This window comes from Schistocerca gregaria, unplaced genomic scaffold (genome assembly GCF_023897955.1).
Source record: "Schistocerca gregaria isolate iqSchGreg1 unplaced genomic scaffold, iqSchGreg1.2 ptg000180l, whole genome shotgun sequence".
NCBI classification, from domain to species: Eukaryota; Metazoa; Arthropoda; class Insecta; order Orthoptera; family Acrididae; genus Schistocerca; species Schistocerca gregaria.
Genome location: NW_026061730.1, coordinates 5,079,622 through 5,214,006, shown reverse-complemented (window position 1 = coordinate 5,214,006; position 134,385 = coordinate 5,079,622). Strand labels below are relative to the sequence as shown.

The 134,385-nt window shown below is 38.3% G+C and overlaps 1 protein-coding gene across 1 annotated transcript; it reads left to right on the top strand.

Moving 5' to 3' along the window:
- The first annotated feature begins 17,372 nt into the window (after window positions 1-17,372).
- Window positions 17,373-101,863, top strand: LOC126302897 (uncharacterized). Its single transcript, XM_049991752.1, has 3 exons — window positions 17,373-17,798; window positions 39,562-39,639; window positions 101,801-101,863. Exons 1-3 carry the CDS (start codon window positions 17,457-17,459, stop codon window positions 101,861-101,863), a joined length of 483 nt encoding a protein of 160 aa, XP_049847709.1. The 5' UTR covers window positions 17,373-17,456.
- Window positions 101,864-134,385: the final 32,522 nt, after the last annotated feature.

Below are 134,385 nucleotides of genomic sequence, written 5' to 3'. Positions count from 1 at the left end.
TAAAACAAACAGAGTAGTGTCAGAAATTTGACCCCATGTTACTTCTACAGTAATTGAAAAAAAGGTAGATGAAATATCTCACGTATAAAATTTACTCTGTGAGCTATTGATTGACACTGTTTTTTGAGATAGCAATATTATGTAGATCAAAATATGGAGTGACATATGTACCAGGCACATCAATGCTGCCCCTAATGCATTGTGTGCGTGCTGTGGTGCCAGTAACGAAAATGAAGTAGCGGGGCATGTCATTATTGAGAAATAGCATCTCATATGAAATGGCAGTCAATTAGATACATTGTCATGATGGTTTTTGAGTCTAGTAGGCACCCTGATAAGAATACTATGAAATATTATGCTGGAAAAATCAAAATGGTTATTATACAGGGTGTTACAAAAAGGTACGGCCAAACTTTCAGGAAATATTCCTCACACACAAAGGAAGAAACTATGTTATGTGGAGATGTGTTTTGAAACGCTTAATTTCCATGTTAGAGCATATTTTATTACTTCTCTTCAAATCACATTAATCATGGAATGGAAACACACAGCAACAGAATGTACCAGCGTGACTTCAAACACTTTGTTACAGGAAATGTTCAAAATGTTCTCCATTAGCGAGGATACATGCATCCACCCTCCGTCGCCTGGAATCCCTGATGCGCTGATGCAGCCCTGGAGAATGGCGTATTCTATCACAGCCATCCACAATACGAGCACGAAGAGTCTCTACATTTGGTACCGGGGTTGCGTAGACAAGAGCTTTCAAATGCCCCCATAAATGAAAGTCAAGAGGGTTGAAATCAGGAGAGCGTGGAGGCCATAGAATTGGTCCGCCTCTACCAATCCATCGGTCACTGAATCTGTTGTTGAGAAGTGTATGAACTCTTTGACTGAAATGTGCAGGAGCTCCATCGTGCATGAACCACATCTTGTGTCGTACTTTAAAGGCACATGTTCTAGCAGCACAGGTAGAATATCCCGTATGAAATCATGGCGGTGAATTGAGGAAGTACAGCACATACTGACGAAACTAAAATGAGGTCTAACATGGAAATTAAGCGTTTCTGGACAGATGTCCACATAACATCTTTTCTTTATTTGTGTGTGAGGAATGTTTCCTGAAAGTTTGGCCGTACATTTTTGTAACACCCTGTATAACCTGCTCTCCTATTATGAGGCCTTAATATCATGATTATGGTGATAGTTTTCTGCTTCATACAAAAGATGAAAAGGAAAGGATTAAAAGGTAAAAAGATAAAAATGAATCATTCCATGTCAGATAAACACAGAAAAGTACAATTTTCAACCTGACTTATTTCAATATTCATGAAATTTGGTGTGTTCATTGCTCATGACAAGAGAATGAAAAATAACAAATTACAGAATTTTAGCACAAGTAAGACAGGAGTAATGGCCACTTGAAGCTCTAAAAATGTGCTGATAATTCGACAAGTACTGCTGATAAAAACAGCTGAAATTGCCATTCTAATAAAGACGCAAGAGTGAACCAGGTAATTTTGGAAAGGTTTTGAAACAAGCTTTTTAATGATATGTGAGATTGCCATAGTTGAAGAATGTACACAATTAACATCAGAGGCCTTGACCTTTGACCTTGAATACTGAAAAACATGCCACCTATGAAACTGATGAAATAATATATTTTCTTCTTCATGCTACACTATACAAGAGTAAAAAGTCAAGTTGGGGTGATAATGGGATTATGAGGTATACATATGGGAATGTGTTCTACATGCAAAATAAATTGTGTTCAGAGTATGACAATATGACACAAAGCACTGAAAATATGTTTATTGTTGAAAAGGTGGTGGCCGAACATTGCACTGGAAGGTAACAATGTAGGCGGGCCATTAACAACCTAACAAATATTGGATGGTAGCGTGCCTGCAACGTGTACACAGATAGTTGCGGCAATAGATCTTGTGTGTTGAAATTATACAAATCCACCTGGAGATGAAGTTTGAGATCATTATGTATTGCTGTAACCCATTCATGGAAGATGGACACAGCAGATGTAAGAAAAATCTATGTAAAGTGTAAATGCGGATGATTAGTGGCATAATGACAGATTACAAAATATGTGGTAATTGTATAAAAAAATTAACTCGGGGACAAGGGTGGGTGGCAGACCCGGCTACATTAAAACACGTGGAAACCACGAACCTGTATTGCTCCTCAGATGAGTCACGCGTCTGCAGCCCCAAAAGTTGCTTTAGATGCATTAAATGATAGTTTGTTATCTCTTGGCAAATCCCCAGTGAAAAAGAACAGACTGGAAAAGAAAACATATGTGCAGAAAAACATTGGGCAAGTTCTGAGTTATTGCAAAGTAAATACATACCTAGTGTGGAAAAAAATGCAGATTATGAAACAAATGTTGAATCTTAAATGGTAAAGCAATTGAAAGAGAAATTCAGTACCAGCACCACAGACAGTGAGAAGATGCAGATGCTGACACCTGAAAAGTTGGAGCTTTCGAAGGATTGAAAATGAATTTGGATCCTCTAACTATTTAGTGAGAAAAGCAAAACAAATATAGTATCTTAGAGAATCCCTTAGCCAAGACCTACATGTGTCTTAAGTGAACAATTGTGAATGGTGTCATATTCTACAACAGACATAATAAGCCACTATTTGCCTGAGAATAAGTATTTTGTTTCTGTTAATGAGCAGGGTCTCAGGGTTCATACACAAAAATGACTAGTGTTTGGAAACCTGCATTAACCGTATCAGGCATTCAAAGATAAAAATCCAGGACTGAAGATAGGACTGTTGAAATTCTGCCAGTTGTGACCCAAGAACTGTGTTTTGGCTGGTGCAGGCAGAGTACCATAGCTGGTAGATGCGCAGGCAATGGGGCAAGTGTGGGGAGATCAGTGGTGGTGGGGCTCTGGACAGCCACTGTAGGGTAAATACTGAGTGCTGGAGGGCAAGTGCTATTCTAAACTGAAGCCTACACTCACATATTTTGTAAATATTAAGAGAGGCCCCTCATGCCCACATTTGCATGGTTCGTATTCAAAAAGATTTGTCACCTCTTCTGTGGTTAGTATCCAAAAATAATTCCACCGAAAATACAACGATTAATTTTCTCCTTGTTTGTTAACCATTTGTAACTTTCAGGTAAGTATCATGAATGGGGAATTTTGAGGAAAACCTACACATTTCTCTTGTTGCCATGTTAAAATGTGTTTCTTTTGCCAAAACTCATCAGAGTTTACACAGTCTAACCTCATTAACATGTTGCGCAGACGCAGTTGTGAGAGAATCCTTACACAGTGGTTCATTAAATTTATCAAGAGAGGAACTGGGGAAAACTAAGGTGAGCATTTTATGAAAAAGCACATCCACGGTATGAAATAAACATGTAATGAGTTCATTTATGTTGTTCCAAAGCCCATACCATTTCTTGCTTCACCAGCTGTTGATGGCTCTTAAAAATAACATTCCTTCACTGGAAATGTCTGTAGTTAGTGGAACAATATGGTAGATAATGAAGAAGTACATAATAACCGTATGGCAAAATACTCTCCTGTTTGTGTGCTGTCGTTTGTCAAACTCTCATTTTGATATCTCAAACCATTTATGAAATATGAGGAATGTTCTGGATACATCACCTTAGCTTTATTGCTGGCACTGTGTGACCACAAATGAGTATGGTACGTCAGATCAATTTTCTCGAGATTGGTGACAATTACAGACCTCCACCAACTTTAAAGAAAAATTCAATATGTTAGCTAAATTTCAATTCACAGCAACATATTATGTAACATGCGCCGATCACAAAGTCATAGCGACACCAATTTTTCATTGCAAACTTTTTGAATTTCGTGCTGTGTTGTTGGGCACCTCATAATGAACCTGACATATAAAGCTGCAAGTAAAGCAAAAATGATTTTTTTAGCAAATAGTTTCTGTAAAATCATTTTAAAAATTTGCAGGGCATGTGCCTCGATTACGTCATCACCGACTGGCTGAAAGATCGACGTACATTGAAAGTTCTTCTAGTAACTGACTGGTAAGAGCTTGACCTAAGGCTTGTATAAATACTGAAACAAATATATTTAGCCCAAATGGTAATACTTTAAACTGAAAGTTTATTCCATCATATAAAAATGCTGAGTATGGTTTTGAATTGTCATTTAATCTCATCTGCCAATTGCCAAATCCATCAAACTAAACTACTTCGCTTCCTCAAAATGTACTAATATTTCATTGATATACACTGATATATCTCCCTCAGTCTCTATATGTCTATGGAAAGTACATGCATGTAGCATGATGTGAACCCTATCTGTAACCTTTCGTACTATCAGTAAAGGATTGTTGAAGGCACTTATGCTACATTCTATATCATTATCTGTCATCTTATTAATATCTTCTTGTGCTTAAGGTTTTAAACGTATCACTACTGGTTAGGATTTGCAGAAAAATAGTCCTTTATTATTAAATTTAAAATTACAGTATGATTGCCTATGACCCCTAGTTTGTTGGAAACATTTTCTCATGGTTACATAAAACATGGTACAATGCTTCCTTTTATATATTAGTTAATAAATCAGGCTCGTATACAATTTTTATGAATGTAAGTGACATTTATTGTAGCTGATTAACATTTTCTTTCTCCATTACATTTGTATTATTTACTAAACGGGTGTGATTTACCCTCACATATTTAGTACTTGCTAAGGTGGTGATGTAAATTGTATTCTGTCATGGTGATTGTTTACATTGCAGTTCATTGATGATGCATGGAAATCTAAAATCACTTTGTACTTCTTCAACCAATCTGCTCCATATCACACCTGAATATTTATATTAAGTCCGCTAATAAAATTCATGGAAATGTAAATGGTCCAACTTTGATAGTTGCTCTTGTTTCCCTTTTAATTAATTTACTCTTTGTACCTTTCACTCTGATAATATATACTCCAGTTAATGGTAGTATTGGGAAAAAATCTTTCTCTGTACTTAAAGATATTAATTCTTGGGTCAGTCCATATCAAGTGGTCCAGTGTTGGTAGCTTGATCATCTCAGAAGAAACTGATGTTCAGTTGGTGAATTCCTTCATGTTTGGTGGACTCTAATTTTTAAAAAAATTTGTTATCATGTAGAAAAAGCACTCATTTTGTTTCGGGCTGCAACCATTCTTTTGCATTTAGAAGCATCATGTTTTTTTTTAAGTTTAATTTAATTTAATTGCCCCAGACCTTTCAAATAAGCATGTAATTCAACATACACTGGGTTATAAATTAAAACCATGATCATCTAACTAAATGTATTTCTTGATGTAAATAAAATAGAAAGAAACTTCCACATGGGAAAATAAATGTATTTCTTAATATATTTTTAATGGGTCAGATTTATTGGTTGCAAATTTTAAAAAAAATCTAAATTTTTGAACAGTATTTCTCCAAAGAAGGAGGAATTTGTTGGTCTTAATATTTTTGGTGCTATACTACATAGTGTAGTTACTTTTTATGGAGTGTTAAGTGTGAGAAGCTTACATGTAAAAAAAAAGTTCACTTTCTAAAAAAAAAAAAATTGGATTTGTTCATTCTCTGGCCAGCAGTATCTTTGTTGGGGACCATTTAAAAATCTGAAAGTTACACACTTAATAGACCTTTATGATGTAGAACTTCAGTATAATTTTCAACCTTGGGACTCAGTGGGAAGCTACTAAAAAAAATTACCAGTATGAGTTGGAAAGACTTTTCTTATTGTCGGCAGTATCTGCACTAATACATAAAGTATATCAGTTACATAATTTAAGCAAATATATGATCACTTTTTTTTAAAAAAAAATGAGCCAACTAATTACATTGATCTTGTTCTCACCTTATTTGTTTTTACTACGTTGTTCATTGAACAACAGACAAGTTTCCTCACTCAGTTTGGGCATTAGGTTAAAAGTTGGGCCAGTCGCAGTTGTATATTCCAGGGGAGACATGTTCTTCAGTACATTTTTAACAGGTGTCCAGGCAAGATCCTTTTCAACTTTATTAAACAAGATCCTTTGTCCTGGTAGGTGGAAAATGAAACATGCACATATTGGTTTTTACAATCAGTATTAACAACTTCACCAATCCATCATTGTTCACCATAAAACCATGCCACTATGTCCTTATTTTTAAGTGTCAGTGTTACATCTTTTCCACACTGGGGAAGTTCACTATAGGGGAATGTTGATGTGATCTTACACTTCAGCAAGTTGTTTGACTGAAGTATGAGACAATGAAAAGATCAGGTGCCTTTAATCTTTTGACAAGTTTTGAATCTTTCCTCCAAGATATTGGTGTAGAGTTCTTCTATTTCCTCACATTTTAAAAACATTGGTAAATCTTTTACCTCTGCTTTACATAATTTAAACATTTCTTGAGGTGTCAAGATTTGGTTCTCTTAGGTCTACTGAAGACTAGATTTTGTGACAGCTTGTTTGTTGCATCCCCCGACTCAATCACATGCATTTTTCCTGAAGCATAATTCAAAAATGTGCCATTCTGCATCAAATCCGTGTCCTTCTCCTGCGAAGGAGATGTTAATAATTCTTTTGTTTTGTTTTTATATTGACTTGCAGCACCATCAGAGAAGTAGATCAGTTTGTTTATGGAAGTTCTGTCCTGTTTTATTTAGTTTGTTAATTGCAGTTGAAAAGCATGCACTGCTGTAGCATTGTGCTCAGGGTAGTCACTTATGACACACAAACTGTGATTTTATTTTGATCTTTATAACAAAACACTAATGGATGAATTGTGGGTTCTTTGTTTATCCAGTTGTACTCTTGTACTTCATCTTGAACAACAAAGGAATTGTTTTCAGAAAAGTTGGCAAGAACTAAGCACTCAGCTGCCAAGGTTTGCTTTTTGTCTTTCAGAAATTTGTCCTGAACTTTGGCAATAAAATGGTGTTTGCTGGTTAACACTCCAAAAAACTCTTTGTGTAGTTTTGTAATTGTCACCATTTCCAGTCTGTCCTTATCACCCACTGTTTGTATTGTATATTTTCAGGCATCAAATCATCTTCTGATGCTTCACACATGTCAAGGAAAGCTTGTTTGTCTGGGCAGTCTTGACATTTTCCCATGATCATACAATTGTAACAGTTAATATTGCAAATGAGAACTTCCAAAAAGTCTTTATAGCCAACTCTGTAAGATTAGTGCCATCTACCATAATTTTTGCATTCTGATGATACAAACAAATTCAAACATTATGGGTATTAGATATTGACTCTAATTAGTCCTCTGTGAGATTATAAAGTTGACCTTTTAATCAAATACGTAATACGCCATATTGCCAGGAACACACATTTTTAGAGACCATTGAGTATCGGCACTTACTGGCTTCACACTGAATTTTCCTGTTTTAATTAAATGACGAATATAGTGGTGCCTCACGTCAATATGTTTTGTTTGAGCTTGATGCACACCATTGTGACTCAGTGCAATGGCACCTCTATTGTCACAGCATAGACTTACTGGTTTTTCACTATGCAAAACACACAATTCACGAAGCAATCCTTGAAGGTATACCGATTCTTTCGCTGCTGCTGATAGAGCCATATACTCAGCTTCTGTAGTTGATAGAGCGACGGTTTGTTGTCGTTTTGAAGTCCAGGAAACTGCTGTCGCATCACACAAACCTTCAGTTTCAGTTGTTCCACTTTTTCGGAAAGTTATTCCTACATTGACTGTGTCTTTAATGTATCGCATAATTCGTTTGACCGCTTCCCAGTGGATTTTCTGATAATTAGAATTGAATCTACTTAGAACCCCCACAGCATATGCAATGTCCAGTGTTGTGCTTTGATCTAAATACAGTAGTGATCCTACGGCTTGCTGATGAAGAATGCGATGTAACACAAGGTTTTCCTCATCTGTCAATTTAGTTTCAAATTTTTGCAGCTTTGAGCCAGGTTCAAATGGATATGCAAGCGGATTACAATGTTCCATACCAAATTTCTTGAGTATGTTTGCTGTGTAGTTGCTTTGATCAATACTTATCGTCCCATGTTTTCTGTTACATTTTATTCTCATGCCAAGACACCAGCTAAGTTCACCAAGATCTCTCATCTCAAACGATTCAGTAGTCCTTTCTTCAAGTCTTTCTTCCACCTATTATTTCTATTAGAGAAAATGATCAAGTCGTTTACATAAACAGCTATAATGAGTATATTTTGTTTCTCAATTCTGAAGTAAATGCAAGAATCATATTCTGACTTCCTTAGGTTCATTTTATGTAATGTCACATCTGATTTCATATTCCAAACGCGTGATGCCTGTTTTAGACCATAAATTGCCTTCGTCATCTTGCAAACCTTCATCTCCTCCCCCTTCTTCACGTAGCCTTCAGGTTGACGAATGTGAACTTGTTCATTGAGATCACCTTATAGGAACGCAGTTCGAACATCCATATGTTCAATGTCAAGATCAAATTCAGCTGATAAAGCTAACAGGATGCAAAGTGAACAATGATGAACAACAGGCGAGAACGTTTCATCAAAGTCTATTCCTTGTATTTGGGAATAACCTTTCGCTACAAAACGAGCCTTATAACGTTCAATTTCGCCATTTGACGTTTCTTTTACCTTGAACACCCATTTCGAATTAATTTCCTTCCTACCTGGTGGTAAATCAGTCAAAATCCATGTTTCATTTTTATATTCATTATCTAAGGCTTCCTTCCATTTTTCACAGTCACCACAATTCATTGCTTCTTCATACGAATTTGGTTCAGAAATACAAGGAAGACAAGGAAAATCATCATTAAAATATTTAATATTTGGTTTTCTTTCACGTGATGATTTTCTAATTTCTGGTTGCATTTCTGGCTATGCAACTTCCGTGCGACTATATACGTTGCTATTTACTGTTTTCTCAGTGTCGCTTTGTGTTAATTCAAGATAAACTGTATTTCTGTCAGCTTCAGCAGATTGTGTCTGTTCAGGTGCCCCTTCAGTGATGTTAGTTGCTGGCGCTAGTTGATGACTGTCTATACAATTATCGTCAGTTGGGTTACTGTTTGGATTACTGTTTTTGCAAGTGCACTTTGTGAGTTTTTGATGAATTGCACATCACAGTCTTTCACAATTGTCTTTGGTGAATTTGGATCAGTCAGACAATATGCTTTAGAATCTTTGCAATATCCAACAGAGATAAGTTCCTTAGATTTGTCTTCTAATTTCGTCCTTTTTTCTTTTAGTATATGTACAAATGCTTGACGTCCAAAGATTCGTAAATGACTCAAATTTATCCGACGACACCACTTCATAATTCCTCAGGAGTGACATTCTTAACAGCTTTTGTTGGAGATCGATTCTTCAAATAAATTGCTATGTTTATAGGTTCAGCCCAAATTGTCTACTTAGACCTGCATCTGTTAACATTGATCTTGCTTTTTTCAATGATCGTCCGATTTAAGCGTTCTGCAACACCACTCTGTTCTGGCGTGAAAGGCGTTGTTGTTTCATGCTGAATTCCATTCGTCTTTAAAAATAACTTGATGCGCCGATTGACGAACTCTTTTTCATTGTCTGTTCGAAGTATTTTGATTTTTCGACCAGTTTCATTTTCTACTCGTGCTTTGAATTCGATGAATGTGTCACTGTTGTTGATTTTAACATATAACCAAAAGATTTTCTTGACAGATCAACCGTAAAAGTGAGAAGGTGTCGTGATCCTCCCCACGATGCCATGCTCATTGGTTCACAAACATCAGAATGCACAATGTCAAGTAGATCTTTTACAATTCTACCTGATGTTTTAGGAAAAGGTTGTTACTTTTATGCAGGTAATATACGAATATAAATTGACATTAGATCAGTTCAGTCCATCAGCCATTTTTTTTTAATTTTTTATTTTTTTTAATAAATGCTAGCTTACACGATTCAAATGTCCCAATCTTCCATGCCACAATTCATAACTGTCAATTTCTACAACATTTGCATAATGGTTCACTTCATACCATTTATTTGAGGTGCTGTTGCTACTGGTGTTCCAGAAACAATTACATCACTTATATTGTAAACACCGCACTGCGCATTGTCAAACAATACACACAACACACGTCTTGTCATCTGACTAACCGACAGTAGGCTGTAAAGGCTTGGAACATACGCAACATCATTAACAGTTATCTGTTTATTCTTGTCACAAGTAACTCGAAAATAGCCTGAAGATTTGCTATTATCTGCTACTGTCATTTTAGCAGCTGTGGTCGATTGGAAAGTGTTGAACAAGTTTCTTTGATTCGTCATGTGTCGTGAATACCTGAATCCACATAACAGCCATCACTATGATACGAAGCCATCACGATGATACGAAGATGCAGTTAGAGCCATTAACACAGTTTCGTTTTCAGTACTCACTGCGTTCGCAGAATTTGAAAATTTATTTGGTTTCTTCTTTGTTCTACACCCATTTGCCTTGTGACCAGGTTCCTGACAATAACACTTAAAATGCTTGATATTTCGAACAACATGTTCGATATTCGTCTTCTGGTGTTTACTGTTCTGCTTACTAGCTACCAGCACCGAATCTGTGGTCTCATTTGTGGATGCAATTTGACGTTTCGAGGGTTCTTGAATTAATCGCTGACTTACTAAATCACTAGTAAGCTTGACACCCGAATTCTCAATTGCCATAATCAAGGGTTGGAAATCTGCTGGGAGTACACTTAGTGTAATTGCAGCTATGAAATCATCGTCCATTTTCTTACCAATGCTTCGAATTTGTTGAGAAAATGACAATTTTCAACAAATACGCCTCCATATTTTTCTCAGAAGCTAATCGTACATTCATTGAGCATTGTAATAGCCCAATATAACTAGATAAACTCCTACTTTCAAATGCAAATTGTATATTTTGCACTGGCCGTGGTGGTCTCGCGGTTCTAGGCGCGCAGTCCGGAACCGTGCGACTGCTACGGTCGCAGGTTCGAATCCTGCCTCGGGCATGGATGTGTGTGATGTCCTTAGGTTAGTTAGGTTTAAGTAGTTCTAAGTTCTAGGGGAATAATGACTACGGCAGTTGAGTCACATAGTGCTCAGAGCCTCTTTTTTTTTTTTTTTTTTTTTTTTTGCCATGCTTCTTTAGCAGTCGTTGCTCCACGAAGTTTTGGATACACAGATGAATTTACAGATAAACATAATTTTAATAATACTTTCTGTACATTCTTCTCATCTTCCTCAGTGCCAGCAGTTGTTTCCCATAGTCCCTCATGTTTCATGTACATTTCCAACGCGAATTTCCAGTCGTGGTTTGTCATGCTGGTCAAATTTTCAAAATTAAACAGTGATTGTCCATCCAAAGCCATCTTGAATACGTTCAGATAGTTAAACAAATAAGTCTTGAAAGTTTCTAAGCAAAAAAAATACGATAGCAAACTTGCTTTATCAGTTTATTTCTGTGGCATGAAAAGTTCACTAATCTTTCCTGGGCCCAAAACCTATTAGATATTGACTCTAATTAGTCCTCTGTGAGATTATAAAGTTGACCTTTTAATCAAATATGCAATACACCATATTGCCAGGAACACACATTTTTAGAGACCATTTATTCAACATTGTACATAACTAATATCAAGGATAAGACATAAACTACCATACATATAACACATCAAAGAGTAAAATATGAAGTTCCCAACAATGGGTGCCAGATGCCCCTCCAACAATACATCATTTTGATCTCAACTCAATATTTCGACCTTCCAGTTTTAATTTGAGGATGTTCTTTTTTGAGTTCAGTGAATAGTTAATTTAAATTACACAATATCAACCTTTTTTTATCTCTGAACCTTTGTACCATTTTCTTTCACAGGAACAACTTTTTTTGCCATCCATCAAACAGTTGTTGTTGCTTCATTCATAAAATGTAATAGTGTTTTCAGTCGTGTTTTCATCTATGCAATTAGATGCATTTTTATTTTGTAATGCAGGTAAAATTCTGTGTTCTTTTATTAACTGCTGTGTTAATTTAACCAATTATTTTGACACATTAAATTCATTACTAACTTTTTCTTGACTCCAAGAATTTTATAGTGAACTGATAATCTTAATTTTATCCTCTTTGTTTGAAATACAATTCTTAGTTTTTAGCTTCTCAGCCAAAGCATCACATTTGATCAGAGAATTCTTAGAACTTCAATCTGGTTTAGTGCAACTTTTCCTTTGAAATCAAACTTCCAAATTCTTTGTGACAGTAATTGCCACATTCTCAGTTTTTACATTCAAAACGAAAGGTCTTTCTTCTAATTTTACCAGCAAGCAATACATATAGGATTTCACAATCTTGATCCTTTTTTTATAGTCTCTGATAAGTCACAAAATTCTTTATCTAGACCATCACCATCCCTTTCTTTGTTAATAACAAATATCTTAGAATAACATGTACATAATGACTTCCCTGGTATTATATTGATAAAACAGATTCTTTTTTAAATAATTATCAGATGTTATTTCTCTCAGACCTTTTGTTATGATTCTTTAAAGGGTCCAAGCAAGAGTGGTAAAAAGGTGATTTATGTAAGTATTTAATTTCATGGTACTTGCAGGTTGGGTTAACCTCTGAGCCAATTCGTAAGCAAAGCAACACTTTTTCTTCGTCACTATAATTTTCAATTAATGTAATGTCTTTAGGAAACATTCCATACACACCTTTATGCCAAGCTTCATTAATAAGAACATCAATAGAACACTGAGACTCCACTGGTAAATGCCACACTTCAAGAGCTCATTGTTAACTAAGTTGAGTAAACAGATGATGGTCGAAGGGGAAGACAATGCACAGACTTGTACAGGCTCATCTGTGAGCTTGTACAGACTTTCAGATGCTGTCACCTAGCCTGATGAAACTGTCTGCAGAGGATTGGGTGAAACTGTCTGCAGAGGATTGATTTAACAAGTAATCTTTTATTTTAATTTTATGTGTTATTCTTGTGTGTAAATTATTTAATTGATCTATTTTATTCCATTAGTTCTGATATTGCAGATCTTAAGAAACATATTTTTGACTCTTCATGTTGAATTTTTTTCCCCATTCCATAAGTTTCCATTCAATCTCAAAGTACTGAAGTTTGATATCATGAAGATCTATCAAGTGTGTAATTTACAGATTTTTATCTGGTCCCATAACAAAGATTTTGCTGGCCAAAGAATGAAAAAATTCAAAATCCTTTTTTTTAATAGTGTTTGTTTTATGTGTAAGCTTCTCACCATTGATAATCTATAAAAAGTAACAGTAATGTGTAATGTAATAGCAAAAAAATATTAAGGCTGAGAAACTGCTCCTTTAGAGGAATACTGTTAAAAAAATTGAGGTTTTTCGTTTGTGACCAGTAGCTTTGAGATATTAAAAATTAATGAATACATTATGCTAGGTGACCACAGTTTTAATTTATAGTCCAGTGTGTGCTGAATTAAATGCTTCTTGTTTGAAAGGTCTGGGGCAACTCATTACAAAATAATTTAAAAAATCCTATAACACATGTTAATGCAAAAAGCCACTTACAGTGTGAAACAAAAATGGCCACAGTTTCCAATTGATAAAAAATAAAAAGAAATTAAAAATTTTTGAGCCGACTGAACATTAGGGAAGTCGCACAGTAAATATCAAGTTTTTGAGATGGTCAAGCAACCAATTATTTTTTTCCTAGAGCGCTTGGGATGGAATGACCCCGTAAGGTGCCATTCAGTAAACCTTTTTGTTCATGCCCCAAGAATTGTTGTATTGTTTTGGGTCTAATAATTTTAGTATCAATTTCTTTTGTGTGCTTGGAGACCAGCACTTAGATTTAATACTCTCCTGAAAATCATTCCACGACTTAGTGCTCTGAATGGGTGTTGCCCCTTCTGCTGAATTTCTCACTAAGTAATCTAGTGTGAAGTCTACCTTTTTCAAGTCATTCCTCTTATTAGGTAGTGAACATCAGAATACACCTAAGAAATACATTAGTTGAACAAACCCCCCTCCTCCAACCATCACCCCCAGCTTGCGGTTTAAATTTGGGAAATATGTTTTCACAAATTCATACTATTTCCTAGCTGTAAATCTTCAAAAAATTCTTTCAGTACTGCCAGACTTTCTAGAAATTTTCTAATTTCTAGAGCTCATTTAGTTTCCTCTAACACATCCCAAATCTTTTCAGATTCATTTTTGTGATCAGTACTGCTTTCCACAAAAATGGTTTTGCTCTAGTGGATTACACCCCACATTCAACGAACATTTGCAAGCTTTCCTCTAAGCCAGTTAAGGTAGACTGAGGACTCGACTGTTTCATGTTGCAAGACTCTACGTGCTCTTTCATATTTGAAATATCAGTTTGTACTGTATGAAAATGTGTATTTCCATCTGTGAAATAATGACAAAACTCATTACAAGCAATATTGTGTACTCATGATGGTAAGTTCTCCTCTAGTATGTTAACTTTATATTCTAAGTAATCATTCTGTTATTTTGTTTTGACAATTTAGACACAAAGTCAGATTTAATTTTGTCTCCCTGTTTTTAAGGGTCTTGTCTTCTAATACTTCACTGTTATCATCTAGTAACTTTTTGAAATTTTGTACTTATTCTTTTTTATTATTACTCCTGTAATTTATGACATTCCTCCTGTGATCTCAGTCACAGATGTGTAATCATGTGCAACACAAGAAGTAGGAGAAGTAATTGGTCACTTCTCACAGGAATAAGGTGAGAAGTTATGTTGTGTGAGATGTGTTGGCCATTGCTAGCAACCACGGTGCCAATATCTGCTCGGTGGCTACGGCTGCAATGAATATTGTACTGGGCATGTTCAACATGTAGTATCATAGTCGACGGATGTGCTGAGATGGTAGATGTTTAGTCCATCAGCAGTAAATAAGTCAGGCTGTCTTCTCTGTCACACTCACCAAATTTCTTCTAAATCGTAGTTGTGTTATATCTGTGTTGCACATCTGTAATGCACCCACGCTGTTGTTATTCGTGGCTGGCAGTTTTCTACCCTCTATTGAAGTATTTTGTTCACGAATGATGTTATTGTGAACTTTTCAATAATAATTCCTCAGTATCCTTCATTAATTGTCAAAATATTTAGCCATTGTAATGCGTCAAGTAATGCAACTTTGTTAATTCTCAGTTGCCACAGGCAACAAATGTTATCTCCTCAATATTTCTTGAAAATTGGTGTTCTTTCTTGCAAAACTTGGAATATTTCCAGCATAACAGTTTCATCTCCCCTCATGGTTACCAAGTAAAGTGTAAAATCTGAGAAATGGCTGTGGTAAAAGCTGTGGGTATGCATTACATAGCTTGAGTATTCCTTGAACACCATTTTAGATTGTTGTCTGTTACCTCATACATCTCTTCTTGATGAATTATTGTCTTGCTAATTCATTCTATCGGTCTGGATTCTTCAGGCCATGGCCATGCTCAAACATCCAATTCTTTTAGACTTTGTTCCATCTTGCAGGGAAGATAGCATTCTCTGCTCTGAGCCACAAAATGACTTAAAATGAACTCTCACTTCAACTCTTCTATAGTTTGAAGTGCATTACTTCTTATTAACAGTGGCTCAAATAGGCTATGTGGTAACAGACACCAGTCATTAGAACACTTCAGACTTACAAAGGCTGTACAGACAATCAGTGGTACAGTAAAAACTAATTCATTTGGCATAATGATGAAACTTGTGTTTTCGGTAAGGTAGTATGTGACAACTTCAAGTGGAGGCATCATAACATGTGCGCCCATCTGATAGGTCCTGTGTGTTCACTGCCATTGTCTGTGCCAAAACAGAGCAGCGCAGAGAGTCTGTAATTTCGCATTAGACATTATTTGTGCCTATTTCATCTATTGTGATCATCGTTTGCTCGGCTGATTCTTCATAGTCGACCAGGATACTTGCTAAAACATTCTGATACACTACAAATTGTAGCGGGGAATGTTAGTGTTAAACATAAAAGTGTTCGTGTACTTCAGACTTCAGTTGCTGCCCATGTACCTGTCTATGTGTCTGTCTTGAAACTGAATGTCAGAGTGCCGTGGCACATTTACCTTCATCTAAGAGTAGCATTTAATAGATTTGAACATCCCATCTATCTAGATGTGGAATTGAATTTGTGTGGGTTATTTATACATCTCTGAGAAATCTTATCTTTCATACTGTACCATCCATGTCCATCTGATTTTGTTGTGGCGTGATGTAGCAGACTAACACAGAGTTCAATGATTTGACAGTCCTTCAATGCAACATGACATATTGGTTTATATTGTAAATGTTTTGAAAATGTGAACAGCAACTCCTGCATCAATATATATTTGAGTCCCACATACATCTTTTCCTCCTGACAACACCACCCAGCATACTTGAGTAGGATTATGCCCAGCCATGTATGACAGGGAATGCAGAAAACCTCTTTGTATAATGTCATATACACAGTGTACTTGACTGCAATTTCACATGACACATTAACCAGAAAATGTGTCCTGGATATGTTTTGATTAGCAACTTGTTTGTCTTACATGCTTGATTGAACACTGTAGACTATTTGTAGACTCTCATAAAAACTGTATGAAGAGAGAGTCCCCATAACATGTCCAGTGTCTCCTTGACTGTGTTCTGCAGCACTTGTATTTTCTGATTTCAGTGTGCAGGGTCTTCACAATCCTCAAAGCCAGAGATAATATTCAGTGCTGTGATTGTAATCATTTGTGTATAGTAGCGTACATAAATGGTGGTAGAAAATGCAAGCACATGTGACTCTCTTGGGGTTGCAATGATTGCACATGATTTGTGTGCAACAGTTCTTTAATTAAGTAGTGAATCTTAAGGTACCAAATCTTGTTTAGTACATTTTCTATGTATCCATAACATTAGTTTAATAATCATATCCGTTGTTCTGAATTATCCCTATTTTCCTAGTAGACAATTCTTAAAATCTTTATTGAAATTTTCATTTTTTTGTGTTTTTTTTTTCTTTTGAGATAAATTCTGGTCTGGTGTTCTGAGAATTGTACACTGCAAGAGAATGTATGTTAACAAATTGAGTACTACTTTGATTCTGTAAAAGATTAATGATGATGATGTTTGGTTTGTTGGGCGTTCAACTGCGCGGTCGTCATTGCCCGTACAAAGTCCCAATTTTTACACAGTCCAGTTTTTTACACAATCCATTGTAGCCACTGTCACAAATGATGATGATGATGATGATGATGATGATACCAGTACCACAAACACCCAGTCCCCGGAAAGAGAAAAATCCCCAACCCCACCGGGAATCAAACCCGGGAACCCGTGTAAAACATTAATGAAAATGAGCCAGTAAAACGTGTAAATTCCTCTCGGCATTGTTTTGTGATTAATTATATTTTCAGCAATAGAAAGGAATACTGGTATGTAATTTATTACAATTTATTTAATACTGGCTGTGTAATTAGAAGTAAATCTTGTATCACACAATGCACTGTATGCTTATTCATTCATTTCAGTACTTGCTCCAGATGAACAATTGCCACCTTGAAAAAGCCATAATGGTTTCCACTAAGGTTAGCCCACAAGATACACACTACAATGCAAGACTCAAGTCTTCTGTAGCATCTGCTTCCCCATCAACATCACTTTGTTCACAACAGTCTAAATGCAGTAGCTGTAGCTATGCTGCAAGTTTCTACAAAAGTGTTATAAGTAACGGTATTTTATACAATGACTCAAGAGGTCTGCATGATTCTTCTGTATTACACAGTTCTGTAAAGAAGTTTGGTGAAACTATGTGGTTTGAGTATTTAAATACTGCCATTGAGGTAAGTGCTTTTGTATATAGCTTTATTTTGTGATTTAGAAAAAATAATTTCTGTATTTCTGCATAGTGGCCAGACATTAATGTCACCAGCATTGCTCAGAAGAGAAGGTTGTTACATATTTTGCTTGTACACCTTCTTCATTTGTGAATTATTTTCAACATTCTACAAGTACTACTAGGACATTTATGCATATGATATTGAACAATGATGTAGTTGTTAATCCTTGTAAAGTTTGGCTGTATTATTGTCCTTGGTGCACAGTGAACTACATTGCAAGATCTGATTTAGGTGTGCAGTTTATAATTAAAAGGGTAACATGAAACTTTTCTCAAACAAGTGAAAATATTGGTCTGGACTAGGTGTTCATTCCAGGTACCTGTATGGTATGGACAGATCTTCTCCAATTGTACCGTATAAGTAGGGCCTTAGGATTGATTCAAAATGTCAGCTTACTACAAAGACCTATCCATTCATTTCCAACAAATTCCTGAATTGGAAATGCACTGTTTACAAAACGTGATTCTAGTTCAGGTCTGCACTCTTTAGTAACTTGTAGCAAATATTTGTATCAGTATACACTTAGCATCAAATGCTGTCTCGAGACTATCTGCTTAGGTCGTTAGCAAGTACTCTAACATTTTATTAGAGTTTAACATAAATTGTGTATGTTGGCCTCTTTGCTCATGGACCACTGAACCCAGTAAAACGAAAATATAAGTATCTTAATCCATGATTTTTATTTGCCTTGTGCATCGTATTGCAGGTTTATCAAATTGTTAATGGGTGTGGTGTAAAGTCATGCACCAATTTTTACTTAATTTTGAGGTTGTATAAGTGCTATTATGTACTATAAAAAATACATGGAAGTCACAGGTTGTGAGCTGACTACTTTCTGTAACTGTCCATTCCAATTTATACATCATTCTTAATCAAGATTTGGATTAACATGTCATACATAGGTGTGGAGTCATCTATCTTATCCGTAAAACAATTTATATGACTGGATGCTAGCTTTTACAAGGATGGTCAGTAATCACTTACTTAGTAGTAAACAAACTGTGAAATGAGCAACACGTGCTAGTGAAAAGTATGAACATTTAAAACTTAAGGTCTTTGTGTACCTAGGGGATAAAAACATAGCGGTGCTGGCAAGCACAAATAGTTCTTCTCGTGTGTAATCATAAAATTTGTCGTTTTGTTGTACTCTGAAGCAAAATATTTGTGAAATAATATTTGTGAATAATAAAAAAACCAAAAATACAATTATGTGTAGTGGTTCCTCATCCTTGTTACTGGCCTCTTCAGAGTGAAATTTCAGATTCGACAATAACATTATTTAACTAGAAAAAACTCATTGCAAATTATCTTAAAATAAAGTACTTACTAAACAATCTAAAATTTTCAAATTCATTTGCCAGAGACTGCAGAGAGAGAGAAAGAGAGAGAGAGAGAGAGAGAGAGAGAGAGAGAGTGTGTGTGTGTGTGTGTGTGTGTGTGTGTGTGTGTGTGAAGGCCATGTTGGTCGAAAGCTTATTTGTGACAGTCTTTCTGTTGTGCCTAAATAGAGACAGGAAAATTGTGTATCAAGAATGAAACAAAAACATAATATGAAATCTTTGATTTTTTAGTAACATAATGCAAAATGACTTAACTAACATAAGTATAAAAAGACGACTGGGAAACCTGATGCTTCTGTGACCTAATGAACAAATAATAAATCATTTACAATAAACAACAAAGGGTGATCCCTCTGATTGTATGACAACAACACCAAGGTAATCAAGTTCAGTTAAATTTAATGAACAAATTGTAAAAATAACTTAAAACAATATCAAATGAACAAATAAGCACAATAATAAGAGACTGTTGTTTGAAACAGTAACACAAATAAACAATTTACAAGACAGATACCAAATAATAATACAGGGTGTACATAAAGTCTGGGAACACTTTCAATTATGAAAGTTTTCTTTTAACAAACATTTGATATGTGAACCATGAGTGACCCGGCAGAAGTCAATATGGTAATCAAATTCTTGCCATACCTGTCACAGCATGACATCGTCGACTGTGGCAGTCGCTTCTCGTATTCTCTCCCAGTGCTTTGCTACATCACATGGTAAAGGCAGTACATAAACCAGATGTGTCCCCACAGGAAAATGTCACACGGAGCGAGATCTGGTGATTGGGGAGGCCATTTCATAAAATAGCTGTCCTCTTCTGTAGCACAGCTGATCCATTGATGTGGCAGCTCCGTGCTCGGGTACCCACGAACTTCATGATGAAAATAGAATGGAATTTATTGTGCCAGTGGTAAATAGCCTTCCTTGTTGGTAGCTTCTTACTGTACTTGGTTCTAAAGATCTTTGAACAGTGGTAGCCCACCTCTTTTCATCGAACTCCGACAGACAGAAAGCTCGCTCTGCACCTGAACTGGCCATGTTTACGACTAGCACTGACTATCAGCAAACTTACCAAACTATGTTGTGGCCGTATACACAAAAAAAAAAAAAAAAAATGAAGAAGAAGAAGAAGTCGGGGTTTCTCTTCAAAGTAACATGTGTATGATATCTGTACAGTGTTTGGTTCTAACACTACAAATAATTGAAAGAGTTCCTGGACTTTATGCACACCATGTAGTTTAATTGAAGAAAACAATCCTAGGTGAAATTACAGGATAGCTGGTCAAGCGCTTCTAGGCGCTATAGTCTGCAACCGCACGAGCGCTATGGTCGAGGTTCAAATCCTGCCTCGGGCAGGGATGTTTGTGATGTCCTTACGTTAGTTAGGTTTAAGTAGTTCTAAATTCTAGGGGACTGATGACCTCGGAAGCTAAATCCCATAGTGTTCAGAGCAATTTTGAAATTAGAAGATGACAGTTTGTGGCAGCAGAAAAATAAATCTTATTAACTTTGAGGTATTGTTTATCCACCTATTGAATTGATCAGTAAATGGTAGATATTATTGTTTTTGTGGTCGCCCATGATGTGAATTAATTGTGATTTGGACTTGCTGATCAAATCCAAATAAATGTGCTTCTGTCCTTCTTAGTGGACTTCATTTCCTTGGCAGTGTCTTAAGTGCTGGAAGGTGAGAGAGAGATGGAATCTGTGACCAAGAAAATTAAAGCTTCTTTATACATTGAAGATAGCTCCCCTAAGATATGTTTAACACAATCATATTACAATTGTTTGAGTTATAGATGTCTTGTCTCATTAGACTGCACAACAAAAATACATTTTGACAAAGCAAAATGTCAGATTGAGAAATAATATCAGAATGACAGTTTAAACACACATTTGTTTTTGCTCATATATTGTCTCTATGGTTATTGTGAGCACCATTCTTTAATGGTCGCAACATATCTCAAAGTTTGACTTCTAAGAACTAATGGTCCACACCAGGTGGAGACACTGAACTTGTCATCCCATCTTGCAGATATGCTGGGCCCATATACCCCGTATTTCCTGCAAATATTAATAAACTATTTCTCCCACAATTCGCTGTCTGAAACTTAAGTATTTATTTTTTAATGAAACATCTCAATCATATTTCATATATTAGAACAGAGACTGTACCTCATCATTTTCCCTAAAATGATGTGTTATATCTCAACATTTCCACTCCACGTCACACAGTGTGTTGGATATTGCCATGAAACATGATAAGCTGAAGTGGCTGTGTGTGTTTTGCCACATAACTTCGGGTGTGAAACAGCAGTATAGAGTCATGCTGAGTATCACAATATTAAGCAGTGTGAAAGTCACTACTGGGCCTGTTATGTTAAATAAACGATTGGGCTGGTGGAATCCATAATACATGTGGCAGCTCTATCTAATGACTTGTTGCTGCTCATGTGTCATCAGCTATTTTAAGGACTGGAACACTTCATTCTTGCTAGTATCTGGAAAAAGTGATGAGACAGGATGTGTACTGAAAGATAAGCTAATTTTTGTAGTGGGTGACAGGAATGGTTTGATAGCAACATTTCAAATTTCTTTCATTTGTGCTGAGAACAGAAATTCATGTCCCAGAGTATTGCAAAAGGATGCTTTGAATAGAAGTCTACTACTATTCAGTGTTACTATGTACTTGAGCAGAGTGGAATTCCGATTAGAAAACACAAGTGAAACCAGAACGACATAGGGGTTGGTATATATGTACTTGATACTTATGAAGTGGAACTGAAGTTTGGTTAATTCAACTATCAATCTGGGACCATTCAAGTTTGTTGTGTAAGAGACAAACTGTCTTCAGTATGTTCCAAGAAGAAATGGAATCTACATAAGGTGCTGAATTGTGCCACTCAAGTGTAAGTAAAGATACTACACTGTATCAATGTCTACTTGGAGGCCAGGTGTGTGGAGCAGTGCGGGATTGTGTTTCTTGGGTGGTGGTTTAACAATAGGTGTTTTGGTTCACGAAGAGTGGGATCTTATTTCTGCAGACCTTTCCTAACAACACGTTAGTCTTAACCATGATACTGGCTATTACAATCTGCACTTGTGTGCTAATGCAGATTTTCAAATTTCATAAATTTTAATGTAACTTCACCACACCAGACAACCTAGACAATTATGTATTGATAATGTCTCTACGTAGTGAAATTATGCAAACATGTGACAAAACCATTTAGTTGTAGATGCAGGTAATGAAATATAGAGGAATAAAGAAGAGTGAAACGGGGATGAAGAGGCCACGAGGCGAAAACACAGAGCAGAATCATCAGTTAATTGAAATAGATAGTTTCGTCTCCCGTGTAAGATAAAAATTGTTTTTAATCCCTAGACTGTAAATTGATGGGGTAACAGAATGTAAATTATACCAAAATCTGTTCTAAGCATTTCTGAGATTTGCTGGATCCACTACAGTAAATGCTATAAATCTTTATACTTGGTCAAGCGATCAAACTGAGCTATAATCTTCTGATCTGTAATTCAACGTTGACAGGCAATGTGAAATACAGTATCTGTAATGGTCTTGTGTAGGGTCATGTAAATTTCTTAGTTCTGCCCAATTTCATGGCAGTTTGTCATAACATCCCATGATCTCCTAATGGGTATATCAGCATCCTAGCATCCTTTCAACTATGGAGCTGTCCCCATGTTCAGCTGCACTGTTCTGCTGAATTCTCTTCGAAATAAATGTTGATCTTTTAGACAGGTACTTCACTTTGCTGGAATTCATTTCAGGTGACAGCTTATAAGTCTTGAAACCTGAATGGATTTTTTGGTGATAAACAACCTCAAAGGGAATCGACACTGTGGTTTCATGTATTCTGATGTTGTATGACGAAATCACGTATGGTAATAGACAATCCCAGTCTGAGGGGAAGCTAATCATGTTATAAGATAAGATTCTAGGTACTGTTTTATGAATGTGTTCAACCTCGCCATTACTCTTAGAATGAAATGACGTACCTCTTAACTTCTTTATTTTAAACAGTCAAGATAACTGTATGATAAGATTGGCCGTAACGTTTGTCCCTCAGTGTGCTATAATGGCCTCTGGACTTCTAGATTGTAGTGCAAAATAAGTTACCAGTGCTCTCACAACCATCTCAGCGGCCATGTCTGCAGTGGGTCTCACAATAAGATGATGAGAGAAACGGTCAGCGACAGATAAAATGTATGTTACTTTTTAGTGTTAAGGCAAATGGTCCTGCAATATAGAGTGCTAAGACTTTGAAAGGTCCAGCTACCTCAGATATAGTTTCAAGAAGTACATTTGGTTTTTTTTTTCTTGCACTCTCTGCAAAAAGACAATTTTGAACATAATATCCTAATTTATTTATTTATTTATTTTCGTTTTATTTTGACCACGAATAATGGCCTGTCCTGTGTGCCTGCATGGCACTTTCCCCATTACGATGTACCTGTATACACTCATGACTTTGTCGCAGTATATACTTGCCAGTAGTCTCGGGATTCTTGTGCCTTCTTTAATTCCTCAGTAAGCACATCATCTACTTGCAGGATCTTAATTTTTGCACTCAAGGCACCTTGATTCTGATTTAACTTTGCAGGCTTAAGTCTGGTTATGTAGCCATACTCACAGAGTTTTAAGGCCAATCTAACAAGTCCACTGCTGGGATCCTTTAAACTCAAAAGGCACTGCAAAGCAGCACGATCGGCAATTACTGTGAACTGTCATGCGTATAGGTAACATTGACAGTAATGGGTGCCAAAAACAAGAATCAGAAGTTCATTTTGTGTGGTGGTGTAATTTTGCACAGCTGCTACAGCTGACGTGAAGCATAACCAATTGGTTTTTCTTCACCATTTTGTATCTGACTCAAAATACAACCAGCGGAGACATTGCTAGCATCACACAACAAGATTAAAGGTAGAGCAAAATGCCAATAACCCAAGACAGGTGCACTTGTTAAAAATGTCTTTCAGTTTTAACATGGCTCTCCTGCTACCCATTGTCCAGACAGGAGCAACTCCCTTCATTAGTAATTTTGGAAGCCATTTTGTGGTGACAGGATAGTTCTCCACAAAACGGCGATAGTAATTTATTAACCTAAGAAATCAGTTGCAATTCTTTAATGTTCCTTGATGCTGGAAAATCATTCAGTGCATTTTTTAATTGTGGAGCCGGTCTTAACCATCTGCTAAAATTATATGGCCTGGATAGTGCAATCATGATACTGCAAAATTGCAGTTTTTAATTTCAAATTTAGATTAGCATCACTAAAATGGGTTAGTACGTTTTTTAGTTACTTTGCATGTTCTCTCACTTAATTTGAAAAGACAGCTGTGTTATCCAGGTATACTAGTCACATGGTTGGCTTTAAACCTAAAAGTAAATCAGCAAAATGTTAAAATGTTGTGGATGCGGAGAGGTGGATGTTTGGTGGGGAGGGGGGGTGAAGGGCTTTCTTTGATATTCACAATGCCCACAGGGTACAACAAAAGCTGTCTTTTTCTCCATATTTAACAGATACACGAATCTGATAGTAGTTGGAGCATGGTGAAGAACTTGCATTTGACAAGGTGATTGAAAATATCATCAATCCTTGCAAAAAATGCTGCAAGATTTTCCTTTGTAACAGGTTTTGTTGGGGACTGCCACTGTAACGAGCGTACATAAACACGGTGTATACGACCCGGGACAACCGGGAGATCCAGTTAAGACTTGGGAATTTTGTCATCTGGGAGAAAACCGGGAAAACTTGGGTTTTTTTTAGAATTCCTGGTATTTTTCATTGTTTTCAGTTAATTTTTTGTAATTTTGACTAGTAAAAACCGATACTCTAATGAACGATATTACGGTACCCCACTACTTTATAATAATACTTCAACAATAAAAGATAAACGAGAGGAAAAAAAAAATCACTTAATTTGCAGAGGAAATGCGCCATATACAATGACGACACACAGTGCTTGTGCAAGTGGTTGCCAAATGCAAAATGTGTCAAAGGCTTTAGGAAGACTATGCAATGTTTCATAACAACAAATTGCCTCCAATGAGCGTGAAGTCACAACTATTTACATTAGATTCATTTTAGCAGCTACGAGTGGGCTCGTGCACATGTGCAGTTGAGTTGCTTTTGCGTAGTAGATTCTCCTGAGTCTGGCTACAGGAATGTGGATGTTAGCTGTGCAAGCAGTCTCATGAAGCAGCTAGATGCTACCAGGAAAAGGGGGTGCCAAATTCATATTCTTGAGGAAAAAAAAAACTTGAATCACAAAGTGCCTAGCATGCAGCGCATGTTTGTCTATTGATAATTCATATGATTTTGAAACGCATCCCTATTGGATTTTGAACATTTTTGAACACATTTTAAGTTGATTTCTGACTGAATCATAAGTTGATTTTAGAATGCATGCATAGTGTATGTGATGTCTCATCGCATCTAGAAATAAACTTCCCGTAGACGGGACAAGGCTATACGAGCTGAGTGGACTAAAGCCAAACAGATGAATGCCAATTGCTGTCTGATTATGTGGTTGATTGGGTTTGTGAATGATCAGTGTTGTTATAATTACTAGCGAAATCCATAGATTCAGACTACCAGAGTGGAAATAAACAACTGTCAGGAATAACAGGTGAGAAGGATCATGTATTATCTTCTCTGTGTATCCAAGGAAATGAAATTTTGACAGAAAATTTTTGGCCATATCGCTACACTAGTAAGGACCAGTAGCACAGTTCTCGTCTAGCAGCCACTTAAGTTCTTTTCTGGAAGTAACATGGAAAACTTGTAGCACAAAAACGTAAAACGCCTAACCAGAAAATAATTGCGGGTAATCTAACCTGTGATTCTGGCAGTGTTAGTGAAGTTAATCAGCGAACAAATTTTGACAATGGCACAAATAGCTACAGAATTGGTGGTGACAAGATTGTTTGTGGAACGAGGAAGGAGAAGAAATGGGGACAAATTATGGGAGAATAAGACGATTCCAAATTTATATAAAAATTTTGTAATACTACTTTTCAGTCTCATGCTTGAGAAACTGGTGCATATGAATCAAAGTGAAACTATTTCCAAACATTAAGTTTTTTGTTTGTAGTAGGCGTAATAGGCATTTGATATTGGTACTTCGTGAATTATATTCTGTAGTGTTATGAAAATGGCCATTGGTGCCAAAACAGTCTTGTTTATTTGATGTGTGTTACAAAACTGCTGACATATTAGAAAGGCCTATTTTGTTTTATCTAGCAGACAGCGACAAAATAGATGTAATCAGATCGAGAAACCACACCAGTCTTGGGTATTATTTGTGTTAACAGCTTTTTCAGTATTAGATAATGACATTTTGATTTTTCATGTAGCAAAATGTTTCACGAACTTTTATGAGGTAATACCGTAGATCCTTTCCCAGAAAGGAAAGCACACCATGTAAGCTGTAGTGAGATAAGAGAGAAACAAATGCTAATAGCAAAGGATTGAAGAAATACATAATTTCTTGATTATCTCTTGTCCTTATTGGTTTTATGTATCCTATATTTAATTTTATGTCACACAAAACAGCAAGTTACTAGCCAATAGGCAATAAAGAGTTCAGATTTTCTGAAGAGTTCTTGTTCTCTTGATTACAAAAAATCCCATCCGCTATTAATTGTGAGATTTTGTTTTTTTGAAAAGGGGCAGGCTGTCAAACTGGTTGACTGGGAACAGGTGAGGCCCCACAGGACATTTCAATTTCCACTGTCCTGAATATAGTTTGATGGCATCCATTACAAAATATACACATTTCAATTCCACAGAGCGAAATACAGTGATATGCGTTAGAAGAATGATTTATCAAGAGGCGTGGCACTGCACTTTGGCGTACTTAAGACCAAATAATATGTCTTACATTTCCTCCAACACACATGTTTTATGTTTCAGACTTTTCAGAAAGATGTGCACTACAAGATGAACATATTTTTGAAAATTCGATTTTTTTTAGTATTGATCTATTCCGCAAATATCGTAGGTCTGGGGCTGATGCGCAGAGCAGTCAGAGTAGAGTTGTAGTGGGTAGTCTCCATGTGATCTGTGTCTACATTTAGTGATTTTGCTGTTTCCCCTTCACGTACTCTCACGTCGAATCAAAACAAAATAGATGTCTGTGCACGGGAGCTATCAAGTGAATTGAAATACATTCATATAATTATGGAAGGCTAAAATATGGCATTAGTTTGAGATTTTATTTTATTTCTACCATTCTGATAGCCAAGCATTAATCGCCTTGTGGAACAATGAAGTTATTTTTGTCTGTTTACTAAAGAAATTTGGCTTTTATTAACCTTTTCTGCAGTGGCAGTCAATGTATTTGAAACGAAATGTTTAATTCCACAGTGCTCCCTAGTTTCAACTGTTGCCTGCATTTCACCTCCTTTTTCTCCCCCCTAGCACATATGGCATTATGCTATAATTAAGAACCATATATGATATAATACAATACTGGCGCTCCAAGAAAATTTACATCGCAAAAACCACACTGAAAAGCTTAATGTCAAGTTGAGGTCTACTTCATTGGGAATCTGGACATACGAGTGTGCACTTTAAATGTGCACATTTTAATATGGTTCACGAAATTCCGATGCTCATGAAGTACCTACTAATGTCTTGTTTCTTTTATGACATAATGTATGATCTTTCAGTGTTTAACACGTACGCACACACGGGCTTCCTATGTTATGATAGCTGTGTCGCCTGTTATTTGCGCTGTCTGGCAACTGCTGAAACAAACCTATTTCTGACAGGTCACGGGAAAATATTGCGACTAGTGGTTTGAAAAGCATTACTTTCAAAGTAAATATCCTTCTACGTATGTTGAACTATGTGCAAGAATGTGTCATGAATTTATTAAATTAAGTAGCGTTTGACTCACTTAAAAATCAACTCTTTGATGATGAGTCATTTAGAAGAATTTTGAACCCTGAAGATCAGACATTTATCTCATTATTGAAAATTTTACTGGCACATTTGTGTGATGTACCTCAAAATGCAACACACACAAAAAAGATCAACATTAAATGTCTCAACGTTTACACCTAGTTTAGAACCGCCTATGGGAACACAGAAATAGGGAAGTTAGGCTAGCTCCAGGCACAGTGCTGTTCCGCAGCATCACATTTACTAATGCCTCACTAAGGTGAGTTTTTGCAGATCATCATTTTTCACACGGAGGTGCTCTACCCGTGTTTGCAATATGATGGATCCATCTCTAGTTGCCTCTGTGATGTGACACACACACACACACACACACACACACACACACACACACACACACACACACACACACACATTTGATCACAGACCTCGATGATGTCAGTGGCAGCATTGGTCCAGAGGCATTTCCCCCTACAAGTGAAGCTTGCACATTTAATATGTAGTAATTGGATAGATAAAAAAATCCAGTCACCAAGTGATGGCAGGAGAAAGGTTTTACTTATGCAAGCTTTTGAAGGCTTGGCACCTCCTTCCAGCATAAAGATTGAATGGGTAGGGAGAGGGGTGAAGGCAAGGGAACTTGAGACGTCTAGAGAAAGGGGTGGGATTCTGAAAAGTCAAAAAAAAAAATGGCTCTGAGCATTATGGGACTCAACTGCTGTGGTCATTAGTCCCCTAGAACTTAGAACTACTTAAACCTAACTAATGTAAGGACATCACACACATCCATGCCCGAGGCATGATTCGAACCTGCGACCGTAGCAGTCTCATGGTTCCAGACTGCGCGCCTAGAATCGCGAGACCACCACGGCCGGCCACTCCGAAAAGTCACCCAGAATGCAAGGTGAAGGGAGACTTGATAGATGGGATGATAAGGAAAGACTCCAACCATTGCTTGGTGAATGGATTTTTTAGCTATGCAATTACAGTATATTGTCGGAAGTTGATTATTTTGATTGTTACAATTAAATTGTTCATTAACAATAGATTGGGCAGCAATGCAGTGGTGATGCCTGGTGTTGAGGTGGCATCGGGACATAATAATCATGATGTTGCCTCGTGTGACCACAGTAGAGGAGGCAGACGAGGTTGAATTTCCTTGCCTAATGGCAGTGGTGGCAGCGTGGCATTAGGCCTGGGTAGACTGTGGTGGGCAGCTTGGGCTGACTGTGCTAAGCACTTGTCTGTTGCGCCGCAGCATGGAGCCGGACTGTCCTGCACGATGGTTTCTTACATATGTTCAGTTTTAGCCACGGATGTGACATTTCCTGAGCCTTTTACACAACTATTGTGTAAAAATTGGTGTTTGTGAGACTTTAATATGGTGCATCATTTAAACTATATTCTTTCAAATTACAAAAGTATAGATATGAAAAACACTGAACATGACACTTAAGTTTTGTGAATATGTAAATTAACATGACATCTGGTATCTTTTAACATAACATAGATCGCAGCCTAGTTAGGCAATACATGTTATTTGTCCATAAAAATATGTCCGATCTCTTCCTCATGATCATATAAACAAGTTTATTTAAAAATATTATTTAGCTAGTTAGTATATAAAGAACTCCCCACTGTGTGTACTTCGCGGTGTAATATTTGCAGAAATGACAAAATAATTGTCGGCTTAGGACATCATCAAAGTGTGACAGATATAGACCATCTTCTCCTGCTACGAAGGGGTTATTTACTTATTGGGGTTGTGGCTTGGCCGTGTTTTGGAAGGCAGAGAGGAAGAGACACTGTGTGCAATATCAACACCCAGAATAAGCTTAACAAGGCTGAGGAGCAATGTCACTCTTTTCTGTGGTGTTATGGGATTCAATTTGAAAATGTTGTTCTCGTTAATGAGATCTGTTTACTCAATGTATATGAATGTCACATAAGAGTAACAAAATACAAAAGAGTTGTTTAAAAGGCAGTTATGTTATTTTGTGGCTTGAAGACTAGAGAGGTGTCTTACAGCCCTCAATCCTCTGCAAATGGAAACAAAGCCACATGACAAGACATGGTGGCAGTGCATAGCAGGTCCTTAACATGGAGAAACTACAAGAAGATAACTGACTTGAGGTAAATGTTCATGAGCAGCATCAGGGTGACATATCATTGAAATATAATGTGTCTTCTCAGCTCAGTACAGCCATCCCTCTCTTTTTCACTGTTAAATTTCACTACCAACAATTCGTGCTTTGACCACAAGCTTCATTCACAAAGTAGTAAATATAATATGGAATAACTATTAAAATAAATGTGAGGGTTACACAAAAAGTGAGGCACTACATTTTTTTCCTTTAGTAATTATTTATTGAACACAACGATAAATACACAAAAGAAAGAATGTTGTTTATTCTACATTTCCTATACTTCCACACAATTTCTGCCCTGTTCTATTGCCTTCCTCCACCGAGACACAAGGGTGTGTGTACCCTGTCAGTGCCACTCCTTGTTCTGGTATTGAAGCCATTTCTCCACTGTAAGAATCACATCTTTGTCATCCTCAAAATGTCGTCTACATATGTGATGCTTTAATGAGACAAGCAAATGGAAGTTGGAGGTGTGCTAGGTCAGGGCTGTAGGATGGATGAGATAATACTACCCAACCCTGTTTAATGATGGTTCTGAAGTCCTCAAACTTGTGTGAGGCCGAGTGTTATCATATAGAATCAGTCAATCACCTGAGTTATTATGGTGACAAAATCATTGGAAGCCCTTTTTGGGTTTGGTTAATGTGTTCACATCTGCTTCAGAAATATTGGTACTGTGTCTTGGCATCACACCAAAGAGTGAGAAGATTTAGTTTCCTCATGAGATAGTGCGTAACCCATTGTGCACGAACTTCTGACTAATTAAGACTATCGACAATTGCATCCACACTTTCCTTCCTGAGTGACAGTCAAAAGGTAATCAGTGAAAAATAATAACAAGGTAGGGAAATAAATTTCTTTACTGACTTGGATTAGAAAGAATTATAATTTTAATCCTGGTTTCCCTACAAAGGCTCTTTCACTCACTGTTACATGCCTTCACTTACCTTTGAACATCTACATGGGTGGTACTTGTCATATAAACATTTGAAGCAAATATGCTTGTGGCACCAAGAACATGTAATGAAAGCAGCTTTCACACAACTACATCATTTATTCTGAAGATTTGGCAGAAAACTGACTTGGCTTACATTTAAAAATATTTCGTTTTTGGGAATTACACTGAAGTGCCAAAGAAGCTGGTATAGGCAAGTGTATTAAAATACAGAGAGATGTAAAAAGACAGAATATTGCACTGCAGTCATCAGTACCTGTATAAGATAACAAGTGCCTGCCGCAGTTGTTAGCTCGGTTACTGCTGCTGCAATGGCAGATTATCAAGATTTAAACGAGTTGGAACATGTTGCTATAGTCGGTGCATGAGCAATGGGACACAGTATCTTTGAGGTAGTGATGAAATGAGGTTTTTCCATTTGACCATTCCACAAGTGTACCTTGAATATCAGGAATGTGGTAAAACATCAGATCTCTGACATCGCTGTGGCTGGAAAAAGATTCTGCAAGAAAATGACCAATGACGACTGAAGAGAATTGTTCAATGTGACAGAAGTGTAACCTTTCCTCAGATTGCCATACATTTCTGTACTGGGCTATCAACAAGAATCAGCATGCAAATCATTCAACGATACATCATCACTATGGACTTTTGGAGCTGAGGCCCACTCGTGTACCCTTGATGACTGCATGACACAAAGCTTTGTGCCTCGTCTGGATCTGTCCACACCAACATTGGACTGTGGATTACGGGAAAAATGTTGCTGGGTCGGATGAGTCTCATTTCAAATTCTATCAAGTGTATAGATGTGTATGGGTATGGAACTGACCTCATGAGTCCATGGACACTGCTTGTCAGCAGGGGACTTGTTCCAGCTGGTGGAGACTCTGTAATGGTGTGGGATGTGTGCAGTTGGACTCATACAGGACCCATGATATATCTATATACGACTCTGATAGGCAACACTTATGTAACCATCCTTTCTAGATTACCTGTATCCATTCACGGCCATTGTGCATTCTGAAGAACTAGGGCAATTTCAGCAGGACAATGTGGAACCCCACACATCCAGAATTGCTACAGAGTGGCTCCAGAAACACTCTTCTGAGTTTAAACACTTCACTGGTCACCAAACTCACCAGACATGAACGTTACTGAGTGTATCTGGGATGCTTTGCAATGTGCTGTTCAGATGATGTCTCCACACCCTTGTGTTCTTACTGATTTATGGACAGCCCTTCAGGATTCATGGTGTCAGTTCCCTCTAGCACTATTTCAGACATCAGTCAAGTCCATGCCATGTCATGTTGCAGCACATTTTTTCATGCTTGTGGGCCCCTACATGATATTAGGCAGGTGTACCAGTTTCTTTGGATCTCCAGTGTAATTCTATTGCACACCACTCATGCAGCATCACCTAAAAAATTGGTGCTGAAAATTGATCATGAATTATGCTATGAATTGTTGTGGAATGTGGATAGTTGTGAAATTCCTGCTGGATTCCAAGATGTACATTGCAGTTTTGAAACCTCCAAATAAAGTTCTGTACCACAGCTCATTGTAAACTAGCATAGCATATTCAGCTGTCTGTGGTCCCTCGTGACAATTGTTTTCATATGAGACTTCAAATATTTATTTTTCACCAATCCAAGTTGTTTGAGAAATTTATTTACCTCCTTGTTATTATTCCTTAAAAACTGCCATATTAACCCTCCTATTGTTTCTAATTTCAATAAGCAAAATAAAGATTACAAAAAATCCAGCAGAATACATTTCAGAATTGAACACAAGTTCTCTGCTCCCCAGCCAGATGCCTTGATTGTTGCATCAGCAGTACTTTAATTGGATAGCATTTAATTTACAGGTACATAAGTGGCAGTTATAATAGTTTCTTTCACAAATCCCTAGGAAAAAAGTTTGCTTCTGGACACCACCTATGATGATTAAAAGTGTTCCATTTTCAATTGTATATCGATCTGGTCAGTTTTGAATCAAATTCACACCATGAACTGTAGGGACGGTGTTCTCAAAACTGATCTTCATTTTATGTTGTATAGAAGCAGGCTGCCAAATATGAGCTGAATTGGTTAACTGCATTTGTGGCCTTCTCCTTGCCCATCTTAAAAATTTACACTTTAGGCTGCTATTTTTGCATTGTTGTGAAGTACTGATCAATTGGTGGTAAAAGGTTTCAAAGAAACCATTGAAGCTATAATAGTGCTTTAATTTTAAAACCTTTTGACAGTGTATGGTTTCTTTAATTGATTACATTTAACGGGTTTCATATAAATGATTTCCTTTTTCTTCTGTGATGCCATATGTAATGTAGTTAAGCGGTATATTTTCGTTTTCATAGTGCTGTAACAGTGATATAAGCCATTTGATACTTCAAAAATAAGCTATTGGCAAGTAATACCAAACTCCTCAAAAATACCATCAAAGTTGGCAGAAGTTAATACCAGAATTGACAGAAAACAGCAACAAATAGGCAAAAATAACTCTGTAATTGTCCATAAAATAAAATGGATTTTTCCTATCTCTGCTTACTGCTTGTTAGACAGACAGACAGACAGACAGACAGACAGACATTATTTCCACAACATAATACTTATTTCTTTGAGATTGTGTTCTTTGCAGTTGTATACCATTATTTACACCTGATTCTCTTATCTTGAATGTGCTACCATACAGTGTATGTTCAAGTACAGCGTGTACATAAAATCGAGGAACACTTTCAATTATTTATTGCACAAGAACTAAACATTGTACAGATGCCATACATACTGCATTTCAAAGAGAAACTTTATGAAAGTTTATTTTTGTTCCACAAACATTTGATATGTGAACCATGAGTGGTCAGGTAGATGACAATACGGTAATCGAATTCTTTCCTTACCAATCCCAGCATGCCATCGTCGACTGTGGCAGTCACTTGCCGTATTCACTCCCGTAGCTCTGCTACATCATATGGTAGAGGTAGTACATACACAAAAGAGTCACACAGAGTGAGATCTGGTGATCAGGAGGGCCATTTCATGAAACAGATTTCCCCTTCTGTAGCATGGCCGAGCCACTGATGTGACAGCTCCGTGTTCAGGTACCCACAAACTTTTTGATGAAAATGGGGTGGAGCCCCATCCTGCTGAAAGATGAACAGAGAGTCCAATCTCATTTGAGGTATCAGCCATTGCTGCAACATGTGCAAGTAGGAATTTCCAGTGACAGTGCTCTTGGGGAAGAAAAATGGCCCATGCAATTTTTGACGTGACGAGACACAAAAAACATTTACCTCTGCGGTACAGATTCAGATTCTTTGTTCACCATTGACCACCTGAGGTGGAATAGGCAATTTAAATGGATATCATATAACATTTTCCTTGAATAGTACCTTAAAGCTAGACGAGCTTTGCAAAAAGTGCCCATAGATGATAACATACACCCTAACATAAGATAAATACATTCAGTGACATCGCATAGTGAAATACTTAAAATTAATGTTGATTGATTTTATATTCATAAATTCTGTTACATTGTAAAAAGGATTGATTAGTAACCAATTTAGTAGCTTGCTCTTGAAGCTACTTATGTGATCTGACCGAGAAGAAAATGGAAGTTTATTAAATATTTTTAGACTATTGATTCTATGGGAATTCCCTGTTCTTGTCAGCCTGTGCCTAGGTATGTCTAATTTTGTTTTGCCTCTGGTATTATGGTGATGCATGTTTTCCCCCATTTCAAAATCTGCTATATTGTTTTTTGCATACAATGCTAAGGCGTATATATAAAGATTAATAACGTTTAATATTTTCAGCTGAATGAACAATAGTCGGCAGTGCTCTGATCTACCAGAATTGCTCATAGGTCTTATCACTTTCTTCTGAATTTTTAGGACTTCAGTGATGTGGAGAGAGAGTCCCATCAGCAGTCCATACTCTATCTGTGACTGAAAGAGTAAAAAATAAATAACTCTTAAATATTCTTTCGTCACCAGGCTCCTCAGTTTCCACATTAAATATGTAACTCGAGACAACTTTACGCAGGTATGGTTGATGTGTGTTTCCCACATTAACTTAAAGTCTACATGAATTCCTAGAATTTTAACTGCTTTCACCTATACCTCTTTTGACAATCCCAGTATAATCTGTTGGTTTTTATAAGGATTGAAAAGCAGTGTGATGAGAACCAATTTAGTGCTGCTTCTATGTCATCTTGCAGAACTGATATGTTCTCGTGCTGAGCAAGCAAAGTTGTGGCATCAGCATCACCAAATAATAGTAGTGGGGATACAATGAGGTAAATCATTGACTGCAGTTATAAAAAAGAAGGGCCTAAGGACATAACCTTGTGGGACTCCTGTCTTAACTTCTAGCAATTGTGAGTCTCTGTTTCTGACATAGGCAAACTGCTTCCAATTTTTAGGTATGATTCAATTACTGCCGTTGCAGAATCTTGTATGCCATAAAATTTGAGTGTAGCAATTAAGATATCATGAGAAATCCAGTCTAATGCCTTACTTAAATCACATAAAAGAAGTGAGGCTTTATTTTTATTCTCAAAGGTTGTTATTGCTTCATTCACAATTGAAAGAACAGCAGTGGTGGTATTTTTTCTGTTGCAGAAGCCAAATTGACTATTAGAGAGTAAGTTATGTGACTCAAATTAGTTGTTCAGTTGGTTATAAATAAGAGATTCAAGTATTTTCAAGAAAATGGGAACTATTGAAACTGGTCAGTAATTTTTGAGATCATGTTTGTCCCCTTTTTTATACACTGGGATAACTTTCGATATTTTTAGAGTTGTAGGATAGACTCCAAACTTTCGACACCTATTAAACAGAAAGGCTAATGGTTCACTAATTATATGCACTGTTTTTTTTAAATTATGTAATTGGACAACCAAGAGCAGTCCATGCTCTTGGAGTTTGAGAACTTTGCCACTACCTTTGTAATCTCAGTGGGTGTGATTGTCCTCCATCTAAATGTATTGTTTGCAGGTTATTGTTGCTTAAGTAGATCACTTGCAATAATGGTTGTTGTTTCAATTTTGTTCCTAATATAACTTATAGAGTCCATGAAAAAATGAATAACTTTATCCGGGTCAAGAGCTATGCGATGTTCATCATTCCTGCAATGCTTTTGTGCAACAGCATTCCATGCAGCTTTGCACTTATTAGGAGCCCCTTCAATGTATCTTTCATATGCTGTTCTTTTAGCCATTCTAAGCTTAGTTCTGTAGGTTCTCTTACATTCAAGATATGCTTTGTACAAATCATCCTTCTGCTCCATTCCATCTTAATGAGAACTTTTATACATGTGGTACAACGATAACATATTTTCCCTCATATTGGTAAGTTTATCTGTGTACCGCTTAATGTTTTTCTTTATAGGTTGGCTTTTAAGATTGATTTTTGTAAGAGGAGAACAAGAATACCACAAATCTTAAAAGCAGTTTCAGTTTTATTTCTTCCCACTTGACAGTTTATATATAAAGTCCCACTTAATATCTCTGAGTTTCTGAATGAATTGGTTTACTACTTCTTCCTTCTGCCCTCTAACCCACATTAACTTTTCCTTAGCATTGGCACCTGCGTTTGGGGAATATGCTCAAATTCAGTGCATTTGTGTGGATGCTTCATACCGTAGATTCGACTGTTGTGCCTGTCCACTTTCACAGTACTGTGAAAAGTTACTTCGTCACTAAAAATGAAGTGTTTAACAAAGCCATACCCCCCCCATTCACTTGTTACAACTGTGAACAAATCTCGGAATGCTTGTCTTTGTCGTTGCCATTGAGCTTCTGCACTAGCTCCAATTTTAATGGTTTCATAGACAGCTTCTGTAGCAGGACTTCCCACACTGTCATTGGAGTCATTTCCAGTTCACAGAATGCATGATGCGCCGATTTCTTAGGACTCCTTATGAATATCTCTCGTAAGTGCTCCACATTCACTGCACTCACACTAGGATGTCCGCTTCTCTTCGCCAGGCACAAGCTACCTGTCATAATGAATTTGTTGGGGCAGTAGTACATGGCCTTTCTTGTTGTTGGCTTCTTACCGTACTTGGTTCTAAACATAGGGGAAAAAAACTTTCAGTGTTTCTCTTCGAAATGACATATGTGTGATATCTCTACAGTGTTTGGTTTCTGTGCAATAAATAATTGAAACTGTTCCTAGACTTTATGTACTCCCTGTATTTTGAAATCTCCTGTGTTGGCAAACATATAAGTGTTATATCAAATATTGATAGCAACTGCTTACCAAGCATCAGGGAAGACATTAACACAGACGAGGAAAACCTAGTCAAGGAAAACATATTTTTTTTTTAAACTGGAGTTATATTAATCTGCCAAAAAAGAAGAAAGTAACAATATTATGAAAAGGAAAGTTACCACTCACTATAAAGCCGAGATGCTAAGTCATAGATAGGCACAACTAAAAGCCTGTCACAAACAAGAAGGTTTTGCCAGTAAGGCCTTACTGGCAGGAAGCTTCTTGTGACAGTCTTTCTGTTGTACCTATCTGTGACTCAGCATCTCTACCATATGGTGAGTGGTGACTTTTATTTCCATAATATTGTTATATTCCATCCTGGATTTTCCTTATTTCAAAAGAGAAGACATGTTGGATGAAACAATGCATACTGAGATTAAATAGAAAAAGTTCTCAAGAGTTCCTGGAGCAAGGAGGAGGTGAACAACTCAGTAAGAGCAGTTGTTTTTCCTTTCATTCTTTCCATATAATTTCAGTTACTATTTCTGCTTCTGTACATTCTTCATTGGAAAGGACCTGAAAAATGGCACTGTTAGTCTTCACTGTGTATGCCTGTATCTACAGCTGCTTGGTAAATAAAAATTATATCTAATGCTATTTGACTGCAATTGTGTATGGGGTGTAATTTTTGCTAGCAGAAAAATATTTAATTCCAGTGATACACTATGGCCGACCACTACTTATATTTAGGAGGTGAAATTGCCAGTGCTGCTGATTGTCACACACATATGAGGGGGAATGAGGAAGGGAGATATCTCATAACTTTGTTTGTTCCTGAAGGAGGAGAGATTGATAACTTGGGGATGATTGGAAGAGGTCCCTCAGACATCAGGAAAATAATGAATTTGATTTTTTTCCCCCACCCCATACACTTACAAGTGTCCATCAGCAGTACTTGAAATTCCACCTTCTAAAGGTAAGTACTGCCCACGCCATCTGTCTCTTTGTAATTTTATACACAGTTCAGTCACATTAATGTGAGCACTGCCTATGTTTTATATCAACATGCAGTAACCGCTCACAGACGGCAGATTCCAGCATTAGCATTGGAGTATATATAAAGTGGGTTGAGGGGTGATGCAGAAAAGAGTGCAGATGTTTTCATAATGGTGAAACAGAGCTATTTATCAGACATCATTGGTTTTTGGGCCAAGTGTAGAAGCATTTCCAAAAAGGCTAAGATTGTAAACTGTTTACATGCCACCGTGGTGGAAGTATACCGTGGAAGGCAAATTAGTGCCTTCCAAAACTGGCATGCAGGCAACTGTGGTGCAAAGATATGTGTGGGTGAATGAATATGCAACTGTTGGGCAACTGACCGGCCAGATGAACGAAGGGGCTACAAACCGTATCTTCTCAATGACCATTCAACAAATGTTGATGCATATGGGCCTCTGCAGCAATGGTTTGGTTCGTGCACTTATTCTGGCTGCTGTCCATCATCGAGAAAGGCAGGAATTTGCATGCCACTGAGTGGCAAAAGATGATCTTTTCAAATGAATCGTGTTTTATGCTCCATCAGACAGACGGCTTTTGGCATGTATGGCACTGCAACAGTTGTTGAAGGGTTCAGGCTGGTGGAGGGGGTTTATGGTGTTGCGAATATTTTTGTGGTCTTCCCTGGGTGATTTCATCATTCTGGAAAGCACAGTGGTTCAACACAAGTAAGCATCAATCCTTGGGGACCACAGCCACTCATACGTGCAATTTATTTTCCCTTGGCAAGATAGCGTCTACCAGCAGAACAATGGAGTATGTCACACACTTCGTAGTGTAAGTGTGTGGTACCACGAGCACCAGAGGAAGTTCACTGTGCTCGTGATCCCCTGCCACGATAGGGGAACTGGAGTGGGTCCACATCCCTGTTGGTACCTTCTGGAACCTCACTGACACTCTCCATGCATGTCCTCACTGTGAAAGATGGCTATTTGGACTGTTGACAGCTGGTCACAAGTAGTTTTGGACCAAGCAGCTCCCTCAAGTTAATTTTACTATAGATAGAATACTTGAGCAATCCTGTGGTTTTGTTCACAACAATTTTCTTTCTTGTTTTGTTCTAGTGGCAGATTGAAAGATTTGTTGAGAAGGACAAGAAAATGAAAGACAGGGCAGCTCTTTTTAAAGGCAGTTTACATAAGGTAAGGTGGCATAAACCATCTTTTTAAACACAAGAACATGATAATGAAAACCTATCACCATTATGCATTACAGTGTGCTATTATACTCCGAAATATACAAGGTACATCCGAAACATTTGATGAATGGTCTCAGAAAATAAAGAAAATGAGAGTTACAAAGTAATCACCATTAGCTACAACACATTTGTGACACTAATTGTAAAGCTATTGAAAACTGTTCTTAAACACCTCTTGTGGAATAGTTTTAAGTAACGTGGTCATGCGTTGTTGGATTTATTGCATCATTACAGGAGGTGAGACCAGGTGCTACCAGTACGATCCGGAGACTGAGCGACAGACATTTCCCTCACCTCCCCCAGATAGAAATTCATGATAGATCAAGACTTTGGTTTAGAAAAAAGCAATTGACATCCTTTAATCTTGGATTTTGACAGAAGTTTCTTTTTGCAAGGTGGGGAAGACAACAAACATTATGCCACGGACTGTCACTCGGTCTCAGGATTTTATTGGCAGCACCAGGTCTCATCAGCTGCTATGCCACAGATATGCAATGGTGTGTGACCACAGTGCTTTGAGCGATTGCTCAAGAAAATTGGTTGACAGTTTCCAACAACTTTACAACTGATGTCAGAAGTGTGTTGTAGCTAACAGTGGTTACTTTGAAGGCCAAGACTTATTTGGTGCAGTTCTTCTTATTTGTCTTTTCTGTACAGATCTTTTTGTTTTCGTATAACTGCTGCAATCTACATCAATTTGGCTCTGCATGCTGTTGTCAAAAATTGTTCTCCCTTTATAATGTTACACCTGCCCCCTCCCCTCCAACTTCCCTCCATTACAAAATCGAAATGTTTTTCTGGTGACCTCCTCCTTAGTATTCACCAACTGGGAAATCCAAAAGGGAAAGCATTTCTCCTCCAGAATATTGCCCCCAAGGGGTTGCCATTATCAAGCCGTATAGTATAGGTGGATAATAGCGATGTGTTGTGTTGATTGTAGCAAAATTGGGAGTTGCACATGCTCCTAATTTAGAAAATTAAAAGTATTTGCTCTGCAACACTTGCCATCAGAATAATTCCTAATATGAATGAAGTATTTTCATTTACTTGTGGATTTGTGAATGTTTTCTAAGGCAGTTACTGTGTAATGAAAAATGTCTACACCCAAAATGAGTTTATTACAGAGTTACATGTGTCTCACCACCCGAGAAATCTCCTGTCTTAGCCTTTTTAAGAAAGTCGGGACATTGACCACAACCAAACATTCTCTCTCTTCAATCATAACTTTCTCACAATCAAATGTACCACAACCATAATATAAGAAGAAAATGTGGCCCACATTATGATCTGAAATAGAACTAGCACTGAAATCTTTTAACTTGCTTGGAAGTAATAAAGATTCCAAAGAGATAATAACACGTTATTCGAAAGTAAGAAGAAGAAAATTTTGTGTAATAATCGTGTTATTGTCTTACTTAATTTTTAAGGCAGAAAAATTTGGAATGTAGTCTGTTTTGTTCAAGTTATGTCTTTCTGGTTTTGTTTGTACATGATTAATAATGCATTCTATGTTATATAATTCATAAAAAAGTTCTTTAAATTTGAGAAACCCAATGCAATGTTTACGTAATCAGGGAACAGTATTATATGATTTGTAATAAAGTCTAATGTTATATTTATTTTTGATTGATGTGTATGTAATACTAAATTAAATTTTTTGAGAGAGTCCACCTCCTGATACACAAAAGGGATATGTGATGGCGTGTGCCACACACACACACACACACACACACACACACACACACACACACACACACACACACACACACCACAAAAGCAACTATCATCTCCGCATGCTAAGACTGATATGTTTATTTCTGGATCTTCAAACTAATCTCACCACTTCTCTTCACCATCATTGTATTTTCCTGCTACTGCCTGCACCACACATATATTCTCACATATTCAGTGGCATAAGTTGCAAGATCCCTTGCCTTTTGATATGCTGAACTGTAAAGTGTCACACAGCATAACAGGAAAGGAGAGACAGTGCTGTCAACGTACTATATGTTTACAACTATATGTCTACACCATAAAACAAGGAAGGAAAAGAGCAATTCACAATAATCACAGCCAGTAAAAACATTGCTCCTGATGTGCACATTTTTGTATGACATGATGTGGAGTTGTAAATAGATTTAGTAACTAATTTGCAATTATATTTGTCCCTCCTACAGCGTTTTAAGCTTTTCACAACTGACACTTGCATTTCTACATTCATGTCAAAGTAGTATTAGTGAATGGAGATAATACAAACAAGAGTTGAGATGCCACAGTTCGAATGTATTAGACTTTTCTGAGGTATGTTCAGTGAGTCACTAAGCAGCTGAAAATTGCATCTCCAGACAAGGATAAGACAAAAACTGAAAGCATATTTGTTTCTCAGTATTAACATGATTTTAATGTAAATAAAATAGAAAGAAACTTCCACATGGGAAAAATATATTAAAAACAAAGATTCCAAGACTTACCAAGCGGGAAAGCACCAGCAGACAGGCACAATGAACAAAACACACAAACACACACACAGAATTACTAGGTTTCGCAACCGATGGTTGCTTCTTCAGGAAAGAGGGAAGGAGAGGGAAAGACGAAAGGATGTGGGTTTTAAGGGAGAGGGTAAGGAGTCATTCCAATCCCGGGAACGGAAAGACTTCCCTTAGGGGGAAGAAAGGACAGGTGTACACTCGCGCACACACACACATATCCATCTGCACAAACACAGACACAAGCAGACATATTTAAAGGCAAAGAGTAAGGGCAGAGATGTCAGTCGAGGCAGAAGTACAGAGGCAAAGAAGTTGTGAAAGACAGGTGAGGTATGAGCGGCGGCAACTTTGTATCCTCTTGGTTCATCCCTATGAAATCCCCAAACCACCTTCCCTACCCTCTGGCTCCTACCCCTGCAACCGCCCCCGGTGTAAAACCTGTCCTATGCACCCTCCAACCACCACCTACTCCAGTCCTGTAACCCGGAAGGTGTACACAATCAAAGGCAGAGCCACGTGTGAAAGCACCCACGTGATTTACCAACTGACCTGCCTACACTGTGACACTTTCTATGTGGGAATGACCAGCAACAAACTGTCCATTCGCATGAATGGACACAGGCAGACAGTGTTTGTTGGTAATGAGGATCACCCTGTGGCTAAACATGCCTTGGTGCCTCTGTACTTCTGCCTAGACTGGCATCTCTGCCCTTACTCTTTGCCTTTAAATATGTCTGCTTGCTGCCGCTAATACTTCACCTGCCTTTCAACAACTTCTTTGCCTCTGTACTTCTGCCTCGACTGACATCTCTGCCCTTACTCTTTGCCTTTAAATGTGTCTGCTTGTGTCTGTGTTTGTGCGGATGGATATGCGTGTGTGCGAGTGTACACCTGTCCTTTTTTCCCCCTAAGGGAAGTCTTTCCGCTCCCGGGATTGGAATGACTCCTTACCCTTTCCCTTAAAACCCACATCCTTTCGTCTTTCCCTCTCCTTCCCTCTTTCCTGAAGAAGCAACCACCGGTTGCGAAAGCTAGTAATTCTATGTGTGTGTTTGTGTGTTTTGTTCATTGTGCCTGTCTGCCGGCGCTTTCCCGCTTGGTAAGTCTTGGAATCTTTGTTTTTAACATGATTTTATGTCTATATGAGAAATATGTTGTGTATTAAGGTAGTCTTTCTAGCTGCACTAAGATCCATATAATTTTTCCTATTGTTTCCAACTGTCAAACATTTAAGTAAAACAAAAACCACAAACCATTTGGTCTAGTAATAACAGTGTTTCTGTGTTGATGGGCTGGACTAGTGTGATCCTGTTTTACACCCTTTATTACGAAGTACTAGATGCCTTTGAGGCCAACCATTCTCGTACTGGCTGTGTGACAGTGTTCACCCATCGGCCCTGCCAGGTGCCAGGAAAGTGACTACAGTTTGGTGGGTGTAACACTGATCATTTTCTTGAGAGGTGAAGATTTCATTCTTTTTGTCACCTCTACTAGTTTCAAAACTGTGGTAGACATGACAATTAAAATATTATTTTAAATGTAATATGAATATAAGCTAGCTGTCGCGTCATTCCTGCTTTCTGTTTATAGTCCCCGTACATTAATACCAACAACTAAAAATGTTGACAGTGAATAGTGAACCTTTACTGCTGCAGGTAAGTGATAAAAAATTAAAGTTTTTATTAAAATAATTAATGATAATTACATGATAGAATGTTCAGATGTAATGCAAACACGTATGATGATCTGAAGCAACAACTCAGAGCACAGTTTGTGAACAGTTAACAGTATAGATCAACAAAAGCAAAAGTTGTTCATGCCCTGTCCTTATCATTCTTATGTTACATTTCCACATATTGCTCACTGTGTGTATGCTACTACAAAGAAAAATGCATTTATGACCTTAATGTGCTGAATTGAAAGCAAATACTACAAAGATATTATTGTGATCATGTATGATTTAGAATCTTGAAAAAATCTGATTAGAAAGAAAAGAAACAGAACTGTGTAGCACAAAAAGAATTGCTTGAAGCCATCTGCTCACAAATGGCTAATGACTTTCATTTCCTATTTTTTAATAATGACACAGAAACTAAATTTTGTTTGTGACACAGTTTCCAGTTGCTGTGACAACCATCTGGGGTCATTGCTTAGCTGCAACTTTGTATTCTGCATTTGCTTTCTCATTGACAGAAGATTGCACTATTAGTGAACAACTGTTCTGTGGAAAGTTGTCCTGCTATGTATGCCCAAATAAATACTAAAATTGATTTTGAGTATCTATTCCTTGAAGTCAAATTGATGACCACTCTCAAATCTTTGATATATGTTTATTACCGGTAAACAGAAAAAAACCTCACAATCCAAAACAGTAGTGTGACAGTGTTGATGTAAACACAGAGCATTTCATCAGATGAAGAGTGATGTATTAACATAGCTACAGTATTCCTGGTGCTTACAGTTCGATACATCCAGATTCCAGGAATGTAACCCATGTACACAGTCTTTCATAATTTTGACACAATTACACAACCCATATGCTGCCTACTGAATGTTTCCAAAAAGTTAAAGACTGTAGAAAAAGAAAAGAAAGATGTTAATGAAGATGTTAGGTGGACTGACATTTGATAATATGAATGCAGATAGGTTAATCATGTGAGAGATTGCCACTGACTGACTACTTTAGGTAGGATTGGTCTTATAAAGGGTGGTGTAAAGATTTTTGCTGCTTTCAGAGTCCTGTAATGAAAATGACTAGGTTAATTTTTACTACTTTGGATGGGCTGTATACTCAGACCAAAATTGGGTTTATGAAATATGTTGTGGATTATTACATTAGAAAAATTCATGCAACCACTTTATTCATCCATGTTAGGAACACCTCAGCTAAAAGTTTGGCAGTCATATTTAAATGTATAATGCCTTATGTTAATTTTATTAAGTTTTTAACTATTACTTTATATATTAATAAAGGATGCCATTCAGTCCACAAAAATAATGTCTATGATTATACACAGGTGATCTTCAGAAGTAAACAGATATTATGACACAAAAGATAATAGTGTGCCTGGTTCCAAACTTTAAGTATGTATATACTTTAATTGAATTATTTTCCAGTGAATCAAAATATCTTCTCACAGAGAATGGAATGACTGCTTTCCGGTGAGTTGTGTCACTGCTTCAGATTATTCCGCTCAGCTCATTCTAAATTTCCTATCTCGTATAATACTGAAGTTTTCAGTTGATAACTTTTAATTAGTACAGTACCATGCACCAAAGCATCATCAGCAAACAACCCCAGATTGCTGCCCATCCTGTCCTCTAAATCATTTATCTGTATATAGAGAACAACAGTGATCTTATCACACGTACCTGGAGCACTCCTGATGATACCATTGTCCCTGATGGTGGGTCCTATTGCTTATGAAGTCTTCGAGGAATTCACATATCTGTGAACTTATTCCATATGCTTGTACCTTCGTTCAGAGCCTGCAGTGGGGCACCGTGTCAAATGTGTTCCAGAAATCTATGGACTCTGCCTGTTGCCCTTCATATGTAGTTCACAGTATATCATGTGAGAAAAGGTTGATCTGAGTTTCACACAAGCAATGCTCTCTCAAGCTGAATGTGGACATAATCTTCTCAGTCTCAAGAAAATTTATTGTATTCAGACTGGGAATATGTTCAAGGATTCTGCAACAAACTGAAGTTACTGATATTTGTCTGTAATTTTGCAGGCGTGTTCCTTTACCCTTCTGCCACTTGAGACTTTGTGCTGGACGAGAGATTCGCAATAAATGCAAGCTAAATAAGGAATAATGCTGTGGAATATTTTTTGTAAAACCAAATTGGGAGTTCATCCGGACTTAGTGCCTTATTTGCTTTTAAAACTTTAAGTTGATTCTCTGTGCCAGGAGCCTGTCCGATGGTCATATGACTGTATATTTGTATGATTTCGCTGTGTGAATGATTTCTTGGATATGAAATTTAAAACTTTGGCTTTCATTTTGCTGTCTTCAACTGCCACACCTGACTGTTCAACAAGGGACCGAGCAGAAGCATTTTACATAGGGCCAGAATTTTCTCAGGTTCTCTGCAAGATCTTTCGCTAAGGTATCACGGTGGTAGTTGCTGTATGCATTGCGCATAGATCTTTTCGCAAACATACAAATCTCTATTAACCTTTTGTTGTTGTCATTTTTGCGGTCTCTTTCGAACTGAGGGTGCAGTAACCTCTGCTTCCTCAGCATCTTCCAAATTTCATTATTAAACCATGGAGAGGCTTTTCCATCCTTTATCCACTTACAAGGTGCATAACTCTCCAGACTGTGATTTACAATCTGTTTAAACTTCACCTGTAACTCCTCTACTTGCATCTTACTGGAACTAAGTGATGTTAATTCACTGGCAAAGTGAGATGCTAACAACTGCTTATCTACTCTTATCTACAAGAAACACACTCCTAGCCTTGTTACTTGATGTAATATCTTTCATAACCATGGTTAACTGCTAGTTAGGATTGCTAATCCCCATTTCTATACTGATATTGTCAGTAAGATCTGGCATGTTTGTAGGTACAAGATCTAAGATATTTCCATTGTGTATGGGCTGTCAAGCTAACTGCTCAAAAGAGTTTTCTGAAAATGTTTTCAAAATTATTTTGGCCATCTGTCTGTCAGTATCATCTGCAATGAATCCATAGATATACCAGTCTATACTCAATAGGTGAAAGTCACCTCCAACTAGTATTGCATGGTCTGGGAATTTATGCGCAACTGACTGTGGTCTTTCTTTGAAGATTTAAGAACTGTCACTGTGGAATCGGGTCGCCACTGATAACATCCATCTGTTATACAGGACCAGATAACTTCACTGTCGCATTCCACTTCAATCTCAATAGGGATAATATTTTTGTCAACTGCAGTGAACACTCCCCCTGCCTTGGAGTCTAATCTGTCTTTACAACATATGTTCCCTGACTTTCTAAATCTCTCAGATCTTTCCACTTTAGGTTGCAGTAAGCTGTTGGTCTCAAGAATACTTTGAGCATGAGAGCTTTCCTGTAGGGCAGGAAATTCAAGAAATTTTGTTATGAATTCTTTGACGATTTACTGATAAAATTTGGACAGTCGAAGTTTCTTTAGACCTAAAGTGGTCTGACATCCTTTGCTGCGTATTGACTGGGGAGTGTTCTTCAGAGTACTTCAAACTACTGTCTATTCTAAAAAACCCTCATGTGCACTTCATAAGCACTCTGCTACCTGAGTAGCTGCTTCCTTCATGTAGTCCACCCCCTGACCTGACAAAGGGAGTCTTACAAACCCCCACCAGATAATGCAAGTCTAGAAATCTGCAGTCAAGACAATCACAGAATCAACGAAGCCGTTGGTTGAGACCCTCCACTCGGCTCCAAACCAAAGGACCCAGTCACCCCTGGGAACAATGCTGAAAAATTGCGAGCTCTGCCTGCACCCCACACCAAGACCAGCAGTCTTCACCACCACCACTTCTTCCTCCTCCTCCCCTCATCCCCCTCCCCGGCCACCCGTATGAGATGAGCTGAGGATGGTGACAGAAATCATTGGTGCCGATGCAGATGTGACCCACAACTTGCAGACTACTGCACCCTGCATGCTCGATAGCTGCAGGCAGAGCTGCCTCCACATCTCGGATGAGGCTCACCGAGACACTACCGAATGCACATTGTCTTTCTTTCCAGTCTTGAACACTGTCTGTCTAAGGGGCTCCACAACACACCTAATTTTGGAGTTCCCAATAACTAGTGAACCCCTCCTCCTGTGTGCCTGCCCATATCTTACTGAAGCAGCAGCCACATCTTTACTTAAAGGGCAAATGGGTGAGGCCAAGCAACCAGTCTCCTCATTGGCTCTCCGCCTTGACTGATACAAATGCATTACCTCCATATGCTCACCCTGCGGCGAGGGTGAATCCACCGCATCATGTACACTAGGAGGTGCCTGGTTAGCAGAGCCCATGGACAGAACAAGTGACACCTGAAGTGTCCCATACAACACACCAGATTCTACACTACCACTGTACCCTGAGGCAGCAGGCTGAAGGTGACCGATTGCAGCCAGAAGTGCCTCAAGCTGTTTGCAGACCACAGCCAACTCCTCGTGCATCCACATACAGGATGCACACACCCTAATCATCCTAGTAAGACCAACTGAGATGCAAACTATAAAAGCAGATATAATCCCAGATACACAACTTGTTACCCTCCTGATGTGTCACAAATGGGTATTGATGCATTAATTAGCTAGCTGTTCAGTGTGCAATTCTGCACTACAGGCTGAATGGTTTTTTCCCTTACAAAAATGTGAAATTAAACCTTTTAAATAGAGCAGCATATGCTAAATTTAGTAAATGTACTACAAGGAAAAGAAGGAAATTCATGAAGACTTAACTTATTGCTCTGTATGATGACTGGTATGTTGTTGTATTAATAATAAATGAAAAAAGGAAATGACATGACAACTGGCTTTTATTCATCTTATATTGAAATTAAGATTTTAATTGTTAAAAATCAGATAGTGTTGAAACTAGTGAGGGCAAAAATAAGAATGAAACCTTCACTTTCAAGGAAATGTCAGTGTTCTGCCAGAGCAACAGTTGTGACCTTCATAGCACCCAACAGACCTGGTGGGCAGAGACTGGTATGCAACCAGTCCAAAAATTATTGGCGTCAGTGGTCTCCAGTGCATTAAAATGCTCTGGGAAAAGTAAAACTTCAAATCAGTTACTAAATCAGTTTGTGAATTCCACATTATGTCACACATAAATACATCCATCCTGAGGAATATTTTTACTGCCGTGATGCTTGTAGATGACTATTTTCATTCTTTGTTTTATGGTAGAAGAAAATGAACCTTTCTGTTAAGCCACTGATTTTAATTGAAATTAATCTTATGTTAACTCCTAATTCAGGTCAGTTGGTATCTCACTTTTGGTTTGCTATAGGTTACAGTATGGACCCGTGTGAATTGGTAGTACATTGGCAGCACTTTGTCTTCTTACCTTTTATGCTGCGTGACAGGCTTTACAGTGCATCATAACGAAAAGGCAAGATACTGACCATGCCCAACCCATTTACAACTGCTGCCTGCTTCACTCATACCATCATACCAACATGCATCTCACACTGTTATTGTATTATTATTTATTTCTATTCCTGTCTTCATTTTAATCTCATCCAGTTTTCTTATTGGTCTTATTTACATCTTGATGTCTTACTACTGTGCTTCATGTAGCTTTATCCTTCCTTCGCTGTACTTAATCTGGTTTTGTCTTTTTCCAGTTTTCAGAATATTCCCATATGTTTTAATGCTCTGTTACTATTTTTTATTTCTCGACAATCGATTTTTGTTTCTTCCATCTGTGTAAATACAGAAAAGTTTCCCTACCCCTATACTGAACCCACACCCACATAACTGTTTCTGTGTTGCTGCTTAGTTTGTGGAATTGCTCCCAAATAGCTTTCCACGGTGATTCTATGTTATAATTCATTCCACAGCCCTCACCAACTCAGCCCTACACAATATGTAACTGTGTCCTAAACATTTTCTCACTACCTCATCACTGCCTGTAAAATATTTCCACTCTGCTGTACCAATTACCGCATCACAATGCCAAATTTGAAACACACATACTGCAGGAACAAGAGCAGCATGCACAGTGCCACCTTAAAAACTGCAAAGTCTATTCACTTTGTACACTTATATTGGACTACCACAATCCAGCACCACTACAAAAACCTCTGTCAAACCTCCTTTACATCAGTTAATAGATGCCTGATCCCATCTTGCACAACTACATATGCTACAATCTCACAAGCTCCCGCCCACCATCCTACCGAACCCAGCACCTAAACAGTCCTGTAACATAGTAGTGAACCTCTCCTCCAAAAGCCTCATTTCAGAGGGCCTTATCTTTTGCCACATTCACAAATTCAGTCATTCTGAGCTTCTTAAAGACCTACTCTCCTCCCTAAAGTGGAAACACTTTATTGCTTCCAACTCAAAACTAGTACTGAACCCAGCCTTACTTGGTATACTCTTCCATCTACCTGTGATCCTACAATACATCTCTCCCCTCCACCTTCACTCCCCCCACCCCATTTCCTGGATCATCCTGTAACCTCAATTTTTGTCTCATCATCATTCCTCCGAACTCACATACGCAGAGAGAAGCACAGTCTGGTGCTTAAAAACTGATTTCCACCTTAAAATCACTTCTAACAGAATATATTTCTGAATAAATAAAGAATATTGTTTGTGACTGCAGCGCACTTTCTGCTCCACCTGTACAGTCTTTGTTAGGGTGTGGAGTACATGGACAGTTTAAAAATTGGCTCATTCCATTTCAAGTGTAATGGGAGTCTCTGCTGGACCATTTGTGAATGTAATGAAATTTTATCGGTAGGTTCCACAATGTCTTCAATGGATATGTACTAATATTCAGCTCCATATCTCCTTTGATTCATTTCTACAGCGTCTCATGAATAGGGTTCCCGAGTTTGCACCACATACACACGTGCCAAAGTGTGAACTTTGGATAACTTTTGTGAAAGGTACTTTCAGTTTATTATTATTATTATTATTATTATTATTATTATTATTAAGCCCTTGTTTTTGTACACTTAAACAACTTTTTGTGCTGAATTAGAAGACATTATCGTTGACATTTTTAAATGCAAACTGTAAGAGCCATAAGACTACAAAAATGACAGAAAATTCATTGTGTGATTTTGAGAGCCCATTTTTAACAAGTCGCAATTCACAATTTGATCAACAGATTTGGCCGACAACTGTGTTGTCTTCTTGTGCTTTTTGTTTGGTAGCCTTGGGCCTTTTCTGTCAAATTATATGCTCCTACCAATTTCGTGTAAATGTTTTGGGTGCCAAATTTGTGTAGATTTTGGAGTCTGTATCTCAACTGTATGTTCTTTAATCTTTATAATCTTTCTGTATCTAAAAAGACAAGCCTTTCAACTTCAGAGGCACTGTAGCTTAATTTTTGACTCTTGCCTGCTTATGACTGAAAAAAAAAAAATTGCTCACAGTTATTACTTCTCATACACATTTTTATGCTCATACATGATATTAATGAATAAACAAAAAGAAAAACCAGTGAAACCTTTTTTCTGTCCATAAAAATACAAGTGTAGTTATGCACAAATCAACTTCAAGCAATAAGCAGCAATAAAACAAATGAAAATTCAGAATTTTAGAACTCTAAACACAGGTGGAATAATTCTTTTTCACATCAGAATGAATAAATTGCTATTACTGTCTTGTTCATATTCTGAGTAAATATATTGGATTCCTGATTTTTTGATGTCTTTATGACTTTTAGACATCTATTGTTCTGGCATTGGTCTTCTCAAAATTTTGTGAACTCAGGCCAAAGTAGTGCTGCTGGTACCAGAGTTCTTGTAATTTAACCTTACCCAAAAAGAGTGCGTTTTTAAACCCATTGTCAAACCAAATAAAATCAATAAAACCCAACTATATCGAATATGAAAATTCAATTAACATATAAAATCTTACATAGCCTTACACGAACTAAAGAGAGCCATCATATTTACTGAAGGCATATATGTAGTGTCACAAGAATTTATTTTATTAATATTGTGTTTTAACTTTTCTTGCAATTTAAGAAATGCAACTGAAATAACATTTACACTCCCAGCAAAAAGAAACTAACTTGATGTAGAATTGTCATGAAAGTAAAGTACAATTAACTTCTTTTTGGAAGCATGCAGAAATTTGTAGATCTTCACTAATTTCTCAGTTCTTTTGTCTCCTAAATTTTTTTATTAATTTTGCCCAAATGAACTGGCAGATGGACAAGATTCTTTCAGGTGCATTGCTGGCAGGGCATGAAAAGAGACACTGATAAAGTAGTTGTAAGAATGGGTTATTGTTTTGAATATAGTACAGTAATAGGAATTTATACTGAATTGTTTAATCATCAATCTAAAAAGAAAGCAATAAAATCCAATTTCAACTACTTTTCTTTCATTTTTTAAACCCATTTTTATTTTCTCCCTAATCCTGGCTGATACACTCAGTTCATGTATGTGTAATACATCAAAATGGCCAACTGGTGTTGGCTGCAGCAGCTATCAAGGATGGTAACTATGAGGAATTAATCAAGAAAACTGTGTGCCATTTGGCATCAAAGAATGCATGTTGCAGTATTGTGAACCATGTCCTGGATATCCTGACCTAGAATCTTATTCAGTACGTGTTTTTAAAAGCATATGACCCAGAAGAAATTATACAGTACAAACAGGGGTTTATATTAATAAGAATGTTGTAGAGATGCATCAATCAACTGTAGAAGAGTTCATAGAGAAACTGGTTCTTTAAAAAAGAATATAAATAAAAAAAGGTCATGGTCTGACAAGCCACCATTCTCTCCTCTCTCTCTCTCTCTCTCTCTCTCTCTCTCTCTCTCTCTCTCTCTCTCTCTCATATATATATATCAAGACTTACCAAGTGGGAAAGTGCCGGTAGATAGGCACAATGAATAAAACACACACAGAATTTCGAGCTTTCGCAACCGGCGGCTGCTTCGTCAGGAAAGAGGGAAGGAAAAGGAAAGATGAAAGGATGTGGGTTTTAAGGGAGAGGGTAAGGAGTCATTCCAATCCCGAGAGCGGAAAGACTTACCTTAGGGGGAAAAAAGGATAGGTATATACTCGCGCACGCCCACACACACACACACACACACACACACACACACACACACATCCATCCATACATACACACACAGACACAAGCAGACATATTTGAAGGCAAAGAGTAAGGGCAGACATGTAAATCGAGGCGGAAGTGTGGAGGCAAAGATGTTGTTGAAAGACAGGTGAGGTATGAGTGGCGTCAACTTGAAATTAGCGGAGATTGAGGACTGGTGGATAACGAGAAGAGAGGATATATTGAAGGGCAAGTTCCCATCTCCGGAGTTCGGATAGGTTGGTGTTGGTAGGAAGTATCCAGATTACTCGGACGGTGTAACACTGTGCCAAGATGTGCTGGCCGTGCATCAAGGCATGTTTAGCCACAGGGTGATCCTCATTACCAACAAACACTGTCTGCCTGTGTCCATTCATGTGAATGGACAGTTCGTTGCTGGTCATTACCACATAGAAAGCGTCACAGTGTAGGCAGGTCAGTTGGTAAATCACGTGGGTGCTTTCACACGTGGCTCTGCCTTTGATTGTGTACACCTTCCGGGTTACAGGACTGAAGTAGGTGGTGGTGGGAAGGTGCATAGGACAGGTTTTACACCGGGGGCAGTTGCAAGGGTAGGAGCCAGATGGTAGGGAAGGTGGTTTGGGGATTTCATAGGGATGAACCAAGAGGTTACGAAGTTTAGGTGGACGGCGGAAAGACACTCTTGGTGGAGTGGGGAGGATTTCATGAAGGATGGATCTCATTTCGGGGCAGGATTTTAGGAAGTCGTATCCGTGCTGGAGAGCCACATTCAGAGTCTGATCCAGTCCCGGGAAGTATCCTGTCACAAGTGGGGCACTTCTGGGGTTCTTCTGTGAGAGGATCTGGGTTTTAGGGGATGAGGAAGTGGCTCTGGTTATCTCCTTCTGTACCAGGTCGGGAGGGTAGTTGCAGGGTGTGTAAGCTGTTTCCAGGTTGTTGGTGTAATGGTCCAGGGATTCAGGACTGGAGCAGATTCGTTTGTCACGAAGTCCTAGGCTGTAGGGAAGGGACCGTTTGATATGGAATGGGTGGCAGCTGTCATAATGGAGGTATTGTTGCTTGTTGGTGGGTTTGATGTGGATGGATGTGTGAAGCTGGCCATTGGACAGATGGAGGTCAACGTCAAGGAAAGTGGCATGGGATTTGGAGTAGGACCAGGTGAATCTGATGGAACCAAAGGAGGTGAGGTTGGAGAGGAAATTCTGGAAATGTTCTTCACTGTGAGTCCAGATCATGAAGATGTCATCAATAAATCTGTACCAAACTTTGGGTTGGCAGGCTTGGGTAACCAAGAAGGCTTCCTCTAAGCGTCCCATAAATAGGTTGGCATACGAGGGGGCCATCCTGGTACCCATGGCTGTTCCCTTTAATTTTTGGTATGTCTTGCCTTCAAAAGTGAAGAAGTTGTGGGTCAGGATGAAGCTGGCTAAGGTAACGAGGAAAGAGGTTTAAGTAGGGTGGCAGGTGATCGGCGTGAATGGAAGTGCTCCATTGCAGCGAGGCCCTGGACGTGCGGGATATTTGTGTATAGGGAAGTGGCATCAATGGTTACAAGGATGGTTTCCAGGGGTAACAACTGGGTACGGATTCCAGGCGTTCGAGAAAGTGGTTGGTGTCTTTGATGAAGGATGGGAGACTGCATGTAATGGGTTGAAGGTGTTGATCTACGTAGGCAGAGATACGTTCTGTGGGGGCTTGGTAACCAGCTACAATGGGGCGGCCAGGATGTTTGGGTTTGTGAATTTTAGGAAGTAGGTAGAAGGTAGAAGTGCAAGGTGTCGGTGGGGTCAGGAGTTTGATGGAGTCAGGTGAAATGTTTTGTAGGGGGCCTAAGGTTCTGAGGATTCCTTGAAGCTCCGCCTGGACATCAGGAATGGGATTACCTTGGCAAACTTTGTATGTAGAGTCATCTGAAAGCTGACGCAGTCCCTCAGCCACATACTCCCGACGATCAAGTACCATGGTCGTGGAACCCTTGTCAGCAGGAAGAATGATGATGGATCGGTCAGCTTTCAGATTACGGATAGCCTGGGCTTCAGCAGTGGTGATGTTGGGAGTAGGATTAAGGTTTTTCAAGAAAGATTGAGAGGCAAGGCTGGAAGTGAGAAATTCCTGGAAGGTTTGGAGATGGTGATTTTGAGGAAGAGGAGGTGGGTCCCGCTGTGATGGAGGACGGAACTGTTCCAGGCAGGGTTAAATTTGGATAGTGTCTTTGGGAGTTGGATCATTAGTAGTGGGATCAGGATTATTTTTCTTCGTGGCAAAGTGATATTTCCAGCAGAGACTACGAGTGTAGGACAGTAAATCGTTGACAAGGGCAGTTTTGTTGAACCTGGGAGTGGGGCTGAAGGTGAGGCCTTTGGATAGGACAGAGGTTTCGGATTGGGAGAGGGGTTTGGAGGAAAGGTTAACTACTGAATTGGGGTGTTGTGGTTCCAGATTGTGTTGACTAGAGTTTTGAGGTGTTGGGGGGAGTGGAGCTAGAAGTGGGAGATTGAGTAGATGGTAGAGACTGGGTCTGTGTGCAATGAGAGGAGGTTGAGGTTTGTTGGAAAGGTTGTGGAGAGTGAGTGAGTTGCCTTTCCGGAGGTGGGAAACCAGGAGATTGGATAGTTTTTTGCGGTGGAGGGTGGCATGCTGTTCTAATTTGTGGTTGGCCTGTAGGAGGATGCTATGTACAGCCGGTGTGGATGTGGGAGAGGAAAGATTGAGGACTTTGATTTGGGATAGGAGTTGACGGGTGTGTTCATTGGCCGAGTCGAAGTATAGGTGAAGGATTAGGCGGGTGAGAGCTATGGATTGTGCTGTTTGGAACTGGTATAAGGACTGATGGAAAGAAGGATTGCAGCCAGAGATGGGAACTTTAAGTGTGAGGCCTTTGGGGGTAATGCCAAATGTCAGACAAGCCTGAGTAAATAAAATATGGGAGCGTAATCTGGCTAGGTTGAAGGCATGTTTGCGGAGGGAATGTAAATAAAATTTAATGGGGTCGTTGTAGGGATGTTGTGAGGTTGACATGGTATTAGAAGGTGGAAAGGGTAATACGAGGTTAAAGTGAAAATAAATAGAAATTTATATGGGGAGTGTTGGTTTGAGATGAGCTATGTTGATCCTGTGCTGAACTTAGGTTGGTGAATAACAATGAGTGCAAAGGTTAGGTAGTTATGTTGTCTCCAGATCACGTTAAATGGTGGGGAAATTCAATAAATTTTGAAAAAAAATTATCGAAAAAAGTTTCGAAACAAAAAAAAGAAAAAAATTTTCGAAAAAGGTTTCGAATAAAATTTTCCGAAAATATAATGTCGAAAAAATTATTCGAATAAAATTTCGAAAAATATGCGTGTAAATGTATTCAAAGGACTGGTTGTGTACTGGCAGGTTATGAGAATGAGGCTAACAATTGTTTGATGAAGAAATAATAACGTTTAAACCTGTGGGAAGCTGCTAAAAAATGATCGGTTATGTGGGAAAAACGGGAATGGAAATAAAATGAAAGTTGTTGGAAATAGCTGAGATGGTTGTTTAATGGGTGAAAGGAACTGAAGCTGTGAAATAGTATTCACGAGTTTACACGAAATGTTTGTAAACTTGGAACAGTGAATTTTATAGCAGCGGTTATGTTGAAAGTTTTAAAAATTTTTAGGTTATGGTTTGGAAGTAAATTACGTATTAATGAGTATAATTAGGCAGGATAAAATGTGTGGTAGATTACGGAAAAAGGGAAGATGAATACAAAGTGGAACTACTTGTACAAACAAAAAGAGAAAGTAAGATGATAGAGAAGATTTCGAAATGCAACAGAGACAATAACAAACGTAATTGTTGGGTTCAAATTAATGATGATGTAAATAAAATAGAAAGAAACTTCCACATGGGAAAATATATTAAAAACAAAGATTCCAAGACTTACCAAGCGGGAAAGCGCCGGTAGATAGGCACAATGAATAAAACACACACAGAATTTCGAGCTTTTGCAACCGGCGGCTGCTTCGTCAGGGAAGAGGGAAGGAAAAGGAAAGATGAAAGGGAGTGGGTTTTAAGGGAGAGGGGAAGGAGTCATTCCAATTCCGGGAGCGGAAAGACTTACCTTAGGGGCAAAAAAGGATAGGTACACACACACACACACACACACACATACACAGACACAAGCAGACATATTTAAAGACAAAGAGTAAGGGCAGAGATGTAAGTCGAGGCAGAAGTGTAGAGACAAAGATGTTGTTGAAAGACAGGTGAGGTATGAGTGGCGGCAACTTGAAATTAGCGGAGATTGAGGACTGGTGGATAACGAGAAGAGAGGATATATTGAAGGGCAAGTTCCCATCTCCGGAGTTCGGATAGGTTGGTGTTAGTAGGAAATATCCAGATTACTCGGATGATGTAACACTGTGCCAAGATGTGCTGGCCGTGCATCAAGGCATGTTTAGCCACAGGGTGATCCTCATTACCAACAAACACTGTCTGCCTGTGTCCATTCATGCGAATGGACAGTTTGATGCTGGTCATTCGCACATAGAAAGCGTCACAGTGTAGGCAGGTCAGTTGGTAAATCACGTGGGTGCTTTCACACATGGCTCTGCCTTTGATTGTGTACACCTTCTGGGTTACAGGACTGGAGTAGGTGGTGGTGGGAGGGTGCATAGGACAGGTTTTACACCGGAGGCGGTTGCAAGGGTAGGAGCCAGAGGGTAGGGAAGGTGGTTTGGGGATTTCATAGGGATGAACCAAGAGGTTACGAAGGTTAGGTGGACGGCGGAAAGACACTCTTGGTGGAGTGGGGAGGATTTCATGAAGGATGGATCTCATTTCGGGGCAGGATTTTAGGAAGTCGTATCCGTGCTGGAGAGCCACATTCAGAGTCTGATCCAGTCCCGGGAAGTATCCTGTCACAAGTGGGGCACTTTTGGGGTTCTTCTGTGAGAGGATCTGGGTTTTAGGGGATGAGGAAGTGGCTCTGGTTATCTGCTTCTGTACCAGGTCGGGATGGTAGTTGCAGGGTGCGTAAGCTGTTTCCAGGTTGTTGGTGTAATGGTCCAGGGATTCAGGACTGGAGCAGATTCGTTTGCCACTAAGGCCTAGGCTGTAGGGAAGGGACCGTTTGATATGGATTGGGTGGCAGCTGTCATAATGGAGGTACTGTTGCTTGTTGGTGTGTTTGATGTGGACGGATGTGTGAAGCTGGCCATTGGACAGATGGAGGTCAATGTCAAGGAAAGTGGCATGGGATTTGGAGTAGGACCAGGTGAATCTGATGGAACGAAAGGAGGTGAGGTTGGAGAGGAAATTCTGGAAATGTTCTTCACTGTGAGTCCAGATCATGAAGATGTCATGAATAAATCTGTACCAAACATTGGGTTGGCAGGCTTGGGTATCCAAGAAGGCTTCCTCTAAGTGACCCACAAATAGGTTGGCATACGAGGGGGCCATCCTGGTACCCATGGCTGTTCCCTTTAATTGTTGGTATGTCTGGCCTTCAAAAGTGAAGAAGTGTGCTTTTATTAAGTCCATCCCAGAGCTTACCTAGTTCCTCTTCGGTTTTTCCTAAATCAACTGTGAACCATAGTGTACTGACTGATAAATCTGTTGTTTCTTGTACCTTTTGAATTATTAATTCACTTACTCATACCTCCAAAGTTCTGAAAGTGGAGTGTGGTAAAGCTGTTATGTCCAAATTTTTACCGTGCTCTAACACATGTAACCCCATTTGTGTGTCTTAAGAATTGTTCATTTACTTTTGTAAACATTTGTTTAGTTAATTCTTTCATATATGTTCTACATTCTAACCTACCTCCTTTAATTGTTCAAAACCAGCATTTCCTACCTGATCACATAGTTTGTTTATCTTAGTACTTAACGACCCTTGTAAAGTGGGTAAAATGTTAGCAAGTTAGTTATTTTTGTATTTATCTCCTTTTTTTCCTCTTCATGAGATTCCTGAATATGCTGTTGGAGGCTACCATTTATGATATCTACTTTTGCACTTAAATCCTCAGTTGGTCTTCCACCATTTGTTGCCTAAAATTTATTAATGTAAAAACGCTAATGAGTTGTCTGTTCACTCAGTTTTCTAAGCCCAATAACACAGAACTTTTTGGCCAGCCACTGACTTCAAATGTCTCACAACACATAGTACCACTTGTTTTGATTCAAATGCAGCTCACTCACGACTTTCAGTGGCACTGGGCACGGCGAACCGCCAGTGCAAAGTGGAACCGTCATAGTGGGAAGGCTACAATGGAAATTGCTGCAGCAGTGGCCAACTCTGGTGTTTGATATGCCGCCAATGTAACTGCAGTTAACTGCTGTGTGATGACAAGGAACTGGAGACTACAAAACAGCCACCGGCTCGAATTCTCAATCTTCTGGATTGTAGACGTGTATTTTATTCTGTGTTGCAATTATTGTTGAGTAACTTAATATTCTTGTATTAACAACTAAATTCCTTCTGTTATTTCTGTATTACTGAGAAGTCTATAAAGTTTTCTCCTCAACAGCTCAATTCTTCATAAACTTTTCTTGAATAAAGTATTATTAATGACTGTTGCACTGAGTAACCTTCACAGTTGACAACATTTTCATGGACAGTGTTCTTTTCTACTGGAACTCATTATGACAAAAATACTAATTTCTTTCAAGTATCTTAACAAATCTTTGCAGATTCACCATTCTGTGAGGCATTCACCACAAATGAAATTTTTCCTGGGTACGTACATGACAATTTTCTCTGATGAGGGCAATACATTAGCTACTATTGTCAAAACACCTGCATAAACTCCCTTCCCCCCCTCCCCCATCTCACCCCCCCCCCCCCCCCCGATTGCCAAATCTGTGTCCATCTGTACCTTGTATGCCTTGTCTCCGTTTTGGCATGCCGCTGAGTGCTGAAGACTCAACAACAGATTACTACTGTGCGCACTACTACATGAGAGAATTTTCTTCTTCTGTAAACCACATATATTATTATAGCTTTTTACACACAGGAAATATATCAAGCTGTTCTGTTTGCTTGGCTAGTATATTTCAACATCATTTGCAACAAACCAACTTACAGTCCACAGCATTTCTTGGTTCTGTGTATGTTTGAAGCATTGTCACATGTGTGTTCATCCCAGGAGCCTGGCACATTTCTGAAGCAGGGATCTGCTGCACAGAGAAAACATCAAGAGCAGCAAGTGTGGCCAATTGGAAGCCACTTCCAGTGTTGCTCTGTCCAGTAGAAACATAGTCTACCTCACCATTCAGTCAATATACACATGCAGAAAAACCCAGTGGTCAACGTGAATGTCCCACTATCCAAACTACTTTAAATAAATGTCCTCCAGTAGTTGATGGTCATCATTCATCAGTCCTAAATACCCTGGGCAATACATTACTTCAACAAAGTGATAGATTACACTGTAGTCTTGATCTATTTAAATTCAAGGACAACATTTCAAGCATCATCTTGTCTTACGTTACAGAGAAAGAAATTAAAGAAATTGAATTTAATCAAGAAAGGTTTGCTGAAGTCCACAGAGTTGCTAGCATAAGAGAAAATCAACAGTTAAAGCCCATTGTTGTAAACAATATTAGGGGAAACAGAGGTTAGAATGATTTTGTAGTATTCAAAGTCAAAGCATTTAAAGTCGGTGAAGAAATTCCAGCACTTATCCATTTTTTGCATCCCAGTGCCCACATCCATTCCTTCCATTGTCCATCTACCTAGGGTAATTAATGAATTCCAGATCATCACATATTTTAAATCAAAAGCACCATCAATAACATCAGGAAGGCAATATACTTGTTCAGAATCTAAATAAGACGGCATTTGCAATTTATTTAGTCTGAAGTGCAAATACATTATTCCAGTCATACAATGAGTTTAAAGTTCTGCCTCTGTGGATTTTCATTTGTTTTATTGCTGCTTATTGCTTGAAGTTGATTGTACATAACTACACTTGTATTTTTGTGGCTTAAAAGCTATTTACTCTTTAATGCTGCATTTGAGCATATACACTCTTTATGAAAACCTACAACTTTGAACCAAGTTTTACAGCTCTAAGCAGACAAGGGTCAGCTGCTGAAGCTGAAAGATTGCTGAACAGGTCCAGAGAAACAGGGACACTTCATTGAAAATATATTTATTGAAATATAAGTTTCAAAACTGGGAGAATTAAAGCTGAAAGTACATATTTTATATTGTAATTAGCCTTTACAAAACATTCATTGTAGAGCACACAAATTTGACCATCTGTTATTTCCTTTTCTCTGCTGAACAAAACACTAGAACAGTGTATTATTGCAATCCCGTTTGTAGTCCAGTGGTCCTTTCTTGAGAGCACAAGACAGATTCTTAAAAACCAAGTGAAAAAGAAGTATATTTGTGCAATAGAAGTTCATTTGATATGAGTATTGTTTCAAAATTAATTAATTTTAATTTCAATATGAATTGTCCCACCCATAACACAGAACATCATTAAGTTGTACAAGAGAACACTGTGTAAGCAAGCTAGTTTGCGTGTAGGATTCAGCTGGTAAAATTAAAGTATGTTAAGAATAACATTTGCATTTTATGGGTGGGACTTTACGCACTGTATTCTCTCCCATGTTTGAAGCTTTGTCAGAAAATGGGTTAAGAAGAATATTGTTTTAGAATGAAGGTACATGTTTTGGGCACTTATTTTGCCAAATAATGTAATAATAGATATTTTTAACTAAATTTCAAATTACAATACATAGCAGTAATGGCATCAAAGACTAGAGTACAAAAGTTCAGAGAAAAGTTGAAGAACAATGAGGATGCATGTCAGCTACATTTAGCAAACAAAAAGAAGCATGATATGAAAAGAAACCAAATGATAAGAAAAACAGTGAATGACAATATAGCACTTAATAAATTTAAGAAAACAAAAGAGAGAACAAAAGCAACACTTTAGAATGAGGAAGAAAAAACAGTCCGGTAACTCATTAGTTCAACCATACAAGCCATCAATTTCACTAGGAAAGGCAGTCAGTGGATAAAGAAGCATTGCCTAAGAGCCCCAATAAAAGAAGTGCTGTGGTGAAGAGGCTGTTATCACAGTAAACAGAAACTGAAGGTGCTTCTTCTTCTTCTTCTTCTTCTTCTTCTTCTTCTTCTTCTAGAACGGAAATACCACTGCATGGACATAAAATTTATACTAAACGACTTATTTCAAAAGTCCAAAATTTTTTCTCAAGAAATCTTTCAGGAAAGAGAGATTGTTTAGTTCATAGAGATATACTTACCAAATAAAGTATAAGGTGCAGCAGTGAATAATGTTGACAACATTAATGGAAGCATATGAACTTTTTAAATCTGAATTTCCACATTTTGTAGCTGTGATGAAAAAACATAATTTTTTGATCCTATACACACTAATGTTTTACTGACATCTAAAATGCCACATAATATCTGCACCTGAAAGTACCATGCAAATATGGAGTTTCTTATTAAATGTTTAAGTGATGAATTTCCAAATTTCCCAAATACTATCAAAGCACTGGTTTGTAGTACAGGCAAAGAAAAGAGAGTGGCACAAAATTCCATTAATTGTAAGTTAAAGCCAGTGATCCCAGGCTAATTAATCTTATAGATGACATTGACATGTATGAGGAAGTATGTTGGAAGCAACAGAAAGAACGAGAGGTGTGTGTTTCGGTTGTTAGTGAAAGTGGTAGCATACGAGATGTGCTGCAGGAAGAGTTTCAGTGTACAAACTACAGGGAACCTTGCTCATTATGCCAGACACTGCATGAAGTCAACTGGAATGATTTATGTTCCCAAGGAAAGAATTGCAGAAAATGTTGAAATGCATTAGTTTTATTTCTTATTTTGCAGACAATCTAGTATGGATGTCTGAAAACTGTATTTGTTAGAATTAAAAGAGTTATTTTATTGCTTAAAACAGTAATGTGACTTCAAAAACTTAAGATTCCTAAATGTAAAACACAAAAATACTAGTGCAAACTAGGACAAATGTCCAACCTGAAATGTTGGAATTGTTCTGCACTTTGCAGGGACAGCAAGACAAAAAAGATCAAAGAACATACAGCTGAGATCTAGACCTCCATAATTATCCAAAATTTGGCACCCAAAATATTTTCATTAAACTGGCAAGTGCATATATTTTCTATGAGAGGAACTGAGGCGATTGCAGAAAGGCACGAGAAGACAGCCGATTCTTGGCTGAATTTTTAATTATGGCTGATTAAACAGGTACTCTCATAGACGCAAAGTGAATTTTCTACTATTTTTGAAGTTTTGCAGCTGTCAACACATGTACAGAGTCTGCCAGAACAATCTATACACTCTTTTGTCAGGCTCTATCGTGATACCAATATTGTTGTTCCATTTGAGTATGAGTGTGTTGTAGTATGTTCTTTGGCTCAACAGATGTTAGCACATTCATCTCAGTATTGATAAAATGAGATGGCTGGAGCACACATGACATTTGAGCAATGAAGATTTATTGTGAAATTGTTTTTCAACTTTGAAGTGCGACATCAGTGGAGGCAGTAGTTGGAAACAGAACCACCAACCCACCTAGCAATTAAAAGCATCATTGTGAAGTTTTAATTGCATGGAACAAATTGTGATATTCACAAAGGAAGACCAGGAAGACAGCATACAGCTACAATTCCTGCTTCATTGGTGTTTGTTAATTCTCCACAGAAGTCTGCGACGCAATGTGCACATGAAATGGGGGTTAGCAGTACAAGTGTACATTGAATTCTGAAAGTTGCGAAATGGAAAGTTGACACTCCACAACTACTGCACATCATTAATGACGACAATCCTGATTGCCGAATGTGATTTTTTGAAACCTATCAGCAGTTGGTAACTGATGATGAACAATTTGTGATGAAGGTAGTGTGGAGTGATGTGGCACAATTTAAACTTAAGGGAACCATGAATCTGCATAACAGTGTGTACTGGGCACCAGAAAATCTGAATGTTTAAGTGGATAAAGCAGTCAATCTACTAGGGGTTCATGTGCAGTGTGAACTATCATCTAGGATCTTTGTAGGACCCTTTTTCTTTGATGCTACTGTCACTGGTGAAGTGTACCTGGAAATGTTATGCACATCAATTTTGTCAGATAGACATGCACTTTATAGAGCTGATGAAGAGGTCTTCTACCAACAGGATGGTGCACCACCTAGCCGCATGAGCTTTCCTGGATGACAATTTTCCGGGGCATTGTATTGGATGGAGAGGCCCATTAAGTTCCCTCCACGGTCATCAGATTTAACATCTATGGACTTTTACTTGTGGGGAACTGTGAAAGCTAGCATCTATCAAAGGAAGCCACACATGCTGGAGGTACTTTGCCAGGAGATTGCAGCAACATGTGCAGCGATCTCCACTGCAACATTGACTGATGTAGCTGCGGCGACTGCTCGTAATTCTGTTATGTGCATAGCTGCCAACGGTGATCATTTTGGACATGTACAGTAACCATGGTTCCTTAAAGTGTGTATACATTTTTCTGGCCAACTCTGTATTTAAATATATAATTAGTTGTTGTTGTGGTCTACTGGTTTGATGCAGCTCTCCATGTAATTAATAATGTATTCTTATTCAGCACAAAATATTGTTTAGTATAGAAAAGCAGGATCTTATAAGCTATGAGCACCTTTCATGAATGTTATCCAGTTAACGTTCTGGCATGCATGTAGGTTGTGGAAACTGAGACCCCTGCCTATGAGAAGATGAAGAACTGGAACGAAAAGAAGTATCAAGCTGAAACTTTGTACATGTTCATCCAAGACATCGTTGAACCTACTCCAAAAAAGCCATTGGATTCAGAAATGGTCAAGCGAGGACCATCTTTAAATCTGATACATTAGAAATGGAATGACCCTAGTGCTTGATTAATGTCCTGTCACAGGATCCAACACCATCTCTTCAAATTCTACTCTGTAAACAAATCTTTGTTGAGAAAATTTGCCGACTGTCTGTGGCATGAATAATCCAATTTCTTGTAATTTTCTGTCTGTGACGATAAGTTTTTTTCCAGTTGACAAGATATGTACCATGAATCTTTTCTCGCTACATTTGTATGTCTTTCTGGGCACTGCATGCTGCAATATCATACATTAAATGCACATCTTTAGTTTGTTGTAATGACAAATGTTATACCTTTTACAATCAGTCAACTCCTCTGTGAACAGAGTGTAGGCAATAGTGTATTATTTTTCAAGAGAGTGTTCGGTTGTCAGTTTGAAGGCAGTTGCTTTACTAATAAGCATAAGCAGTTTACACACATTTACTTCAAAAATGTTGTACATTCAAGACCTTATACTACCTGAAATACACACATCCAACCATTTGTTTCTTTTCTCAAAATACTCATTTTAGTGTCCTTTACTGTTGGTATTATTTTGACCCAAAGGGATTGTGACATCCTGTATTAAAGAACCACATATTATACCAAATACATGACAGAATAGTAAAACAAAAGAAATTTCATTGGTGCCAACACGTATATGTGTAATATCATCATCTTTCTTGTGTGTTGAACTAATATAAAGTTCTCGGGTTTCCAGATGCAACAGTTCGATGAGTGTCGCTGCCATCGTCTTATGGTAAAGTGTTGAAATGTCATCTTGCTTGATCTTATACAGGTACTGCAGCGAGTTGAGTTGTCCTTGCCCTTGACCCAGCACAGATTGGAGCAGATGAGGGAGTGTACTTGAACCCCAGCATATTCAGTCGGATACCATCTAGCACATTGCACAGATATCTCTCAGCACTGAGTGCTCACAGTGTGTTATGGCCAGTAACAGGTCCAAAACAGACCTTTGTTAATAGCCACCATCTCTGTTTCTGAGGCCGTTATTAGCTCTAAATTTGATGGATTCCTTTGCCATGCTGTCCCAAACTACATTGCATTACAAAGCACTCTTGCTCATTCAGAATACAACATGCAGCTTTCTTCCAAACTGTGCTCAGTGACTGCCAATTTGTCTCTCTGCCCCAGAGCTGATGTGCTCCAGGCAGTACTGCTGAATACAACATAGTGTCTGCTCCATGTAACATGGCCTATGCACTGAATGCTTTAGATGTCATATGTGCACATCCCCAGATGAAGAAGATGGTGATTATCTTTGAAAACTTGAGTTTTAACTCTTGTTTGTCCTGCTCTGGAAACCTAGAAGATTTTATTAGTATATCCCAGTTGTTCTGGAACACATGTCACACACACATACATAACTAGTACTGATAATGACATACAGCTGGAACATGAAGGGCAGGCTCTATTAAAAGGATCCAGTAGGCTACAAAGTGTGGTGGTACTTTGGGAGTGGTATTCTAAGTGAATTTCCAATCAATCATGGGCTGGTTTGAATATTGTTTTTCCATGTTTTGTTTGTGTTCTGACATACTTTACATCCATTAGGATCTCCTCACTATTGATCTATACATTGACCAGTGTATCTAAGGCAATCTAATCTAGTGAAGTGAAGAACAAGCATATTTTTTTGAATGGGTTTGTACCAGCTGAAAATGAATGTGTCAGCTTGTGATGTTTGCCTACTTTATTCCTTCAATGATGGTCCTCAGTGTTGACATACTGTGTTGTGATACTGGCTGAAAAATGGGAGTTGGAATTTCAACACTGACTACTGTAAATAATGTATCCGACAGGTGCACAGTTGCATTCCCAGTTCTTTACTTTCACTGTTCACAACCCCAAAATATATACAGTTAATATGGCCGATGCACTGTTGTTTAACTTTTGATAAGCCTCATTAATAGTTCTCAGGCAAACATCAGCATACTGCTGAACATCTATTAGCATACTGTCGAACATCTATTAGCAGCAGAAAACTGATCACACAGTTATTGCAGAATAATATGCTACATATTGAATAAACACTGTCATTGTTTTAACACATGACCTATTACACGTATTTCACAGTTAATAATACCTCTTGTTTAACACACTTCGGTAGCTTACCAGTAGCACCAATAATACTTGTTCCAGAAACACACATCACCACTATACCCTCTGTGTTTTTAATAGCTTCAAAAAATGCCTGTGAGATGCCATTCAAATCGCTACCATTGTCCAGTAAACACTTACCATCACTTGCTTTTGTTACAGGGTGCCACACTTCCTTTTTACTTACCATTTGATGTTCTTCATACAACAAATCCTCCCTTTGCCTGGAAAGGCTATATTCCATATTACCAAATTAATTACCAGACACAGTCAAATGACAAATAGCATGGTTCTCTTCATCATTACCACTCTCAAACTCTAACTCTTCATTACACCTAACATTATCTTCCTTTATTCTTTTTCTTACGTGACACAGTGTCATCATTATCAATTATAAATTTAAATACCTTATCCTCATCACTACTGATTTCGTCACTGCTATCATCATTACAGCTACTGTCAGAATCAGACCCACTGTCACTTTGATTGTCATCAAATACTTGGCTTATTAGTTGATTATTGTTTCCAGTATTAGACCATAAAGCAATACACCTGAATTCCTTATGTTCTCTTAAAAATTTACCATCTGTCTGGACACTTTGGACATCCTGGGCAATAGCAACACACTGTGTTTCATCACTTGATTTTATTGTAGTACTTTCCTCCTCTAGTTTTATTTGATAAATATTGCTACCCACATCTCACTAGAATTAGAAATTACACTCATCTTACTACTATCTTTTACATTACCCTTACCTGTGATTACAGCACATTTATATACACATGGTTCTTCATCACTACCTGCTCTAGAGCGAGCCAAAACTGGAGCATTATCTAGTTTAAATGGTTTGATCCAGAATTAAAATAATCTGCTCCATTTCTTTTACTTGAATTTCTCCTACTATTTCCGTGTCCATTCTGGCCATCTTCCACCCAACCATTCCTTGAATTTTTACTGTAATTAGTCCTGTTCATCCTATTTACCTGAAATTCTCTCCCTAATTGATTATTGTCATCAAAATTCCTCCTACGATCTTCCACTGAGGGCTTCACCCTCTCCACTTTATCAATATGACTCAAGATATCACTAATATTACCTGTAGGAGAAGGTATGAGCAATTCTCTAACTTTCTGAGGCAACTTAGTTTCTTTTTATCCTAAGCTGATAGAATCCTTTCATAGTACCCTTACTAGAGGCAAATCTCTCTCCTCCACAAAATTCACTCAAAATTCTCTGCTGTTTCTCTTTGGACCAATATTCATCTAGAATTGGCTTTTCAAAGCTGTGCCATGAAGGCATGATCTGTATCACTTCATAGGCTCAGATGTTATTGAATTTAGCTGTTAAAATTCGGGAGTAAGACACCCATATTTTTTTGTTTTCTCCAAAAAAAAATTCCTGCCCCGAGATACAGGCCTCCGAAGATGAGACTGCGACACCATTTTGAAGATGTGAATTTAGGAAAAATTTTTGAAACGCTTTATCTCTGTAACCGTTCTAGATATTTTAAGAGTTATTTTTAAATTTAAAAGGTAATTCCTTTATTATTACAATGATATCCTCCATTTGGACATATCTGTCAAAGTTCTTTTACTGTCGCCTTTTGAATTTTATTTTTTTTAATAATTTTCGGATTTCTTTTCCAAAAATGGTAATCCAGAAAAGTTAGATTTTTTTGGTTGATTAGTACTATGTAGTACTGTCTGTAAAGGGTAGCTTCCACTTTTAAGTTGGACAGGTTTTATTTTAAAAAAAATCATTTTTTTTCAACTTTCATGGGTAATGTATGACTCCACTGAAGTTTTTTTTTTTACTAATTTCTTTGTTACAATGTTTATCTCTATTGTCTTTGTTGCAGTTATTTTTTATCACTTTCTTTTTTGCATTTACTTCTTTTCACTTTTATTGTTGAAGATATTTCTTACATTTGGTGGTAGTTTCTTGTCAGTTTCTTTGTTGTGGGTGTTCATTGCAGGTTTTTGTATTGTAGTTGTTCAGTGCTAATTTGTTTACTGAAGAGGCTTCCAAGAAATCCGAGACCATCCAGTGCATTCTGTGTTTTCATGAGGAATTTGCCAGTCGACACAGTTGCAGTGTGTTTTTTGAAATTGACTGTTTGAAATGTCTTCTGACTGGGGCCACAGGAGAGTGAAGTGTGCTGACTATTTGGATATTCATAAAAGAATGAAATATAAGACAAACAGAAAAAGCAGACTTTGTTCAGGTTGGGAATAAGTGTTCTCATTTGAAGACTCTGTTTCTAAGTAAAGATGTTTCCAGCGATGACTTTTTGTGTTCTAAATGTTTTGATAGAATAGCAAGAATGATAGTATCTGAACAATGTGAAGCCTCCCATGGTGCAGATGATGCAAATTTTACATCAGTAAAGGAGAAATTAAATACCCTGAATCTGTCAAGTACAGAGGTAGATGTTTGTCCTGTTAAGAAACCGTGGTCAGTGAAGTCGAATCAGCAGTTCTATGCATCAAGAAAGTTCAGAAAAAGTACTAAAGCTATGGATGAATACACTACAGCAGAACTGACCATACTCTTGAAAGTAGAAATTCAGAAGAAAATGAATCAAAGCCCTCTTGCACCTCTAGCCAGGAATTTTTCACAAATATCAATTCAGCTGTTGTATACTGTGCATCCTACAGTGAAAGGCGCAAGTTTTAACTATTATTCCAGAGACATTTTTAAAGAAAACAATTTTGAACCACTTTCCATCAGTATCAAAGTACATGGTAGACAAATCAAGAAATGTGAAGCCTGGAAAAGGAATCTTTGGAAGACCAGATCCCTTTTATTGTCATCCTGTAGAAGCAGCTCAGGTTCTTATAGTGCAGTCATTTTATCTGGAAGATAAATGGGACTCTTCTTGTCAGAGTGCCAACAAAAAAGACACTATAACACTAACAGGTGAAGGTCAAAAAGTTGTGAAAGTGTAGAGATACATGACTTACAGTATTAATGAAACTTTTGCAATTTATAAGAGCAACAATACAACTTCACATATTGGAAGATCAAAATTTTATGCACTATGACTTAAGTGGGTCGTTGCAACCCACCTAGAGATGTCTATTTATGTGTGTACGGCATGAATTTTGAACTTTTTGTGGTAACTTTGAAGAACTTACTGGAGCACATGACATATGACTCCTCTGTTAGGCGTGTGAACTCATTAGTAGTCTGTAACATAAAACATGGGTACCATTGGTGTAATGACCAGGTTTCAGTTTTTACAGGAGTGACATTTTCAAAACAAGATCACAAGTTTTACAGTTATAAGTGATGACACAGGATGTGACTCAGCACTTGCTTTGCTAGCAGTGCACAAAATTCTTCAACTGCAAACAGAGAAGATTGTTATTATTTCTGATGGTGCTCCTAATCATTTTAAAAATCATTACCAGCTGTTTGAATTGAGTTAGTCACTTGTGCCAACTGATTGGGTACACAGTGCTACTGGTCTTGGGGAGGGGTCTTGTGATGTAGGAGGCCTGGCAAAGCACCATGCTACAAAACATAATCTTTCCATTCCAGATATAGCTGCAATACAGAATGCTAAGGATTTTATGAGAGTTGTGAATTCTTACACATCCACAGCCCTCATCCTTTCGTCCAAAGAGGAAATCGAGGAATTCCATGAGCAGAAAAAGGAAGAATGGTCCAAAAAATTTACTCCTGTGAAATAAATTCAGAAGATACATTTTTGGACTCACATTAAAGAGCAAGAAAGAAGACATTTCATTCATTCAGCCAACACCTCAGAAACAGTAGGATAATATTCAGGTTCACAACCTGAGAAGGGGGATGTTTGTGGCATGTGTGTGTGACTGGGATTGCAGAGATTTATAGACACTAGTTATGAGTTAAACGAAATTGTAGTGAAATTTATGCTACCACATGGACCAGTTGCTGGATGTAAGTTTCCAGCTGAAGGACAGCAACAATGCCATCAGTGCTCACCTTCTGTTCACAATGTTCTCAAGTGCTCCAGTTCCTATTGGTTCAACAGGAAGGCATCACTCTATATTAAAGGAAGATACTGAAGCACTGGAACACATTTTTAGTTTATTAACTAGCTAATTTCGGTATGAAACAGAGTACACATAAGTTATATAAATTGAAACTTTTAAGTCTTTGGACCTTTCACATACGTTTTGGAACCTTTTAAAATGCTTGAAAAATGTGTCTCTTACTCATCTTTCAAACTACTAAAATTTTGTTAAGTAAGCGTATTTCTTGATTTTTATGAGCTTGTTATGTGATAATGTGATAGTAAAACATGCTTTATGTATGGCAAAAATTTCAATTGTTTGTGGAACCTGTTCAACTGAAAAATGGAGGCTCCCCTTTTCAGGGAATGTAAAATAATATGCTACTAATCAAGAGAAAATAATCAAAATTTTACAGATTGGAATTTCTGAAAAAAAATTTTCATAAATTAAATAAAAAAAGTTCAGAATGTTATATAAAAGAACTTTATCAGATAAGTCCAAATGTAGGATTTCTTTGTAATCATAAAGCAATTAGCTTTCAAATAAAAAAATCAATAAAATATCTAGAGATGTTCCAGAGATACAGCATTTTAAAATTTTATCAAAAATTCACATCTTCAAAATGGTATGCACAGTATCATTTTTGAAGGGCTGTATCTTGGAGCAGAAATATAAACTAAATTCAATAACACCTGAGACAATGAAGGTAACATTTTTTCCTACCCTGCCTGTATGGTTATGGACTATGCCTGAAGTACAAGTATCAGCTACCTGAGCTGCCCAACCGTGAGCTACCCCTTTAAAAAAATCTCTCACACAAATGACATTTTCTCCTTGTGATTGCATGTTTCAAGCAAATTATTAAATTTTCTGAGTACATATGGATGCACTTGAACATATGGTTCAAAATTATTAAATTTGTTACAACTAACAAATGAAGTTCTGTTTGGGACACTACATTTTCTATACTTTAGATTTTGTATTTCTCCCATCTTTTTTTCCATATCAGTCAATTTGGAATCTACATTATTATTTACTTTTACCAGTTTTACCTCTGCCACTATTGCACACTTGGTTTCCACATCTGTTTCTAAATCATTTTTAATCTGATTGATTTGGTTCAAGTTTAACCCTGTTTTCAGCACAAAATTTCCTGGCTGTTTTGACTTTATCTTTACGCTGTTTTTCGGAAGCCTGCACCCTCCTACTATAGTCATCACAAAGCTTCTTTCTGTCTTCTACACATTTACTACTCATTAATGTTCATTTCTCATTAGTGTTATGTGCTACTTTCTTTATCTTTTCATCACAACCGTTAGCTACTGCCTCAACCTTCTTATTTAATTCTGAAAGATTAGAGCTGACTACCTTAATCTCCTTTTTAATTTATTTCTCCAGTTCGTCCTTGAAGCTAACCATGTCAGTTCTAATGCTAAGAGTTTTCTTTTCCACCTTAATAATGTCTTCTTTCTTACACATACTACTCATAATTTCTTTTAACATTGACTCCAATTTTTCATCTGCCCTAACTTATTGCCCTCACTGACTTTTACTACTTCCCCTTAACCTTAATGATTTCATCCACTTCAGTACTGTTTTCATCCATTTCACTTCCATCACCATTCAGTGTACATGACACTTTTATCGTTTCATCTACAATAGGGCTTTCGTCCCCATCATTCAAAGTTACATGCATGTCATTTACAGAACCAGTTCCCTGTTGTCCCTTCTCTCTCATCACACTGTCTTGTTCATTAAGGCCACTCATTAGGCATAATTTAATATAAAATGAATGAAATTACCTTATTCTTATTCACCCGTCTTCTGCTGCTGCTGCATCTTGATTCATCGTCCGCACAGCTGTGTCTATGCGCATGCTGATTTGCTGCTCCTGTACTCAATGGCTGCTTCCATAGCACCCACTAGCTGATTGGCTGCTGTCATACTGCGGCCATGAAATGCATTTGCTGATTTGCTGTTGCACTTCCTTCGTATTGTAAACTGTTCTTGAGTTAGTGTTCATAGTTCGTGAGTCCTAGTTTATTGTGCCCAATTACGATAATCATCACCCAGAAGGGAACCATACATGATGTTCACCTGCTTTATTTGTTTGTTGATGGTCCTTGGTGTCAACATATAGCGTTGTGTTACTGACTGAAAAATGGGGTGTGGAATTTCAACACTGACTACTGTAAATAATGTAGCCAACAGGTGCACAGTTGCATTCCTAGTTCTTTACTTTCACTGTTCACGACCTGCCAATAAACACAGTTAATATGGCGAGTGCACTATTGTTTAAATTTCGATGAACCTCATTAATAATATTGAGGCAAACATCAGCATACTGCTACCGTAGTTTACTGTTGAACACCTATAAGCAGTAAAAACCTGATCACACAGTTATTGCAGAATAATATGCTACATATTGAATAAACACTGTCATTGTTTTAACACATAACCTATTACACGTATTTCACAGTTAGGTTGATGCATTGTTGTTGACCTAACCAGCACAGGTTTCTCGTCTGAAAATCGCCCGTGGACTGATTGTCTCGGGACCAAAAATTGGGCCTTTATACATCATCTCAGTAATAGGCACTGAAACTACACATTGTTCTGTGTTTAAGTTGCAGAAGTTACAATTAAAACATAAATCATTATATTAACTGAATACATTGAAAAATTGGTTCTTTTTAACACTTTGTTCTATACAGGGATTAAGCCAAATTATTTGTTTAAATGATGAAATTTATAGATATAGAAACAATACTTTTTACAAACCTGTTAATTACTTTGGAATTAATGAAGGGCTGGATTTGTTAATATATTTTCAAATAGAGCCAAATAAATACTTCAAGAATCCTAGTGATTCTTTTTCCAAATGTTTATAATTAGTACAGAATTTATATTTGTTTGTAAGTCAGCAATAGAATGTAAGCCACAAAACAATTACTGATTTCATCCTACAATAAAAGATATTTACAATAAATTGTCAAAATAAAGTAGAAAATCAATTACAGACATAAAACGGAGCACAAATTTAGATCTGGTGCTATATTCTTTAAAACTGAGGGCCAACCTTTCTCTTTTCTGAAATTGCAGATTATACTTACATATTTTGATGGTAATTAGTCAGAAATAAAAAAAATTAATTTAAGCAGGCAGATAACAAACCAAGAGGAAGTAAGAAGATCCCAGCTTGCTTTGTCATAAGCTTATATTTTGACAGTGTAAGAAGACTACTGCATTTCACAGGATGATTAAATAAATTTCAAACATTGTAATACCTTAAAGCTGTTTGTATACTTTTCATTTGCTACACAGCAATTAATGTTCCTTTGAATATTCCTCATTGAAGCATTGAGCCTAGATTGAATTGCTTATTTCTTACATGTGTGTTTGCTGAAGCTTATGTATGATTTATATCCTCAACAGATAGTTTGTTCAAATATTTACACTATGTGATCAAATCACATGTTGAAAACTGCATTCTTCCCTTAGGTGAGAATGGTCTCTTCTACGTTTCACAATGATCTTGGCACTTCCTTAAGCAGGAAAGTGTATGAAATTGGTCCATCATTTGAAGAGTCACCCTTATGGTGGCTTTGAAGGTACTGAAGGTTCATTGGATAAACAAGTCAGTCACCTTTGTTGTAATAGCTTACAATACTTCCTGAAGTCTTTCCCAGTGCACACAAAATAACCTAGACCAAAGCCGCTGTGCAGATGGCCTGGTTGGGGAGGACAACAATAGTTATGGAGACTTTGTTGTGGACAACCACAGCATGTTGGGGGAGGTGCAGATCAACAGCTGAAGCATCTACACAAATGTATTTCTTCCATAGCTTGTCAGCTACAACTAATGAGCATGGGAATGATAATATCAACTGGTTATGCAAGTATGACCAATGGTTTGACAAATGTAGATGTTAAGATTAAGTACTGTCTCACTAGAATACTGAAGAAGAACAAACCACATAAACAGAGGATCATTCAAAGTGAAACCAGGTGGACCGTGTGCCACCAGAAGGAAATCTCCTAAAACAAAAAATATGTCATAATGGCCAACACCATTTAATATGGTACTGTCAGTGTTAAATAAAGAAAATGTCACACATGGGGATTGTGTGTCATCCCCCTGATAACTATTTCAGCTGGAATTACCTAAAAATATAACGTCCATTTTCTTCTTCTTCTTGTTTTCCCGAAGTAGTGAAGCCTGAAGAAGTTCTTTCAGTTATTATATGAGCATGGTGTCTATTGTTTTGGACATTTCTGGAAGAACACACACCACGCTGACTCCGCAGCTATGACAGCAATTGTAGTTGGAGGGAGAGGAAGGCAGAGAAATGGAAGGGACTAATGATATTAGCTGCATCGAGACTCTACACAGAGTCAGCAGTGATGAGTGAAAATGCGTGCTGCAGAGGGACTCAAACCCATGATTTTCTGGTTACTAGGCAGTCACATTAACCGCAATGCCACCTGGACACAGTGTTTATTGTAAGAATGCAGACTATCTCATCGTGCTCCCCAGCAGACTCTCACTGCCACCCAGTGGCACCTATCAGCAGTCCCTGCCCATGCTGTACTTTCTTGCTGATTTTATATTCACACTGCAGGTTGAATGTAAGTGTACATCCACACTGAAGGGAGGGAATTAATTACTTATTGAGGTGAATCAATAGTATGAATGCATGGTAAAACTTGCTCACAATTAACTCACCATGTAAAAAGAAATTGGTCAAATCTAGAACATAGAACTATTTGTTGTGACAGTGCAATGACATTTAACAGTGCCGCCACGACAGTACACGCAAACGGCGATAGAGGCGCTCCGCAAATCGGCTGAGCGTGGGAGCGCCACCTAGCTACGAACGGTGCCGACCGCATGTCACGGCACGGCAGTCGAATACGAGAGACTGAGTTGTTATCATGTGATCAGCTATTGTTTCTAAGAGAGAGTGTTGAATATCCACGCAATTATTGGTGATTAAGGGTTATAACACCTTTTGGCGACGAGGTCGGATATTTTCGCTGCATTGTGGATTTGCGTGTTCGTGACAGGGCAGACATGGAACAGCTTATGCAAGCGCTCATTGAACAACAAACACAGCTGACGGCTACTATTCAGGCTCAATAAACACAGCTGACGGCTGCGATTCAGGCGTTGTCGACGTCTCTTACTCATCGTCTGTCTTCCTCTTCTCCGCCTCCATTCCCTCCTTATGACGAGGCCGCTGAAAACTGGGAGGATTATGAGAAGCGTTTGCGGCAACACTTCTTTGGCTTTCGGCGTTGTCGACGCTCCTATGTGTAAGTCGTTATTTCTATCTTGGATTTCCCCCCGGATCTATCAGCTGCTATCTCAGTTAGCCTCTCTGCGGGAACCTGCCTCCCTGTCCTTCCAAGAAATGTGTGACTTATTGTCTGACTATTATCGAAAAAACACCCACGTTGTTGCCGCCCACGTGGCGTTCTACCGGTGTCGTAAACAATCCCATCAATCTTACCGGGCTTGGACAGCGGAACTACACAGTCAGAGTAGGAAATGTCAGTTTTTCACGGACACACATCACGAGTCTTATGCTGATTCAGTGGTTAGGGATGCTATTCTACAGCTTGCTCCTGAAAAAGAAGTTCGGCAACGTGCCCTACAACTGCTAAACCCGTCGTTGTCGGAAGTTCTAAGCATCGCTCAATCCTTTGAACTGTCTCACGCTGCTGGCGTGCAAATAGACGCGTGGTGTGATGCAGGTGCTGTACAGTCAACTCTCGACACGGACAATTTGCCTGTTTCACAGGAGAACGACGATGTGGCGGCGGTTCACTCGCGTCAACAACATCGCGTTGGGCCGCAACGCTCGCAGCGAAACCAGCAACCACAGAAGCCGGTTCATTCCGCACTTCCTTCTTGCCCCCGTTGTTTCGTACAGCACGACAGGGCAGCGTGTCCAAAACGTTCACTGTTCACTGTGTGCTTTCTCAAACAAATAAGTTGTTTGTTACTGTTCGTGTTCTGGATAAAGACATCCCCATGCAAGTGGACACTGGCTCTGCAGTAACTCTCATTAATTCTCGCACGTATTTGGCGTTGGGCTCCCCTCCTTTGTCTCCAGTTACGCGAAATCTGAGGACTTATAATAAACAGAAAATTCCTATCATGGGCCAGTTTGATGCTTCCACTGCCTACAAGTCTGTGGTTCGGGCACTGAAAACCTGTTTGGTTATGATGCTTTCCAGTTTTTCGGGTTCTCCATTGATGATGATGTGCACCTCATATCTGAGGATATTCCATATCAACAGTTGGATGTATTCTGTTCTGAATTTCGTCCATGTTCTCTGCGGGTCTGGGTTGTGCCAAGGATTTTGGAGCCCACATTACTCTTAAACCTACGGCTCGCCCTAAGATTTTCCGGGCACGCCCTATTCTGGTGGCGTTGCGTGCACCTGTCAAGGCTGAGCTAGAGAGGTTAACAGCTTCAGGGATTCTCCTTCCGGTTACCTCCAACGAATGGGCATCGCCTATCGTGGTGGTTTCTAAACCAAACGGGAGTCTGCAATTGTGTGGTGACTTTAAAGCCACTGTCAACGCTCAGAGCCTCATTGACACTTATCCTCTTCCCCGTCCTGAGAAGTTGTTTACCAAGCTCGCTGGGGGCCAGTTCTTTTCCAAACTCGACTTATCGGAGGCATACCATCAGTTGCCGTTGGACGCTACTTCCAAGGAATTTCTCGTTATCAACACTCCTTGTGGTTTGTATCAGTACCAGCGGTTACCATTTGGCGTCGCTAGCACACCGGCCAATTTTCAGCGGTTTTTGGATCAGCTCACGGCTTCCGTTCCAGGCTGCATAAACTATCTGGATGACATTGTTGTCACGGGGGCCTCCACTGAGGAGCACCTTCGTAATTTGCGTTCACTGCTTTGGGTTTTGAATTCGGCTGGGTTGAGGTGCAATCTGGACAAGTCACAGTTCTTCCAACCTTCCATTGTGTATCTTAGTTTCCACTTGTCCCGTGAGGGGATACGTCCTCTACGTCAGCACGTTGCGGCCATTAACGCTCTACCCCGGCCATCTACGGTCAAAGAACTTCAGGTGTTTCTAGGAAATATTGCTTATTATCACAAATTCATTCCATCTGCAGTGGCGGTAGCTTATCCTCTCCATCAGCTGTTACGCAAAACGTCCCTTTCTGTTGGTTCGACGGGTGTGAGCAGGCTTTTGTCCACCTGGAGGCTCACTTGCAGTCGGCGCCTTGTCTTGCCACATTCCGTCCGGGTCAGCACTTGGTTCTGGCGACTGACGCGTCACAGTATGTCTTAGGGGCTGTTCTCGCCCATCGGTATGAGGATGGGTCGGAACGACCCATCGCCTATGCGGTACTCTCAAATCGAAAAGGAGGTGCTTGCTATCATTTATGCTCTAAAAAAGTTCAGCGTTTTTTTGTATGGTTCTAAGTTTCACCTCATCACCGACCACAAACCGCTGGTCTCTCTGTTCAGCCCATCAGCGTCGCTTCCAGATAAGGCAGCTCACTGCCTGCAGCGTTGGGCCTTATGCTTGTGTCGTTTTCACTATGAGATTCACTATCGCCCCATGGCCCAGCACGCCAACGCTGACGCATTGTCGTGATTGCCGATGGGCCCTGACCCGGTTTTCGATAATTATGAACTCCTCTGTTTCCACATTGATGAGGAAGAACGTCGTGCGGTCGAGGGTTTTCCAGGTCACATCGGCTAATATGCGGGACCCGGTCCTGCGTCGGGTGATCGGTTTTGTTCAAAGGGGTTGGCCGGACAGGACCAAGGCCTGGGCATCGGATCCCCTTCACATCTACCATGCCTTGCGCATTCGTCTGTCTGTTCATGATGGTGTTGTTCTTCTGGCCATGGATGGCGCATCTCCACGGGTCGTGGTGCCAGCCTCTCTTCTCAAAGATGTTCTCAAACTGTTACACAAAGGCCATTGGGGTATTTCTCGGACTAAGTCCCTGGCCTGCAGGCACGTTTATTGGCCCGGTATTGATTCGGACATCACTCATATGGTTGCTGCGTGTGGTCAGTGTGCTCAACAACTGGCTGCACCTCGTACAATGCCCTCTCCGTGGCCTGATCCAGCTCAGCCATGGGAACGGGTGCACGCCGCCTTTGCTGGCCCCTTCCTCGGTACATATTGGCTACTGTTGATTGATGCCTTCTCGAAGATTCCGTTTGTTGTTAGATGTCTGTCACCCACCACTGTGGCGACGACGCTGGCTTTGTCCAAAATCTTTGCGCTAGAATGTCTTCCATCCACGATCGTTACGGACAATGGGCCTCAGTTCTCTTTGCAGCCCTTCCGTGATTTTTGTACTGGACAAGGGATTCATCATGTTACAGCCCCTCCATTCCATCCGCAATCGAATGGGGAGGTCGAGCGCCTTGTCCGCACTTTCAAATGCCAGATGAATAAATACCTTAGTGATTTTTCCAGAGATGATGCCCTGCTGCAATTTCAGAGTTGTTATCGCTTCACGCCTCTGGGTGATCACAGCCCTGCTGAACTCTTGCATGGCCGCCAACTGCTCTCTCTACTGCACCTGCTTCACCCTGTCAGGCCTTGTGCGGGAAAATACTCGGTGGGCGCCAACATGTGGGCACGAGGGTATGGCTCTTGCCCTAAATGGATTCTAGGGGTGGTCAATGCTCTTCGCAGCTGCCGGCTTGTGAAATACGTACGAGCGACAGCACGGTTTTTCACCATTATGACCAGATGCGCCCACGAGTGGTGGCCACGCCGGTGCCACCGCCCCATCCATCGCCTCCACCAGCCCGAGAAGCCAGTCCTGTTGCTACTGCTGATCTACCATACGTGTTGATGCAGCCGACATGGCTACCACTTCCGAGTATGCCGGAACCGGCCCCAGTCGCGACTCCGCCTTCTCCGGGACCCATCTCGCTGGAGCACACTCCCAGGTCCATGACACCTATGGATGCTGTTCCAGAGTTTTCACCCATCATCTCATCCAGGAGGCACGTTCCACGCACGAGGTTCCGTCTAGACATTTTCGACCATACTCTCGTGTCTCTCCGCGGGATCCTCTAGGGGCCTCACAAGAGGCCATGGATGTCTCCGCACTGTCCATGTCTCCAAGGAAGTGAGTGTTTTTTTTCCAAGGGGGGAAAAGTGTTGTGACAGTGCCACGACATTTAACAGTGCCGCCATGACAGTATGCGCCAACAGCGATAGAGGCGCTCCGCAAATCGGCTGATCGCGGGAGCGCCACCTAGCTACGAACGGCGCCGGCGCATGTCACGGCACAGCAGTCGAATACGAGAGACTGAGTTGTTATCATGTGATCAGCTATTGCTTCTAAGAGAGAGTGTTGAATATCCACGGAATTATTGGTGATTAACGGTTATAACACTATTCACACATATTTTATTCAGCATAACTAAAACAAACTTTTCTTCATATCATTGTCAACTCTCTGCCAGGACAAGAACTTTTTTTTTTCTTTCCTTCATTATGGGATACTTAACCAACCACAGTTTGTATTTCAAGATGGCTTTCATACTGAGGTAGTTTTCAGTCAGCAGTTGGTTCCCACTCCTTGTTGCACATATTCTGCAGATGTGTGCTGTTTCATTTAGTTTCAAGACAATAGACAGCTAAATTTTTACCCATTGAACTTAGTTGTGTAACAGTCCATCCCACAGAAATCAGCTGAAGACAGCAACATTCTCTGTTGCCAAAATAACTGGTGATCTGAGGCATCTCAACACCTTGGAAGATTACTAACAGTATCACACATATTGAGTTTTTAATGTTGTCTACATCTCGCTTATGTCTTTCATTCTTGCAGTCTGTAATATAATACTGAATACTTTTTCTGTAATACTGTATTGTATAAGTTGTGCAAGCCCAGATAAACCTATTGTTTACATTTGACTGCACAAAAATTAGTTGTCCTCTAAGAATTCTAAGTCTGGCCATCTGCACAATCTGGCAACCCTATAGTATGTGTATGTGTCTGGAGGAAATGTTGTCTTCCACTCGAGCTGTTACAGTGTTGTATCTGGTAGTAAATGTCACACAATGTAGATGCATAGTTGAGTTTAAGTCCTCTCATTCTTTTATTTTTTAACCACATTTCGGCTGTGTACTTAATGTATCAGTCTGATGGAAACTCAGGGATAATTTGCTTCACTTTCTAATCTTCTGTGCAAGAGCTCATGGCTGCATCAAGATTGGAATAGATTATAGTCGAGAGTTTTCTTTCCATAGAGCAGCAACCAGCCATCTGCCACTGGTCTCTTGATGCCAGCCACCATCTGACCAGTTGAGCTCATTGCGACGTATTTTTGGCACCTTGCTGCTCTCGCATTTAAATTGTTTCTTTGTGTAGTTTGATTCTCCACATGAAATAACTTTGATAAATGGGGTGTACACCATGCAGTTACACATGTGTAGGTTATTGTGAGTATATTTATCAGTTGCCATTTTCTTATTTGAATTTCCAATATTTTATGTGTAGTTATGAACTGAATTGTGTGTAGTTGAATCTTATGAATATTGTTTAAGTGTTATGAAATAGATGCAAGAGCAAAGGGTCTAACGCTTCAGACATATTTTTCATTTTGGGGTTAACTGACAGGTGAAGGAGCTTCCATATTTGCCATGTCTTTACTAACAGCATCTTCTCAGTGTTGATAGCTATGGCATAGGGAAGCTCTATGAGTGAACTGATGACACTGAAACCAAAATGCGGTAATAGACACCAGTTTGATTTTTCTTGCTGTTAATTGTAGCATGTCGTACTTCTGCTGTTGACTTCTTAACTTTGGCAGTTGAATGCAAATGTTGCGCGAAAGTTAAATGGTAACAGTTCATCACATATGTCAATTATTGAAACTTCTTGAATCTGGAAATTCATTCATGCCAGAATGAAAGAAACAAGAAAATCCTTTTCTGATGTGGTTTTCCTAATATCACTCGTTCCACACTTCACACAAATGCTTCTAGGTGCAAGGTTGTAGCAGAAAGCCTTTGTGCTTCATACTATCATCTGTTCAGCAGTTTAGTAACTGGTTGGAACTTGGAAGAACACCATCTGTTTTTTATGAAGCTCTCAGTCCTATGCAGGTTACAGTCAATATCCGAGGGATGTATTTGCAACCGTCAATACTATCTCTAGTCAAATCAGTAACACCGTTCATTGTGTTGGTTTTCTCCGCTCGTCTGCTGCTTAATACTTGGCTCATTTTTAGACAAAATACGAATAAAAAAATGGAAGTCTAAACAATCAGAAAACTGTAAATGACGAGTTTCCGTCACCATCTCCTTCCATTCTGAAGTAAATGATCCCAGTATTTTCTATATCAGTAATGAATACTTCCATGGTTGAAAGTGAAATAAACTCTAATAAAGTGAATACAACAAAGATTTGAGTGTACACTGGTTCAAACCTGAATATCAAGCGTCCCGGCCTGTCCTTGTCTTCTTCCATCTCGTAGTGCTCTACCTGTTTGCTGACGTATTGCGCGTCGTGTACCAATCCGGTTAATTTCGTGTGCAGCATGTCTTTCACACGTTCCACGTCCTTGGTCCAACCATGGAGTTGCTGACCACTCGTGTGGCTACCCTGAGACACACAGAAAATAGTTCAAATTACTTGCATGACATTCACGAGTAGCAGCATGTCTTAATTTACAGTTACATGTACCACTAGTAAATAACACTGAAAATTACTGCCAGTGCAAGAATGTAGTACATTCAATTTTGTACAGGTACTAAAACATTAATGCACAGCAGATGCCTCGTGGTGTTTCATTAAATACACACATTTGTGAAACTAAGAGAGCTGGAGATATTTCTTGGTAGTTGACATTACAAACTTCTGAATGTATGAAAGCATACTCCTGTGACGGCAAGTCCGACTGAAACGTTCTGAGGCTGCCAGCAGCGTCGAGTTCCTACGTGTAGAGCGACATGGCGTGGCTGGGACTCTGATGAGATTCAATTCAAACATTGGAACGATCTTCGAAAATAGAATGGTCAGATTGTTGACAAATCCGTAAAAATCTTACTCGTTATCAACGCTGCGAGAAACCTGAACACACTTTGCGACCCTTTACAAACGCAGTGATAGGCATCAGCCGCTCCATATCAGAAAAATTGTCTGAATTAATTGTGCACACATGAAATGTCAGTTTCACTCAAAATTTTGTAGCGTTTGTCCATTACCTGGCTGCTAGCTTTTGCCAAAAGTTTTCAGTTTCTTGCTCGTCATCTAACCCGATGCGGTCTATATCTGAACACATCTCGAATATTGCAGATTTGAAGGAATGTAGCACGGTTTATTAACTTTGCAACTTTCAGAGGGGAAAAAATGAGCCTGTCCCAGAAGATGTCTCGAAATAATTCCGGTGGATGGAAAGAGAATACTGTGGAATAATTAGGGTTCCATGTCTCAGTCTGTAGAAATGGAACCCTTATAGATGCGGCCATTTGAGTCACATTTATTAATACTGGATAGCTCACTCGTCAAACCCTGTAAGGTGCTTTTCGTTGATCTAGAATTGTGAAATGTGGCAAGAAGCAAGGTTTCACAGTGTAAGTAAGGGAAAAGAATCCTAAAATTATTAATCTCTAATTATATATCACGAAAAAGTACTTCTTTTTCATGTTCTTATCACTCTGTCTATTTGCCTGTCGGAGTGTCAAGATCATTTTTCCTGGGCCAGTTTCAGGTACGAAATTCAAATTTATGTCACATGTCCCAATCCTATGCTCCCTTTGGCGTTGTACAACTTGTAAGCTTCTAAGTCAATGCAATCAAAAGATATAGCCATTTACGTTACATATTTTGATACTCGAAAACTCACTCATTGAAACCTATAGGGTGCTCTTCATTGACTTAGAATCACGAGATTTTTCGAAACTAAGTTTCCTGCTACAAGCGAAGGGAAGAATGAAGAAAAAATCTGAAACGTGTTAAGTTGTAATTATATCACATAAAAACGTCTTTTGCGATTTGGACATACATTGCATTCATCATCTGATCTAACCATAACATACGAACATTACTGCATCCAAACATAAAATGTGTGTTGTAGTCATTTGTTAGTAGGTAAACAGAAATGTTCTATTAAACCTTCTCTCCTTACATACATAAACTGAAGTCCCCTGCTCGCTTATTCTTGTTTGTTTTTGTAGGCTGAAGAGCTAATGTGGATCTTCTGAACCGAACTTGGTATTCCTGGGACCAATATCTCGCCAGTATCGATACGGATTCTCGATAACAGTAAAAACTCGTTGGTATTCTCGATTCCCGGGATGGGGGATTTGTACGGAACCCTTAGTGCGTGAGTCCCACTCGCACTTGCCCATTCTGTTTTCCTTTCTTTTTATCCACCCTAGCTTCACCCAGTATGTTTCCTGGAAGGCGAGTGTTCATCACAGACAAGGGTGCCATCAGTAGTGGTCGAAGGAAGTGTCACAGAACTGCTCTTGTTCTCTATACGTGGTGTCCCAATCCTTTTGGGACGTACTGAAACATGTGACAGTGCAATCCTTTAAAAGGCATATTTATTGTGTTTAGGACATACAGAGCAATCACCTCCTAACAACAATGGAACTCATAGTAATTGTTCCAAGCAACGACTGTCGGACTCAGTGCATGTGTTGCAATGATTCCAGCAGTTCTTCGTACTCTTGCAAAGATCTGGGGTGTCCGTTGTGCAGTTGAACAGTAGCAGCTGATAAACAGTGTACACCCCTGACCACCAAACAGACACGCTGTACACAATCCGGCTCATAGCACTCAAGCATCTCACTGGCGCATTAACCTGTGCTGAAAGCGCACCATTATCCCTGCTGTCTGTGGTCCATTGCATCAGATAGCTTGTGACGTGTTCATGGTAAGGTGTGTTGCTGTGTTCAGTGCACAGTGAATAAGCAAATGTGGAATGTGCAAGCACTGAGACAAAAGGACTTTGAACTCTGTGTCTGCTTGTGTCAATCTATTATCGGAAACAGCGCTGCACAGGCAAACTTCGTACAGTTTGTATTGTTTTCGGATGATGCCTCATTCATTGGTGATGGTGTTTTCAACAGCCAAACAACCAGATCTGGAATGAGGACAATCCCCACGCCACACATATCGTTAGCTAACAGCAAAGATTATTTGTCAAGGTATTTTAGGGCATTATCCAAGATCACCCAGTAGAACATTATTTGCTGCCTCTCCATCTAATTTTTCCACATAACCTGGTGTTTCTGTGAGATATGCTGCCACATTGCTTGGAGAATGTGCAGTTTCGTGTCCACAGAATTGTATGGGGCAACACGTCGGTACACCAGCCCACTTTGATGTTAATGTTTTTGCAAGCAGCTGAACAACATCTACCCTCATTATTGAACTGGAAAGCGTAAGTCCCGTCGGATGGCCAGCGTGGTCGCTCGATCTTACAACCCTGGACTTCAATCTCTGGGATTATGTCAATATGTTGGTGTATGAAACACCTTAGATACAACTGGAGACCTGCTTTTCCAGGGTCCAAGCTGCCTCCTCCTGGTAGAACATTGTTGCTCACATGCAAGGCCTCCACAACGAGTGTTGCCGCTTCATGTTCAGCGATGTTTGAAGATGTAGCTTTTGTCACACATACCGATTCAGTTTTGACAAGGTCCTACACAGTCGTTACTTCGCCACAGCTGTTCAGAGCTATGAAATATGACTCGTCTTGGAAGATAGTAACGTGGTTGACTCGATTCCACTATCGCAGAAGCTGCGATGTTACAGGAATGACCAATGGGGATATGCTGACATCACTCTGAAATTGTGATCACAGAGAGAGCGTTGTGCACATCAAAGGTTGTGAGAAGGTGGTGTGAATGTGGAAATTTTCAAGAACACTGTCATTCTGAATCTGGAATCATTCAACTGTCTGTCAATCCGACATCTCAAGCAAGTGTACTGTGGTGGAGAGAAAAACGGGTTTACTTGTGTTGCAGATATGTGCAAATACTATTACCATGGCTGCGCAGTAAATAAACGTCTATTTAATAAAAATTTTGTACTCACACTACTGGCCATTAAAATTGCTACACCACGAACATGACGTGCTACAGACGTGTACTTTAACCGACAGGAAGAAGATGTTGTGATATGCAAATGATTAGGTTTTCAGGGCATTCACACAAGGTTGGCACCGGTGGCGACACCTACAACGTGCTGACATGAGGAAAGTTTCCAACAGATTTCTCATACACAAACAGTAGCTGACCGGCGTTGCCTGGTGAAACGTTGTTTTGATGCCTCGTGTAAGGAGCAGAAATGCGTACCATCACGTTTCAGACTTTGATAAAGGTCGGATTGTAGCCTACCGCGATTGCGGTTTATCGTATCGCGACATTGCTGTTCGCGTTGGTCGAGATCCTACGACTTTTTAGCAGAATATGGAATCTGTGGGTTCAGAAGGGTAATACGGAACGCCTTGCTGGATCCCAACGGCCTCGTATCACCAGCAGTCGAGATGACAGGCATCTTATCCGCATGGCTGTAATGGATCGTGCAGCCACGTCTCGATCCCTGAGTCAACAGATGGGGCCATTTGCAAGACAACAACCATCTGCACGAACAGTTCGACGACGTTTGCAGCAGCATGGACTATCAACTTGGAAACCATGGCTGCGGCTACCCTTGACGCTGCATCACAGACAGGAGCGCCTGTGATGGTGGAATCAACGACGAACCTGGGTGCACGAATGGCAAATCGTCAGTTTTTCGGATGAATCCAGGTTCTGTTTACAGCATGATGGTCGCATCCGTGTTTGCCGACATCGCGGTGAACGCACATTGGAAGCCTGTATTCGTCATCGCCATACTGGCGTATCACACAGCGTGATGGCATGGGGTGCCATTGGTTACACGTCTCGGCCACCTCTTGTTCGCATTGACGTCACTTTGAACAGTGGACGTTACATTTCAGATGTGTTACGACCCGTGGTTCTACCCTTCATTCGATCCCTGCGAAACCCTACATGTCAGCAGGATAATGCACGACCGCATGTTGAAGGTCCTGTATGGGCCTTTCTGGATACATAAAATGTTCGACTGCTGCCCTGGTTAGCACATTCTCCAGATCTCTCACCAATTGAAAACGTCTGCTCAATGGTGGCCGCACAACTGTCTCGTCACAATACACTAGTCACTACTCTTGATGAACTATGGTATCGTGTTGAAGCTGCATGGGCAGCTGTACCTGTACACGCCATCCTAGCTGTGTTTGACTCAATGCCCAGGCGTATAAAGGCAGTTATTACGGCCAGAGGTGGTTGAGGTGGTTGTTCTGGATACTGATTCTCAGTATCTATGCACCCAAATTGCGTGAAAATATTATCACATGTGAACTCTAGTATAATATGTTCGTCCAATGAATACCCGTTTATCATCTGCATTTCTTCTTGGTGAAGCAATTTTAATGGCCAGTAGTGTATTTAGATACTTCCGACCTCATTTTTTGCAGTTCTTTTGCCAGCTTTGTTTATTTACCGTGTGTCATCTATACTCTTTTTCGAGAATTGTCGAGATGATTTTCCCAGTGCCTGCAATGTGTTACTCAAAACGTAGCCGATCAGCAGCTGCTTGCAGCAAGCATATTCCAGTTCGAGCATTTCTGTCATAGCATAATCCTACTCGTTTAATATGTGAAATTCTTCTTCTTCCGAGAAATAAAACCGTTTGTGCTGCTTTGCACCCATGTTTTGTAAGTAATGAGAGTAGTAGCAAGTTGAGAGACGCATGATCAAACGTGTACCAACACGTTGGAACCTGTCTCAACACGCTATGTGTAAGTAATGTTAGTGGTGAGAGAAGAGGCGTGATGAACTGCGACTTGAACTCTTCATCAGCGCACGCTACGTGGCTGAAGGGGTCTGTAAACAGCCCTGCGGAGGCCCACACGAGTCTTACTCTGTCTCCGACTGCCAGCCAGCACTGGTGTCGGAGTGAAGCGCTCTTGCGGTAACCGTTCCGATGATGGTGACTGCGGAAAGCGCACACGCACATTGGATAAGAATGATGACGCCACACTGTTGTCACTATTTACCGACGATGGTGTGATGTCATTCACCATGATCCTTTTGGCAGAGGATGAAAGTAAATGTACCTGTTTTCTATAGTGTTTTTGTTTATAGGTGATTCCTATGGCCTCTAGTTCTTCTTTTCCAGACACAATGAGCCATGACTCGCTGAGGGAGCTGAACCCAGCAGCTGATATGATGATGACGATGATGATGATCCCTAGGGAACGATTTCGATCTTTCACAGGCAGATACATGAGTATTCTACAGTGTTAAATTGTTTTTCGTTATTTTTGAGATGCTCTTGTATATAGATGTGCTCTATGAGAATATCAGTGTTCTGATACAACCACCAGCTGCTGGTGCATCTGCAGTTGTGTTGTCGTTTGCGTTTGTCAGTCTTCTCTCAGCACATTCCTCTGACGACGTCATACACCTCCACTAGTGCTCATGCTGGATATGCCCTTAATGACAAACATGCCAGTTGATGTTGAGTTTCTGGAAGTGTATTCCAGTAACGAACACAACAGGTTTAAGTACATTTATTATTATTCTTATCAGTGATCGAATAGGGTCTTTCATTTCTCCTTCAATAGATACTTATCAAGTGTGTCTCTTTCGTTTTCTTCTGTGCACAGTTATTAGGAGTTCAATGTCGTGTTGAGGAGAAGAGCATTATCCAAAATTGAGTGAGAAGTGTTGCGACATCATGGGGTAAGCCGATACCAGAGTGGCCAAACTGAGTTACTTTTCTGAAAAAGGGGGGGGGGGGGAGGGCTGTAAGACAGTCAGCTGTATACTCTACCTTGATTTATATTCATAAGATTTATTTACCTTATTGTAAGGTCAAAATCGTAGTTTGCATCCTTATCTGGGCCACAACACGCCCTGCCATACCTCTCTGCACGGCTTTAGTGAATAACTACGAGTGGAAGTATCTGGAATACGCGCACCTCAAGACTGCTACAGCTATCTGAAAACTTAAGTTTCATTTAGAAAGCAAAGTGTGTTTTTAAATCGAAACTGTCTGTAAAACATTGGTTTTATGGAACGACTTTTCATAGCTACATTTTTCCTAAGCAGGTGCAGTGTATGAGCAACGAAGCGTAAGCTGCACCACAAAGATAATGAAGAAGTCGCCCTTTAAACATTCTCGCAAGCTTTTTTTTTTGGTCATCAATCTACTGACTGGTTTGATGTGGCCCGCCACGAATTCCTTTCCTGTGCTAACCTCTTCATGTCAGAGTAGCACTTGCAAGTTACGTCCTCAATTATTTGCTTGGCGTATTCCAATCTCTGTCTTCCTCTACAGTTTTTGCCCTCTACAGCTACCTCTAGTACCATGGAAGTCATTCCCTTATGTCTTAGCAGATGTCCTATAATCCTGTCCCTTCTCCTTATCAGTGTTTTCCACTATTCCTTTCCTCTCCGATTCTGCATAGAGCCTCCTCATCCCTTACCTTATCAGTCCATCTAATTTTCAACATTCGTCTATAGCACCACATCGCAAATGCTTCGATTCTCTTCTGTTCCGGTTTTCCCACAGTTCATGTTTCACTACCATACAATGCCGTACTCGTAAGCTATGACGTACTAAATCTACACAATATTGGATATGTATAGGGTAAATAGCCTTTGCAGAAATAGAATGCATGGGTGATGGTAACGAAAACAAGATGGAATGTCAGGACATAAAACGATGTCAGCAGAAACTGTAAGTAGGCTGTTTAGGTTTTCTTATTGGTAACGCCACATAGCGCTCGGTATGAAAAATCACTGGCTGTGGTGAGCGCAGTCTGTGAGGTAAGTGATTTGTGAAACATGTAGGTTAATGTTAGTCAGGGCCATTCTCTTGTAGGGATTATTGAAAGTCAGATTGCGTTGCGCTAAAAACTATTGTGTGTCAGTTTAAGCACAGTCTTGTATAATTTTTCAAAGGGGACGTTTCAAAACTAGTCTTAAATACGAGACCCACAACTATCAGTCTTTGACATTACTATCCAGCAAATACCCGTAATATTTATAGAGAAAAGATTCAATCTACCCACAGTATTATTAATTCACTAAAACATGAGTCCCTAATTCTCTTCTCAAAGTACCCATGATGAGCATCACACAAGACTTTAGGGATTGGAACGTTGCTACATGCGCCACAAAAAGTTACACTAAGACACAGATCATACTACGTCATTTTGCTTTCCTTGTATACTGCTGTCAGAATCAAACGATCATAATGCTCCATGGACATCCTATGTGTTAAGACCACATAGCTATTATTCTTGTCAGTGGGAAAATCACTGGTAGTAGTGTTCATAAATCATAGACTTGAGACTCGATAAAGATTTGAGTTATTCCAGGAGACACATGCAGGAAGACTAACGACTAAGATGAATGCTCTCAGAAAGCAGCATCCGGTTTTAGGTTAGTCTGGCACAGACTTTCATTGGCCTTGACATATTCATTAAATATTCTTCTTGTGACTGTATTGGCACAGTGCCTTTAACAAAGCCACTCGCTGGCGTAACACACGCTAACTGGTAGACCTCAAATGCCGGTTTTCGTAATTGTTGCCCGTCCTCTGTGGTTGTGGCGACTGGGGCATTGTTGTGTCACCTGGACAGTGCTGGCAGTGATGAGCACACGGGGCCACCACTGGTGTCGAGTCACAAGTGTCGGGAAATGGACAAGTCACTGCTAGGGTGGGAAGAGTTTGCACAGTTGTATCGAACTCTATAAATTTGTGTTATGTATACAGGTTAATTAGGAGACGTGAATTCGACGATCCTCCATGTTGAGCACAAGTAATTTTATAGGACCAGATATCAACTTACTCATTTCTTATGAATCCCAATTGTTACTATGCCATAAATTATAGCTGACCCTACGGTACTTACAGACTAGTACTGAACCATCATCATAGAATTTTGGCTTCTCCAAAATAAATGCGCTTCGAATTATGAGTTTTATCACTGTGGATGAGAAAGATATAGCTATGTTCAAGCATTTGTAGACTAATAAACTAATGTTCTTGCTATTTCTGTTCATGTTCTTTCTATAAAATTGCATCGTCTAGTTATGCTATGATTTTCGTCTCACCTGCTGTTGACCATTGGCAAAATATCCTTATGATGTTCTCCATGACAGCATTCATATCATTGTGTAAAACTTGATTTACCTGCTTTCTTATTAATCTTTGCAATTAGCAGGCTATGTGATCTCAGACCCCTAACTTCCTCCTTCTATTAGGAGTAGAGATTCTGAGGAAGCGAAGATGGTGATGGTGACATGAAGTGCCAAATGGTTCAAATGGCTCTGAGCACTAAGGGACTTAACTTCTGAATTCATCAGTACCCTAGAACTTAGAACTATTTAAACCGAACTAGCCTAAGGACATCACACACATCCATGCCCAAGGCAGGATTCGAACCTGCGACCGTCGCGGTCGCACGGTTCCAGACTGCAGCACTTAGAACCTGTTGGGAACCCTGTCTGGCCATGAAATGCCAGACAGAGACTCTAGGCCAGTCTCCACTAAATATGAAGCTCAGAGGCTTCAGCTTGAAAAGCAGCTTCTGATACAAAGTTACGTGAATCTGTTAAGGAAGTAGCGAGCAAATACGAAAAAAGAAAGACACAGACTATCTCTAACCATTCCAATCTTAGTCTACCTGTATCATAGCCCCAAAAGGCTCACAGAAGTAGAGGTTGGTTCAGAATTCTTCCAAATGGTTAGTATTAGGACAGGAGAACCGAAGATAGCTGGTGTGTGAACCAACAAAACTGGGAAACACACTCCAAGAACTGACAACTCGGTGTGTGTTATATTCTCACCCCCTATACATATAAGGCAGTTTGTAAGAGGAGGAGAAAAGTCCACTTACCATATCTTCTAATGCGAGGGGAACCAACAGCTGTGAGTAGTGCGTCGCACTGAGCGAGAGCAGCTGCGCCACGTCTCGCCAGTAGCTGGAGCGGCGTTCCTGGAAAACTAGTGAACAAGCCAGTGGATCAGATTTCCATATAAGCACAGCTTTCACTTTCTGCCCTCAAAAAGTGTATGCAAGTAGCATTCACATTTTGAAACTAGATCAATGTACACTGACAGTAATTGTAAGAGTTACAGCACAGACACCTCGACCAGATGTTACATGGCTCATATTCCAGCCACAAATTTAAGGAGCACAACAGACAGAGCGATAGGAATACAACAAACTGACGTAGATCAGTCATAAAAATTCTTCATACATTGCCTAAGGGTAGAGATATCAACCTACCTGAAGAAATGCAAAGATACAACTACTTCAAAAATAAACCACATGACTTGCTCAGCAATGAGACAAAGGAATAAGAGATCTTGAGATAATTTACAATCAAATGGTTCAAATGGCTCTGAGCACTAAGGGACTTAACATATGAGGTCATAAGTCCCCTAGAACGCAGATCTACTTAATCCTAACTAAAAAAAAGACATCAGACACATCCACTCCTGAGGGAGGATTGGAACCTGCATTTAAAATCAGTTTTATGTGCCAATTACAGAAGGTAACAGAAATGAGGATGTGTACTTTGCCTGTTTGACATGACGATTTGCACAGAATCGTGTCTATGCTGGTTTCAACAATACGAGTAGTCCTTAGGACATTTCCAATGAGTTGTATGATCTGTATGAAAACGAGGAAGAATCACGTCCACTCATAGGTACTTTTATATTTATGATGCCCTTGTTTTAACATAAGTAATATATTTTAGTAGTTCAGCAAGAAACTGTATGAGGTATTTTGCAAGAGTAGCTGAAAGAGCCCTTCTTCCTCTAAGCATTCTATGGACCATGAAAATCTGTGACTACTCTTTGTACTGGTATGGTATATTACATATTAATTGTACATTTTACAGTAAGGTGGAGGTACATATAATGTTCTATAATTTGTGGAAAGTATCCCATCATACATATTTATCTAAGTTTATTGTACTTTTTTTATTTGTTATGTGGATCAATTCATTTACGACAGTTGTGTCAATGAGATTTATGCCTGTGTGATGTTAATCTGCTAAAATGAATGCACATCATTATTAATGCCACATTTTTATGAGCATCTAAACTACTGTAAGTCATTGGCGGCAGATACCATATATGCTATTATCCCCCATCATAATAAAGAAGTTTCTTATTTTATTCCCTAATGTCATATGACTGTATTGTAATACAGAATGGCAAATTCTGTTAATGAATGTAAACATGATATTAAGATACTATTATATAAAACGTTTACTGTTGGATGTACAATTACTGATGAGAGCTAGGGGAAGAACGACTTGTATTCCCCCACTTACCACCTAAGTTATTTTATAGTTATATATTTATATTTTGTAATCTCTTTCCAAATGCCTTTTTGACTAAGTAATCTTTAATTGTTTTTCTATCTTTTGGTTTTGCAAATGTATTTGTAGGAAATGGAAATATACCTTTTAATGGCTTATCTTATTTAGTTAGAAAAACGTCATAAATATCATAAAATGGTAATTTTATCCAAAGATTTTTCCTACATACAGCTTTATTATTTTTAACAATATTTGACTGATTTGCACTTACTTCTTCAGGTATATAAATCAATATAATATTTTTAAAGTTTTTACTTACTTCTCGTTAAATAATTTTTATGATTTTCACATATTTTAGACATATTATTTTTAACAATATTTGTATTTATACAGGCGTACTATTTCTAACAATATTTGGATGATTACTAATAATAATTGAATGATTACTAATAATAAATCTAATTAATTCAGCTTTATGTAAATTTGAATATCCTCATAAATAGTTTTCTTTATAAAATTCATGAAGTCTTGCAACAGTATATCGTAGTTGATAAGCAATATATTGTAGTTGAACCTCATTGTTACTTTCCATTTTGTTTTCTATTTATTGCAAAAAAATTTAATACATTTGTAAATATTATTTTTATTATTTAAATTATATTTATTTAATAGATGAACATGGATTATTATTTAATAAATAGGTAATAAAAAAAAGAATTAGTTTAATAATAAATTAGTTTTTAATAACCAGTTTAACAATCAGTTGGTTTGTTATTTAGTTTTTAAACAATTACTTTTTATAAAATTAGTTTTTAAAAGAATTAGTTTACTATTTAGTTTATTGTTTTGTTTAACGAGGAAGAAGTAAGTTTTTAAACAATTAGTTACCTTTTCTACTTATTAAAAATTTAGTAGATTTGTAAAACTTATTTTTATTAATAGTCTGATAGCTATTCAGTAGATGGAAGAATAATTAATCATAAAGAATCATTATTTAAAGTTAAACCCCATAATCCATTGTTGATTCAGTTTAAATTTTCGTATGTTTTTCAGTTGGATTTCGTCTTGCATGTTCCTTGAAATAATATTTACAAACTCTTTTTCCATATTCAGATGTAATTCGATTTTTATTGTAATATTCTACATGATATTTATTTAAACATGGCATACATATAGTTCTATAACCATCTTTTATGTATTTTTGTGAAGTAAAATTGTCAATTGATTTCTCTCTATTACAATATTTACAAAATTTAGTTTTTACAGCACAATCCTGTTGAACTTGAATATGTTCTGTATATATATATATATATATATATATATATATATATATATATATATATATATATATATATAGAAGAAATTTATTAGAATTTTAAAAAAGTTAATTATTTAATTAAATTATTAATATAAATTATTTTAAAAATAATCATCACGATTAATCATCATCATAATCATCATCAGATTCATAGTTATCATTCCTAAATTGTCGATTTCTATCAAATAAAGGATCAATAGAGCTTGTACTTATTAGTAATTAATCAAGTGCAGATATTATATTTTTAATGTTGGTTCATTATTTTTAATAACAATTCTACAGAGATGAAAATGATCTTTTTACTTTAAGCATTGGTTCTTTATGGTTCTTTATGAAAAATATGATTGCTTTAACAAATTGATTATTATTTTCATGACTTAAACAAATAGGACAATCAACATCTTTTTTACATACCTCAAGTAGTATGTAAGTTTCCTTTAGTTACTAATCATTTCGTTTTTGTTCCCTGTTTATAAGAAATAATTTTTATTAAATTTCTAAAAAAGTTGACCCTTTAATTTTTTACTGTATCTTACAATATATATATTACTTTAGGAATTAATTTAGATGTCTAATGACAATCAATACCTAATAAAGAGGAATCAGTTCTACCGGCTCAAACTACTTTTTTTGTAAATTCGTTGTATTTGTAGAAAATATCATCTTAGAAAAAATTAAAGAAACCGTATGTGTATCTAAACACAGAATTCATCTTTGGTGGTAATCCCGGAGATTTTCTTAGTATAGCTCTTCATGATAAATCTACATACAAATATTCGTAGAAGGAATTAAATATTCTTCCTTAATAAGTGTTTACTATGCTACTTAATAAAAAATTTGTACGTTAATCTATTGTAGTTGTTGATTGCGGGTAGCCCAAAATTAATTGTAATGTGTGTAAGTTTACCATATAAAACATATAGTCAACAAATATTACAATTTCACCACTTTGTCTTTGATATATTCCTTCTATTATTTTGTAAATCTTGATGTATAAATGTTAAAAAAATTAGTTATTATTTGTTGCTTATTCTCACTTATTGAAACGCACATATTATGAAAAATATACACAATTCCTTTTGCTATTAGTAAGTGATCAAATTTTTTAGGTTTGCATAATGATTCAATTGGTTCTACTGGTATAAGTGACATCGTAGTAGTAGTAGTTGTATTTGTTTTTGTAATTGATGTATTTGTTAGTGTTCCATACAAACTTTTGATAGCATCAATATCATCCTGAGATAATTCTATTGTCAACCATTATAGTAAGCATACATTATTGATTGATATACATCTGACTGTTCTAAACCTAATGCATGACTATTTTCATGTACTTAAACTTCAAATAGATTTGTTTGATATTTTGGTGTATTTTTATCAATTTGAAGTGCCAGTTTTCATCTTTCTCCATATGTATTTCCTATTTAAAAAAAAAGCATGATCTAACATATTTCCTTTTCCATCTAACTCGTTTGGCAAACGTTCACCATTAAATTCGTATAAATGTATTCGCCTTTTACCTGTAATTAAAATATCTGGATCATTCACATCATGAATAAACTGAATTCCACTATATTTCTGCCATAAACTAAAAACCACATTTGTAAATTCTGATACTTTTTTATTTACTCCATTATAATTCCATTTCATATTCTTTTTATTCTGTTTTTACATACTAGTTCTATAATGTTCAAATGAATGTTATACGCCACATCTATGTTGGTTCATAAAACGTAAATTTCTTCACTTAATCCAACACAAACATCAAGATTGTGTGTTAGTTGAAATAACATTAACGACTCTCTTACTAATTCATCACTAACTTGGATTCTTTCAGTTTCTGGTGAAGTATCTAAATAACCAAAATCAATTAAAAATGAGCTTGTTATTCTTTTGCAGTTCTAAGCCCTGTGCAGCTACTATTATTTTCACAAACAGCAATAACAGAGGTATTTTAATTTAATCATAAGTACAAAGTACAAATTTCAGGTACTATATTTTTGCTACATTAATAAAAAATATTTCTCTTAAATGGAATCCATTGTAAATCTGTTCTACAACAAGCTTACATACAACAATAAACAATGTTTTATGATTATTGATGAAGAAAATAATCCATGGTTTAAAGCAAAATATATTGCACAGATATTAGAGGATAAAGATACTGATGATGCAACTGGAAAACATGTTGATATTGACGATAAAGTAAAATATGATCAATTTTCTAAACCAGGGTTTAAAACTAATGAAAAATCGCCAATATTTATCAACGAATCTGGATTATAATCACTAATTTCATCTTCTGAAAATGAAGTTTTATCATCAATTAAAAAACATGGTGAATATAGGACGATTGATGCCTATATATATCAAATAAAAGACAAAGATAAATGTATAGAACAACTACAAGAACTGAATAAATTAAACACAGAAATAATTCAATTAAAAGATGGTCACATTCAAAATATAAAACAGTTAATATTGCATTAGAAATAAGAGGTAAAGAAATGAAGAAATAAATAGTTTATTACTACATGTAGTTCCTAAAACAATTGATGTCAGTTTAAGACCAACATTCACCCATTTAAAATTATTTGCAGATGAATATGAATATAACTATTATGTCATTAGAACACAAAGAAAAAATTTACAGAAACAACTATATAAAACCAAAGAAAGACATCCAAATTGTGTTGAGATATGTTGAGGGTTGAACTTGAATCCTAATTCAATAAATCTGTATGAACATAAATTTAATTATTGTCTGTCATCTGAACTATTTCAATATTTTGAATAATATACACAAGAACAATTGTTTAGGAACATAATTAGTCTGCATCATCATCAAACTGAACTACTATAAAATAACTTTATCTTTAATCACCCAACTGTTATGTGAATTATCAGATCCTTACCATTTAACATAAACTTTATCCCGTTTCTCTCTTAAAACATTTAAAGCTAAATATACATCTGGATATTTCGTTTTTTCTAGTTCTTGTTCATAAAAATTTCCTTTTATATCTATTAATTTACATGTAGTTCGATTAGAATAAATACATATTCAATTCCAAACATTTCTATTGACCATTTAGCTGTATATCCTTCTTCAAAAAGACCTTTAAATTTTCTAATCTTCACTTTATCACGTGTTGTAAATTTGGGGTCAGCTGAAGCCGACTTTTGCATCATCTAATAGCTGTTTATAGTCAGCAACTAGGTACCATGTTACTTGTTTTTAGATATTTTTCATTAAATCCTATTGGTTTCCTTGTTATTGTAGAAAGTTTTGTATTATTGAATTTATGAACTAGACTCTTAACTAAGTTAATGCATCTATAATTTCCTTGTAAAGCAAATTTGTTCCACATCTTTTCTCTAGGCGTAATGTTAAATCATTCAAAAATAGATGCTTATCTTTTAATAGGAACAACAAATGCATATTTTGAAAAAAACATAAATTATTGTTAATTAATATTAATAGCATTTGTTTATTCGAGAAATCACTTTTTAATTACCAGTAAACATTTCAACTAAATCAGCTTGCCATAAATCATCTATATTGAAGGAAACAAAATTTCTTCTTTTAAAATTGTTTCTCATTGGTTTACATAATTCATTAATTACATTTTTGCGTTTTTTATAATTTACTCTTATTACTTTTACATATTGTACAAAATCCTTCAATTCTTTGTATTTCATTTTTAGTTGTTACTCGATGTAGACTATGCATATCAGTAACCTTTTTTCATTTTAAAGAATAAATATGATAATCATGTGAAGTATGATTTTGAATTTACATATATAAAAATTTAAATAGATTAAAAATTTAATAAAGTTAAAGTTCATCTAATTTTTCCACTACTTCTAGATCTTAACCTACTTTTTGTCTAAGCTATTTTTAATTTCTGATTCTAATGATTTAACATAACTTTCTACTGAATCAATATTATTTAATGAATTAGTAAGATTTCATTTTGTATCTTTGATTACTTTATTATTATGCTCCAAAATACTATCTATTGTACCATTTCTGTTGTTTAACTCTGAAAGAATCATGTTATATTCTTCTTTATTAACATAGTAATTAAAAGCCTTTTCTATTTATTTTTTTAAAAAACGTCTTAAAAGTATTGTAGTTATCTTGATGAATCTGATTAATTTATTTAATTAAATTATGTATTGTTGACATAGTTATTAAATTGTGTTAAAATAATTGTATATACTGGTTTTGTACCACATTCCTTTTGTAAATATTGTTTAGTGACAGCATCATAACCATAAATTGTAGCTTTTAAACATTTATTTAGTTTAAAAATCACATGTAATTCATTGTTAAGTTGTTTAATAACACTTTCTATTTTTGGATCAAGTCTTGCACATAGTGGTTTAATAATAACACTTTCTAGTGGTCCAGTTAAGGTTGATAATACATTCCCACCACCTTTAGGCCGCAGTTTATTTCCAGAAATGTCCATTTATTAAACATAAGATATCATTAAAAGTATAATAATCACATAGTAATTTTAAAAAGAATAGACATAAATGACCACATATTACATCATCAAAATATTGTATTCTTTCGGTATTGTAATATTGTTCTTTTTTTCCTACATAGTTAACTAAATATTTTGGTGTATTACAACCAAATGAATCGAAAACAACTTTTTTAGTATTATTTTTATAGTAACAAATCCAATGTGTGTACAGGACTATCAGATGTATCTAAATTAAATGTACCACATTCATGGAAGAAATCCTCCTTCATGTTGTGTTAGTCCTTTACCTTCTTTCTTTTTGTTAGATATTCAATATTTTTTTTTAACAACAGACATACCTAAGTAAGTAAATTTCCACAAGTATTTTTATCTTTATTACATGTTTGTGGCTAGGTTAAAAGGGTTCAATTGCATTTAATTGTTCATTATTCTGTTTTAATTTAATTGATGTTGTATTTGTTTTGCAAGTAGGTAGCAAAGTATCAATTATAAAGTTATTCACTTATAGAGTTAAAAATTTAATAAATATTTTTATATAGTTTAAGATGTACTAAAATTTTTTATACTTATAATCCTCAACCATTTTCATCAACCTTAATTCCCATACCTAATTTTCGTTTACCATACATTGCTTCTCTAACTGCTGCTGCTGCAACCTTTACACCAAATGAAGCATCATTTGCATACATTCTTTCTTTTGCAGCTAATTCAAGTTCTTTATCAGCTATATGTCTTTTTTATAAATCTTCATTATCACTATAAGCCATATCTTGTTTTTACAAGCTTCATCTAATGGATTTATACCTTTATCACCTCTAGCTAGTCCTTCTTCTAAATTTGTACCTGGATCACAGTAATTATAACCAGAAAGATGCACTTCAAATGGTAATTTGTTAATTAAAGTATTTAATAATCCTGTTCCATATTTATCACTTTTCCAAAATGTATGTGGAAGATTATTCTAAAATCTAGTTAAATATGGAATTCCTTATGGATAATCAATTATAAAATCAGTAAATTTATATGTTAACATTTGTGCAATACTAACTTTTTCATTATGATAATTCTTATTTGCAGCTAGTTCCTCACCATGAATAACTGCTAATTTATCAATTAATTGTCTAACATCATTCATCCAAACACATTCAATTGATTTATTTTTATATTTTTAAGTAAACCACGTCCAATAGCTTTACTTGAAGATGAAGAAGAATCTGATAATGTCAGTTGATTTACTTTTGGAAAATATACATTATCAATTCCTTTTATTAGTTTGTTGTACTTTTTATCTCTACTTGATTTTATTTTATTTGGATAAGTTTAAGAATATGGTCCTCCTGAACCGTACAATATATCTGCATAATTTGATAGAACAACAGAATTAAACTTTTCATATAAATCATCTATAGTAACTTGTTTTTAGTTAAGAGATTCATTCATCTATCGGTACCTTCAAAGTCTTTTGCACCAACTTTTAATCTATCACCATTAAAAATTACAGGTCATTTTGAAACAAATTTAATGCCCCAACAAGTTTTAATCCGAAATTTGGATCTTCTCTATGATTAATATACGTTAACATTATTTCACTTGCTTCTATTAACATTTTTACCAACATTTGTTTGTGCTTCACAAAATTATTATTATCATATTGTGGCTCTTTAATTTTCCTACCATTTTCAGGTTGTTTCCCTTCTGTTGCTTTCCTTAATTTCTCCTCTTGTTCATTTTTATTTAATACATCTTGAATTACTGATTCACTTAATGTACACTCATATTGTCGAGAAATATTATCATCAGACCAATCTTTTAACGATTTAATTGGTTATAAGTATCCAAATAAATGATGACGATATGGAATCATTTGTTCTTCTACTTCTCTATTTTATCCAATTGCTTTTGAAACATTATCACCTAATCCTTCAATTTCTTGTCTTAGCTTTTCGATGGCATCAATATTAGGTTTGATCTTCCTTTTTAGATTTCTCATAATCTGTTCTTGGTTGCTTTTTCTAAAGCTTAAATCGTTCTTTTAATTCTTCAGCTTTCTTTCTATTTTCTTTAGCTTGTGTAACATCTTTTTCATCTTACCTTGGTCACATTTATTAAGGAAGAAAAAACATTAATTATATTTAACATTTATGTTTAACATTCATGTTCAATGTTTATGTTTAACATTAATGTTTATGTTTTTATTTAAAGTTTATGATGTTAAGAAATGTTGTATTCTATTTCTAAACTTACCTTCATTTGGTTTTCTAGTCATGTCTATAGTGAAAAATCCAAACTCATCATTCCAACATTTACTAAACATTTCTTTAAATCATAAAATTTAAAATTTCACCAACAAATTCATGTTAATTATGATTTAAATTGGTATCATCTTGTGTAAAGATACTTATAAAATTTAGGTTATCTCTGACTAACTGTTGAATAGATTTGAGCTAAATAAAAACAATCTATACCTTTGTGTCTGTCTCTAGAAAAATATTCGCCAACTATGTCCTGGTTTTCAAGAATGAAATCATTGAATACCACAACTGATTTATTTTTGCATTCATCTAAAGGAATAATTTCTTCATTTTTTTAATAAACCCAACAATATTTTCATTATTTTATCTTCAATTTTTGTAAATTGTTTTATAAATTTTCGATATTTTATTGCTCTAAACTTTTTGAATAAATATGTAAATGATTAATTTATGCACTTTTCAGATAGTGAAAAAAAATTTATATTCTTTAAATGGACAACGCTATGCCACAATGAAGACTGTGTAATGAATGTGTGATTAAAAAAGTATTGAAGAATTTCATAAATATCAAACAGGTGGTCATTCTTATTTATATAAAGACTGTAAGAAAATTAAAGTTACTTGTGGATGTGGTAGAACTGTAAATAAGTTTTATTTCAAAAGTCATTTACAAATGACAAATCATAATAATCTTATGGCTGTTGAAGCTGAAAGTAAATAATCTTAGAAAACACGTTTTTCACAAAAGTAATAAGCAGAACTTTTCTTGGGGCTAAGGAAATATCTAAAAATGCTTTTTTATATAGTTATCCTTAACATAATTTTTAAAAACACGTTTTTCACAAAAGACAAGAATAAAATAATTTTGGGATTAAAAAAAGTTGTTAAAATAATTTTATGTACTTACTCTTTAGCATAATCTTAAAAAACATGTTTTTCACAAAAGTAAAAAATAAGACAATTTTTGGTGCTAAAAAAATTGTAAAAAATATTTTTCATAATTTTTTTTTAAAAATAATGCTTAATTCTCTAATTACATTACATTCACCTATGGGAAATATATGTAAAATAAATATTTTTTAAAGTTATATTACATTAATATTTTATATTATAATCTCTTACATTATTATTAGGTAAAATGGATAGTGGATAAAAATGTATGTTATGGATAACTAGGTCAATTTTATTAAAATGTCGTCAGTGTTAACTAACGATAATTTTATTTTCATGAACTTGAGCTAATGAGCCAGAACATACATTTTTTATCTATTTATATACATGTCAGAAGGTTCGTAATTTTCACATATACTGAGACACAATGTAAGTGATGTGTTATTTTTAATATTTTTTGTAATCTAACTGCCATATGAATGGCATGATAGTACCATTCTACACATACCCTATCCTTTGTTTTCATATTTTGCTGTACACAACTTGATAATGGGCGAAAGATCAAAACTGCAGTCGTGGAAATAAATAATTTATACAGTTAATGGTAACTACGTTGCCTTTTAAAAAATCATACTGCATTACTTTTATGCATGTGCGATGATTTCGAATTTAGTCCTTACGCGAGTTTACTTTCTGAACTGAAAAGATATACCTACAGATGGAGAATGATGTGAGTACACAATGGTTATTGTTTGTGTCTAAACCTACTGGAATTATTCACGGGCAGGTCACACAAGAAAATGTGCAAGGAACACTTACGTTCAATGTATGGCATCTTTCTGACTTTGTAAAAGATCTAATCTTCAACATGAGGGACTTGGGAGCATCGAACCAACACATTACATTGGCATTTGGCTGTGGGGCAACAGCAGCAGAACATGGAGCAAGAAGTATGGTTCGAGGCAACAAAGTGGTGAGATCACCAACTATCACAGACTGACTGATGAAATCGATATTGAGATCTGTGGTTGCCATGTGTCGTTTACTACTGACACTGTATCACAGGCTGTGTAATGTAGAGACAGAGTCAGCTGGGACACTTAGCGGCGTTCTGTGGTGTTCAGAGTTGGGTGTTGCTTTTGCCTGTGGCAGCCAGTTCCACGCTTCTTTGTTCCCAGGTGACCTGGTGGAAGGTCGCGGCAAGCAGCGTTCGTCGAAATGGCTGCCTCCCCATCCCATATAAACAAACATGTGTCAGAAAAACTTGTGACCACATCATGTGGAAGACATACCGAACAGTCCTTCGGAATTTCGAAAATTGTTGAGAGATTTGGAAACGAAACTATTATCCTGATTGGTTTGTAGACTGTATGATACTGGAAAAATACAATCAGAATCTCAGGAAAATGGCTCCACACTGTTCTGGTGCTTCCAAGTGCAGGTAACTGTGAGAACATCAGCACAAAGCCAAAGAAAGACTAAATTAATGAAGTCTTAATCGGGTAGGTAGGTTAGAAATTTTAAAAGGAAAATGGATAGGTTAAAGTTAGATATAGTGGGAATTAGTGAAGGTCAGTGGCAGGAGGAACAAGACTTTTGGTCAATTGAATACAGGGTTATAAATACGAAATCAAGTAGGGGTAATGCAGGAGTAGGTTTAATAACGAATAAAAAATTAGGAGTACAGGAAAGCTACTACAAACAGTATAGTGAATGCATTATTGTGGCCAAGATAGACATGAAGCCCACATCTACTACAGTACTACGAGTTTATATGCCAACAAGCTCTGCAGATGACGAAGAAATTGATGAACTGTATGAGGAGGTAAAAGAAATTATTCAGGTAGTGAAGGGGGACGAAAATTTAATAGTCATGGGTGACTGGAATTCAAGAGAAAGAAAAGGGAGAGAAGGAAACATATTAGGTGAAAATGGACTGGAGCTAAGAAATGAAAGAGGAAGCTGCCTCATTGAATTTTGCCAGAAGCATAACTTAATCCTAGCCAACACTTGGTTCAAGAATCACGAAAGAAAGTTGCATACATGGAAGAACAGTGGAGATACTAATAGGTATGAGATAGATTATACAATGGTAAGACAGAGATTTAGGAACCAGGTGTTAAATTGTAAGACATTTCCAGGGGCAGATGTGGACTCTGACCACAACCTATTGCTTATGAACTGTAGATTAAAACGGAAGAAATTGCAAAAAGGTAGGAATTTAAGGAGATGGGACCTGGATAAACTGACTAAACCAGAGGTTATACAGAGTTTCAGGGCGAGCAGAGGGGAACAATCGACAGCAATGGGGGAAAGAAATACAGTAAAAGAAGAATGGCTAGCTTTGAGGGATGAAATAGTGAAGGCAGCAGAGGAACAAATAGGTAAAAGGTCGAGGGCTAGTAGAAACCCTTGAGTAACACAAGAAGTATTGAATTTAATTGATGAAAGGAGAAAATATAAAAGTGCGATAAATGAAGCAGACAAAAAGGAATACCAACGTCTCAAAAATGAGATCGACAGGAAGTGCAAAATAGCTAAACAGGGATGGCTAGAGGACAAATGTAAGGATGTAGAAGCCTATCTCACTAGGGGTAAGATAGATACTGCCTACAGGAAAATTAAAGAGACCTTTGAAGAAAGAAGAACCATTTGCATGAATATCAAGAGCTTTGATGGAAACCCAGTGCTAAGCAAAGAAAGGAAAGCAGAAAGGCGGAAGGAGTATACATAGGCGACGTACTTGAGGACAATATTATGGAATTGGAAGAGGATGTAGATGAAGATGAAATGGAAGATATGATACTGCGTGAAGAGTTTGACAGAGCACTGAAAGACCTGAGTCGAAACAAGGCCCCCAGAGTAGACAACATTCCATTAGAACTACTGACGGCCTTGGAAGAGCCAGTCCTGACAAAACTCTACCATCTGGTGAGCAATATGTATAAGACAGGCGAAATACCCTCAGACTTCAAGAAGAATATAATACTTCCAATCCCAAAGAAAGCAGGTGTTGACAGATGTGAAAATTACCGAACTATCAGTTTAATAAGTCACAGATGCTAAATACTAACGGGAATTCGTTATAGACGAATGGAAAAAAAATGATAGAAGCTGACCTCGGGGAAGATCAGTTTCGATTCCTTAGAAATGTTGGAACACATGTGGCAATACTGACCCTACGACTTATCTTAGAGGTAACATTAAGGAAAGGCAAACCTACATTTCTAGCATTTGTAGAGTTACAGAAAACTTTTGGTAATGTTGACTGGAATACTCTCTTTCAAATTGTAAAGGTGGCAGGGTAAAATACAGGGAACGAAAGACTATTTACAATTTGTACAGAAAGCAGATGGCAGTTATAGGAGTCGAGGGGTATGAAAGGGAAGCAGCGGTAGGGAAGGGAGTGGGACAGGGCTCTAGCCTATCCCCGATGTTATTCAATCTGTATATTGAGCAAGCTATAAAGGAAACAAAAGAAAAGTTCGGTAGGTATTAAAATCCATGGAAAACAAATAAAAACTTTGACTTTCACCGATGACATTGTAATTCTGTCAGAGACAGCAAAGCACTTGGAAGAGTAGCTGAATGGAATGGACAGTGTCTTGAAAGGAGGGTATAAGATGAACATGAACAAAAGCAAAATGAGGATAATGGAATGTATTCGAATTAGGTTGGGTGATGCTGAGGGAATTAGATTAGGAAATGAGACACTTAAAGTATTAAAGGAGTTTTGCTATATGGGGAGCAAAATAACTGATGATGGTCCTAGTAGAGAGGATATGAAATGTAGAATGGCAATGGCAAAGAAAGTGTTTCTGAAGAAGAAAAATTTGTTAACATCGAGTTTAGCTTTAAATGTCAGGAAGTCGTTTCTGTATGTAGTGTAGCCATCCATGTATGGAAGTGAAACGTGGACGATAAATAGTTTAGACAAGAAGAGAATAGAAGCTTTCGAAATGTGGTGCTACAGAAGAATGCTGAAGATCAGATGAGTAGATCACATAACTAATGAGGAGGTATTGAATAGAATTGGGGAGATGAGGAGCTTGTGGCACAACGTGACTAGAAGAAGGCATCGGTTGGTAGGACATGTTCTGAGACGTCAAGGGATCACCAATTTAGTACTGGAGGGCAGCGTGGAGGGTAAAAATTTTAGAGGGACACGAAGAGATGAATACACTAAGCAGATTCAGAAGGATGTAGGCTGCAGTAGGTACTGGGATATGAAGAAGCCTGCATAGGATAGAGTATCATGGAAAGCTGCATCGAACTAGTCTCAGGACTGAAAACCACAACATCAACAACATCAAAATTGTAGACAAAGGTCCATACGAACTAAAAGAATTCTGCTACCTTAAGCACAAACTGACTCATAATGGACAAATGAAAAAGGACATAAAAAGTAGACAAGAATTTTCAAAGAGGACATTCCTGCCAAAATATATCACCCAATATCAAATGTCTGTCTTTATTTGAGGACAAATAACTGAACATGTAAGTTTGGAGGGCAGGATTGTATGAAAGTGAATCAAGGACATTTGGAAAATCGGATCAGAAGAAAATCGAAGCATTTGAGATGTGGTGCTTCAGAAGAATGTTAAAAATTAGATGGACTGATAAGACAAGAAATGATAAGGTTCTCAACAGAACGTTGAAGAATGGAACATACAGAACGCTTTGGTATGAAGATGGGAGAGCATTTTGTTCTTCATCTTGCATTCTTACTGTTCCCTCTTGGTTCTTGTACTTACTGTATATTACTCCTCCTTCGCTGCATTTTACTTTTCTCAGTATTTTGAACATTTTGGACAATTCCAGATGATTTTTCTAGGTCGACAGGTCCTATGAATGTGTCCATTTTATTTTCTAGTTTTGCTGCCCTCATCAATTACATCGTCAGGCGTGCTGCTATCTTGTAGTGTTACCCTTCCGACAGCCAAAATGATCCTCATCTGTCATATACACTATTTTCTTTTCTATTACTCAGTATATACACTATGTGATGAAAAGTCCCCAAAAACATACTTTTTAATATTAGGGGCATTGTGCTGCCACCTGTTGCCATGTACTCCATATACGCCACCTCAATAGTCATTAGATATCGTGAGAGGGCAAAATGGGGCGCTCTGCGGTACTCACAGACTTCAAACGTGGTCAGGTGATTGGGTGTCACTTGTGTCATACGTCTCTATCCGAGATTTCCACTCTCCTAAACATCTGTAGGCCCACTGTTTCCGATGTGATAGTGGAAACGTGGATACGTACAGCACAACAGCGTACAGGCCGACTTCGTCTGTTGGCTGACAGTGATGGCAGATAGTTGAAGAGGGTCTCAATGTGTTGTACGCAGACATCTATCCAGACCGTCACACAGGAATTCCAAAAGTGCCTCATAATCCCCTGGAAGTACCATGATAGCCGGAAGGTGAAAAAACTTGGATTTCACGGCAGAGCACCTGCTTATAGGCCACAAATCACGCCAGTAAATGAAAAACGACGCCTCGCTTGGTGTAAGGAGCGTAAACATTGGACGAATGAACAAGGGAAAAACGTTGTGTGGAGTGACGAATAACGGTAACAATGTGGCAATCCGATAGAGGGGTACAGGTATGGCGAATGCCCAGTGAACATTATCTGCCAGCGTGTGTAGTACCAATTGTAAAATTCGGAGGCGGTTTTGCTATGGTGTGGTCGTGTTTTTCATGGAAGGGGCTTGCAACCGTTGTTGTTTCGCAAGCCAATATCACAGCACAGGCCTACGTTGATTTTTCAAGCACCATATTGTGTCCCACTGTTGAAGTGCAATTCGGGGATAGCGATTCCGTCTTTCATAATGCAGGACCTGAATCCTACAGAACACCTTTGGTATGTTTTGGAACGCCGACTACGTGCCAGGCCTCAGCGACCGACGTCGATACCTTTCCTTAGCTTAGCACTCTGTGAAGAATAGGCTGCTGTTCCCTGAGAAACTTTCCAGCACCTGACTGAACGTATGCCTGCAAGAATGGAAGCTGTCACAGAGGCTAAGAGTGGGCCAACACCATACTGAATTCCAGCATTACCGATGGAGGGCGCCACGAACTTGGTAGACATTTTCAGCCAGATGTCAGGATATTTTTGATCACATAATGTATTATTCCTGTCGACAAATTCCATTGACTAGGTGTTATGCTAATTGTGTCATAGGCGTCGCTAGTACCTGCTCTTGTCTACAGTATTCAGTCTAACGGAGTACCGTCATTCTCATGTAGTCTAGACGCCAACTTGTATAGTTCTTGGTTGACAATTATATCTATCTTTGTTTGTCCAATTTCTGTGATGGCCTTTTCTTAAGTGTCTATTCCTGCCTATATGGTATTCATCAACGTTGTATCTACAGCTTAAGTGAAATTCAGATGCATTACATGATTTTCTTGTACTTCAGTGTGCCACTACTTTCCATATAAATTCTTCCAGACCATTCCCTTCATCTTCAGCCCATAATTTATTGCTATTCAATGGACATCTGAGGTTATATCTGCCCCTGGGTATGCCTCACAGTCGAATTTCTGTCTGACCTGGACATAACCTAAGGCTGATACTTTCCTGTGGCTCGATCCTTTTCTAAGCATACCTGCTGTGGGGAAGCAAGAGTTTTCGATAACTAGCGACTGTTGAAAGTTAAAACAAATAGCGGCAGAGACAGAGAGACAGAAAGGGACTCCCCTGTTTTCCACTCCGCTACAAGGCGACCATGACTGTTTCTACTGCAGCCATAATGTTATGAAATTGCAGCACGTAAAATTTTGATATTTTTATCATTATATAATTCGTTAATAGAAAGGCGAAGAAACATGTAAGAGTAATGCATCCACAGTTTGAAACAGTTGCTCCAAAAATCGATGTTTTACGGTGTTTTACATCTATGTCAACTTAAAGATGCAAAGCTACAATTTTTGTATTACGTGTATTCTGATACAAACTATAACATATGGAATTTACATTAATTTCTGTCATCAATGATAAAACCAGCTATAGTTGCAAAATTTTACTACTGTAATTGATTTTATCACTGGTGACGGATATCAACAGTTGTGCATGTCCCATCTAGAGAAATGCGTGCTGCTCGTGTACAATGCATGTTGTAGTGTTGAGTTACTCAGATGTCAGGTTATATATAAGAGAGTGGGCGAATGCCTTAATTTTATCAGGTGAAATAAAAGCGTGAAAATGTAAAGTGCTTGTTATCCACTTTAAACTATTTCTAAGGCCACCGGCTCTACCTTTCCTTGCGACTAATATTGTCTGTTCTGCTGGGGTTGGCATCGTGTAGTGGGTCTCTGTACCCTCTGGAGCGTATGTGCGTCAGTGGGCGAATCGCAGCACCAGATGGCCTCAAAACTCTAAGAAGTTCTGAAGAAAATGGCAGCACCTTCCTGCATTCTCGCTTTTACCACAAGAACAATGCCACGAGTCAGACATTCGTGCTGACGTCTTGTGTAAGTACAGTCTAAATCGTGTCACATCACATAGTGGTCTTTTAATTCCGGACCTGTGCCCCAGCTTTATGCTGAGTATCCCGTGGACTCTCCCAAGAGAGCAGCCGTGTTCACAGATCTGCGTAGACGCGCTCCTGGCTTTACGACCACTCAGGCGTCCTGCCACGTCCCCATATGCCCGCCAAACGATCCGATCTCAGCCTCATAGGAAATGTCTGCGACCAGCGTGTGGAGAGTGGCGGTCTCAAAGTCCCTGCGATCTGGCGGCTCTACGGGATCTACTGAGTGACGTCAGCTGAGCACGACACAGCTAGAGAAACTTGTGGAGGCTCTCTGTCGGTGAACTCAGGCCCTTGTCAAGGCTAGAGGCGGTGTGCTCTACTGCTGTGTTAGCATGATCTCTCCTTATCTGACATCGACTGAAATCTGTCCTCAACCTTCATGTTTATTATTTGTAACCTTGTAAGTAAACATAACCAACTTTACCTTCTGTCTTAAGGAGAAAGAGGTAGACCTGCAATATCTCTACCCTAAAAAACCGAACACACACTCCCTCTTTAAAAAATGATCATAATTATGATAATATTAATCTTAGATTTCTTGAATGCATAGCTTTTAAACTTTTGCACATGCAGGTTGCCTGTCACTGGCTGCGTCCTACTGCAGCTGCCTAATGCACGGGTGCAGACTCCTGTACAGGGAGTTGGGGGAGAGTGATACTCAGAGCCCTCGTACCCACTTCATGTTGAAAGTGCGGGAAGAAGTGAGTGGAGCCTATCACGTCTGTCCCATGTATTTAAAAACTTTCTTCTACAACTAGAACACATATTATTCAACATGAAAAACAGTTAAACCATATGAGCAGATAGTATCTCAATGCCATGCACATATATGGCTGATACTGTTTAGCAATATTCTAGTATTAACATTCCGCCGCAGTTATATATAAAACATACACACACCTCTGTGATGGACAGAGGCAGAATGGTTTTTGAAAATATTACATCTTCAAAGCAAGCCCCTTAATCAGTCACTTCGTGATTTTACGTCTCTGTCCTAATGTACCAATGAAGTTGTTTGATGAGGTGAGAGGGTAGCGTTATCATTGTCATTCTTTCATTATGTAGAGGCACAACTGTTTGGGATAGGGAAAGTTAGTTTCGTGCAATATTCTGAGCACAGGTTACAGCCAGGTGCAGACCAGATTGCATTGAGCAATGCATACCAACAGTTTCGAAGTAGAATAGAGGCCGCAGGGCCGTCAAATTGCTGAAAGAGTATATGTAGCGGTTTTTCATGGCGCAAATCACAGGCAGAAGGAGCCCATGGCCAAGCCAGCGTGTCATCTGTACGTGAGGCGAAACGGCACGTTTAGCAAAACAGAGGCGCGCAGCCACATGAAAATAGGTGCCAATTCACTAACAAAGAATTCAAGTGTGGTAGCTCTCTTGGATGGCGGGGCATGTCACACCACCGGGCTACATGCAGCAGCAGGTGGAGCGCCAGCATCCCAGTCCATGGCAGGTCGTTGGTTCGACCCTCTGAGGCTGACGCAGGTTCCATAGCCACGCAGTCAGCCAGCGGCAGGCCACTCTTTGCCTCACTACCACTGACAGTCATCTTGGCTCCTAAAACATGACCCGAACCACGCTGGCGACGAAACATGGTGCGGGACATCCTGCATTGGTCAGTGGGCAGTGATGAGGCAGCGCATGAGGGAGGCTGTTGAATCAGCTGCTGGCACAGCCCTGAGTCGTCATATCACTGCTGCCGTACGAGGCCGACACATTAGCAGAGCGTTGCACTGGGTCACTGAGGTGGCGCCCTCACCATTGTGGGACCCGGTGGGTGATGCAGACCGGGGGGAAAGGGGGCACTGTAGTTGGAAACCATAAAATCGTTTGGAAGTTATTGTTGAGTTTTAATACATTACCCTGACACCACATGCCATCTGAATTAAGAAGAATCTAACTTCACTCAACTGTTCTTCTCTCCATTTACTTGGTCTTCTCTATGATTGCTCCAACTATATCTCAAGGTACAAATAATAGCGGAAAGAAACACTCATAAGCCTTCGTTTGCCTCGTGTAAGAGTTAGTCGAATAGCCACATGTAACGATGCCAACAGGTCACAACTCACTCGAGCTTTGACGTTTAAATGTTGCAATTTGCCCGTCATTGTGTACTGCTACTGCAGGTGCCACACTAACACTCCATAACTGGGTGGCCACAGTGGGCTGGAGTGAGTGGGAAACAAGTGATACACATGCGTTAAAATGTTATGTGTTCGGAGGGTCATAACTGCATACTGTCAACATTATAGACTACCTGAATGACCACATTACACTTTATTTAACAATAATGTACTTCCAAATAAGATACTCACCAGTTTTATACATCCACTCAGAGTCAGGTAGACGCCAGCTCTCACATCTCATCCTGCCGACCGTGGCTCTTGTGATGCGCCGCACAGCTTGGAGTGACTGACACAGGATATGCCTCAGATCATCCGTCTGCAGCGTTGTCATGTTCCATTCCATGTTGTTCAACCTTTCAAAATAAAATGGAGTCAGCTGATGTAACAAATGATATTCTGAAACTTGACTGTGTTTTATTGAATAGAATAGTGAAAACTAAACTCAGCGTGACCCTTCTCCAGTTTTTATGTTTCCCAGTGATAGAGGTCGCCAGGCCATTAGAGATGAATCAAGGAGTTAGACAGGTATTCTGGCGTAACTTGTGACTGGATGCGAGTCTAATAACATATTCTGGTGAACTGATCGTTTCTGATGAAATACGAGCATACACATACAAATATGCAGCCTGAACTATGACTGGACAAGCACGACAGGCCGGCCGCGGTGGCCATGCGGTTCTAGGTGCTCCAGTCCGGAACCGCGTGACTGCCACAGTCGCAGGTTCGAATCCTGCCTCGAGCATGGATGTGTGTGATGTGCTTAGGTTAGTTAGGTTTAAGTAGTTCTAAGTTCTAGAGGACTGATGACCTAAGATGTTAAGTCCCATAGTGCTCAGAGCCATTTGAACCATTTGAACCAAGAACGACAAACCCCCTTTAAAGACATGGAGTGGGCACTCCCTCACAACATGTCTCACTGTCTGCCTCTTGGCACCATAGTCACAGGTAGCACTTCCACTATTAAACCCAGTTTTCAAGACGTAGTCATGTCTTCCTTGCGCCTTTGGGATGAGGTTTAATCTTGAGCTTTCCTGACAACAGAGACAAAACTGCACAACCTTATTCAGTTGGTGGACTCCGATATATAGGACTGAATTCTTATTGTACTCTGTCTTAGGAAGCAACCACTGACTGGGACCTGTTGTAGTCATGCCATAAATAGTCAACATCGCCCTTTCTGTCATAATTGTTTGAGCGATGTTCTCCCACGCTTTAGCACAATATGGAGCAGCTCAATATCCAAGAGAAATTGCACCATTGTTTTGTTCGTCAGCATTTCCTCCCCACTTGTTTCCAGAAATGTGGTACAGTTGATATAGAATAGGACCAAACGACTTTCACAGGTTTGCGCAGTTCTGCATAAATGACGGTGACAGGCAGAGGAAGACACCTAGGTAACTAAGGAGGTAGCTCCAGGGAATTTTGTTCCCATTGAGGAGCACATATGACTGCCTGTGTGCCTCTCTATCATGAAAATACAACTCTGTGAGCTCTGTTTCACTTCTGGTTTGCTGGAGTCTGTATTTGTAAAAGTACTCACTCCACTTGGTGTCAACTTGGAGGCTTGTCGACACAATCATTAAGTAGTCATTTTCACTCGATTAATAGGGTCCTTAGGAGTCGCTATGAACAACAGTAAAACAACTACCTAGGACCTTGGAGTGCAAAGAGATTGGCTGAAGCGTCAAGTGGAATGGAACCTGGGCCAGTGGAGTGGCTTCTGTTCACCAGCGAGTACAGGTTTCGAATGACGCCTGGGGATCGTCATACAAGACTGTGTAGGTGAACTGCTACTGGTGCAGGTCTCACTCCATGGGTTCAGCCAGGGAATTGATCGATAATATTTTGGGCTGCTATGGTGGATGGGTATCCGACACTGGTGTACCTGCTCTAGGGGTAGCGTCTTTGATCAGAAATCCAAAAGTCCTCATTCCTGCGTTCGCAACCCGCCAGTGTTTAATTTTCATTAATAATAAGCACTGGTGGCCGAAAACGTCTATCATAAGAATCACCCTCTCTCGCCCTTAGGGTGGGAAAGAGCCCCTAACAGGCGGATCAATCAACAATGATCAATGGCATGAGGATGCAGAAGACAATGTCAAACAATGCATTAAATACACATAACGTGTATCCACAGGGCACGTGGCCTGTAACTGAAAAGGTGTCATGATCATCTCTCCATTGGGAAAAGTTTCCAAAATAGTCCACCATTCAAATTTCTGGGAGCGGACTGGCAAGATGTAGGTGACCTTTAGAAAACGATTCAATAATGAACGAAAGGATAATGTTCTTCGTGTCGAGGTGTGGAATGTCAGAAGATTGAATGTGGTAGAGCAGTTAGAAAATCTGAAATGGGAAATTCAAATGCTCAATTTCTATATAGAAGGGGTCAGTGAAGTGAAATGGAAGGAAAACCAGAATTTCAGGTTATATGAGTATATGGTAATATCATCAGTAGCAGAAAATAGTATATCGGGAGTAGGATTCATTATGATTGGGAAGTGTGTTAGAGTGAACAGTTCACTGATAGAGTTATGCTTATCACAATCAATAAAAAAACCGACACCGACAACGATAGATCAGATGTACATACCGATGTTGGAAGCTGAAGATGAAGAGATAGAGAAAGTAAATGAATATATTGAAAGGGTAATACAGTACGTAAAGGTATATGAAACTCTAATAGTCACAGGGGACTGGAATGTAGTTGTAGGGGAAGGAGTGGAAGAAATGGTTAGTGGAAAATATGAGCTTGGGATAAGGAATGAGAGAGGAGAAAGACTACCTCAATTATGCTAGTAATTTCGAATACTCTTAATAACAAGAGGAGGATGTATAATTGGAAATGGCTGGGTGATTTGGGGGGAGTACACTTAGATTACATGATGATCAGGGAGAGACTCTGAAATCATATACTGGATTGTAAGGCATACCCATGAGCAGATATAGACTTAGATCACAATGTAGTAATGATAAAGAGTAGTTTGAAGTTTAAGAGATTAGTCTGGAAGAATCGATACCTAAAGATGTCAGATGTAGAAGAACTAAGGAATGACGAGATACTCCTGAAGATCTGTGAGGTTATGGATATAGCAATAAGTAATAGTCTAGTAGGCAGTACAGTTGAAGAGGAATGGATATCTCTGAAAAGGACAATCACAGAAGTTGGAAAGAAAAACATAGGTACAAAGAAAGTAACTGAGAAGAAACTGAAGTATTTCTTAATGTTCAGGGAAATTCAGGAATAAAGAAATACAAGTCACTGAGTGATGAAATACACAGGATGTATAGGGAAGCAAAGACGAAATGGCTGCCTGAACAATGAGAAGAAATCTAAAAAGAAACGATTGTTGGGAGGATTGAGTCAGCATGTAAGAAAGTCAAAGCAACCTTGAGTGAAATTATTAGCAAGGGCTGCAACATTAAGAGTGCAGCTGGAATTTCACTGTTAAATACAGAGGAGGAAGTGGATATTTGGAAAGACAACCTTGAAGGCCTCTATGAGGAGGGAAGATTTGTCTTATGTGATAGAAGAAGAAAAAAGAGTCGATTTAGAAGAGATGGGAGATCCAGGAATAGAATCAGAATTTAAAACAACTTTGGTGGACTTAAGATCAAATACGACAGAAGGGATAGATAACTTTCAATCAGGATTTCTAAAATCGTTGGGGGAACTGGCAACAAAGCAACTATTCACGTTGGTGCGTAGTATGTATGAATCTGTCGACATACCATCTGGCTTTCGGAAAAATACCATCCACATAAATCCTAAGACTGCAAGAGTAGACAATTATCGACCAGTCTGCTTAACAGCTCATGCATCCAAATTTCTGACAAAAATAATCTACAGAAGAATGGTAAAGAAAATTGAGGATGTGTTAGATGGCTATCAATTTGGCTTTAGGAAAAGTAAATGCACCATAGCGGCATTTCTGACGTTGCTGTTGGTGATAGAAGCAAGACTAAGGAACTATAAAGTCACATGTATAGGATTTGTTGACCTAGAAAAGGCGTTCAGCAACGTAAAATAGTGCAAGGTTTTCGAAATTCTGAGACAAACAAAGGTAAGCTATAGGGAGAGATGGATAATACACAAAATGTACAAGGGCCAAGAGGGAATAAAGAGAGTGGACGACCAAGAATAAGGGGTCAGATTAAAAAGGATGTAATGCAGGGATGTAGTCTTTCACCCCTACTTTCAATATGTACATCGAAGGGGCAATGATGGAAATAGAAGAAAGGTTCAGGAGTGGGATTAAAATTCAAGATGATACGATTCGCTGATGACATTGGTATCCTGAGTGAGAGCGAAGAAGAATTACATGATGGGCTGAATGGAATGGACAACCTAATGGGTACAGAATATGGATTGAGAGTAAATGGAAGAAAGACGGAAGGAAGTAGCAGAAATGAGAACAGAGAGAAACATAACATTAGGATTAAGTGTCCCGAAGTAGATGAAATTAACGAATTCTACTACCTTGATGGCTAATAACCAATGACAGATAAAGCAAAGAGGACATCAAAAGCAGATTAGCACTGGCAGGAAGGGCATTCCTGATCAAGTCTACTAGTCTGAAACATAGCCCTTAATGTGAGGAAGAATTTTCTGGGAATGTTCGTCTGGAGCAGAGCATTTAATGGTAGCGAAACATGAACTGTGGGAAAACCGGAAGAGAAGAGAATCGAAGCATTTAAAATGATGGGTTACAGACGAATGCTGAAAATTAGGTGAACTTAGAAAGTAAGGAATGAGGAGGTTCTGCACAGAATCGAAGAGGAAAGGAATATGTGGGAAACACTGACAAGGAGAAGGGACACGACGATAGAACATCTGTTGGGACATGTTACTAGATTGGAGAATATCACCAGCAAATAATTGAGAACGTAGGTCTCAAGTGCTACTCTGAGATGAAGAGGTAGGCATAGGAGAGGAATTCGTGGTGGACCGCATCAAACCAATCAGAAGACTGATAACTCAAAAAAAAAAAAAAAAGTAGGAAAGGTCTCTAACCCTTCGTCTCCAAATGCTGGAGATATGTTCAGAGGCTATAAAGACTCAGGAAGCAGTTTGAAACTTCTATAAACTCAACAAGCTGAACTGTTTGTACGCATCAACGCAACAGTTGGGCTGTGATGTCATCAGAGGGCTGCTTAAGAGCGCAGAGTCACGTGTGTTGTCGAGCTCGTGCAGGGGAACACTTGGCGCTGGTCTCTGTATTCCGCACTAAGGCCAGCAACTCGTCTAATTTCAGTCATTCTTCTTTCCGTTACAGTTGCTTCCGTGCTTTGGAATTTATATGTCCTCTCTGTAATTTCAAGTACTGTAATATTGGATCTGCATCGCAGAGACGAATCTTTAGTTTCCCTGGTCCTATTGGATATTCGTCAACTGCTGATTTATTTCTATTTCATAGATGACAATTGCTTTTCTGTTCCTTACGCAAGAAATTAATACTTCCGTTTGTACGTTCACATATGTGCTTGTCCGTGTGTGCAAGACATTTTATATACTCCTCCTGTGGCAAGTGCTCACGGTATATTCTTTACAGTGTTCAAAACATTCAAGCTTTTTTGTTGCTGGCATAAACACAGCATCAATACTATGTATTCCTTGTGCTCTGATCATGTGAACGGTGACTGCTTTTACGAATGGGAGTAAATTTTTTGGTAAATCTTCACGAGTAGCTCCATACCTTTTAGGAGATATTGCCCTATTTATCTCTTTCTCAGATTAATCATTTCTTCTGAAAGTAGTGTTTAAATGGTCGTTGTGTTTCTGCAACTACTGTGGTGACAGATTATTGAAACCACCAATGTTCTCATCACTGCTCTTTTCAGTTTGGGACAGTGACTGAAATTTTTGTGAATGTATCCACACGTGTGAGTGAGGTTTTTGCAAACCTTCTGTGCCTAACATCTGCCGATTTTCTAAGTAGCTGTACATTCTAAAATGTTTAAACTTCTTTCTCTTTTTCTATACTGGATTTTGTCCTATAACTAACATCATTTGGCAAGTTTAGAAATTCTGAGTTCTCTTTGTCCATAAGGCTATCTAATTAAGTATGAGTGTCATCAATATAACAAAATCAACGATAGTCATTTTTATTGGTAGGCTGATGAGCTGTTCCTTTCAGTTTTACATATAAAACTCCGTCGTAACTGTGCTGAGTATGTTTCCCATTATCACACTACCAGCTTTTTCTAAGAGTTTGTTGTCCTATTGAAAATGAGCCAATGTGAAAGAATATTTAAATCGATAATACTTGTCTTTAGACTTAATTCATTCTATGACAAAAAAAAGAAATGTAAATGACACATCATAAAGGAATTATCGGAAAGTGACTAAAATCGGTGGTCGTGATGTGCAGAAGCAGGCAAACATATGAATACAGTTTCAGAAAAACTGGATTTTTATTCGAGAGAAAAAGCCTCACAAACTGAGCAAAGTCAATTACGCGTTCGTCCACCTCTGGTCCTTCTGCAAGCAGTTATTCGGCTTTGCATTTATTGGCAGAGCTGTTGAATGTCCTCCTGAGGGACACCGAAATTCAGTCCAACTGGCAGGTTAGATCATGGAAATCTCAAGATGGTTGGATGGCCATGCTCAGTATGCTCCAAACGTTGTCAGTTGGGGAGAGATTTGGTGACCTTCCAATCAATGAGATTCCTGGCCAAAGTCACGTCTGGAGACGACCCAGATTGTCGTTGGATACCAACCTTACTGTTGTCCGCCATATGGTCTGACAAGCTGGAGTGATGCTCAGGGGTGTCATTTGTTTTCACAGCAGGACCTCTTTGGTTGCCATCTGTCGCACCCTTACAGCACACCAGTTCGTCTATGGTGTTCTATACCCCGTTTGCGTACTATATCTTCACCTACCAATAGTATCACCAGGAACATCACATATGTGAGGTTTTGGCGGTGTCTGGAACATCCCGTTCAGCTCAGTGTTAACATGCCTTACAGCAGTTTTTACCCACGACCTATCCTGGCGGTGAAAGGCCACCACAAACACGACATTTGTGTGGCCAGTTCCTGCTCCTATTTTATCCAGGTCACTCCGCATAGTACACCTTAGATTCATACCCTAGGTTGTTTCCTGCTCCACCAACTATAATTACCTGATCTCCCTTCTCAAAGTCCCTCCATTGCTCACCTAAGTTTTCAGACACCTGGCTTGGACCAGCACTTGGTTGCACTGAACTTGTGACGTGGTACACTGCACTGTAATATTAGTAATTTTCGCCTCACAAACATTAATATACGCTCAATAGTAAACGGCTGATGGCCTGAAGTCATCGAACAATTGTAATGTAAGAGAAATGAACCATCGCGTAGGAGCAACTGAATCTATTATTCTTTATCTTTGCTGCTCCTGCGCGGTGGCTGTAAATCTCTACGAACAAGTATCGATTAATGATAAAGGAATTCTGTTGTTCCCAAGACAAATGAGGTCTTGAGCGCTTCACCTTTTACTGTACCTATTCCATGAAAGGTGGACGCGGACTTGCCACGTTCCGCAATCGGTATTTTATAATTTGTGAAAAATGCTCTGTAAATGTGTTAATTGTTGTTTTCCAATCAGAGAACATGTAGTTTCATGTAATTGATTAGAAAGAGACATCATCAAGACGACATTAAGATTGAATATTGACTGTTATATATAAAGCATTTGTTCATATGCGCCATCCATTGTAATTTAATATAAAAAGGTACGCAGCATTAAAAAAAGTGTGTCAGAAATAAGTGTGTTTATTTTAAAATATTATCCTTAAGTAACTCCATCTCCTGGTTACTTGAATTTTAATCATTTTGTATTAGTTTATCTCCAGAAACTACCATCACGCTGATGGACTGAATGCAGCATGAGGCAGGAAGAACATTATCGTTTTCCTATCACTTCTGAATCAATTATTTCTTAATTGTTTAGTGTTGCTTTTATTCCAAAGTCAATAAATCTTTTGGTCCCTTACTGTCGATCTGGGTATTACTGCATCGTGACCACGAAAAAGCACGAAAATGATTTTGTTGCTTCGTACCATTCTCAAGTAAACTAATCTGCTGGTCTTGTTCCAAATAATGCAATCAGGTATTTAATGAGTGCCATGAGTTATAACAAAAGTGCAATCAATCCCTGTTTCTGTTGCCAAGTTACCCACCAAAATATTTAAATACATTTTCAACAAAATAATTTTTTACTTTTATTTCCTCCACTTGATAGCACTACAGCACTTGATTCCTTCTGAATCTCCTGGCCTACACCCTTCCATGACTGCTGCCTAGAAGCAGTATTCTTTTTTTGCTATTCTGATTTGATCCCGACCTGTATTTTCCTTTAAGGTAATGTTCTGCTTCAACCCTCCATTCAGCTACATCTGGAGAAGGACCTTCCTCCACTACATCAGATAGCAAGCCAGATTGGTTTACTAACTGAATTTCTAAAGGTTTTTCAACAGTTTCCCTTTTTCATCCTTTGGTTTAACCTTTTCCCACCCCCCGTCTGTTTTCTTCCCTTAGCCTACATAATTCCTAAACCGCATATTCCAATTCAGCCTTAAGGGCACAAATGTTTGGCCCCTGTTCAGCGATTTCTCTGTCCTTTCTACATAACCTACATTTCCATGGAGGAGCCTCATTATCTATCCCCAATTCCTCGTCGCTATATTCATTTCAATGAAACCACAACCTACAGTCTTTTCACTCCCTCCAGGTTTCTACGGCAGCCACCACATTTATTAGATATGTATTCACAGAAAAATTTACGCAAAAGCGGAGAATAACTTTGCACAAGAACACTGATGTTTCGTAACCTGTATTAATACGTAACTAAACGGTAATGTAAACAAACTTTTAAATATTTCAAAATCTTTATAAAACTACCCTTGTAATTCTTCATAGGTCAGAAAGTATTTTTCAAACGTCATATTTTATTTAACGCCAGTGATCGTAAGGAACAGGACCGCATGTGTCAGAATGTGTCCCTTCCAGAAACGCGATTTCCTTTTTAAATGCATCCCCATCAGTTTAGGAAAAAAGTTACCTTGCAATGCCTTACTATGGACAGTCAAGTCCTCTTAAAATATGAAATCTGCATTCGATTCCATAGGTTTTAATTTTTGTTCCTGCACGTCTTTTTCTTTCAAAAAATTAAACTGTAGAAACTGTTAAATAGAAAAATCGTTCCTGACATGACCCTTGGCTTAACGTACGTACTTTGCAGTACCATAGTCTCCATAGTCATTTCTGAGTTAGACTGAAAACAGTTGCAAATGAAAATGAAAAAATGCGTATGACTTCAGAAAGTTTACTATTCGCACTATCAATTGTTTCACGTGCTCCAGGCCTGCAAATTTACCACAAAGTGTTTCTAATGTACAAAACAATGAATACCGTCTGTCGACATTTGTGTTTCCTCTTTCATTGCCGAATAAATCTTTAAAATATTTCTGCATGGTACAACGAAGCCGAAGTAGATATTCCTGCATTTGAGTCAAGAACAGTTCTCAACATCAGTAATTTAGAGGTAGATATCCTCGGAGTAGTGAAGCAACTTAAATCACTTAATAACAGCAAGTCTTCCGGTCTAGACCGTATAACAGTTAGGTTCCTTTCGGAGTATGCTAATGCAGGGGCTCCATACTTAACAATTATGTACAACCGTTCACTGGACGAAAGATCCGTACCCAAAGACTAGAAAGTTGCACAGGTCACACCAATATTCAAGGAAGGTAGTAGGAGTAATCCAATAAATTAAAGGCCTATATCATTAACGTCGATGTCCAGCAGGATTTTGGAACGTATATTATGTTCGAAAACTAGGAATTACCTCGAAGAAAACGGTCAATTTACACACAGTAAATACGGATTTAGAAACCATAGTTCATGTGAAACACAACTAGGTCTTAACTTGCACGAAGTGTTGAGTGCTATTGGCGAAGGATTTCAGATTGATTCCGCATCTCCGGATTTGTGGAAGTGTTTTTGACACTGTACCACACAAGCGGCTGGTAGTCAAATTGCGAGCTTATGGAATATCGTCGCAGTTATGTGATAGGATTCGCAATTTCCTATCAGAGAGGTCATGTTTCGTAGTAACTTACGGAAAGTCATCGAGTAACACACAAGTGATTTCTGGTGTCCCACAATGTAGTGTTATAGGAACACTACTGTTGCAGGTCTACATAAATAATTTAGGAGACAATCTCAGGAGCCGTCTTAGGTTTTTTGCATATGATGCTGTGGTAAACTCAGCTAGTAAACTCATCAAAAGATTTAAAAAATGCAAATGGATATAGAAAATATGTCTGTATATTGCGAAAATTGACAATGGCTATAAGTAATTGAAAGTGTCAACTCATTGTCATGAGTTCTACAAGAAATCCATGAAACTTCGGTTACACGACAAATCAGCTGAATCCAAAGCCCGTAAATTCAACTAAAACCTATTAAATATGATTACAAACAAATTAAATTGGAAAGAAGACACAAAATGTTGTGGGGGAGGCACACCAAAGGCTGCGATTTATTGCTATAAACTTAGAAAATGTAACAGATCTACTCAAGATCTACGCTTATCTGCCCTCTTTTACAGTACTGCTGCACAGTGTGGGATCCTTACCAAATACGATTAATGGACTACATATTGTAAGGTCAAAGAAAGGCTGCACATTCCGTATTATCAAGAAATAGGGGAAACAGTGTTACTGACAAGATACAGAATTTGTGATGAACATCAAAAAGGCGGCTTTTGTTGCAGCAGAATCATCTCACAAAATTTCAGTCACCAACTTTCTCCATCGAATACGAAAATATTTTGCTAACGCAGAAACACTTAGGGAGAAACCATCATCATACATCATAATTAAATAAAGGTAATCGGAGCTAGCACCGAAAGGTATAGGTATTCGTTTTTTTCGCGCGTTGTTGTGAAAGTGGTCCGATGAATCCTCCACCAGGCACTTAAGTGTGATCTGCACAGTATCCATGTACATGTGCATGTACAGTCGTGCTCAAAAGTATCCGAACGATCTGAATTGCATTTCGCCTGATTGGAATGCAACCCGCATAGTGCAGCTGTCTAGTAGGTCCTCTAATCGCCCCTTGGTACAGTCGTTTGACTATTGAAAATGGTTCCATCAAGTCACCACTAGAAAACACTGATGTAAAGTAATACCAAAGTATTACAAATATCCGGGAACGTCTTATCACAGATAAGACGGTTCTTCAGGCTTGTAAGCTCACATTTATTACAATAAATGACGCACATGCAATGTTACCACTCCCATTATTACGTCAGATAGCTAATACACGCAGTACGTTCGTCATGTTCATGATTTCCTCTTCAAAATAACATTCCGTAATTATTATTTAACACAAAATGACATTAAAAATTTAAGTTATTCACGAGCAGCTTGTTGAGAATATGTATGAACTTCAAATGACACTATGAACCGTCTCGTTCTGCATATGGATGCAAACCCAGGTCATAGAAACTAAGCAAAGACTTCTTGGCTGAAGGAAACTAACAGCCATTCCTGACTAGGCATACAGAGAGTGATATACCTCGATTTTAGACAGTATCAGTTAGCAAATATCAACTTTAAATTACATAACGAAAACACTGCTAACGGACGCGAATTCCTACCCAGCAACTACTGTCCTTGTAATTGTCCTTGTTGTGTTGGACACGGATTCGAACCCAGAACCTAATTGGATTGTCATCGAAGCACAATCAACTGTGACATATCGGATTTTCTCGGCAGTAGCTAGATGTTTTAACTGAAACGACGAGACGAAACATTAGTTTTTTCCCAGGAATCCAACCTGGCATCTACCGCTGTTAAATTATTGATAAAAATGACTTTAAAAATGGGTTTGTTACACCAGCAGCGACATGTGAACATGTTTGAACTAGTAATAATATGACGAAGAGTTCAGTGCTGACTGGGAATCGAGCCCCACACATATCGTTGTTGAATGCACACAAAGAGACGTCAGGTACCGAATTTTTCTCCGCCAGCAGCTCGGAATATCATACTTGAATTTACAATGATTTCGCAATCAATTCTGTGTCTCACTGGGACTCAAAAACGTCAGACATCGTTAGAGTTGACAACGAATGAAAATACATCCAAAATCAAAATAATTACCCACCAGCAGATAGGTGTTCTCATGTTGGAGCTTGATAATACATAATGAAAGTTTTAGTGCCGAACCAGGATTCGAACCCTTTCACGCGCAATATGCGGAGATGTTGAGGAATCTGCAGTTTTGAACAAACAACAAATTACAGTCGAGCTGTATTGTCAGGAAGGGATCAAATTCCACGTTAAGGGTGGTCTGAGTTGCATTCCCAGATCAAAGCCAATTTTATCGACATGCAGAAGCTCAAATAAAAGATGGAATAAGTGTCCTGTGACGTTACATAGCGTTTGTTTTGTTACTAGAAATAAATAACTAGTATACGAAACGTTACTGTGGATAGAGTTACTACGTGTCGCGTCTCCTGACTTTGTTGTGGTTCAACCTAACTTCTACATGGTAGCGAAGGAATATCATGTTTAACATGAATGTCAGACCACAATGCCATTATACCTTCTTCCCTCAGCGTAGCCAGAAGAGAACAGAATCTGTCTCTCCTTATCAAAAATAATCAGCAGAAGTTGGAATCGAACCCAGACCATAAGTATATGAAGGCAGCATATATCCAAGAGCCCACCAAATTCTTTTCTGTATCACTCGTTTTTCTATCATAACAATGTTGCGCCATACTGGATGAGAATTCTGACACACTGACTCCCTGTAGTGGTTTGCAACATGATCAGTACATTCATTTACTTGGTTGACCGAATCGCCGTGAACTAACTGCCTCGGCTACCCAGTGAATACATGCGACTCTATTTTGTAACCACCGAAATAAAATCACGTAACTGACACCTACACAGAACTGCCAACAGTGTAGGATACAGAAATTTAAACATTCACTGCTACATTTTTAATACGCCATACTGCTGTCTGCTGACGTTATCGATCTAATGGAACTTCGAACATAATTCCCTTCAATTCTCAACCCAAAATAGTCGCATGTGGAAAAAGGGCTAACTTCTGCGACATTTTTATCTTTTCAGGTTTAATAGATGGCCAGGCTGCAGATGCATCTCGAAACTTTTGTATGGGGATCGTCCCAAAATACGTCAGAAAAGTATTTTCGACATTAGCTGTCGTGTGGCAGTGGCATTTTATTCTTCATAAAACCTTGTTTGACAGCTATGACTGAGAACAAGTTTACTACATGCACGTGATCAATAAACTGCATGTGCATTGTCAGACTGTTATAGATAACATCAGAGAATTCGCATATATCGTTGATGATTAATTTATCTCTCATGTTAACTAATGTTTTAACAAAACTAAAAGGAACCGTACGAAAATTGTGCACTGTATTATAAGAAATGAAATAAAAATACCCACGATAACCTTACAACGAAAGTCTGTTTCAATGAAAGTGAGTGTACACAAGCGTGCCTCTTTAGGCATGAATTAGTAAAATACTAATCACTTAGATTTCGATTGGGTCTGTGTTTGATCGGTATGCTGTGTCATACTCAAGTGGTATGCAAATATGGGATTTCATAAATAAATAAAAAAAACTAAAAGGAACCGTACGAAAATTGTGCACTGTATTATAAGAAATGAAATAAAAATACCCACGATAACCTTACAACGAAAGTCTGTTTCAATGAAAGTGAGTGTACACAAGCGTGCCTCTTTAGGCATGAATTAGTAAAATACTAATCACTTAGATTTCGATTGGGTCTGTGTTTGATCGGTATGCTGTGTCATACTCAAGTGGTATGCAAATATGGGATTTCATAAATAAATTTCTGTATTCCTAGGAACCCAAAATTTGTTTGTCAGCAGGGGAAAGAGGCGTAGATTTTCACCATTGTACTATGAGCCGAAAGCATTTTCTTGCAATTTCCTTATCGATGTGTGAGCTGACTGCTTGTACCTCTTTCACAGAAAGGATAAAGATGTTACAGACGGCAAGATTGGAACCGGAAACCATAATAGACGCTTTCTCTGGGGTTAGCAGGTTTCCACAAAGCTGGGGAAGAGGCATGCGCTAGTCTCCACTTACGAGACCACTAGTGGCTATAACTCGTAAACCGCTATTTAAAGGACGAGATTAGAAGCGATTTTCACGTGCAACAACTATCCTGGGCTGAAAACCGTAAATTTACAATCTTTTGTTAGAGCTAAAGCGTTAATAATAAATCAGATTATTCAATGGAAATGACAGGAAAAATCAAGTGAACTTTGAGGCTTAATTCCGTGAGCACCAGGAAGTAACTCGTCGATCTCAGAGTTGCCAAATATACCTTGCCTTGTTGCCAAATCTCAGTCACATTACCAGCAGGAAGAAGACGAACCGATGTGATCGTACAGTGGGCTGGGAAGTGACCATAGCTGACGTCTCAAAGACGCTGCTGCTACGGCCTGGAATACGTAATCCGTCTGATTCACATTTCTGTAACTGGGTTTAGGGACTGGAGCGTAGTTACTAATAATACTCAGAACTGACTGCCAACTAAGCTTCGTAAATCAGGAACTCTCATAGTTGTCTTTATATATCTTTCGTAAGAGTATTCAAAACTAAGAAAATCATTGACGAAAGTTTTCGTGCCTCGCCGATAGTCGAGCACAACAAACAAATAACAATAAAAAAAAAGACTGTGCTTCCGCGTGTGTGTGTGTGTGGGGGAGAGAGAGAGAGAGAGAGAGAGAGAGAGAGAGAGAGAGAGAAGGGAGAGTGTGTGGGAGAGAGATAAAAATAAAAAAGAATGAGAGGGAGTAAAAAATTGTTGCAAAGAAACTGTATCATGGTATGTAAAGAAATCTTTCATTAATATGACACGTTCTGCATCATTACGAAATGTCGTATTCATGATCTATGGATAAGTATTAAACTAATCTAATGCAATCATATATCATATTATATTGGTAACTAGTCATGAAGAGTCACGAATTACAGAACTTTTCGCCAATATCAGTAACCAAATCTAAACTTGAAAAAAAAAAGACGACAGTTTTGTAATAAACCAATACTCCTGTAATGACCCTTTCGTCCCTGTTAACTAACCACGAAAGATGTGTGATATACCTGGATTCAGAAGGAACAATGTGTTCATGCACTTAATGATGAAGCGCATGATGTGACGTTCTGTGACGGAGATACGAACCCAGCACGCAATCGAATTGTTAACTAACTATAATCAAATGTTGTGTATCCGTTTTTCTTAGCAGCTGCTAGAAGTTTGAACCTAAAACAAGGATAAGAATTTTATACATGAGTGACAATCTAACCGCACGCCTACCGTCCTTCTTTAGTATCCAGGAACATATCTTCAGTAGCACTTGCTTACTCACCAGCAGTAAGATGTGCACGTTAATTTTCACTAGCAAACTGGTATGCACGTGATATGGCTTGAAATGAAATTATGAATATTTTGGTAGTGGATCAGGATTCGGCCCCACATACTTACCTTTGTAGGAGACCTAAAGAAGATTGTAGTTTTGGGAAGAGGAACGAAATGATTGAACTGTACTGTTCCGAGAGATTCAGATCCTCGAAAGATAAGATGCAAATTCGAAACACAGTCCAGAACAACATTTTTCAACGTCTCTACTTCAATCAAGTTTAAGAAAAATAAGAGCCCTGTTCCTTTCGATGGCTATCGTTTCATCAAGTAAAATAAAATTTTGTAATGTAAGTAAGTTTACTGGAGACAGTAGTTCTGTTTACCATGACTTCCCCCTGTGTCATTTCCCAATGTAAACCCGCTCTGCCCAATTATTAATGAAGGAACCTGATGTTTAATGCCGATTCTGGACTATGACTTCTTTCTCTTGAGGCTGCCAGAGGTAAAGCAAATCTATTTGTGTCTCTTAAAAGTAAATGCCTTAACCCACGCACTGAATCTGTGATAGTTCGTTCCACCAGACCACTGTGGCCACATTTCCTAGCTCCAGGAGTGTGCTGCAACGGGTGATTTGCCTAGCTTCCAAAATTAGTCACGGTCGAAAAAATGCGAGTCTATTAATTGGTTAAGTAGAAGCAATCTTCTGACGTGGAGATTATGCTATTCTCATGTCAGCAGGATGTAAAGGCTCTTCTAGTCATCATAGCCTCGATGTAAATCCATTCTAAAATATTCACTAATTCAGCAAATTTCTTAGTTCGAGAAAATCCACTGTGAAGTGTGAAGTTACCGGATAATTCGATTATTACCGTCGTTGTTACTATCATTTTCTTCATACCGTTGCTGGAACACATGTGTTTGATCATTTAAGGCTTTTTGGTCGTTATAGAGGTACTTGCCCTAGAAGAGTTCTTTCCCTGTCTATGGAGCCCTTTTCATGTTAATATCAAACATCAGCAATTACTCGTAGATTACATTAAAACTAAAGTAATTGATGAAGACGTGACTTGATAACAAAAACGCGCGGCCTTTCTTAATCTACTTGCGCCCAGAAATGGCTGTCGAATACTGCCAAACCAAAAGCCAAGGTATTTTACTGCCTTGCGTTTTACGTTGCTGTCAGTTCTTTCACAAGTTTTGGTAGACGTTACCTGTTTCAAGTTGGGTATGGCAGAGAATGTTTTAGTAAATCAATTGTTTTCCTTTGCAATAAACATAAAGATTTTCATTGTGAAATTGTCGCATTATTGTTTCAGTTTTAATATTCACTTCTATAATGTAGGAAAGTATTTCACAGTTGAAGAACCCGCATCCGACTCATTGACCTTATACGTAGTCGCTGACCATAAATTCTAGATCAGAGTGACAGCAGTTTAAGTAGCCTAATGTAGCGAAGACTGTTTGTCAGTGCTCCTTTTCACCCGAAAATACGCAATTCACTCATTGGGCTCCAATAGTACATTGTAACAGTAATTTCTGTGTGTATGCAATGCATGTGGATTGTGGAATTTAGTGGTGCTTTCTCTTCCCCTTCGGTATACAATATGCCTGACCTAAACGGGCCTTTATCATTATGGGCCCTGGGCAGTGCAACATTATACTGACAACAGTAATGTGCTTTTACTGACAGCCTCACTGTTCGTTTTAGCTGATTTTGTAATCATTTAAATAGAATAACATGACCTTCCAGTGGGAGACCTTTCGTCCCCGTTTTCCTTGTGTGAAATTTGCCAGTAAGCTTTTTGCCTACCAACCAGCGAAATGCGGCAGAGTACAGCCACTAAACGATTCACATAATACGATTTAAGACCATTTAGTTTCTTCTTAAATCGTCTTAGGCAGCAACGTTCACAGATATCTCAAATAGGAAAAGCTCTTTATCTAGGTACGAAGTTTGTAAAACAAACTTCCCACAGTTTTTGTCAGGTTGGTCTTTTCGTCTGGTAGCACTGCATAAGTATCTTGTCTAATAGGTATCATAAGTAGTGTTTCTGTAGGTGTGGGAATCATTGGTTGAAAACGGGTTCAACGCCAATGGGTTAATTACTGGCAAATATTCATAATGATTATCAACGTAAGTCTGAGTTCATCCACAAACTGAGGCGTATTTATAATACTGTAGCTAGACTGTGTATCCTTGTCTTCTTTGAGTGGGCATTACACACACGTATACAATACTATGAATACTTCCAACACTGTAGGTAACGTTGCTCTCAAAAAATTAATTTAGTTTTGTTAATTTTTCTGGTTATTCAGCGTGCAATATGTGTTGTAAATACAGTCTTAAAGAAAAAAATGTCCGTAAGGCGGACAATAAAATTGTGCTGCCATCAGAATTCAATGTCCGTCTATATGCTCGATGTGCCTGTATAGTAGACTGCGTCACTTCCTGGAGGCAGTCTTGTGTGCAGTCTTTGTGCATCAGTTTCCACTCCGACTCTAGTCTTGAGGTAAAACACAGGACTAGCTACTACGACATCTGGCGACCGAGAGCACATGTCGATGTAATTTTTATCACCCCTTTCCGCTATGAGTGTATTTCAAGCGAATCTACGAAATATTTTGCTTTCTGTCACATTGGTAATAACAGTTTGCTTTAACAATATTTTAGCGAGAGATTTATTTGCCGAGCATCTGCCTCTGAACACCGCACGTGTCTGAGTTCTCTGTGAGCCGTTTGCTGCCTACCGGCGGGGGCGGAGGCACTGCGCTGCCTTCTCCCGGCAACGTCTGCTCCACTCCGCACTCTCGATGATGTGAAATTCTTTAATGTTGTTGAGTGGTGACCCATAAAATCTGTCTATGATTTGTGTTTCACACTCTATTGCAACGGAGGCACAAAACCGTTTTTATTTGGTATATTATTACGCTGATATGCAATACATCAATATGGCACACATTTAATTTCATTGTGGCCAGTGCGCTATAATTAAAGTGTCACATCCTGTTCTTTTTCCTTTCACAATAGATTTTTGAAATAATTTATTTTTTTCATGAATTCATATGTGTTAGTCAAGGCAGAGCGTGCAGTGTAATGTGTTTGATTCCTTTCTTCGATTCCCTCTGGTAAATGGATGCAAAACATAGTGTCAACACCTTTCAGAACCTGCTACATAGCTACTCAGGCATATTGCTTGTTTTGAGGTCTATACATTAATTAATGGAGAATTGAACGCTGTTCAGAAGTGATATTTAAAATATTCGATGGGATTTAAGGCGACAAAATTGCCCATATTTCAAGCTACCCAGAGAAAAAGTAAGTTGCTAGATCCGCTATTAGTAAATGTCTGCAGAGAGTTCCTAACTGCTAGTGTGGAAATTTAGCATAGAGGTCCTACAGTAAACAAGAGGTTCATTCCCTTCATACTTATCACCCTGGCATGTGAGTCTTATGTGAAGAACAAGATTGAAATTCGTATCGTTGACGGTCGATTCGAATTTCTTCAGGGACGCTTGTATTGTGAAGCAGCTTGACAGTCAGAAAGCCAAGATGTATGACCATTAGCACAACTTACTTGGTCGAGCTACCAAGAGGACTTGAAGTGTAAAGGTTTTTCTTCCGGTTTCGTTACAGAATTTTTTCTGGAAATTCGTATCTCCATTAAAAAAATCCGAAAAAAAGCTCGCATACGCTGCCTCCTACCACGGTTAGAACTGATGATTCATTGAGCCGTTGCGACACGAGACACGGGCTATACCACGGGGCTACGGACACGCTGCTGCCAGCACTCCCCTCGCATCATGGCATTGGTCGCTCAGTCTCATAACACATCGTGAAAGATAATAAAAGTTGACACTTATGTGAAGAACAGCATTTCTTTAGCCAAAAAATTGAATTTTCAGCCTCAGTGTCTTAGTTTACATGAGGATTATATAGCACGAATCATTCAAATCGAAAGGGAATATCAAACGAGTCAATTCAGTACCATACGTGGAAGTGATTTCACTATCACAGTGTTGCCAAATGTTTGTGACGGTGTTGGCAATTCTCAGCTGTGCTAGGAACAGCTCTGTAGCCGCATTTGGGGAGAATCCCATGCTCATGTCATAGGAGGATACGGAGAGGAGGCGTGTGGTTTGATTTATATGCACCGTTTTCTCCTACCAGTCGTGTCAAACATTCAGGTGTATAATCTACCATAACGATTACTGTTTCCCACAAAATATATACAAATAAAACACTTACCTTGTTACTTTGTGACTAAAGTTTATTTCAGTACAATAAAAAGTTTTTGGAAATACACTTTGCCCATCTGTCACAATAAGTAAGATAACAAACACTATGCACCTCGAAATTGATTGCATCTATGTGCAGTCTTGTGACCATATAGGTAGAATTTCATGAATTGAACGAGAATGTAGAAAAATGTTGGTGCGAATGGAAGCTTTAAGAAAAACAGTTAACTAATTATTCTGTGCAATGTAATAATCAATTCATTTCAAAATTCACAAGAGAAGAAACTAAAAATCATGCCCATTAAGACAGAAAGTGAAGTGCAAATCTGCGCTTTTTCATCTTCCGATCTGTACAAATAATGTATACTACTCAGCGTATTCATTACTTTCGTAATGTTTCCCTCTTGTTTAGTCTTCTAATGATGAACTGGATGCACACCCATGACTCTGATTGTTTCTTTGTATCCTTCCATCTACTATCTTTCTGTGTTACTGCTCGGTGGTCAAAAAGCAAAATATTATGCCTGCTCCCACGAGGTATTAGAACGAGGTCGGAAGAAGGCTAACGAATTATAATCAAAATACACCGAGACGCCAATTTGTCCGTCGTCATCGTGTTAAGTCGACAGAAATAGGTGGATATTACTGCCTGTATCACCGGCATCCCGTTGTCGTCTGCTCTTACTGAGATTTTCATATTACCCTGAACATAAGACGCCAAGAGAAATGTGTATATTCTCCGTGACGAAACATCCCACATTCCATTCATCCTGATTCATTCGTAACGTGCATCGGCAGCAGTGAGTGACAGGAAATCTGTTGTGAGGTGACGAATAACAATGACAATGGTAGTAATAAAAAACCAGTAATCAAAGATGTTTACTGCATTAAAGACGACTGTTAATCCTTAACAATTTGTTAATCCTTAACAAAATAACCAAGAAAGACTGAGTGTTTAATTGTCGCACTGCATAGGTCTTCTTACGTCTTTGTTACTGAATTCTGTTCTGGTCGTTTGCGGAGAGAAAAGAAAGACCCCAGTGGCCATACATATCGCTAGTACAACGAGATACTACCTATCAACTATCCTTGTTTTATATCACGAGACGAACATGGCGTCACCGAGCTGATATTTGAAATACATTTCTCTTTTCTATCTCTGTCTCTCTCCCTATCTTTATTTTTAATTTTATTTTCTGAGGAAATCATCGAGAAGCACGAGTAATATGCAAGTAGGCATATAATCTATTTACAGTTATTCATCAGGATACATAGTGTAAAAATACACATTTAAGTGTATTATTGCGTAATTCCAATTATTGACAGTCTATTCGTGAGCTTGCACACACTCAGTGCGCTGAAACCAGTTACAGAAGCAAGCAAAACACAAATATATCTTGCACAATGCGCAACACACAAATGAAGGAGAAGACGACAATGGGATGCCGGTGATACAGGCAATAATACCCAACTATTTCTACCGACATAAAACCATGACGACGGACGAATTGGCGTCCAGTATATTTTGATTATAATTCGTTAGCCTCCTTGCGACCTCGTCCTAATACCTCGTAGGAGCAGGCATAATTTATTACTCTTTGAACACCGAGCAGTAACACACAAAGACAGTAGATGGAAGGATAAAAAGAAACAGACTCATGGGTGTGGATCCACTTCGTTAGAAGACAAAGCAAGAGGGAAACATTATGAAAGCAAAGCATACGCTGATTTGTATGCATTATTTGAATAGATCGGGCGAAGAAAAAGCGCAGATCTGCACAGTGCCCGCATCTGCACCTAAGTTTCTGTACACACCCATGAGTCTGATTGTTTCTTTGTATCCTCCCATCTACTAAAATTAGATTTGAGAGCAACGTTACCTACAGTGTTTGAAGTATTCATAGTATGGTATACGTGTGTGTAATGCCCACTCAAAGAAGACAAGGATACACAGTGTAGCTACAGTATTATAAATACGCCTCAGTTTGTGGATGAACTCAGACTTACGTTGATAATCATTATGAATATTTGCCAGTAATTAACCCATTGGCGTTAAACCCGTTTTCAAGCAATGATTCTCACAGCTACAGGAACACTACTTATGATACCTATTAGACAAGATACTTATGCAGTGCTACCAGACGAAAAGACCAACCTCACAAAAACTGTGGGAAGTTTGTTTTACAAACTTCGTACCTAGATAAAGAGCTTTTCCTATTTGAGATATCTGTGAACGTTGCTGCATAAGACGATTTAAGAAGAAACTAAATTCCTTCCGCTAAGACAATGTTTAAAGAAATCGTCTTAACGGCACTAAATCGTGTTATGTGAATCATTTCTTCACCCGATCTATACAAATAATGTATACAAATCAGCGTATGCTTTGCTCTCATAATGTTTCCCTCTTGCTTAGTCTTCTAACGAAGTGGATCCACACCCATGAGTCTGTTTCTTTTTATCCTTCCTACGACAATGTTTAAAGAAATCGTCTTAACGGCACTAAATCGTGTTATGTGAATAATTTCTTCGCCCGATCTATACAAATAATGTATACAAATCAGCGTATGCTTTGCTTTCATAATGTTTCCCTCTTGCTTAGTCTTCTAATGAAGTGGATCCACACCCATGAGTCTGTTTCTTTTTATCCTTCCATCTACTGTCTTTGTGTGTTACTGCTCGGTGTTCAAAGAGTAATAAATTATGCCTGCTATCGTTTAGTGGCTGTACTCTGCCGCATTTCGCTGGTTGGAAGGCAGAAAGCTTACTGGCAAACTTCACACAAGGAAAAGGGGGACGAAATGTCACCCACTGGAAGGT

Excerpts from the sequence above, each read along its gene's own strand:
- LOC126302897 (XM_049991752.1), top strand. The coding sequence starts at position 17,457 with ATGCACTGTATGCTTATTCATTCATTTCAGTACTTGCTCCAGATGAAC. Across the intron at positions 17,799-39,561 it reads ATTTAAATACTGCCATTGAG|TGGCAGATTGAAAGATTTGT; the intron begins GTAAGTGCTTTT and ends GTTTTGTTCTAG. Across the intron at positions 39,640-101,800 it reads TTAAAGGCAGTTTACATAAG|ATAGTGAAAAAAAATTTATA; the intron begins GTAAGGTGGCAT and ends TGCACTTTTCAG.